Genomic DNA, 144,179 nt, shown 5'->3' with positions numbered 1-144,179 from the left:
GTTTATGTGTGTTTTACTTGCGATAGTCATTGCTAACGTTTTTCTTAGCTTTGTTTGACTTTGCATGACACGAAAGAGTAAGAAATCACCGCTTATTCCCGTTGATCCAGAGCTAAATAGGACTTTGAGAAACGTGAGGAGACTCTTGCAAGGCACACCCGAGTTTTCCATTGTATATTTGGATTCCGATCCGGAAGAGGTTTTTGGAACTAACGAAGAAGATAACATGGGAGAGAATCCTCCTCAACCATTGTTAAGAGACTATAACCACCCCAACGCATTCCAACTTCGGAGTGGCATACGTCTTCCCACCACAAATGCAAACAACTTTGAACTTTCACCTCAACTCATCCGTATGATTCAAAGCGATCAATTCGGAGGTAGTCCTCATGAGTGTCCTTTTGCTCATTTGGACAACTTTCTTGAGTTGTGTACAACCATCAAGCAAAACAACATTTCGGAAGAGTTCATCCGTATGCACATGTTTCAATTCTCCCTCCGTGATAAAGCAAAACATTGGTTGAGAACGGTTGAAGAGGGATCATTGAGTACATGGGACGAAGTCACTAGAGCCTTTCTTGGAAAGTATTGTCCTCCGGAAAAGACCGCCGAATTAAGAAGAAAGATCACCAATTTCAATCAAGACATTGATGAAACATTGAGTGAAGCTTGGGAGCGTTTCAAAGATTACACAAGGAAATGCCCCCACCATGGTTTTACATCATGGATCATTGTACAAAGCTTCTATGACGGTCTTACTCCTATTTCAAGGGCCAACCTTGATTCCGGGGCCGGTGGTAGCCTCAAAAAGCTATCGGTGGACGATGCATACAAGATGATTGAAGAAGTGGCCAAGCATTATGCATATGGAGGTGATAGAAGGCAACCTCAAACAAAGAAGGGCGGAATTCATGATCTTAGTGCAATAGATCTTATTGCATCAAAGTTTGATATGCTAGCTCACAAGCTAGATCAAGCCACCCTCACACCCTCAAGCTCTTCCTCGCAAGTCATGTCTTGTGAGACTTGTGGAGGAAATGATCACTTGTCCTCTTATTGCAACTCAACGAATCAAGAGCAAGCGGCGGCAATTGGGCAAAGGAATGAACAATACTCCCAATCCCACAATCAAAGTTGGAAGCCCCAACATAACACGGGATGGAAGCAATACAACCAAGGCCCCCCACAAAATAACTACAACCAAAATCAAACCCAACCTCAAAACCACTACAACCAACCTCAATCACAAAACCAACAAGCTCCATACCGCCATCCCAACCAAAGGGATCAAAACCACCAAAGATCACAATATAACCAACCCGCTCCTCCTCCTCCACCTCCTCAAAAGACTAGCCTTGAGTCCGTTCTTGAAACTTTCATGACTCAACAAATAAGGAACAATGCGGAGATGAATGCAAACATCCAACAACTCCAAGCACATAATAAGATAATGGAGGGCCAATTGGCTCAAATTGCACAACAAGTTGGAAGTTCATCCTCCAATCCTAGTGGTCACTTTCCAAGCTCAACGGTAGTGAACCCAAAGGAGCAAGCTAAGGCTATCACTTTGAGATCGGGAAGGGGTTATGAGGGCCCGGTTATGAGTGAAGAGGAGCCACAAAAGAGAGATGAGGGAGTTGTGGTGAGAAGTGAGGATGATTTTGAAAATGAAGTAGTTGAAGTTGAGAGAAAAGAGCAAAAGAGTGATGAGGGAGCCACAAAGAAAGACGAGGGAGATGAAGAAAGAATAGAAAAGCCCCCTATGAGAGTATATAAGCCCCCCATTCCGTTTCCTCATAGAATTGTAGAGAAGAAGTTGAATGAGAAGTTTTCAAAATTTCTTGAAGTCATGAGAGGACTTCAAGTGAACATCCCCTTTCTTCATGCTATGTCACAAATGCCTACCTATGCAAAATTTTTGAAGGATCTTCTATCCAACAAGAGTAGGCTTGAAGAGAGTGCAACCATCTCCCTTCCTAAGGAGGTGAGTGCAATCATCCAAAACAAGCTTCCCCAAAAGCTTGGTGACCCCGGTAGCTATGCAATACCGGTGAAGATTGGAGATTTGGAAGCTATGGATGCTTTATGTGATCTTGGGGCAAGTGTGAGCTTGATGCCCTATTCTATTGCAAAGACCTTGAAAGTTGGAGACTTGAAACCAACAAGAATGTCCTTACAACTAGCCGACCGCACGGTTAGGCTACCTTTGGGGATTCTTGAAGATGTGCCAGTTCAAGTTGGAAGAGTATTTGTGCCGTGTGATTTTGTAGTAATGGAGATGGAAGAAGGCTCAATCCCAATATGAAGGAAGTGGTAAAAAAGGAAGTTTTAAAACTTCTTGAGGCGGGCATAATCTACCCTATCTCCGATAGTAAGTGGGTTAGCCCGGTTCAAATTGTGCCTAAAAAGGGAGGCATGACCATCATCAAAAATGATAAGGGTGAGACCATTTCTACGAGGTCGGTCACCGGGTGGAGGATGTGCATTGATTATCGAAAATTGAATAAATCCACCCGGAAAGACCACTTCCCACTCCCCTTCATTGATCAAATTTTGGAAAGACTAGCATCACATAGTCATTATTGCTTCTTGGATGGATACTCGGGATTCTTTCAAATTCCAATCCACCCCGAGGACCAAGAAAAGACTTCATTCACATGTCCTTTTGGCACCTTCGCATATCGAAGAATGCCATTTGGGCTTTGTAATGCACCTTCCACATTTCAAAGGTGTATGATGTCTATTTTTTCCGACATGCTTGAATCATCAATTGAGGTATTCATGGATGACTTTTCTGTTTTTGGTTCATCTTTTGACACTTGTCTTTCAAACTTGATTAAAGTGTTAAAAAGATGTCAAGAGGTGAACTTAGTTTTGAATTGGGAGAAATGTCATTTCATGGTAGAGGAGGGAATTGTTCTTGGTCATGTGATTTCTAGTAGGGGCATTGAGGTAGATCGTGCCAAGATTGAAGTAATTGAGCGCCTCCCACCCCCTAAAAATGTGAAGGGGATAAGGAGCTTTCTTGGACATGCGGGTTTTTACCGCCGGTTCATAAAGGATTTTTCAAAAATCACAAAGCCGCTCACTCAATTGTTGGTAAAAGATGCCCCTTTTGTGTTTACTAATGATTGTTTGCTAGCATTTGATAGGTTGAAGGAGGCCTTGATTTCGGCTCCTATAATTCAACCCCCTAATTGGGAACTTCCTTTCGAGCTTATGTGTGATGCTTCGGATTTCGCCGTTGGGTCTGTTCTTGGACAAAGGAAGGACAAGAAGCTCCATGCTATCTATTATACTAGCAAAACATTGGATGAGGCACAAAGGAATTACACAACCACGGAAAAGGAGTTTCTAGCCATTGTTCATGCAATTGAGAAGTTTAGGTCCTACTTGTTGGGCTCTAAGGTCATAGTTTTCACCGACCATGCGGCCTTGAAGTACCTCTTGTCTAAGAAGGAACCTAAGCCAAGATTGATACGGTGGGTCTTGCTCTTGCAAGATTATGATATTGAGATTAGAGACAAGAAGGGTGCCGAAAATGTTGTGGCCGATCATCTTTCACGGTTGCCTATCTTTGTAGGTGATCTTGATAACTTGCCAATTGATGATTCATTTCCGGATGATCGACTATTTGCTATCCTTCAAGTACCGGCACCATGGTTTGCGGACATTGCAAACTACTTGTCTTGCTCTATTCTTCCTCCCGACCTCACCTATCAACAAAAAAGGAAGTTTCTTCATGATATTCGCCAATACTTTTGGGACGACCCCTTGCTCTTTAAACAAGGTGTTGATGGCTTTTTTAGAAGGTGTGTCCCGGATAATGAAATTGAAAGTGTTATCACAATGTGTCACTCATCACCTTGTGGAGGACATATGAGTGCTAACAAAACTTTGGCAAAGATTTTACAATGTGGTTTCTATTGGCCTTCCATGTTCAAAGATGTGTGGGGTGTAGTGAAAGCTTGCGACCGGTGTCAAAGAACCGGCAATATTTCAAGAAGAAGTGAAATGCCATTGAACAACATTCTTGAGTTGGAGATTTTTGATGTATGGGGCATAGATTTTATGGGGCCTTTCCCAACCTCTTTTGGGAACAAATTCATTCTTGTGGTCGTCGATTACGTGTCAAAGTGGGTAGAAGCGGTTGCATATCCTACTAATGATGCTAAGGTGGTGGTCAAACTCTTCAAGAAGGTCATTTTTCCGAGGTTTGGGGTGCCACATGCCGTCATTAGTGATGGAGGTTCACATTTTGCAAAGCGGTCCTTCCAAGCTCTTCTTCAGAAGTACGGTGTGAGGCACAAGGTGTCATTGGCTTACCACCCTCAAACAAGTGGTCAAGCCGAAATTTCAAACCGGGAGATAAACGTTATCTTAGAGAAGACGGTGGATAGGTCTAGAAAGGATTGGTCTACGAAGCTAGATGATGCTCTATGGGCCTACCGCACCGCATTCAAGACTCCCATTGGCACCACCCCTTACAAGCTAGTATATGGGAAATCATGCCATTTACCGGTAGAACTTGAGCATCGTGCTCATTGGGCTATTAAAACGTTGAACTTTGACCTTCAAAGTGCCGGTGAAAAGAGGTTACTTGACCTCCATGCCTTGGAAGAGCTAAGATTGGATGCATATGAGAATGCACGGATCTACAAGGAAAAGACCAAGGCTTGGCATGACAAGCATATCAACAAAAGAGAGTTCAAGGAAGGTGACAAGGTCCTACTATTCAATTCCCGGTTGAAGTTGTTTCCGGGTAAGCTAAAATCAAGATGGAGTGGACCTTTTACCGTCAAGAAGGTGTTCCCATATGGTGCAATCGAAATTGCCAAAGAGAATGGTGAACCGTTCAAAGTAAATGGCCAAAGGCTAAAAGCGTACTTTGATGGTTTTGTGAATGAAGAGGCAAAAGTTGTTCACCTTGATGAGTTCGATATTCCTCACTAACATTTGATCCCGCAATGTCGTCAAGCTAGTGACGTTAAAGAAGCGCTACCGGGAGGCAACCCGAATTCCTCACTCCCCCTCAATTATTATTATTTCATTTGTTTTATTTTTATTATTATTATTCCCTTTTTTTCTTTTACTTATATATATATATATTTTTTTTTGTTTTGTAGGTTTCTATAAAGAAAAAAAAAATTAAATAAAAAAAAAATAATAAAAAAAAGGGGAAAGAAGAAGAAATCGTGCACCATCAGGTCTGCACGGACGTGCAGAACATCGCACGTCCGTGCAGACGAAGGCAGAACCTGACTAGTGAAATCTGAAGGTTCGCACGTCCGTGCCAAAATAAGCACGTCCGTGCCAAAAATCGGCACGTCCGTGCCAAAAATCGGCACGTCCGTGCCAACTACTGCACGTCCGTGCACTCGAAGACAGAACAGATTGCCATTCTGCCAGGAATCTGCACGTCCGTGCCAAAATCTGCACGTCCGTGCAGATTCAGCCTGCTCAGCAACATGACGGTTTCTACTAAAAAAAAAATAAAAAAAAATAAAAAAATTATAATAGCAAAGACCCCCCCATACTCACAATTCTCACTCCTCTTTCACACTCAAATTCTCCTTCCTCCTCCATACTCCATACTTCATACTACTCCTTCAAACTCCATACTTCCTATTTCTCACCCTTCAAACTCCATTTTTCACTTAAATCCCAACTCTAAACTACAAATTTCACTCCTCTTTCAACATTCTTCACAAATTACTACCCCTTTTCACCATCAAAACCCCAAAGTACCAAAATTTTCTCAAACCCTAACTTTCAAAATTGATTTGGGGGTTTCTTGAATTTTGATTCTTTAAGCAAATTGGGTGAACAAGGACCATCAATCAACAACAAGGATTACTAGAAAGGTTCATTTGCGGGTTCTACACCCACGATATTCTTCGTATAATCTTTCTAATCTCAAGTTCTTCCTTTGTAGTTTAAATGCTTGTTGGTTGATTTTATGAGTAGTAATAGTTGAAATTGTTGACATTTTGTTAAGTAATTGTGATTGTTGTTAGTTTAGTAGTATAAAAAAAAATTTGGGTGAATTGTGAGCATTGAAATTTTGGTTGGTGATAGGTTTGTGTGAGTATGGATGCTTTTGGTGTTGGATTGTTGAATTGTTGTTGGTAAATTATGCACATTGACAATTTTGGTGTTTGATTGTTTGAATTGATAAGATCATTGTTGGTAATTTTCGGGCTTGTTCTTGTTGTGTGTTGGTTAGGTGGAAGACTTAGAGCCTTGTGTGTTCAAACACTTGTTCATTACGTGTTGTGCTTGCTTGAAGTGTTCTAAAAAAATTTTGATCATGTCAAGAAGAAACCAACCAAGAAACACCTCATCCGCTAGGCTTAGAAACCCTCCACCTCCATCAACCGTCGAACCACCACAAGTGGACACCCTAGGTATTGTCTTTAATAATTCGGATTTCATGGACAACTACCTAAGAATTAGTAGGAGAAGAATTCGGCCAACGAAATTTTACAACCATGAGGTAGCCGAAGCCTTAGGTGTAGAGAATGATGTGAGTCAACGTTTTTTTCAAACCGGTGTCCCAAATTGGTTAGAAATGCATGCTAACACCTATAAACGGCTTACCTTAGAATTCCTCTCCTCACTATATGTCCACCGAGATAACCGCAACAACCCCCGTTACCTGACCTTCCAATTGATGAACACCCATCACAAGATGACCATAGAACAAGTGAACCAAGCATTTGGGTGGCCAATGGATGGCAAATTCGGACCTAAGGATAAGCCTTCCCGAAAGCATAACCCGGGATCTTTTTGGAGGAAAATCACCGGCCTATTTACTAGAGACCCTAGGACCGACAAGGCCACGACCATAGTACACCCCGCCTTTAGACTATCCCAGCGCCTAATAGCTAATACTATTTTTGCTAGGGGAGATAGTTCGGGTGTAGTTTCTAACCGTGAGTTGCTTTTTCTTTGGCACTTGTGTGAGGGTGACGAGAGGTTGAACTTGTGGGCTTGGCTTGTAGACCACCTAGATGATGTATCCTTGGGGAGTGGAGTGATAACAATTGGGGGGATGATCACTATTATTGCTGCTTTTCTCGATCTTAATTTTGCAGATTTGGAAATCATTCCCAGGCCAACGACACTCGACATCTGCTCCCTAAAGGCTATGCATTGATTGGAGGAAGATGAAGAGGGTAGGACCTACACGTGGATGGTAAGTAGGCGCCCCTATGCAACTTTGCCAAATCCGGAAGCCACGGTTATTTACAACCCCGAGAATTGGGTCTTTGAGCCGGATTTTGAGTGGATTCCGGGTGGAGAAGATGACCAAGCCCAAGGCGGTGAGGAACAATTCCTACAACAACAACAACAGCAACAACATCATCAACAATTTCAACAACATCAACATCATCAACAATTTCAGCAACAACAATTTCATCAACAACACGAGTTCCAACAAAGGGACCAAGAGGGTTACCAAGATCAAGGTGTGGGTGAAAATAACCCATACATCTCTTTTGAGCAGCAGGTAGCCAACATGAATGCGAATTTTGCCCGCATGACCACCGAATTTGAGACCTTAAGGAGATCAAACGAAGATATGAGGACTTCTTTTGACAACATGAGAACAAGTTTCGAAGGTCTCAGATCGGAGTTGGGCGATTTCCGCACTATGTACCGGCATCTCTACCCAGGGGGCTCAAGCTCCCAAGGGGGCCCGAACCAATGAGTTAGTTTCTTCCTCCCCTTCTCTTTGTGCTTGCATTGCTTTAACATTGGGGACAATGTTTATGATAGCTTGGGGGGGAGTGTTCTCTCATGTGTCATGTGTCATTGGTTCATGTTGTGTTTTCGTGTTTCCATGATTGAGTTGCATGTTGGTTTTTCCCATTCTCTTCTTCCCTAACATCCAAATCCTTTAAATCCAAATTTGCTCCCTTTGAAATCCAATACCCTAAATCCAAATTTCTTATCTTGTGAATACCTCTCTTATCTTTTCATTTAGATGTATAGTTTTTTTTTTATTATTTTTATGCTTAGTTTAGCTAGCCTAATGCTGTAATTTTTCATTTCTTACTAAAAAAAAAAAAAAAAAAATCGAAAAATGAAAAAAATTGCCCAAGGATGAAACTCAAATGACGACGCTAATATGTTTTGCTTGCTTGACTCTTGAGTGATGAGTAAAAGTTCTTTTAGAAGGGTGTATGCAAGAGTTGGGGTCATTTAGAGGTCTATTAATCCTGGTTGCATTAGTGTATATGAAATGAAAGTCGATGAATTCTCAATTGCACGTCTAGCATAGGATATTGTTAAATTTGCCCAAAGTAGGATATATTTGAGTCAAATTGCGGTCCCTTGTGCCCTTAATATGCCTCCTCTCCTCCCCGAAATGAAACTCTATTAAGGAATTAGCTCTACTTGTATTATGTGTAATAAGTGGCATAATAAGCCATACGTTTCAAATAAAGAAAGAGCCGCTCACAGTTAAAAGAGGCGAGGGCAATAATGTAAAAAAAAAATGAAAAAAAAAAAATAAATAAATAGAAAAGAAGGGAGAACAAAAAAAAAAAAAAAAAAAAAAAACTCCCCCAAAAATTCTCAAAATTTTGATTTTCTTTTCTTTAGAGGTCAACTTGTGGATGCCTCCCACACATTGTCGAATTTATTGCTTATTGTTTCTTGTGAAATTCCCGAGTTAGAGTGTAATTAAGGGGCCTTGGGTGTGCATTTTGGGAGGTGGACTAGCATTTTGAGATTTTATAACCGAAAGAGGGCTCATTACAACTTTGGAATATCTAGGTGTGCTCTAATGAACTAGTAAAAGGCCAAAGGAAGTATCCTAGTGCAACCTTGTTTAGTTCTCCTCTCTACCCCCAACTCATGTGTACATTTGTATGATCGGTAATTCTTGAAAGTCGTTCACTTGTCTTGCTTGTGTCTCATATCCCGATGAGTTGACTTGGGCGAAAAATTGAACTTGTGCGATTTTTGGCGATGTGTTGTGGACTGCGTGAGTTGTGGGGCAAACTCATTGGAAACCCTCACGAGATAAAAACTCGTCCTCTAAGGCGACTTAGAGGTTTAAATTGCTTCTCACTTGTGCTAAAAGTGATGATGGTTGTCACCATGCGGATTTGTTTATGTATGCTTCCCCCTTGTTGCCCCTCCTTGGATTAATGATTAGCAATTTGTTTTCCTCCTTTGGTTTGACATTTTTGTTTTGCTCGAGGACGAGCAAAAGCTTAGCTTGGGGGGATTTGATAACTTGCTATTTGATATGATTTTAGGGTGTTTTGAACCTAGTTTACTTGATAAAAATTGCGTTTTGGTTCATTTTTACTCTATTATTATGCAATTTTTGTGTATCCTATGCTTCACGGGTTGTTGGTGTTTTTGTTGAGATTCTAGGTTCAAAAGAACGACCAAATGGAGCCCATGGATACAAAGCCGAGGTTAGAAGCAAGAAGATGGATGAAAGAAGCCAAGGAAGGGAGCATTATAGAAGAAAAGATGAAAAAAAAGGGGCTTAGAAGACCCTGCACGGCCGTGCCAGATCTTGCACGTCCGTGCAGGAGGTTCCAGAAAGCTTCAGCAAGCTGCCAAGGCCTGCAAGGGCGTGCTTAATCTGGCACGTCCGTGCAGAAGAGGGTGCACGGCCGTGCCAGACTTTGCACGTCCGTGCAGGAGTGCTCCAGAAACTCAGAACATTCTGCCAAGGCCTGCACGGACGTGCCAATATCTGCACGTCTGTGCGGAACTGCTCGATTCTTAGCAGTACGTTCTGCCTCAATTCTGCCCCCTCTGCACGTCCGTGCCGAACTTGGCACGGCCGTGCTTAGACTTGCACGTCCGTGCCAAATCTGGCACGTCCGTGCAGACCTGCAGTCGAACTCCTTCCTTGTTTTCTCCGTCCTTTTTATTTGGGGGTCATATAAATACCCCTTTAGAGATCATTTGAGGGAGGTAGGCAGTTTTTTAGAGCTTTTCTCTTAGTTTGTAGTCTTAGAACATTAAATTCTCAAATTAACCATTAAAAGTAACATACCAAATTTCACCTATTTAAATACCAAGGTTAATATATATTCTATAATTATTTCAAAATTATCCACCAAAACACATTAAATTAACCATTAAAACATAATAAAATCCAACTAATTGAGTTTCAAGCTTGACTAATTTGTAATAAATTCACAATTTCCCAATAAAAAAACCAAAAATTGCTAAAAATTGAAGTAAAATTATATCTAAACCTAAATTTTAATTTGCTTAACAATTCTTCAACAAGCAAAAGAAATTAATCAAAGTACATAATTGATAAAATAATTGTGAATAAAGAAAAAAAATTAAACCTAGAACAGCCGTGGAAGGTGGTGTAGTCGTGGAAGGTGGTGCGGTGGAAGGTGGCGCGGCGGCGACGTTCAAGGCTGCGGGGCGGCGTCTTCGAACAGCCCCAGAGGACACGAGCAAAGAAGAGAAGAGGAGAACGGCAGAGGACGGAGGCTAGGTCTGGAGGCGCGGCTTCTTCAATTCGAATAGTAGAGATGGAAGGAAAAGGAGGGGACGGAGGCTAGGTTCGGGTTTTCTGGTGGTAATCAAGGTGGCAGCAGTGGTGGAGGGAAAAAGAGGGGACGGAGGCTAGGTTTGGGTTTTTCTAGGTTTGAGTCGAATGAAACAGTAGAAAAGGAGGAAGAAAGGAGAGTAAAGGGCGGTTTTTTTTTTTAAAAAAAAAACCACCGAATCACAAAGGCACCGGTTCAAACCGGTGCTTTTTATCATTTTTGGCACCGGTTTGAGTTGAACCGGTGCCTTTTATCAATGTATAAATCCCGCCCAATTTTGGGCCGGTTTTTGGCACCGGTTTGGCTTGAACCGATGCCATTAGGGGGTTGCCTTTTTGTATTTTTCTACTATATATTAGATTTCCGTTCGTTAATATTAATCCCGTTTTAATCCCAATCAGGTTCGGAAGTCCTCCGATTTTGATAAAAAAAGCAGCGTTTTTCGTGTGTAAATAACGTTTTAATCCCAATCAGGTTCAGAAGTCCCTCGTGGCCAAATTCAGCCTCTAAATATGATTTTCGGGCAGTTTTTGATTTTTAACGAAGTTTTTTTTTATGCTTTTTATCCTTGAGTTTAAAAGGGGTAAGAGATAATTTAATGTTTCTATGGATAATTTAAGTATAAAGATGTATTTTGATGAAGTTTTAAAGGGTTTTTGATTAGTTTAAAATGTTGGAATTTTATTTAAAGTAGTATAATTGTGATTTTTAATAAAAGGGTGTGATTATCCATTAAAAAGGAGTTTAATTAGGGGTTTTTAAATAAGTTTCAGATTATTTTAAGTAGTCTAAAGTAAATTCAAGTTGCTTGAAATTTTGAATACAAGGAGAATTAATATAGTATTATTGTCCCTTTATGTAGGAGACTTAATTCGGGAATTGTTGTAGTGTAATCGGCTACTTTAAGGGCTTATTTGAAATACGTTCGCGAACTTAGCATATTTTGATGATGTAGAATCATGCTAGGCTTGATTTCAATCAATTACAAGTAGTATCATGCTAAGGTTTATGTATGGAATTGTGAATTAATGGTGTTGGTGATTGAATTGTGAAGCATGAATTATTTGTGATGGTTTATGGACTGGAAAATTATATTTTTGGGCATGTCGTGTTTGAACCACACTTTTATTTATGGCATGTTAGAATGCATGATTAATTAACCTACATGTTTAATTATTTTTGGAATATTGAAAAGAAATTTTATTATGGTTCAAATAATTTTTATTGATGCTTTAAGCATGAAGAAGGAGCTATATAAGTATCTATGTACACAAGGGATAAATTGTATGTTGGTGCCTTTGTGCACTTAAGGTGTTTTTAACACCGAGAGATAGGATTTTTGGCGCTTTATGCGTTTAAGGTGTCTTTGACACTGAGGTAAAATTAAAAAGGGTTCAACATTAAATAATATGTGGTCACTAATTATTCAAGAATTAAATTGGTATGTTTGGTTGATTGAATAATTATGGTTGATTGATTTATTATGCTTTGAGAGTCATCACCAAGTGCAATAATATGTAAATAACGTAAAGTGAAAGAGATTACGCACCAAAACTCTTGGAACGTATATACCTTGAGTATGAACAATGGGGGGAGTTATGGGGTTTTATATTTAACTATAACTTCTAATGGAATACAGGACGCTGTACATTCCTTTTTATTTATTATTATGTGCAGGAATTCCGTCACCTTTGAGTGGTTTTGTCGCTGGCACGGTTAGCTCCCGTGTCAGTTAACCTCAATTTATTTGGGGGAGGTATTGTTGGAAACCCGTTCGATGCGTAATCAATGCTAAATGAATTATTTAGTGTCTAATTAATGTGTCTTGTTGATTGTTGTGTGTTCTTGTAAACAGGTGCAATGAGGTAAGTGTGTGTTGATAGGTGAAAGCATGTTAGTGTGTTTAATTACGCTTATGTACTCAGCTTTGCTGATTGTGTGTGTTTGTGTGTTTGCCTATGTCTTAACTTTGGCCCTACGACGACCCATTTTCTAATGGCGAGTAGTGGGGACAAGTAGAGAGGAGGTTTTCAGGTGATGAAGCATATTCATGAATGGGCATGAGTGAAGAGCGAATCATGCTAGTTTCTATAAGTATATGATGTGTTTAATGCTTTAATTATTTATGATATTATTATCATGCATGACTAGCGCAAAAGTTTTAAAGTTGGTTTGGTTTTAATAAGGGCCTACAATGGTTCCAAGTTGTAGGATGGTTTTATTTTACTTCGTTTGACTTTGGTTTTGACTTTACTTTCGTTGGTTGACTTTTCAAGTTGACTTGTTTTGAATGGTTTTGAAATTAGTCTTCCGCTGTGTGTCTTTGATGGCTGCCTTAGCCATTTTCACGGTGGCGGTAATATCTTAGATATTCCTATTTAAATTTTTAAACAGGGCAAAACAGGTATTTTAAAAGAAAGGAATTTCTAGGGTGTTACAAAGTGGTATCAGAGCTTTGGTTGAGATTTTATTTCCACTAAAGCAAAAAAAAATGTATTCTAAAACTTGGCCAAGTGCTTATTTAAAACTTGGCCAAGTGCTTATTTAATTAAACGGTGTTAAACTAAATTGTTTTGAATTTTATTTTTGTTTTTATTTTAGGAATGACCATTTTTTTTATGAAGAACATCCGAATTTTTTTTTTATTAAGATGTCAGATTTTTTTTTAGAAAGCCGAAATTTTTTCGGTCCTTTTCAAAGCATATTTTTGAATTTCTTTAAAAAAAATAAATAAATAAAAAGGAGTCAAAAATATTTTTAGTTTGTTCATGTTGCAGGAAAGCAAGGATTGAGGTAAGAAATATGTGTTAAAAGCTTTTATAAGCATGTTGGTGAGCTTGGGTAGGAGAAGAAAGGGCATATAAGCTAGAATTTAATTTCTTTCCTATGTGCATATATATATATATTTTTAGAGGTGTTCAAGCATGTTGTATGACTAAATGTTTATTGATGACAACATGTAATATGTGAATCATTATATGTGAGCTATCAAGATTGTTTAATTGAACATCGAACTTAATTTTCTATAAGAACTGTATTATATGGTTATGGGAAGGGTTTGCTATTGGTAGTTAATACCGTTTTCTTGTAGGATCCCTAAACCTATACCCTGTGAGTTTCTATGATGAGAATTTTGAGGAATGTTAAGGATTTTGAGAGTTCAATTGCTTATGTTAGGATGGTTCTCTTCAATGGTCTTATTTGAGATGTATTTTCGAAAAAAATTTGGATGCACATCATCACATGAATGTGAGTATTGTTTTTGGGATAATTTGTTGTTAAGATACATTGTCTAGATATTAAAAATGAGTAATTTGAGTTGTGTACACTTGTGTATGGAGACACCAAGTTATAAGGATAAAGAGATTGATTTTAATGCATATGGTTAAGGAGCTTAAGGATGAAATCGTTTGGGATATTATCTATTCTGAGGAATATGTTTTGTCTTTGAGTATGAGTTTGAATTGGAATCGAAATTGAACAAGAGCCTAAGAGAGGTGAGCATAGGAATTGATTAGAGATGAGTAATGATGAAAGTTATTATATCAGTTGAGGGATACTCAACGCGGATCAATTGAAGTTTGACATTTTAAGCTTAGTGACTTATCATTTCTTATGATTAAAGTTATTTAATTTGGGATGGAGAATTGAGCATATATATTTTAATATATGGTTGGAGTTTTGAGAAGTTATGATCTTGTTGGAATATTTAATATATTTAATTTGGGAGTTGTGGTATGTGCAAATTGATCTATATGGTTTACCTCAGGCCATTGGACACGATATGGCTCTGTCTCGAGGTTATTAAGATAAGGCTCATGCACAATAGGGTTGTTTGTACGTTGAGCTTCTGCATTTGACTCAATTTTATGTGCTTAGTAAGCCTCTTCATGATATTTATCTCCTGGTGAATCGTGTCTAAATTGTGGCCCTTCACCATCATGGTGTTCCAGACCTCCAATTAAGAGTTGTGTCAATGGGATCTCATGACCAAAAGTGTTGTCTATATGAGCATCATTGAACCCAATACCACCTGCCCCATGGTTTGTAGAACCATTGGAGTCGCCACCACATTTAAAATTATTACCAGAAACACCAAGCAGGCCACCTAAACCTTTAGTGTCAGTGTCACCACTAAAAACACCTTGCTGAGCACCACCAGCAATAAATGCTCTTAATTGATCCTGGTTTAAGCATGACATCATGAATGACACGATAAAATTATGCTGCTTCATCATAGATGCCATCTTTGAGTTCATTGCATTCATTTTAGCATTCACTTCACTAGGTCCAGGTGGTTTGTTGAACCCAAAGTACTCTGTGTTAGTTACTCCAGATCCAACACCCCTAACAGAACCACCCCGTTCTGGCTTGTCCAACGCTCTTGCTAAGATGTCATCTCTATCTATAGCGAGTATCTCACCTTTTTGAACTTGCGCCTCCAGCCCAATCTGGAAATTATCGCAAAGAATTATATAAGTCACTAAATAATAATCTTAGTGACTGAAAAACAAGAAAAACAAATGCTAATATATCTTACTATTACATCATGGATTTCCTTATCTGCAGGATTATCAAAAGTTAAAACTCCATTCTTCACATGAGAATGAGCTTTGATCCAAGTCAAATGCCGAGGCACGTATGAAACATGTACTCCTTGCTTCTCCAGCTCTTTTTCCTACCATTGCAAATAAAAATAGAAAATATAGCTGAAACACAAAGAATTTCAAAATTTTTAAAATTATCAATTGAGTTCTCTATATATTCTTTTATTAAATTAACATGAAAGAGCATGGTGAGGAATGAGCACTATTAAGCTAAGCAGCGAGGCAAAGGTAAAAACAGAACACCAGGATTATTATTTAGTTAGAACAGCTAGTATTAAATTTTTTTGAAGTAAAAAACAGAAGGTTACAGCAATAAGAACACCACTAATACCACAAAGTAGTTATAAAATGTTTAGCATATACTTACAATTGTTTCTTCAAAATATTGATAGCCAAGTCTCCCACCTCGATATTTTGAGGTCCTCTTCTTCGAACTTTCACGATTTCTTTCACTCAATTTTGCAATAATTATATTTAATATCAGAGTTAATCCACACAAATTTTAAATACACAAAAAAAAAAATAAAGATAAAACAAATGCCAACGTAATGAACTTGCACCTTGAAGTCCCTAGAATTACAAGCTTGAATGAATTTTTCCCAATCATCTTTAGATATGAAAGGATATTTCAATGGTGGAGAATCATTGATTGTTCCATCTTTCAGGTACAACCACTTGAGCCTTAATCTAGTCTTGAAAGCTCTCCATCGAACGCAAGCTTGTTTCATAATCCAACCTTTGCGATCCTCAAGAACATGAAAACCCCTCTTTATCCAAAAGAAATTCAGATATTCGTCACATTTAAAAGTATCTATATAAAATTCAGTTTCTCTTCCTTTAAAACATAAAAACGTTATTTACATACCGAAATATTTTCATACAAATCATCAATGAGTGCTTTTGGCAGGTCTGACCACTTTCTGTAGGTGATGCTCACTTTTTCACAGACAACTACACCAATGTAGGTGGTGAAATGACCTCTATGAACACCGATAGGGATTCTCCTAGTTGTATGCCACTGTAAAGGGATTTTTATGCCAACCTGAATAGCTCTCCCAACTATTCTGAGCACAGTACGACCTCTTTCTTCCTCGCATTCAGAATTGTCCGTTGCGTGCACTTGCAATTTCTTTCGAGCCATCCTTCTACTACACAGAAGGTCAAAATTTCGAGTGACATGAGTAGTTAATTTCATAACAAAAAAACTCAATTCCAAAAAGTAAACAGAATATGCTATAATGACTAAGATGGAGAAATTTAGATTAGCAATGAAGAAATTAAAATGATAAAAGCACACATTTATAATTCAAGTTGAAAAAATAAAGTAACAACCACAAAGAATTAAGGCAATGAACTGTCACACACCTATTAAGATTTTTTAGCGCGCTTTCGCTTAGTTCCCTTTTTTTCTTTTTCAACCCACATGCCTTCATTGTGATCATCCTTTACATATATTGAAACATCATCGGCTACATCATCCTCAATATGTCCTTGTACCTTTCGCGTAACATAAGCATTGTCTAACACACTATCATCGCCATAATCATCATCAATATGTCTAGGATTCGGGGTTATAACCGCTGACATTTTCTTGTTTGCTGGGTCAGCCATATAAAACACTTGTTTTGCTTGACTTAATAAGATGAAAGGATCTTCTTTATGACCAAATTTGTTGAGATCAACCAATGTAAGCCCAAAATCACTATGTTCGACCCCATTGTTATTATCAACCCATTGGCATTTAAAAACAGGTACTGAAAAAGTAGAGTAATGTAACTCACAAATCTCTTCAATAACCCCATAGTACCTCATCAAACCACTCACAGGATTTTTGTCTTTAGCACTGGCAAAATGCAAGGCTTTGGCCTCTAAAGTAACACCACTATTCTGCATAGTACTTTGTTGATCTTGGAACCTTGTGTAAAATGTGCAACCATTTATGACATATCCAGAATAGTAAGTGGCATTGAAATTAGGCCCGAATGCCAAACTCTTAAATCGATCAGAAATTAAAGTAAAAGAATCCAATAGCTCTGTTATTACTTGATCTTTGAACCAACTAATGAATGATTTGCTATGTTCGGCAGTTAATGATTTCTCATTTGCCTTTCTGTTGCACTTCCTCAAGTAACTCATGTGTTTCTCCACATATGGCATAACTTTATCCTCATTATGAAAAATGTATGAATGCGCCTTATGCCAATCATCATAAGAAAACTCACGTTGTTTTCGACCTATGGTTCCCTCACCATCCATTCTTCCACAATGACGAGATACAGGAAGCCCTATCCGCTTTGAATTCTAAAAAAAGTCACCGGTATGAGCAAGAACTTCTTCATAAAACAGTCGTTCAGCTATACAACCTTCCGGATGAAAAGCATTCTTCACAAATCCCTTATAGGTTTTCATTTTCCTCTCAAAACACCACTGATTTCTCATGTGAACCGGTCCACAATATCTTATCTCTCTAACTAAGTGGACTGGTAAATGAACCATAACATCAAAAAATGATGGAGGGAAGTACATCTCTAATTGACACAAAACTAAAACAATAATTTCATTCTTCAAAGTAGTCAACTCTTTAGGATCAATGACTTTGCTATAAATCGCATGAAAAAATCCACATAGTCTGATAATTGCAAATCGAACATCTTTAGGCAAAATTGAGCAAATCGCCACAGGTAATAACTGTTGCATCAAAACATGGCAATCATGTGACTTTAGGCCTACAAGTTTCAAGGTTTCCATATTCACAAGGTTGCGAATATTAGAAGAATAACCCTCGGGCACTTTCACTCTTGCCAAGCTTTCACAAAATTCGATTTTCTCTTTTCTTAACAAAGTGAAAGCAGCAGGAGGCAAGTATGTTCGACCTATATCATTATCAATAGCATGGAGTTCACCTCTAATCGCCATATCCTTCAAGTCATCCCTCGCTTTTTTGCCATCTTTAGTCTTACCATCGATATTCAATAAGGTACCAATCACACTATCACACACATTCTTCTCAATATGCATTAAATCAAATGAATGTCTCACAAAAAGATGTTTCCAATAAAGAAGCCGCCAAAGAACCGAACACTTTTTGAACCCCTGCGTAGAAAGGGCCGATTTATGTTTCTTGCCAAATTTGATGTCAATATTTTTCACCTTATCGAATATCTCTTCACCTAAGATGACTTTTGATCGCCCTTTAAACTCTTGCTGCCATCGAACACATTCTTTCTCCTACAATATGGATGATTAGGCGGCAAAAACTGGCGATGAACCGGATAGACATGCTTTTTAGATACATTTAACCACGTTCCCATGCAATCTTCCATACTGATGGGACAAGCTGTTTTCCCCTTCACTGTGTACCCCGAAAGGTTGCCATACGCCGGAAAATCTTGGATAGTACAAAATGGCATTGCTGTCAAATTAAAATTCTCATTGCGATAAGCATCAAACACTTCAACACCTTCTTCCCAAAGCATAATCAAATCATTAATAACTAGAGTCAAATACACATCGATGTCATTGCCCGGTTGCTTTGGACCTTGAATTAACAACGACAAGAACATATACCTTCTCTTCATGCACAATGAAGGAGGTAAGTTGTAGGTCACTAGCATAACTGACCATGTGCTATATGTGTTACTCAAGGAACCGAATAGATTGAACCCATCCGTAGACAATGCAAGGCGTAAATTACGCTTTTCTTGGGCAAAGTCCGGGAATTTTCCATCAATAAATCTCCACTGCGGAGAGTCAGCTGGATGTCTAAGCATTCCATCGTCAACTCGACTATCGAAATTCCATGTCAACTTCTTTGCATCTTCTGCTTTTGAAAACCATCGTTTGAACCTTGGTACTATAGGAAAATACCATAAAACCTTCACTGGTACTGCTCCTTCCCTTTTCTTGTACCGTGAAGCTTAACAAATTGGACAACTCTAATGATTTTTATTGATTTTTATACAATACACAATCATTAGGGCATGCATGGATTTTCTCATAAGGTAAACTCATTCGGCTTAGTGACTTTTTTGCCTCATATGTACTATAAGGAAGAGCATTATCTTTGGGAAGCATGTCTTTCGCTAACTCCAATAACATATTAAAACTAGTGTCAGTCCAACCATGACCCGCCTTCAAGTTATGTACCACTACTACAAAAACACCCTAAGGAGTCGCCCTTTTAGAGTCGCCTCAAATTAATAGGTGACGCGTAAGGTTTTAGAGTCGCCTCTTACAAAGTGTGTGACACATAAGGATAGATAAAAAGACACCTAAAAATGAGTTGAAAGTCATAGACATCACCTACACTATAATAGGCGACACGTAAATTATACGCGTCTAGTCTTTCATTATGTGTGACTCATAAAGTATTACTTTACGAGTCGCATATAGTCTTTTACTATTACAGGAGACACCTATGCTAAGTTTTATTTTTACCCCTTATTTTTATTTTCTCAGCGTACCTCACTCTTAGTCTCTTGCATCCTCTTTCCTCTCCCTCTCCCTCTCTCCTCGTCCTCTTTCTATCTCTTTACTCCCATATCTCTGATCTATCTCTATATAGGGTGCCATGAGAATAGGGATTACCGGTCAAGGGAATTTTTATGTCATCGTGATTATGCTTTAACACTTGTTTTATGCTATGTAACCACGAGAGTAGGTTGTATTCATGATTCAAGTAATCCCTCTAGCTTGAGAGAGTAGTTGGGTGCTTTAGATGACTTCCCCTAATTTATCCCATTAATTTGCCTTGATTGTTGCATGCTAATTGTGATTTGTGATGAAGTTGAGTGGTATAACCCAAGCCCTAGATTCCTCTAAATATTGTTAACCTCCTCTTAGCTTAGTTGAATTGCGTTAGAAGAAGTTACTCAAAACCAACCCAATTTAGAATTCGTTTAGCTTATTTAAACGGTAGTACTCGGTGGTTGATTCAACGCCTCTCTTGGGTTCGACCCTTTCTTACCCTTACTATTGTTAGTGAGACCAAGATAGGAATTATTATCTTTGGTAGGCTCGACGACGGCCTATCATAAAGTGGCAAATAACTTGGCATATTATCGGACCTTGGTAAAGTATAAGACAATTTTCAAAAGTCATTGTGAAAGAACATTAACTAAAGGTATGAGTTGCAAAGAGATCTATTGAGTTCAGCCAATTTGATCATGAAAAAGCTAGACAACTCAAAGTTTCGAATATCAAAGTGCTTCATACTTTTACTAGAGGATGGGTGAAAGATAGTATAGATGGAAATTGATTATTTTTGGTATAATAAGTAAGGAATTAATAAGAATTTTGGTTCGCAACAAAGAATGCATACAGAGAAGTGTTATGACCTTACCAAGGATGGAATGAGAAAAGATCAACATGATTCTAAAGCTGAGTTAAGTGGAGTTACGGGGGCGTAACTCGTTTTCTTTAAGGGGGGTAGAGTGCGATAGAATTACGTGCTTTTTCCTTAATTTTGGCATTTTAAAGTGCTTTTTCGTCAGTTTTACACTGATTTAGTTGATAAGTTTGATTATTTTACACACTAAGATGTGTAAGTTTATTACCAAAGTTGATTCTTACACTAATGCTAGTGTGAGTTTGTTAGATAGTCTAATAGTTTACACATTATTTTGTGAAAGTTTGTTGGTAAAGTTGTTATCTTACACATTATTTTGTGTAAGTAGGTCAGCAAGTTGGTTACTTTACACACTAGTTTGTGTGTGAATTAATACATGAGGTAGAAAGGAAGTATCACAAAAGTACAGCAACTAAAAGTATTAAGAAAAGTTTTTGAGATTTTAAGTATTTATTTGCCTTTAAACGAGTTTTTAAAGTTTTCGTACCTAAGTTTCGAGGACGAAACTTCTTTTAAGGGGGGTAGACTGTAATACCCCGTATTTTTATGTATTTTTAAAAAGTATTTAAGTATTAATAAAATGTATTGTCAAGGGCTCAAGTATTTTAATTAAATATTTTAAAGGGTTAAAGTATTTTAATATAAAGTTTTATAAAAGTAAAATATGTTTTGGACCAAACGTTTATTAATTATTGGGCAATGTAAATTATTCCTACATACACTTATTGGAATAACCCATTCCAAAACCCATAACTTATGCCCTATCCCATAACTCAAGCCCACATTTTTATAAGCCCAAATTTAACCCTACACTCTCTACTTTATAAATACCCCATGAATCCCCAAAAATTTCCCACCCAAAAAGGTTAGTCTTATTTTCTCTCTCCTTTGTTTTATTAATTTGTGTAATTATAATTATTGATTTATGGGTTTTGATTTTATTGTTTGAAATTAATTTAATTAGTATCAAATTTTCAGATTTTGTAAATTTTATAACCTAGGGTTTTTAATTATTGAAAATCATGATTTTAGGGTTTTTATGAATAATTTATTTAGGGCTTTTATAGTAATGTTGTTTTGAAATTTTGGTGATTATAACTACGTTTTAGTTTAACTTAATTCCAGATTATTTTGAACACGTAAATTCATGTTTTAATTATCACTAGATGAAAAAAGGCCTTTGGCAGCAGTTCAAACCCGGTCTAAGGCACCGGTTTGAACCGCTGCCTATGTGAGGGGTGCCAAAAACCATCTTTTTAGCACTGGTTCAAAACCGGTGCCATAGGGTCAAATAGGCACTGGTTAACCGGTGTCAAATGCTCAATTAGGCACCGGTTAACCGGTGCCTTTAACTGCTCTCCTGCCAATTTTTTTTTGGTGGTAATGCTATTTTAGGCACCGGTTGATGCCTAACCGGTGCCTATTCAACAAATTTTTTTTTTGTTTTTTTTCCAATTTTCGTGCAATAATATTCTAAAAAAAAACCTGTTTCCCGCAATAATAATAACCTGTAATTCCAGCAATTATATTAAATATAATAATTAATAATATTATTATTTTAATAACTAATAATAATAATATTATTAATTATTACAATAAGATACAAAAATAATATTGAAAACAAGAATTTAATTATAGATATAGATATAAATATTCCCAAACGCAATACATAAAAAAAAAGTTGCTTACATATACAAATAATAGTAAGTAAATATATAATGAATAATAAGTTATATAGTTCAAAAGTTAACATAAATAATTTACAATTACAATATCATTTACATGTTGAAAGTGATAAAAGACGCCAACATGTCACGAACTTCATTAAGCTCCTTGATTGTCAACGGACCATCTTTTTGGACCTTGCAAAACTTGAAATACAAAAACATTATGTTAAAATTTGTTATTTAGGCAAAACAACATGTATTTTATCAAATATTACCTATATGACTTCTATGTAGCCCATTTCCTGCATTACTTATCAAATGAACTATTTCTTTCTCATAACATGTCAATGTTGGGTAGTTGTATGTGTGTAAGCCCTAAAATTGTATAGGAGAGCATTTTATTAAGGTTTATAACGCTTTTTACTCAAAATGACCCGAATATGGCCTATATGACTTTACTTTTCCCATTTCCTACATTTCTTATTAAATGAACTTTATTTATCTCATAACATGTCAATATTATCTAGTTATAGGTGTATAAGGAAATAAATCACATCAAAAGAGCATATTAACACAAAATTGCCCAAATATGGCCCATATGACTTCTATTCAGCCCATTTTCTACCTTTCTTGTCAAATGACCTTTTTATTTCTTATAACATGTCAATTTTGGGTAATATTAGGTGTCTAAGGCTAGAAATCACATCAATATAGCATTTCAATAAGTTTTAGGACTTACCTCATCAAGCTGTTGAGTGTCCGTACAATGAGTCACAATGTCAAGCATGAATCTCATCACATACAAAGCACAATCAAGTCCATTCTCTTGTTGTGCGCACTAGCATATGACAAACAAATCACATCAGTGAAACATGCAAAGGAAATGAGCAATTATTTACTAACATAGATTTTCAAGATAATCACAATATCATGTAAATTACCAACGGTGACTTCCATGTTGGACCCTTTGGAGCACGACAATGTAGCTTCTTCATAACACTGTAGTAAAAAAAAGTACATTCAAATTTGATTAGTCGTATGATTACTAAATTAGTTATTATTAGCAATAATCATCACTAGGTTGCTATATATATTTACTTTTGCAATATAGACTTCACGAGCCACTTCTCCGATGATCGAGCTGAATCAAGGTGATAAATTGTGTTAGTGGAATTAAAAATAACCATGAGGCTCCAATGCTCCCTACATAAGTTCAAAATAGAAAAGCAAATTAATATTTAGGAGTCAACATATAATGAGGCCAAATCGATTGAATTTGACATGGTTAGACTTACTCTCTATAACATGGGGCGAATATGAACTTGACTCTCGCACGCTCTGATTCCCTGATACTCTGTTCAACATAGTACAATACATCATGAGGGTTGCCTATGATTCTAGTAGTGGATAACTGCTCGGGGCATAACCACCCAACTTTACAAGGAGAATCAGTGTTAGTTAAGTTATCCTGTAGTGCTCTGCGTGCATGAACATTGAATAAGTAATGAGATGTAGGATAATCACCATCAATTTGAATAACTTGAAAAAAGTATAGATTATGTGGGCATTGAAGTACCTCATGAATGTTTGAACGAGGGAAATGTTAAGCTTTGCACCACGTAGAAATTCCTTCACATCTTCTTTGCTGATCCATGAAACTGCATCCTCATCATAGTGGAACATTGCCTTAGGAAGTGCAACTTCCATGGGATCGACCAAATGACAAGCACGGTTGTGAAGAAAGGTCATGTCAGCAGAGAGCGATTGAAGAACAATGTCTTCAACAAGTGGAGTAGGTGGCATGGGTGAACCTTTCGAAGAATGCAACTTCGACGCTTGGTTCACTCTTGGACCGTTGTTCACTTAGCTTCTTCTTAGGTTGATCAATTCTTTTAGGCTTGTCCACCCTATTTCTCTTTGAAGTTTTGCTACCATGCGAAATCTGAAATAGTTTGAGAAAGAATAAGTTTATAAGTTGAGAAATGAAGAAAATGGCTTTATTTTGATGAAATGCGCCAAAAAACTTATAACTTTGTTTCTTTTATGCAATTTCAACTCAGAATAACTTATACATATGTAATTATGATATGGTTTGAGAATGTATATGTTTATTAGTTGAGAAATGAAGAAAATAGGCAAGTGAGTAGCCATTTCGGCCCAAATGACCTTGATTTTGATGAATTAGACCCAAAACCTTAGTACTTGGCGATTTTTATGTAATTTCAAATGAAAACCACTTATAAATATGTCATTATGAGTTGTTTTGAGATACAAGGAGTTTATAAGTTGAGAAATGAAGAAAATAGGCAAGTGAGTAGCCATTTCGGCTCAAAATGGCTTTATTTTGATGAAATGCGCCAAAAAACTTAGAACTTTGCTTCTTTTATGAAATTTCAACTCACAATCACTTACACATATGTAATTATGATATGGTTTGAGAATTTATATGTTTATTAGTTGAGAAATGAAGAAAATAGGCAAGTGAGTAGCCATTTCGGCCCAAATGACCTTGATTTTGATGAATTGGACCCAAAACCTTAGAACTTGGCGATTTTTTATGTAATTTCAAATGAAAACCACTTATAAATATGTCATTATGAGTTGTTTTGAGAAAAAAGGAGTTTATAAGTTGAGAAATGAAGAAAATAGGCAAGTGAGTAGCCATTTCGACCCAAATGACCTTGATTTTGATGAATTAGACCCAAAACCTTAGAGCTTGGCGATTTTTATGTAATTTAAAATGAAAAACACTTATAAATATGTCATTATGAGTTCTTTTGAGATACAAGGAGTTTATAAGTTGAGAAATGAAGAAAATAGGCAAGTGAGTAGCCATTTCGGCTCAAAATGGCTTTATTTTGATGAAATGCGCCAAAAAACTTAGAACTTTGCTTCTTTTATGCAATTTCAACTCACAATCACTTATACATATGTAATTATGATATGGTTTGAGAATGTATAAGTTTATTAGTTGAGAAATGAAGAAAATAGGCAAGTGAGTAGCCATTTCGGCTTAAATGACCTTTATTTTGATGAATTGGACCCAAAACCTTAGAACTTGGCAATTTTTATGTAATTTGAAATGACAAACACTTGTAAATATTTCATTATGAGTTTTTTTGAGATACAAGGAGCTTATAAGTTGAGAAATGAAGAAAATAGGCAAGTGAGTAGCCATTTCGGCTCAAAATGGCATTATTTTGATGAAATGGGCCCTAAAACTTAGAACTTTGCTTCTTTTATGCAATTTCAACTCACAGTCACTGATGCATATGTAATTATGATATGGTTTGAGAATGTTTAAGTTTATTAGTTGAGAAATGAAGAAAATAGGCAAGTGAGTAGCCATTTCGGCTCAAATGACCTTGATTTTGATGAATGGGACCCAAAACCTTAGAATTTGGCAATTTTTATGTAATTTGAAATGAAAAACACTTATAAATATGTAATTATGAGTTGTTTTGAGATACAAGGAGCTTATAAGTTGAGAAATGAAGAAAATAGGCAAGTGAGTAGCCATTTCGGCTGAAAATGGCTTTATTTTGATGAAATGGGCCCAAAAACTTAGAACTTTGCTTCTTTTATGAAATTTAAACTCACAATCACTTATACATATGTAATTATGAAATGGTTTGAGAATGTATAAGTTTATTAGTTGAGAAATGAAGAAAATAGGCAAGTGAGTAGCCATTTCGGGTCAAATGACCTTGATTTTGATGAATTGTACCCAAAAACCTTAGAACTTGGCAATTTTTATGTAATTTGAAATGACAACCACTTATATTTGGCGGACCTTGCATATTGTAAAAAAAAAAAAATATTTGGCGGTTTTATTTTAAGAGTGCCTAACGGTTTAACACTTACAAAAATTGAGAACTAAATAATTTACCTCCTTATTAATCAACTTCACCCATGCACGTGGCCAATCAACGAAGCTACCTATAGCTTGCCAAAGCGTTGTTATCTCAACCTCCTCTATCGGTACGGGTAGTGGGATGTCTTCGAACCCCACAACCACTGAATCGATCCCAACCGAGTAATGATGTGGCCCCGCCGTAGCACCCGTCGTCGGTTGGGCACTACCATACGCCACCCAACTCAACGCCGTACTATTTGCATGCCCCGGGGCTAGAAGTGCACACCGGGTGTCTTCCTACGCAAGTATATATAAAAAAGAAGATAGTTAAATAGGATTTTTACAACAGCATAGATAATATAACAAAATTCATTAAGGTAGAGGGTTACAAATCACCTGTAACTTTGGAAATTCATGCGGTGTTGGATTTTCAAGCTCCCTTGAGTCCGCATGTGTAGGAGTAGGAACCTGCAACAGTACATCAATCATTGCACCTCAAATCTCAATTAACTCAGTATTTTAAAACTTTTAATAACCCAATTGATTTTACCTCAGGTGGCACATCTTCACCACGTATCTCATCTCCTCCATGTCTATCACCTTCTCCTTGTCCTTTTGGTTCAGAACATGAGTCGACCAGGGTACTCGTGAGGAACGGCAAAGTCGGTAAGTTCATCAGCTTCGCCCAAGCATTCAATTCACCAACTAACTCGTTGCGTACTTGTTCCTTAATTGATGCCACCTTGGCATACAACTCCCCCGGTGAGTTAACACTGGCTCAAGATCTACCCGATTTTGTGTATTCGGGACCCATCACCTTATTCCATCCAAGCAATGACCCTGCCGAACCTTCTACTCGTCCTAGATGGTATGGCCTTCCCAAAGCCATGGTGAAAGGGTCATTCTCCACACTTGGTTCAAATTTGCCCTCCACCATCTCTTGAGTGTGCTCAAGCTATAGCATAAGGAAAATTGAGGTCAGTAAAACAGTTAATGGTTTGTACAGTGATTTAGATGCAAAAGTGACTTAATTTCAACAATTCATAGGTAACTTACAAGCTTATCCGCCAGTTTTTTGGCTTCCGGACCCTTGATGACCCATTTTTTCAGTTTCCTTATCAAACGTATGGAGAGAACAAAAGAAATCACCGGCACGACTCACCAATGTAGTGATCGTGGAACTAGAGGGTTCCTTCGATGCCACTTGAAGCGATTTAGGGTATAAACACGAATCGACCCACTCAGGTCTCTTTTCACCAAAAGTCTTAGGACCCATACGATGGACGTATTCCTTCTTTTCTGCATTCGCTTTATTTTGCTCTCGAAGTTCCTACAAAACAAAAAAATATTAGTCTCATTGCTACAAAAAGTGTCAAGCTATTATTCAATTGAGATCAGATTTACACAAACTTACAATGGCTTTCTTTTGAGTCTTCATTATAACGAACTCTTCCCAATCATCTTTTGACACGGTCGACCATATTTGCCACGGGAGACGGTCATCCTCATCAGCATTCTTCTTCTTTGTTTTCTTCTTCTTCTTGTAGATCCACCGATTAGTCAACTTGGTCTTAAAGCCTCTGAATCTTTCCGCTAATAAAGATTCAAACACCCTTCTCTTCTCGGGATCATTAGGAATAGAAAACAGCCTCTGCAAGCACAAATTAAAACCGATTATTAGTTTCTATTTAGTAACAACCATAAGGTTAAGGTATCTTAAATTGTCTAAATGTGCCAAAAATACACTTACCCTTGTATCATCCCAAAATGTTTGAATCAAACCCGGAGGTACTTGCCGCATTACAAGTGTAATGGGGATTTTCCGCGAACATATGCCAACTTGATTAGCATATTGTCGACGCCATTTGGGCCCGGGTTGGCCTTTGTTGTCATACTCCAAGACCATGGACCGTCCGGTTTCTTAAAGCTTCTCGTTGGACCCCTTCTTTTTCTTTGAGCCGGTGCCTTTTCCCCCCCTCCACCACCTGTGTTGTTTTCATCTTGTCCTTGGCCTTGACTTTCAGGAGTCGGGTTCTCACCAACAATCTCTCGTGCTGTATTTACAATAGGCGGTGCACGTTCAGCTGAAATTTCAAAATCGTCAAGCCTACGCTCGAACTCATCTTGAGCCTGATCCTCTGGCTCACCCAAGTCATCCTCCTTATTCACATCATAAGGCTCATCATCATCGTCCTCGTCCTCATCCTCGTACTTATCCTCATACTCATCATCGTCAATGTCCTCTCCCAAATGAGGATCATGATCGTCCGCCATGAGATATAAGCACCTGTCAAAGCAATCATAAAACAATATTAGTGTATAGTAAAGTATATGCATGATAGTTATTATGGTTAAGTAGTAGCTATTTAAGCCATTTTCACCTACTTATTATGGTCTTATAACCTTGTATATGCATGATAATGAGTACAAAATGGCAATTTCAATCTACAAACATGTTAAATATAATGAAAATAGGTTGTTAGAATGAATAAATGTTAGTTCATACACAAAAAAAAGGAGTTGGGTTAAGTGGAAGCTATTTAAGCCATTTTCACCTACTTATGGTCCTATAACCTTGTATATGCATGATAATGAGTACACTTAGGCAATTTCAAACTACAAACATGTTAAATATATTGAATATAGGTTGTTAGAATGAATAAATGTTAGTTCATACACAAAACAAAAGAATTGGGTTAAGTAGAAGCTATTTAAGCCATTTTCACCTACTTATGGTCCTATAACCTTGTATATGCATGATAATGAGTACACTTAGGCAATTTCAAAATACAAACATGTTAAATATATTGAATATAGGTTGTTAGAATGAATAAATGTTAGTTCATACACAAAACAAAAGAATTGGGTTAAGTAGAAGCTATTTAAGCCATTTTCACCTACTTATGGTCCTATAACCTTGTATATGCATGATAATGAGTACACTTAGGCAATTTCAAACTACAAATATGTCATTTTCGCCTACTTATGCTCCTATATACAAGATAACTAAACTATATTTGCAATGAAACCATTACTAACTTTTAATCAAACTACCTCATTCTGAAATTCCTTTGTTGTGGTTTAATCGCATATAACTTGCTTCGTTGTCTATGTCATTTAGTAAAATAGGTCTAGGAACAGTGAAAGGTGCTGAATCATCAAACGCATCATATTCTTCCTCATCCTCAACATCTCCAATGCCTAGGATTCTTATTTTGCCAGCTAGCACTATAGACCATTTTGAATCCATTGGGTCAGTTACTAGAACACTTGCTTAGCTTGAGATGCAAGGATAAATGGTTTCGCACTATCATTCAAGTGGCCAAGATCTACAAGAGTAAAGTCCTCATATTTGACGTTACGCCTGATATTATCAACCCACTTACACTTGAAAAGAGCAACCATGAAGTCACAATAATCAAGCTCCCATATTTCTTGAATTCGACCATAGTATGACAACTCTGCATCGACAGGTGATTTATCCTTAGAACTTGCAAACTCCCTTGACGATGCCACAAGAGTTACACCACTGTTTTAAGTGGAGGACGATTTCAAATCACGACCCTCGGTCCAAAAAGTGTACCCATTGATGTCATATCCCTCAAATGAACGGACATCATCCCTAGGACCATACGCAAGCCACCGTACTGTATCGGTCACATTAGTATCATTCAATCCACTCATTACTCGATCACGAAACCAATCAACAAACCTCTTATTATGCAACTGCATAAGTGCCCTTTCACCTTTGGATGGAAATTCGTCACGCAAACTAGCCCTGTGCTCGTCTAAATATGGGTGCACATCTGAAACATGGTGCAACACATAAAGGTGTGCTTGTAAGAACTGATCTCGGTCTGGTGACATTTGTTTCAACCCAATTGTACCATGACCATCAAGTCTACCTTCATGTCGAGAAGTAGGAAGACCAATAGGTTGAGCAAGGACTATGTAGTCCGCCACAAAGTTACCTATCTCCTCACCCACGGTCCCTTGCATCATACTTCCTTCAGGGTGAGCCCGGTTCCGTACTTTATCTTGTAATTGAAGGAGTTGTGTCTTCGATAAGTGCAATTACTAGATATATCAAGGATCACTATTATGGAGATAATAAGTTCGTTCTCTTGGGGTGTCATCATCTGTTGCTAGACTATGAGAGATGATCTTTGGGCTAGTCAAATGGTCCAAAGCCCGCTAGAATGGATCCTATGAGGTCACACACAAGGGTATTGGGTTAAGCAAGTTAGAGGCCCATTAATGGGCCTCATGAGCAATTAACTAATCATAAAATGGATTGGGCTAGCATAGTTAGATTGGAAATAAGTTTTGGGCTTTTGACATGGGCTCTTATTTAGAGATGAGATCTATAAATAAGATCCATGCCTAGGGTTGCAATTAAGTAGTCATAATTCACACACAGTGAATTTTGACATCAAGGCAACCAATCCCAAAACCCTTATTCCCTCTCTAATTCACGGCTCCCTCTCCTTCCCTTTGGACTCACGACTGGCCACCCTTGGTGGCGCGTGTGGTGGTTCGTGGTGGTTTATCGTGGTTCGTTGCTCGCACTTCTCCATAGTAGGTCAATTGAAGGGTTCAATTGCAACTAACTGCATTAATGGAGGTCTTAATCTGTGCCCGTGGACCAAGTAGAGGAATCACGCTTGAGGTTCTTTATCTCCCATTGTTCTTGCTCGATCGCACGTAGAATCACGCTTCAAAGGTACGATTATATGTTCTTTATGTGTTATGCATTAGATCTTGGGATTAGGTACTGTATGAATATGATTCATGTTTATTTCCGCTGCGTAGTACCTATAATTCCCTACAGCAATGTACCCATGTGTCTTTCAAAAGGGTAGAACAACCTCATGAACACTAGACCACACAACTTAATCTCACGCACCAAATGACGAACCAGATGAACCATTATGTCAAAAAATGAGGGTGGGAAATACATCTCAAATTTGCACAAAGTCACAACCACATCTGCTTGCAAAGCATCTAGTGTACAAGGATCAAGAACTTTGCTACAAATTGTATTGAAAAACGAACAAAGGCTTGTAATCGCTTCCCTCGCGTGTTTCGGTAGAATACCACGGATTGCAATCGGTAGGAATACTTGCATCATAATGTGACAATCATGGGATTTCATAATTGTCAGCTTCAATTCTCCATTTAAGGTTACAAATCTTTTCATGTTAGATGAGTACCCTGATGGAACCTTAATGCCGTACAGACATGCACAAAACATACGTTTCTCTACCCTTGACAATGTATAGCAAGCCGGGTGTAAATAATTCTTTTCATCCTTCCCTTTACCCTTAACTTTCTTCTTTGACGCATCTTTGGCCTTTCCCTTTCCCTTGCTCTTCTCCTTCCCTTTTTTCGAAACATTTTCATCTTCTATTCTCGGCTCCTTCCCCTTTCTAACCTTTTCTTGAGGCCATAATTCAGGACGAATACCCATCTCTTTCAAATCTAACCGTGCACCCTTTCCGTCCTTTGTTTTTCCTGGGATATTCATAAGTCCCCAAAAGAGCATCACACACATTCTTCTCTATATGCATCACATCAAGACAATGCCTAACGTCATGTTCTCTCCAGTATGGAAGCTTCCAAAAGATTGATTCTTTCTTAAACAGAGCAGCTGAGACCACAGTTTTTTCTGATTTTCCAAACACCGTTCGTATCTCTTTCACCCGAGCACTAATCTCAGCACCAGTCAATGGTCTAGGTGCAGTATCCTCTTCCACGGTTCCATCGAAAGCCTTTTTCTGCCTATGGTACGGGTGATCACGCCTAAGGAACCTTCGAGTCCGTAGGTAGACATCTTTGTGAGAATGAGTCAGGTATACGCTTGATGTGTCATCAATACATATGGGGCATGCTTTTTCCCTTTGACCTTGTACCCACACAAGTTGACATATGCAGGGAAGTCATTCATGGTCCACATAAGGGCTGCACGCAATGTGAACATCTCGTTCTGATGAGCATCTAAAACGGAAACCCCTTCGTCCCACATTTTTCTCAAGTCGTCAATAAGCGGTGCAAGGTAAACATCTATGTCGTTTCCAGGTTGCTTAGGACCAGTTATTAGCAATGAAAGCATTACATACTTACGTTTCATGCACAGCCAAGGAGGCAAATTATAAATCACTAAAAGTACTGGCCATGTGCTGTGTTGGGTACTAAGAGTGCCAAATGGATTCATCCCGTCCGTGCACAACCCAAGCCTTAAATTTCTGACTTCATTACCAAATTCCTCAAACATCAAATCAATGTTCTTCCACTGTGGAGAGTCAGCTGGATGCTTCAGCATTCTGTTTTCTTTCTTCCCTCTGCATGCCACCTCAAGTTTTTAGCGTCTTTTGGTATTGAGAACAGACACTTAAACCTTGGAATAATGGGAAGATACCACAACACCTTAGCAGGAGGTCCCTCCGTGCCAGGATTGCAACTCATGCGCTTGTACCGCGACCGTTTGCATCGTGGACACTCATTTCGATACAAAATACAGTCATTAGGACATGCATGTATCTTCTTATACTCCAAACCAAAGGGACACATGAGCTTCTTTGCATAATAGTAAGACTTAGGAATTTCATTCCCATCAGGCAACATATCACTTAATGCGGTCAACAAAGAAGTAAAACTGATGTCCGTCCACCCATGCTTCGACTTAATGTTGAAAAGTGTTAGCACGGCCGATAGTTTGGAGTATTTTTTGCACCCGGGATACAAAGGCTTTTTGGAAGCCTCCGATAATAACTCAAACACTTCACCTTCAACACCATGCAACATCTCATCCACTTGTTCATCCTCGACCTCATCCGCCTGATCATCATCGGCTCCATCCTCACCATTATCAACAATATAGTCATCATTCTCGTATTCCTCGTCCATATGAATCTCATTGCTTCTAACACGCACATCATTCCGATTAAGATCCCCACTGTACTCTCCACTTTCTCCGTGCTAAATCCACACATGGTATAATTGCCTAAACCCACGATATAATACATGATCTCTAATGATTTCAACACTATCGACCACATTCACATTGTTACAATCAACACAAGGACAATAAAGGCCTTTGCCACCCAGTTTGCGTTGATAAGCTAAAGCCCTCTCGCAAAACTCTTGAACCCCATTCCAAAATTCCAATGTATCGCGTCTACCATACATCCAACCACGATCCTTCTCCATTTAGTAAATTGTCTCTAAACATATATAGCACCATATAATTTATAATGTGTAAGTGCTACATATTTTATGTAAATCAAATTCAAGTACAAAACGTGAATTTACCATTCATATAGTGAAAAAATGCATGTTTCTAAAGGGTCCTTATCACTCCAACCTAACCCATCCTTGATTGTCTACTCTCACTAGTGAATGTATGTCAACTTTCCAATTTTAAGGAAAATCCGACAGCATTTCCCCCTAGTTCTCCAAGTACACGATGTAGATAAATAATTACCCACATATGTACCCAGAGAACATAGTGAGGAAATGGTAAGCCAAGATGTTCCTTAAAATCGAAAAGAAAACATACATTTACCACCTAAGTGAGAGTATACATTCAAGAACAGTCCCAACCGGGGACTATTCAAGACTTTCTCCTAATGAGAAAGCCTTGAACGGGTATTTAGGCATATGATGATGCAAGTATTCTATATATTGTTGTATTTATTTGCAATTAAACAATACACAAGTTGCAATTTCATGAATAAACTTTTATTAAATGGATAAATAGAAAGAAATATAGCTAAGTAAAGTTTATAAGTCATACCAATATAGCAACTACCTACTTGAGCTCAATATGTAGTCCTCAAGCTAAAAAAACTCGTGCTTCAATTCACAAATCTATTAAAAAAACATTAAACAAAAGTTAGGTTAAATATTAGGTATGTACTATTTCTTTCTCATAACATGTCAATTCACTAATTTATTTATAAGCTAAAACACATCATTCATCGAACTAACAATTGCTAAACAATGTATTCACTACTTTAATTCATCTAATTTATTCAAAATTAACTTACAAGGTTACTAATCTCTAATTTTTTCAAAATTACCCATCAAAACAACTTAAAAGTAACCATTCACCCATTCCAAAATTCATCTACTTTAGTAACATGCAAGGTTACTAATCTCAAATTTATTCAAATATACCCATCAAAACAACTTAATATTAACCATTTAAACATTCCAAAATTCAACTAATTTAATAACAAATTTCACTAATCTCTAACTTATTCAAAATAATCCATCAAAACAACTTCAAATTAACCATTAAAAGTAACATACCAAATTTCACCTATTTAAATACCAAGGTTAATATATATTCTATAATTATTTCAAAATTATCCACCAAAACACATTAAATTAACCATTAAAACATAATAAAATCCAACTAATTGAGTTTCAAGCTTGACTAATTTGTAATAATTTCACAATTTCCCAATAAAAAAACCAAAAATTGCTAAAAATTGAAGTAAAATTATATCTAAACCTAAATTTTAATTTGCTTAACAATTCTTCAACAAGCAAAAGAAATTAATCAAAGTACATAATTGATAAAATAATTGTGAATAAAGAAAAAAATTTCAACCTAGAACAGCCGTGGAAGGTGGTGTAGTCGTGGAAGGTGGCGCGGCGGCGACGTTCAGGGCTGCGGGGCGGCGTCTTCGAACAGCCCCAGAGGACACGAGCAAAGAAGAGAAGAGGAGAACGGCAGAGGACGGAGGCTAGGTCTGGAGGCGCGGCTTCTTCAATTCGAATAGTAGAGATGGAGGGAAAAGGAGGGGACGGAGGCTAGGTTCGGGTTTTCTGGTGGTAATCAAGGTGGCAGCAGTGGTGGAGGGAAAAAGAGGGGACGGAGGCTAGGTTTGGGTTTTTCTGGGTTTGAGTCGAATGAAACAGTAGGAAAGGAGGAAGAAAGGAGAATAAAAGGCGGTTTTTTTTTTTTAAAAAAAAAACCACCGAATCACAAAGGCACCGGTTCAAACCGGTGCTTTTTATCATTTTTGGCACCGGTTTGAGTTGAACCGGTGCCTTTTATCAATGTATAAATCCCGCCCAATTTTGGGCCGGTTTTTGGCACCGGTTTGGCTTGAACCGGTGCCATTAGGGGGTTGCCTTTTTGTATTTTTCTACTAGTGTATTAGATTTCCGTTCGTTAATATTAATCCCGTTTTAATCCCAATCAGGTTCGGAAGTCCTCCGATTTTGATAAAAAAAGCAGCGTTTTTCGTGTGTAAATAACGTTTTAATCCCAATCAGGTTCAGAAGTCCCTCGTGGCCAAATTTAGCCTCTAAATATGATTTTCGGGCAGTTTTTGATTTTTAACGAAGTTTTTTTTTATGCTTTTTATCCTTGAGTTTAAAAGGGGTAAGAGATAATTTAATGTTTCTATGGATAATTTAAGTATAAAGATGTATTTTGATGAAGTTTTAAAGGGTTTTTGATTAGTTTAAAATGTTGGAATTTTATTTAAAGTAGTATAATTGTGATTTTTAATAAAAGGGTGTGATTATCCATTAAAAAGGAGTTTAATTAGGGGTTTTTAAATAAGTTTCAGATTATTTTAAGTAGTCTAAAGTAAATTCAAGTTGCTTAAAATTTTGAATACAAGGAGAATTAATATAGTATTATTGTCCCTTTAAGTAGGAGACTTAATTCGGGAATTGTTGTAGTGTAATCGGCTACTTTAAGGGCTTATTTGAAATACTTTTGCGTACTTAGCATATTTTGGTGATGTAGAATCATGCTAGGCTTGATTTCAATCAATTACAAGTAGTATCATGCTAAGGTTTATGTATGGAATTGTGAATTAATGGTGTTGGTGATTGAATTGTGAAGCATGAATTATTTGTGATGGTTTATGGATTGGAAAATTATATTTTTGGGCATGTCGTGTTTGAACCACACTTTTATTTATGGCATGTTAGAATGCATGATTAATTAACCTACATGTTTAATTATTTTTGGAATATTGAAAAGAAATTTTATTATGGTCCAAATAATTTTTATTGATGCTTTAAGCATGAGGAAGGAGCTATATAAGTATCTATGTACACAAGGGATAAATTGTATGTTGGTGCCTTTGTGCACTTAAGGTGTTTTTAACACCGAGAGATAGGATTTTTGGCGCTTTATGCGTTTAAGGTGTCTTTGACACTGAGGTAAAATTAAAAAGGGTTCAACATTAAATAATATGTGGTCACTAATTATTCAAGAATTAAATTGGTATGTTTGGTTGATTGAATAATTATGGTTGATTGATTTATTATGCTTTGAGAGTCATCACCAAGTGCAATAATATGTAAATAACGTAAAGTGAAAGAGATTACGCACCAAAACTCTTGGAACGTATATACCTTGAGTATGAACAATGGGGGGAGTTATGGGGTTTTATATTTAACTATAACTTCTAATGGAATACAGGACGATGTACATTCCTTTTTATTTATTATTATGTGCAGGAATTCCGTCACCTTTGAGTGGTTTTGTCGCTGGCACGGTTAGCTCCCGTGTCAGTTAACCTCAATTTATTTGGGGGAGGTATTGTTGGAAACCCGTTCGATGCGTAATCAATGCTAAATGAATTATTTAGTGTCTAATTAATGTGTCTTGTTGATTGTTGTGTGTTCTTGTAAACAGGTGCAATGAGGTAAGTGTGTGTTGATAGGTGAAAGCATGTTAGTGTGTTTAATTACGCTTATGTACTCAGCTTTGCTGATTGTGTGTGTTTGTGTGTTTGCCTATGTCTTAACTTTGGCCCTACGACGACCCATTTTCTAATGGCGAGTAGTGGGGACAAGTAGAGAGGAGGTTTTCAGGTGATGAAGCATATTCATGAATGGGCATGAGTGAAGAGCGAATCATGCTAGTTTCTATAAGTATATGATGTGTTTAATGCTTTAATTATTTATGATATTATTATCATGCATGACTAGCGCAAAAGTTTTAAAGTTGGTTTGGTTTTAATAAGGGCCTACAATGGTTCCAAGTTGTAGGATGGTTTTATTTTACTTCGTTTGACTTTGGTTTTGACTTTACTTTCGTTGGTTGACTTTTCAAGTTGACTTGTTTTGAATGGTTTTGAAATTAGTCTTCCGCTGTGTGTCTTTGATGGCTGCCTTAGCCATTTTCACGGTGGCGGTAATATCTTAGATATTCCTATTTAAATTTTTAAACAGGGCAAAACAGGTATTTTAAAAGAAAGGAATTTCTAGGGTGTTACAAAGTGGTATCAGGGCTTTGGTTGAGATTTTATTTCCACTAAAGCAAAAAAAAAATGTATTCTAAAGTGTTTTGTTTTAAAACTTGGCCAAGTGCTTATTTAATTAAACGGTGTTAAACTAAATTGTTTTGAATTTTATTTTTGTTTTTATTTTAGGAATGACCATTTTTTTTTATGAAGAACATCCGAATTTTTTTTTATTAAGATGTCCGATTTTTTTTTTTAGAAAGCCGAAATTTTTTCGGTCCTTTTCAAAGCTTATTTTTGAATTTCTTTAAAAAAAATAAATAAAAAAAAAAGGAGTCAAAAATATTTTTAGTTTGTTCATGTTGCAGGAAAGCAAGGATTGAGGTAAGAAATATGTGTTAAAAGCTTTTATAAGCATGTTGGTGAGCTTGGGTAGGAGAAGAAAGGGCATATAAGCTACAATTTAATTTCTTTCCTATGTGCATATATATATATTTTTTTAGAGGTGTTCAAGCATGTTGTATGACTAAATGTTTATTGATGACAACATGTAATATGTGAATCATTATATGTGAGCTATCAAGATTGTTTAATTGAACATCGAACTTAATTTTCTATAAGAACTGTATTATATGGTTATGGGAAGGGTTTGCTATTGGTAGTTAATACCGTTTTCTTGTAGGATCCCTAAACCTATACCCTGTGAGTTTCTATGATGAGAATTTTGAGGAATGTTAAGGATTTTGAGAGTTCAATTGCTTATGTTAGGATGGTTCTCTTCAATGGTCTTATTTGAGATGTATTTTCGAAAAAAATTTGGATGCACATCATCACATGAATGTGAGTATTGTTTTTGGGATAATTTGTTGTTAAGATACATTGTCTAGATATTAAAAATGAGTAATTTGAGTTGTGTACACTTGTGTACGGAGACACCAAGTTATAAGGATAAAGAGATTGATTTTAATGCATATGGTTAAGGAGCTTAAGGATGAAATCGTTTGGGATATTATCTATTCTGAGGAATATGTTTTGTCTTTGAGTATGAGTTTGAATTGGAATCGAAATTGAACAAGAGCCTAAGAGAGGTGAGCATAGGAATTGATTAGAGATGAGTAATGATGAAAGTTATTATATCAGTTGAGGGATACTCAATGCGGATCAATTGAAGTTTGACATTTTAAGCTTAGTGACTTATCATTTCTTATGATTAAAGTTATTTAATTTGGGATGGAGAATTGAGCATATATATTTTAATATATGGTTGGAGTTTTGAGAAGTTATGATCTTGTTGGAATATTTAATATATTTAATTTGGGAGTTGTGGTATGTGCAAATTGATCGATATGGTTTACCTCAGGCCATTGGACACGATATGGCTCTGTCTCGAGGTTATTAAGATAAGGCTCATGCACAATAGGGTTGTTTGTACGACGAGCTTCTGCATTTGACTCAATTTTATGTGCTTAGTAAGCCTCTTCATGATATTTATCTCCTGGTGAATCGTGTCTAAATTGTGGCCCTTCACCATCATGGTGTTCCATACCTCCAATTAAGAGTTGTGTCAATGGGATCTCATGACCAAAAGTGTTGTCTATATGAGCAGCATTGAACCCAATACCACCTGCCCCATGGTTTGTAGAACCATTGGAGTCGCCACCACATTTAAAATTATTACCAGAAACACCAAGCAGGCCACCTAAACCTTTAGTGTCAGTGTCACCACTAAAAACACCTTGCTGAGCACCACCAGCAATAAATGCTCTTAATTGATCCTGGTTTAAGCATGACATCATGAATGACACGATAAAATTCTGCTGCTTCATCATAGATGCCATCTTTGACTTCATTGCATTCATTTTAGCATTCACTTCACTAGGTCCAGGTGGTTTGTTGAACCCAAAGTACTCTGTGTTAGTTACTCCAGATCCAACACCCCTAACAGAACCACCCCGTTCTGGCTTGTCCAACGCTCTTGCTAAGATGTCATCTCTATCTATAGCGAGTATCTCACCTTTTTGAACTTGCGCCTCCAGCCCAATCTGGAAATTATCGCAAAGAATTATATAAGTCACTAAATAATAATCTTAGTGACTGAAAAACAAGAAAAACAAATGCTAATATATCTTACTATTACATCATGGATTTCCTTATCTGCAGGATTATCAAAAGTTAAAACTCCATTCTTCACATGAGAATGAGCTTTGATCCAAGTCAAATGCCGAGGCACGTATGAAACATGTACTCCTTGCTTCTCCAGCTCTTTTTCCTACCATTGCAAATAAAAATAGAAAATATAGCTGAAACACAAAGAATTTCAAAATTTTTAAAATTATCAATTGAGTTCTCTATATATTCTTTTATTAAATTAACATGAAAGAGCATGGTGAGGAATGAGCACTATTAAGCTAAGCAGCGAGGCAAAGGTAAAAACAGAACACCAGGATTATTATTTAGTTAGAACAGCTAGTATTAAATTTTTTTGAAGTAAAAAACAGAAGGTTACAGCAATAAGAACACCACTAATACCACAAAGTAGTTATAAAATGTTTAGCATATACTTAAAATTGTTTCTTCAAAATATTGATAGCCAAGTCTCCCACCTCGATATTTTGAGGTCCTCTTCTTCGAACTTTCACGATTTCTTTCACTCAATTTCTGCAATAATTATATTTAATATCAGAGTTAATCCACACAAATTTTAAATACACAAAAAAAAATAAAGATAAAACAAATGCCAACGTAATGAACTTGCACCTTGAAGTCCCTAGAATTACAAGCTTGAATGAATTTTTCCCAATCATCTTTAGATATGAAAGGATATTTCAATGGTGGAGAATCATTGATTGTTCCATCTTTCAGGTACAACCACTTGAGCCTTAATCTAGTCTTGAAAGCTCTCCATCGAACGCAAGCTTGTTTCATAATCCAACCTTTGCGATCCTCAAGAACATGAAAACCCCTCTTTATCCAAAAGAAATTCAGATATTCGTCACATTTAAAAGTATCTATATAAAATTCAGTTTCTCTTCCTTTAAAACATAAAAACGTTATTTACATACCGAAATATTGTCATACAAATCATCAATGAGTGCTTTTGGCAGGTCTGACCACTTTCTGTAGGTGATGCTCACTTTTTCACAGACAACTACACCAATGTAGGTGGTGAAATGACCTCTATGAACACCGATAGGGATTCTCCTAGTTGTATGCCACTGTAAAGGGATTTTTGTGCCAACCTGAATAGCTCTCCTAACTATTCTGAGCACAGTACGACCTCTTTCTTCCTCGCATTCAGAATTGTCCGTTGCGTGCACTTGCAATTTCTTTCGAGCCATCCTGCTACTACACAGAAGGTCAAAATTTCGAGTGACATGAGTAGTTAATTTCATAACAAAAAAACTCAATTCCAAAAAGTAAACAGAATATGCTATAATGACTAAGATGGAGAAATTTAGATTAGCAATGAAGAAATTAAAATGATAAAAGCACACATTGATAATTCAAGTTGAAAAAATAAAGTAACAACCACAAAGAATTAAGCCAATGAACTGTCACACACCTATTAAGATTTTTTAGCGCGCTTTCGCTTAGTTCCCTTTTTTTTCTTTTTCAACCCACATGCCTTCATTGTGATCATCCTTTACATATATTGAAACATCATCGGCTACATCATCCTCAATATGTCCTTGTACCTTTCGCGTAACATAAGCATTGTTTAACACACTATCATCGCCATAATCATCATCAATATGTCTAGGATTCGGGGTTATAACCGCTGACATTTTCTTGTTTGCTGGGTCAGCCATATAAACACTTGTTTTGCTTGACTTAATAAGATGAAAGGATCTTCTTTATGACCAAATTTGTTGAGATCAACCAATGTAAGCCCAAAATCACTATGTTCGACCCCATTGTTATTATCAACCCATTGGCATTTAAAAACAGGTACTGAAAAAGTAGAGTAATGTAACTCACAAATCTCTTCAATAACCCCATAGTACCTCATCAAACCACTCACAGGATTTTTGTCTTTAGCACTGGCAAAATGTAAGGCTTTGGCCTCTAAAGTAACACCACTATTCTGCATAGTACTTTGTTGATCTTGGAACCTTGTGTAAAATGTGCAACCATTTATGACATATCCAGAATAGTAAGTGGCATTGAAATTAGGCCCGAATGCCAAACTCTTAAATCGATCAGAAATTAAAGTAAAAGAATCCAATAGCTCTGTTATTACTTGATCTTTGAACCAACTAATGAATGATTTGCTATGTTCGGCAGCTAATGATTTCTCATTTGCCTTTCTGTTGCACTTCCTCAAGTAACTCATGTGTTTCTCCACATATGGCATAACTTTATCCTCATTATGAAAAATGTATGAATGCGCCTTATGCCAATCATCATAAGACAACTCACGTTGTTTTCGACCTATGGTTCCCTCACCATCCATTCTTCCACTATGACGAGATACAGGAAGCCCTATCCGCTTTGAATTCTAAAAAAAGTCACCGGTATGAGCAAGAACTTCTTCATAAAACAGTCGTTCAGCTATACAACCTTCCGGATGAAAAGCATTCTTCACAAATCCCTTATAGGTTTTCATTTTCCTCTCAAAACACCACTGATTTCTCATGTGAACCGGTCCACAATATCTTATCTCTCTAACTAAGTGGACTGGTAAATGAACCATAACATCGAAAAATGATGGAGGGAAGTACATCTCTAATTGACACAAAACTAAAACAATAATTTCATTCTTCAAAGTAGTCAACTCTTTAGGATCAATGACTTTGCTATAAATCGCATGAAAAAATCCACATAGTCTGATAATTGCAAATCGAACATCTTTAGGCAAAATTGAGCAAATCGCCACAGGTAATAACTGTTGCATCAAAACATGGAAATCATGTGACTTTAGGCCTACAAGTTTCAAGGTTTCCATATTCACAAGGTTGCGAATATTAGAAGAATAACCCTCGGGCACTTTCACTCTTGCCAAGCTTTCACAAAATTCGATTTTCTCTTTTCTTAACAAAGTGAAAGCAGCAGGAGGCAAGTATGTTCGACCTATATCATTATCAATAGCATGGAGTTCACCTCTAATCCCCATATCCTTCAAGTCATCCCTCGCTTTTTTGCCATCTTTAGTCTTACCATCGATATTCAATAAGGTACCAATCAAACTATCACACACATTCTTCTCAATATGCATTACATCAAATGAATGTCTCACAAAAAGATGTTTCCAATAAAGAAGCCGCCAAAGAACTGAACACTTTTTGAACCCCTGCGTAGAAAGGGCCGATTTATGTTTCTTGCCAAATTTGATGTCAATATTTTTCACCTTATCGAATATCTTTTCACCTAAGATGACTTTTGATCGCCCTTTAAACTCTTGCTGCCCATCGAACACATTCTTTCTCCTACAATATGGATGATTAGGCGGCAAAAACTGGCGATGAACCGGATAGACATGCTTTTTAGATACATTTAACCACGTTCCCTTGCAATCTTCCATACTGATGGGACAAGCTGTTTTCCCCTTCACTGTGTACCCCGAAAGGTTGCCATACGCCGGAAAATCTTGGATAGTACAAAATGGCATTGCTGTCAAATTAAAATTCTCATTGCGATAAGCATCAAACACTTCAACACCTTCTTCCCAAAGCATAATCAAATCATTAATAACTAGAGTCAAATACACATCGATGTCATTGCCCGGTTGCTTTGGACCTTGAATTAACAACGACAAGAACATATACCTTCTCTTCATGCACAATGAAGGAGGTAAGTTGTAGGTCACTAGCATAACTGACCATGTGCTATATGTGTTACTCAAGGAACCGAATAGATTGAACCCATCCGTAGACAATGCAAGGCGTAAATTACGCTTTTCTTGGGCAAAGTCCGGGAATTTTCCATCAATAAATCTCCACTGCGGAGAGTCAGCTGGATGTCTAAGCATTCCATCGTCAACTCGACTATCGAAATGCCATGTCAACTTCTTTGCATCTTCTGCTTTTGAAAACCATCGTTTGAACCTTGGTACTATAGGAAAATACCATAAAACCTTCACTGGTACTGCTCCTTCCCTTTTCTTGTACCGTGAAGCTTAACAAATTGGACAACTCTAATGATTCGTATTGATTTTGATACAATACACAATCATTAGGGCATGCATGGATTTTCTCATAAGGTAAACTCATTCGGCTTAGTGACTTTTTTGCCTCATATGTACTATAAGGAAGAGCATTATCTTTGGGAAGCATGTCTTTCGCTAACTCCAATAACATATTAAAACTAGTGTCAGTCCAACCATGACCCGCCTTCAAGTTATGTACCACTACTACAAAAACACCCTAAGGAGTCGCCCTTTTAGAGTCGCCTCAAATTAATAGGTGACGCGTAAGGTTTTAGAGTCGCCTCTTACAAAGTGTGTGACACATAAGGATAGATAAAAAGACACCTAAAAATGAGTTGAAAGTCATAGACATCACCTACACTATAATAGGCGACACGTAAATTATACGCGTCTAGTCTTTCATTATGTGTGACTCATAAAGTATTACTTTACGAGTCGCATATAGTCTTTTACTATTACAGGAGACACCTATGCTAAGTTTTATTTTTACCCCTTATTTTTATTTTCTCAGTGTACCTCACTCTTAGTCTCTTGCATCCTCTTTCCTCTCCCTCTCCCTCTCTCCTCGTCCTCTTTCTATCTCTTTACTCCCATATCTCTGATCTATCTCTATATTTCTCATTCTCTTTCATTCTTAACTCTATCACTGCCCCTTCACCACCGCTGGCCCACCCTCACCTTTCTTCTCTCTCCTTATTCACTAGTGGTTGCCATGGTGGCGGCGATGGCGACAATGGTGCTTTGATTTTTAGGGTTTCGGTTTTTTTTGGGTATGAGGAGTTTCTTCAAATACCCATCTTTTAATGTTGGACTATGTATGCAATATTTAGATCTTACGGAGTGGTTGCTTTTTTTTTTTTTTTTTTTTTGTTCAGATTAAAAATCTTAAGATATTAATTATATGAGTTGTGAAGAGTGTTGATCTGGGCTTGCACCTCCTCCAACGATAGCGGCGACTTCTACTCCTCCAACAGTAGCAGAGGCTACCACCGCCTTCAACGACCGCGATAGATTTCACCTACAATCGCGGCGCTTTCACCTCCTCCAACCGCGACGTACTATACCTTCCTCTAATTTCATTTGAGCATGCTATAGTGAAGGTTTCAGTGTTTTTTACCCAATTTTTTTCACCTAATTTATTGGTTTATAATTTTTAGGGTGTTTAATACAAAGTAACTTTTTTCAGTTGACTAGAGTTCTTACTTTCCCATCGTATTTTTTGTGTTCCATGAATTGGGTTTACAAGATTTGTGGAATACCCGGTTCAAAATTTGATCATTTACATTTTTTTTGATGCTCAATTAATGGATCCAATCCCTAAATCTTAAGTTAGGGTTCCATAATTCTGGGGTACAATTATTAATTTTTCTTTGATTTTCTTTGTTTCGGGTAAACCCCACTTCATTATTTTGGGTAATTTTGTTGTCTAACTGAAGCTCATTATATGAATTTTGAGGTGTTTAATTTGTTTTGTTTTTTTAGTACCTTAACAATAATTCATATTCTTTTAAGTTTGTGACTTTAATTTTTGTTGTTACATGAATTATATATCATGGGTTATAAATCCAAATTGATCAGGATTATGTTAATTTCTATAGTCTCATCTTGTACTTGAATATATGGAGGAAAGCCTTTCATGCATGCTGGTGTTAGTTCATCTTTTTTGTTCTTTTCTGTTCTTCTGTCCCCTTTATCATGCTTTGGATGAGTTGTAACTTTGCAACAAGTATTATATCAATTATATCAGTATGTTCTTTTCATTAAGTTTATTACTACCAAACTGAAATCATATGTAACACATTTGTTGTTGCTCTGAAGAATTTAGAGCAATGCATATGGCCAATGCTTATCTATGAAAGTCTGAAAGCTTTTAGTGCTCTTTGCTTACTTTAAATTTCTAGAACTTCACTTGTTACGCAAAAGCTTGGCTTCAGTAACACGGTTCTGATGCATTTTTGTTTATCGGGAATTGTTGAATCATTGATTTTTTTTTACTCACATTTATTTATTTTTCTTTGTTGCTTATTAGTTGCAGTTTATTTGATGAAGCTAGGGTGTGATTTGATGTGTTTTTGTCTCTTAATTGTGCTATGTAGATGGAGTTACCTTGCCAGTTTGACATTGTCAATACTAAACCAAAGTTCAAGAAACTCGCATTATATACCCCTGATTGGATTGTATAAGAACTGGTAAGTTCTGTTCCTTGGTAGCTTTATTTTCCTGTCTAATGTGCAACATTATATGAATTGTTTACCATAAAGTGATCAGTACAGATCCTATGATGGAAATGCATGTCTGAAAGGTAGATCGATCTACCCATTTATGTGTACTCCGTTCTTTTAATCAATTAACTTTCATTTGTCATTTTAAACTTAAGTATAAAAACTGAAAGACCATGGGTGTTGCAAAATGATGTTGCTTCTAGTGTTGTTTCTTTTTTTTTGTTTCATATTTATCTTACCGATTATAATATTCCCAAAAGTTACTCCTTATAAACTGAAACTATGTTCTGCACTTGCTTTATTCATAAACTGTACTTTATATGCAGGTCTCTAAGCTTTAGCTATAGAGGACGAGGGATTTTATTGTTTTTATTAATTTTTTATGGAATTGTATAACTATCTTTGTTAGTAGGAAATTTTGTGAAAAACTACCTATTATAATCTAGAATTTGCGAGAAACTACCTATTAAAAAAAATGTTGTAATTGACTACCTAATTTTTTAAAAATGTTGTAATTTACTACCTTTACGCCGGATTATGAATGAGTTTGACCAAAATTCTATGGCGTTGACTTGGTCACGTGACACTTGGTGAAAGAAAAGGGTCATTAAGTGTCACGTGATGGTCACGTGACCAAGTCAACACCGGAGAACTTTGGTCAAACTCCTTCATAATCCGGTATAAGGTAGTAAATTACAACATTTTTCGAAAATTAGCTAGGTAGTCAATTACAACATTTTTTTTAATAGGTAGTTTCTCGCAAATTCTGGACTATAATAGGTAGTTTTTCACAAAATTTTCTTGTTAGTATAATGTCATTTAATTTGTTTATAGATTGATGATGCTTTTTGAAAATATTGTAGTATCTTCAAATTACAATCAATTAATTTGTTTTTTTTTTAATAGGTAGTTTCTCGCAAATTCTGGACTATAATAGGTAGTTTTTCACAAAATTTTCTTGTTAGTATAATGTCATTTAATTTGTTTATAGAATGATGATGCTTTTTGAAAATATTGTAGTATCTTCAAATTACAATCAATTAATTTGTTTAGCAGTAGTCTTATCATTTATGGTATAAGGGGTACAATTCTCTACTATTGTTGGTGCATGATGGTCAAAGCTTGTTGTCACTTGTCTTTGTTATTCTAGGATGTCTATGTTTATGTTGATATTTCTAATGGTAGTTTTATAGAAGTTTTTCCATAGAATTTTTCAAAAGCCTATTAGCTCAAACGGTAGAGCAATGTGCTATTGCACATAGATGTAGGTTCATGTCCTACATAGGTTGTAATTATAGTAGTAAGTGTGAATTTAATGATGAAAAAGAAAAAAAATATATTTTGGGCATGCTATTGAAAAATTATACTTTTAAAAAAATTACTTTACGCGTCGCCTCATAAAAAGTAGGGGACTCATAAAATACACCTAACGCGTCGCCTGTAATAAAAAAAAGGCGACTTATAAATCAACCTAACGCGTCACTTGTAATGAAAAAATCGACTCATAAACCAACCTAACGCGTCACTTGTAATGAAAAAGATGACTCATAAAATAACCTAACACATCACTTGTAATGAAAAAGGCGACTCGTAAACCAACCTAATGCATCAGGTCATAGGCGACACGTAAGGGGGTACCTATAGTGTCGGTGCCTGTAGTGTCCCCCTTGAAGCGATGTGTAAGATGGTTTAAAGGCGACTCGATAGGGGTTTTTTGTAGTAGTGAACTTAAGAATAGCGGATAATCGCGTGTACTTGGTGCATCCTTCATACAATGGCTTTTCAGAGTCACTTAACAAGCTCTCAAGCATTTAAGGGTTGTCATCAAGTTGATCCTCAACCGCATGCAACATGTCCTCTAACTGATCACCCTCGTCAACATCATGAACTACACACACATTATCCCTAGTCTCACCACTATCACCCGCATGCATGTCTCTACGTTACCCATGCCAAATCCAATGGGTATATGTTCTATCAAATGCCCATTTATTTAAATGATTGATAATTTCATCCGGTCTCTTATGCAAAAAATTATGACACATAAAACAAGGACAACATAGCTTGGAGCGACATCCACTATTTTCAAATGCAAATTTGATAAATTCCTTAACACCTTGTTGATATTCAGGGTCACCTGGCTTTGTTGTTGTTATCCAACTTCGATCCATTTCTAAGCACGAAGAACAAAACACAAACTCCTCAAAATCTATTAAAACATGTTACTTTCATGATTCATTCTTAGAATATACATAACTCAAAGACCAAATCACAATTAAAAACAGAGGAAGGTATGCAATTGGTGGCAACTAATTAAATCCACATGAACCCTGAGCATTGTTTGCCAGAAACAAACCATAAAATCCTAATCACTAATGGAAAAGAAAATACTCCTAGCAATCAAACAATTTTAAATGTGGCATTAGTTGTAAACAAATGGGCATACATTATAGCAAATATTTTATTCACTAATGGAAAAGAAAATACTCCTAGAAATCAAACAATTTTAAATGTGGCATTAGTTATAAACAAATGGGCATACATTATAGCAAATATTTTATTAAACTTTTAAAAAATCCAAACTTTCGCGGGAAAATCAAAATCCAATAACTCACTACTGTATAACTGAAAACAAGATTCATATGTGAACAAGATGAGCAGATTACTATAACAATAGAACATCGTAGTAAACAATCAATAAACACAATTACACGATTCATATTCAAAATAATATCTACATAAAACAAACAAAATAAATATGATACCTAGCTTAGTTGCGGTGACCCTAATGAGGCTGGTTAGGGTTTTCCGTCTGGTCTTGTTGGCAGTGGTTGGCCGGAGGTAGAATGCGTCAGTAGTCAATTGTGGTCTTGTGGAGGCTAGCAAAGTTGTGCGACTAGCTAGGGCAGTAGTACTAAAATTGCGAATTCAATGCCCAAAACAACCAATCAATTTCTACCTGTGCGACCCTATGTAGTGCTAGTAGCGCAGTAGGCGACTGTAGGCGGTGTTTTCCGGCTAGTCATGCGAGCCTAGGTGGTGGAGCGATTGCAAGAGTCGCGGTGCGTGTGTTTAAAGGTTTGTGCAGTGGTCTGGAGAAATATAGAACTCCAAAACAATTGACGAAGGTTTGGAAATGGGTTCTAAACTTTAAAAGATTGTAATAAATTTCATATAATGGGTTTGGAAATGAAAATGGAGGAAGATGAAAATGGAAAAGGTGGAAAACGAAGGTGAAAATGGCGGAAGAATCGAAGGTCGGTGCGCTGCTGCAAATTTGTTTTTGGCGATTTTGGGGGAAAATTAAAATTAAATTAATTGGGTTCCAACAAAAAAAAAATGAAAATTAATTGAATTGGGAATGTTTTGACCATCTTGACTGATAATAATGTAGAGAGTAGAGACCATATTAGACTTTCCACCGGTCTCTCCTTTGTTTTTTTTTTAAAAAAAAAAAATTTATTATATGTATTTTAAAAAAAGAGACCACTTATGTAGAAAAATGGTCTCTGCCGTTTTAAATTAAAATTTTGAAAAACTACAAGAGACCTATTATTTCAAATAAGTGGTCTCTCGAAATATCAAAGAGACCACATATTTAGGATATTGGGTCTCTTGAAACTAAGAGACTACCTATTTAATTAAATGGTCTCTAACTTATGGTCTCTTTGGCCAATTTGGTAGTAGTGCCAAGGGATTACGAGCGGGCGCTGGGGGGCAGTGGGCGTGAAGAGCAGCAACACGATGTTGGCTGCAGTATGTGTGAAGAGTAGCAACATGGTGCTGCTCATGTGCGTGAGGAGCATCGAGTGGAAGATGGGAATGCCGAGACCTTGGGGAGAGGACATAGGCCGAAAATACCAAATGTTAAATATCATGATTTTGTGAACCATACAATACGAAAATACAATCCATCTTCAAGTACATCGACTCCTACATCACCTCCCTTAGGTAATCCTTATCCTATCACATATTTTGTTGCTTGTTCACACTTTTTTGAGAAACATTAAAATTATATTACAACTATAACATCAGGGAATGAGCCTAGATCTTTCAAAGAGGCAATGAAACATGCAGGTTGGCGAGATGCAATGGCCGCAGAGATTAGAGCTCTAGAAGAAAAAGGTACTTGGGTTCTTCAGAAACTTCCACCAAAAGCCTTGGGAAGTAAGTGGGTGTATACGGAGAAACGTGATGAGCACGGGAACTTGTTGAGATTGAAATCCCGGCTAGTAATACTGGGAACCCATCAGGTTGAAGGGCTAGATTACAATGAGACATTTGCACCGGTTGCAAAGATGACTATAGTTCGAACTTTTCTGGCAGTAGCAGCAGTAAAAAATTGGGAGGTACACCAGACGGATGTGCATAATGCATTTTTACATGAAGACTTGGAGGAAAAAATTTACATCAAAATTCCTCTGGGTTTAATAAAAATAACTCTAATATGTGTGAAGGATGAAAAATTCATTGTCTGGTCTAAAACAGGCTCCCAGATGTTGATTTGCAAAATTGACTACGGCTTTGAAGAAATATGGGTTTAAGCAATCCTACTCAGATTATTCTTTGTTCAAATTGACCAAAGGACAATTGCAGTTAAATGTGTTGATATATGTTAATGACTTGATTGTTCCAGGGAACAATAAAGTAGCCTTATCAAAATTTAAGGCATACGTAGGAGATTGTTTTAAGATGAAGGACTTGGGAGTATTTGAAAGGAATGGTGTCCTTCGAACAAGTGTATTATTCTGAAAGCGGGTTCAGAATTATTAGAAAGATAATATATTCAGTAAGATCAAGTGATCGGAATGCCTGGGTGGAGGCCGCTTCCGATCAGTAATATTAATATAATTAATATTACAACTTAATCTTGACTGAACCCTTCGGGTCACACCCAAGCAAAATATACGAACCGACTCGACGAATTAATTCGGAAGAAATTAATTCGTCGCCCAAGTGTTAAATATTTAGACGTCGGAAATTCGAGCTTAGAGCGTCGAAACCAACGTCGGAAGTCGAGTCAAAAATAATAAAAAGACGAGACGGCAAATTAGTAATAAATCAACAATGACCAAAATACCCCTAGCATCGGAATCCCAAGTGCTAGGGGATTAGCCGAGCTAGCAGCCCGCACCATGTGCGAGACATGCTAGCAAGGCGTGGCTAGCAGCCCGCACCATGTGCGAGGCATGCTAGCACAGCACGGCCAGCAGCCTGCAAGCAGTGCGTGGTGTGCTGGCGTGCGCTGCTGCTAGCAGTGCGTGGCGTGCTGGCGTGCGCTGCTGCTAGCAGCCCGTACATGTGCGTGGCTAGCTAGCAGCGCCCTCGGCATCAGAAGCCCGCACTGATGTGCGTGGGCGTGCTGGGCCGAGCTGGCAGTAGCTAGCAGCCCGCACGGTGCAAGGCTAGCTGGGACGTGGGCCTAGGTCGGGTAAAAAGGGGAAGCTAGTAAGTATGCTTGCTTTTTGGTGTGGACAAGTGTCACAACGAGAGGAAGGAGTGGGGAGCAAGTATGGTCCCCTCCTCTCCAAGTGGTCCATACTCCTCTTTACATATGAGTAAGACACTTGTTGATTTATTACTTGCTTATATATTTAATTTAATTTAGCTTTAAATTAACTTGTGGAATTTCATGAATCCCACATTGATGGGATAGAAATTCCCACTCATACTTTCCTCTATAAATACCAACCTTGGGATTTGGAGTAAAGTGCTCGAGTGGGAGTTAGAAAGAGCATTCCATATTTTGGGAAAAACTCTTAAACTCCATTAACACTTGGGTTTTGGTCGGACCTTGCTAACTCCAAGGTAGCGGACCTAAAAAGTCGTGTTCGTCCTTTGTGGGTGGATACCGTTGGAGGCACGACATTTGCGATGCTCAAGGCTTTCAAGTAAGAGCCCGTTTTGAGAGGGCGAAGCTCGCTTCAAGGGTATGATTCGTTCTTCCTTTTCTTGTGCTTATTTATTTATGCTTTATGGTTTTAATTACGAGTGGTTCCTTGGGTCGGGGTTGTTTCCGCGGTGAGTCGGACTCACCAAACCCCAACAGTATTAAAATACTTCCTAAGACTTGAGGTTGCGAGAAGTAAGCAGGGAATTTATATTTGTCAGCGGAAATATTAATTATATATTATTTCTGAAACTGGTTTGTTGGGAGCTAAGCCTGCAGATTTCCCAATGCAACAAAATCATAAATTAGACGGCTTGTTGAACGTCAAATTTACTTGTCGGTAACTACGCCGGATTTAGCATATCCTGTTCATATTTTATCTCAGTTTATGCAGAATCCGAAAGAAGAACATTAGGCGGTCGCGCTTTGAGTGGTGCGTTATTTGAAGAAGAATCCAGTACAAGGGATACTTCTTCGATCGGATAGTGAATTGCGTCTTGAAGGGTGGTGTGACTCTGATTGAGCTAGTTGTCCTTTGTCTAGAAGATCTTTGACAGGTTGGTTTGTGTCGCTTAGTTTTTCACCGGTGTTTTGGAGGACTAAGAAACAGCCCACCGTAGCTACATCATCTGCAGAAGCGGCGTATAGGTCAATGGCGGCCGTGAGATGTGAGTTAAAGTGGTTGAAACAACTACTATGAGCTTTGGTTGTACAACATCTGCAGGGTATGAATTTATTTTGTGATAGTCAGTTAGCTTTGTATATTGCTAAAAATCCGGTATTCCATGAGAGGACGAAACACATTGAAATAGATTTGCATTTTGTAAGAGATGCAATTACAGAGGCCAGGGTTTGATTTCTCCTTCATATGTTCCTACTAAGGAGCAACTAGCTGACATTTTTACCAAAGCCTTAGGGAAGGCTCAGTTCGAGACACTACTTGCCAAGTTAGGCACGCATTCGAGATCTTCATGCTCCAACTTGAAGGGGGGGTGTTAAGATAAGATAGTATATATTTAGGAAATATATCTTATAGTATCTTTGAGATTATATTGTATTATCATATTTCCTAAAGCTAGATATTAGAATCCTAATCCTACGTGAGTTAGGTTGTTAGGCTTCTAGGAGATTGTATAAATATTTGTTGGATGAATGAGAAACTTAACACTTGGAAATTATCTTGACACTCTATAATCTCAAGAAAAACTCTATAAAAAAAAAAAAAAAAAAAACCTTATTGTATTATGTTACTTATTGCTTTGTATAAATTGTGATTTTTTTTTGTTATTCATGAGATATTTAGTTTACGAGTGCCCTAGACCTAGATAAGTAATTAATATAAAATATTATTAAGTAAGGCATGTATGACAAAATCACGAGTCGATTAGTGTAATTAATGTTAATTTACTTTAATGTTTCCGCTAGTTATTTTATCTAACGTCCCTGGGACGCTCGTTAGCTTTTAATTTGCTTTATAACTAATAAATTAAAATTAACAAAAACCCTTAATTCACCGCAATTAACACATTAAAGAATATATTATTAAGTTAATTAACCTTACATTAATCATCCCACAATAAAACCTTAACCCACATTCTCTCTCCTCCCTCACAACCATTTTCACCACCCACTCCACCAAAATTACTCTATCCTCCATGTGAGTCACCCTCACCACCACTCGTCTCTCTCTTGAATTTCTGGTTGTTTATTTGTTATGGGTGGTGCGTGGGTTTCGCCGCAATCTGGTGGGTGGTACGTAGCTTTCTGGTGGTTTTGTCGGTTTCTGGTGAGTGGGAGGTGTTGGTTGTGATATATATGGTGGTTGTTGATGATGTATATGGTGGGATTATGGTAATTAGCCTTCTTAATTAGTTGCCTATTACTTTTTAGAAAAATTTCAAAAATAATACAAACTTTAAGCGGTCTGTTAAAAACAAGTCAATCTTAATTATTTCTGAATAATACAAAATTTGAGGGGTATCCTCTCTAAATAAGTTAAAATCGGTTAGTTATTACCTGATGAAAATGTTATATGGAACACGTGGCATTGTATTATTTTATTTAAATTGTTAAACAAGGTTATAAGATACATAAAAAACATTAACCAGCAAAATAAGTTGTAGGTAAAATGACTTGTTCTTTCTCAATGAATAGTTTATTAATATTCAATTGTTATAATTTTTTCTTATTGGTGTTTAAAATTATTAAGTTTTGTATTGACATACATAAACCTAAAAAAAGTTTTACTTAAGAAAAATGCAAAGGGAGTAGAATATATATCCATTTTTTTTTATTTTTTTTGTTAGTTGATGTTGTTGTTGTTGTTGATGGAACCATGTAAGATAAAGGATTAGGGGTGGGACTTTTCAAACCGAACCGTGAAACCGTCCGTTACCGAACCAAACCATCACGGACCGAACCGTTTATAACCCGCTAATTTTAAACCGAAAACCGAACTGAACCGTATAATGTCAAACCGAAACCGAACCGAACCAATTAATGTTAACCCGTTACGAACCGTAAACCAATAACAAACCAAACCGTTTATAAACCGAAACCGTTTGAACCGATTAATGTTAACCCGCTAACTGTTTAAACCGAACCGTTTATAAACCGTAGGAAAAAAACCGTTTAAATCGAACCATTTACAACCCGCTAACCGTTTAAACCGAACTGTTATAACCCATTAAACCGTTTAAACCGAACTATTTTCAAACCGCAACCCGTTTAAACCGATCCGATTACAAACTATTTAAACCGAACCGTTTACAACCCGTTCCATTCAAATTGAACTATTTACAGCCTTTAACAATTTGTTAGAATTCCACGAAATATATTTGATGTTTAATGTAATTTAACAGTACAATTTTTTTTACATATAATTATTGATTTAAATTTGTAAATTTTTTTGCTATTATAAATTTAAAATTATATTCTTGTATAACTAAATTAGGAGTTATAAATTAAATAAAAAAATGAAAAAATTTGGCCACCCACCCAATCCAACCACCCTCCACCCACCCACCACCGTAACCCACCCTAACACCACCCCCGCCGTCACCCCAGACCCACCCTAACACTACCCCCCACCCACCACCGTTACCGTAACCCACCCCCACCCCACCACCGTTACCGTAACCCACCCCCACCCCACCAACGTGAACCCAGACCCACCCTAACACCACCCCCGCACCCACCATCATTACCGTAACCCACCCCACCCCACCACCCACCGTAAATAAAAAAACCCAGACCCAAACCTTACCCCACCCCATCCACCACTGTCACCGTAAATAATAAAAACCCAGACCCATACCCCACCCCACCTACCACCATCACCGTAACGTACCCCACCCCACCCCCTTAACAAACCCCACCCCACCCCACCCACCACCGTCACTGTAAAAAAAAAAAAAAATAAACCAGACCCAACCCCAACCACACCCACCACCGTCACCGTAACACACCCCACCCCACCCCATACAAAAAAATCGAAAAAAAACCCAAACCCACCGTAACCCCACCCCACCCACCCCCACGAAACCCAACATCCTCGAAACCCCCCAACTCACTCTAATTGCTCACCCACCATAAAACTCCCTCCCTCCCTCGAAAAATCCTCCCTCCCCACCCACCCGAACCCAGTCTAACCGCCGCCGCACCCACCCTAACTCGGCCCCCTCCGTTGCCCACAACTTAAAAAAAAAATTAAAAAGAAAAACAGAAAATAAAAAAAGGAAGAACGAAAACACCTTATATATTAATCCTGAATTTGGCCTCGAATTTGGTTTTAAAAAGCCAAATTCGATCATGAAACAACTAGATCAAGAGTTTCGTGGTCGAATTTGACCATAAAAACCGTCGTGCGTGGTGCCGGTGGACGGAGACGGAGAAACGAGATGGAAGAAAGGAGAACATAGACGGAAGAAGGGAGAAGAAGGAAGAAGAAGAAAGGAAGAAGGAAGAGGAGATGAGAGAGAAAACGAGAGAGCAGTGAGCATATTAGCAGCCATGGCTTCAAAAAATTGATAATATTACAAAAGAGGATTAAGAAAACAAGAGAGAAATCAAAAAGAGTACTAAAGAGACGATGGTAAGAGTGATCTGATTGGTGGAAAAGAAAACACACGGATCGTGAATTGGAATGTGTGCGATGATAGGCCGTTAGATGACATGCAAATCAATGGCTGATATTTAATATAAGACGGTGACACGGATCATGGGATAATGGATTTGGATAGTATGTTTTTTTTTTATTCATAGCTACGTACTAATAAAAACACTACTGTACTCTTAACTTTATGTAACTGATAAATTGTAAGAAACACAAATGTTTGGAAATTGGAATTGATTCAATATGACATATTTAATGTATATTAGTTATATGTATATCAGTATATGTAATAAATAATAATGTATGGTACGATTGGTATCATACTATCATTGGTATGTATAGATAATCGATAAATGTATCTGATTATTAAAACTTAAAACAGTTGATGATCGATCTAATTGAATACTTCTACTTCCCCACCCGTTTTCTTTAACTTGCAAGTTGCAACATATATATGTTGCAGCCTTGTAGGCACGTAATCTTAAAAGGTGATTAGAGAGGGTAAGACAACAAAGTAATTCAACAATATAACTTTAACACTAAAATTATGGAATAGTTACAAACAATTGTCAATTATTACTTTATTAGACTAATGGGAAATTGAATAATCGTGATTTTAATTAAACATCCAAATATAGTTCCATAACATTAAATTATTAGTTTATTACAATATCAATTATCGATTTATCGTATTCAAAGTACCAATTCATCAAATCATGGTTATGACGCGATCTTTAAAACAATTAAAACAAGAAGCTGATAGCCTGATAATATTTGATAATGAAACAATAATACATTAATACCTTATAAATTTGTAATAGACTAATATTTAATAAACAACAACAAGACTATAACCAAATTTGAAACATAAACATTAACATGATATAGAATGAATGAGAATTTCTGTAATTCTATATAATCTGATATCTGAATCGATTTATCGTATTCAAAGTAGCAACTCATCAAAACATGGTCATGACACGATATCTAAAACAATCCAACAAGAAGCTGATAACCTAATAATATATATTTAATAATGAAACAATAATACATTAATACATTATAAATTTGTAATAGACTAATATGATAATATCAAATAAACAACAACAAGAGTATAACCAAACTTGAAACATAACATATTAACATGATATAGAATAATTGAATAAATGAAGATTTGTGTAATTGTATATAATCCGATGTCTGAAAATAAAGTGACGAAGTCCCAACTTTATATAAAACGAAAATAGCTAACCGGTCAAAAATCTCTTAAAACCCAATTTCTACTCGATCCATTATTTTTTTCACCAACCTATGCCGACCCGCTAATGAAATGGAAATACTAGCCCCAACTTGATATAAAACAAAACGCGCTAACTGGTCAAAACCACTTTTTAGAACTCGATTTCAACCCGATCCAATTTAACTGATTACCAAACTAACCCGAACGATTTTAGCACCAAACCGAGTATAAACCGAACCGATATGAATCGAACTAGCATTAACCCGGGTAAACCCGCCCCTGAACCGACCCATTTCAAAATAATCCGTTCATGACCCGAATCGATATGAACCCGGACCGACGTTGACCCGGTAAAACCGCCCCTGAACCGATCCGTTTCAAACCGGTCAGATCATGACCCGAACCGTTTATAAACCGAACGTGCATTAACCCGGGTAAACCCGCCCCTGAACCGACCTGTTTCAAACGGACCCAATTATTAACCGAACCGTTTAAAACCGAACCGGCATTGACCCGAGTAAATCCGCCCCTGAAGCGACCCGTTTCTAACCGATCTGATTATGACCCGAACTGTTTATAAACCGAACCGTTTATGACCCGAACCGAATTTAAATCGTACAAAAATAAACCGAAACCGAACCGACCTGTGACTAATCAAAACCGAACAGAACCGACCCGCCGTCTAAATGAAACCGTTTTAACCCGAACCGTTTCAAACCGAAACCGTTTCAAACTGAGGTCAAACCGAACTGCGAGACCGAAGTCCCACCCCTATAAAGGATACTTGCAATCAAAATTTTAAATCTATACATGTAAACGAGAAGAATATTTTATAAAATAAGGGAATATTTTATTTTTACATGATCCGCTTTGACGTTTATACTATTTACCACCTCTTCTTTGACTATCTTTTATAAATCATATGTAAGGAAAAACATATTTATGGGGCATCTTATTAGGATTATCTCAATAAGCACTATCATAGTATATAACTTTTTTTAAAAATTTTTCTTCCGGAGAATTATAGTTATTGATAGTTAAAAGTTCTGCATCGATAACCGTGATAAATGAAAAAGAAAAGTAAAAAAAATGGATGAAGTGATATAAATTCTCTATTATAAAAATACAAATAAATATAAATAAATAAATTCTAAACCAGCGCATGCAACAAGCCAGCAATACTAAAAAAACAGTTGCTTTTCCCACCCATCATTATCTAATTAATCTTATTTGCTATTAAAATACTAAGTCTAAAAAAAAAGGGACATGAAGTGTTTTATTGAATTTGTTAATACTGTAAAATTGCCCTTTTGCCCAAACCAACAATTGTTTTTTGGAATGTTATAGATTTTCTAAGGGAATCTTTTGCATTTAATTTAAAAGTTGTATACAACTTGTTGGAAGTTCTTGATGTTAAACAAAGAAAGTCACATAATTAATTGTGTGTGGCTGTTGAGATTGCTCTTAATAGCCGGTAATTATGCTCCCTTGAATTACCCATTTATTAGCTCTTTTAATGGCTAGTTAATGTTAATTAAGTATGGCATTTATGCCTTTAATGGCTGATGGTTTTACCCTTTATTCCTATGCTTTATAAGCTATGCTCCAACCTCTTAAAACACATATATATTCATGTTTCCTTGGTTCCATAAGACACACAAAAATCCACTATCTTTTACCCTCTTTAAATTTATCCCTTCGGTTTTTGGGCAAGTATTCTGGTTCCAGTCGGGTTTGTGAGTGCACACAAATTCCGGCACCGTGCTTATCCTGGAGGGCGACCACTTGATGTCTACTGCACCGGGGTAGCGCGGAATTGTCTTTTAGGTCAGTGGTTTACCACGACTCAACAATTGTCAATTGGTCTACACAACATTGAGATAAGTTTTTCCGTTTAATTTGCTTATATACTAACAATCTAAAAGACTATCTATTGCTTCCAGATATTTGATTCTATCTTGATATGTCATATTAAGTCTTTTATTATAAAGAGTTATGAATGTTGACATATTAATTATGATATGTTTTTATTTGGAGCAATTTTTGTTAAGCATGTATGTTGTTAGACGAATGACGAAAATAGTTTCCTTAATTAATTGAGTTATGTTACTATATGTTTTTCAAATTCCTATAGGATATTGTCATCTTTAATTTGGTTTGTGTTTGTATGATGCGTTGAGTTGATTTTCCTCACTAATTATTTAGTGGGTTCATCATATTGTTAATTTGGTATATTATATAGTGTGTATTTTATACGTTAGTGTTAGACGTTGAGTCGTTGAGACAAAATTTTAGTATATGAGCATGGGGCTGATATTAAGGCAATGATGCCTAAACTTCGGCACTTCGATTATTATTACAAAGAGCCCGTAATGGAGCTGGTGAGGCGGTTTTAATTTAGTACATGTAATCTTGTTTTGATATTTAAGCTAGTATTTAAGTATTGCTTAGAATATTGTGTTGATGACTACTCATCATCTAGTTGAATGACAAGGCATGTTTGTTAATTATGTTTTTTATTATTCAATTTTGTGGTTATACTTGTATACTATTTTTTGTAAAGATGTATTTTGCATATAATTGCTTATTGACTTATTAAGGATTGTGATTTTATTGAAGGAGAAAATTTGGTAGTTGTACCATTCTTGGTGATTTAACACTTCTTGTGCTTATTTTGAGTATTTTATTTTTACTCATTTGTGAAAATGTGATCTTACTAATTTAGTAATATAGGTTACTTTATTTTTAATTGGCTAATGATATTATGTTGCTGAGTATACGCTGCAATATAACTAGTTGCAATCTTATATGATAACATGACAGAGTATTATAATGTTTCCTAAATCTCATTTTTTTGTGGAGTTTTTGTTGATATTCTCTAATGCCATTAATAAGCTATATTTTTGAGACTTTAGGAATTGTTTGTTATCCGCGGATTTCTGGGAGCAGTCCCAAAGATGACCCCCGATCAAAGGTCATCCTTGGTCGGTTTGGGCTGAAATTTTGGAAGTATGTTTAGGGCACATGAGGCTTATTTTCAACGGTTGGATTCTCATTAGCTGCTCAGATTAGTGAGTTATGATGACATCTTGAGTCCCTTATTTACAACTGTAGACACCAAAATGTATCTCCCCAAAACCAAACCCGGTGATGAGTACCTTTCGCGTCGAATCATAATCGAATGAAGTAAAAGTGTGGAAAGTTTAGTGTTGCGGATAGTTTTAATTTCTTTTCTCTTCTATCTGTTTTTGAAAACTTATTTTTAAGAAAACAACCAATCCAGTTTGGTTGGTCTATGATATGGGTCAAATAGTAGTGTAGTTGGATGGGGCTTGACAAGAGCTTTCCAACGATATATTATAAGTCCGATTCCGATGAATATTGAGGAAGTTATGGCCAATTTACCAAACTAGGCCCGGTTTAAGCTTTATATGCGGCCCAATGATCTAGGGGAGGGCCTAATATGATTTATCATTCCTAATGCAATTAGGAATGGTTTTATTCTTCTAGATTCTTCTAGAAGGTTCTTTCCATTCCTAATTCAATTAGTATTGATAAATTGACTTTTGTTGACTTTTCAGAGTTTTAATTGAAATCAAAGAGCATTTTTGAGGAAAAATACGATTTTATCCTCCTGTACGGTAATTTTTATCTGATTTTAGGAAAACGCGTGATTTTCTAAATCAGCGCCAAACGCCAGCTATAGTGCCTGGTGCTAGTGTTGGCGCCTGGCGCCAACAGCCAGCGTTGGCGCTGATTGGGTTTTACGCGCACCAGAACTCTGTTTTGATATTTTATCTTTTTGGCTGATTTTCTCTACAAATAACGTCGTAAAAACTCCGTTTTTGATAACCAGTTTTTATCTGTAATCATTCACCAACACTTATCAAGATTTCGTTGATTATTCTCTCTCTCTCTTTTTCTAAACTAGCTTTTTACTTACAAAATTCCGCATTCATTAGATCTAGAAACACCTAGCCATATTCGAAGTTGCCTTCGCCCTAGACGTGAAAGGTTTAATTTCTGAGGGTTTGGTCCCAAATCTCTATTTCAATTATTTAATTTAATTGTTTTGATTATTATTTTCCTTGAATTTACTAACGTGTGTATTTTGTTATTAGAAAGAGGTACGAGGCATCGAAGTAAGTACTTTAATGGTTTTTATTGATATTATGATGTAGAAATCATGCTTAGATTGTTATTTTGATTCCTAGTATCATGTCTAGGGTAATTTTAATATCAAATATGATCGTTATGATGCATTTTATTTTCTTCCTAATATTTATGATTGTTAGTATCATGTTAGGGTTAAAGATTTGATTTTTATTGCTTAGTGACATGCTAGGGTTTGTTATTAATCTTGTTAGTATCATGCCTAGGATCTTGCTATGCTTTAACATGATTATTATTATAATTTTTATGATTATTATTATGTTGCTTGACTTTTTATTGTTATTGCTTGATCACGCCTTTTATGCATGTTTAAAGGGAATTGGTACTTGTAATCACGCTTAATAAGATAATTAATAATCTTGTTTAGGGTTAATTTGATTATAATTCAAGTGATCTCCAATAATAGATTTATTTGTGCATTATATTCAACCAACATAGATAAACAGGTTTAGGGTTAAACCCATTGATTGCATGTTAGTCAGAAAGCGCACATGAGTATGATCAGAATAAAGTAGAGGCCTATTATTAGGGCAGGTTCAATATCTTTTAGGTTGGATTTGTACCTTCATCCCCGAACCCTATTTGGTTCAAGACCTTATGGAGTTGACGATCTCTTGGATCGTTAAGGGGTGTAACCTTCACCTCGTGAACGGTTTACAAGTTCCTAAAACTTGTTGGAGACTCTTTTGCTCTATCTTCGTCCCTTTTGGACGCCACCGTACTTTAGTGTATGATCACAGTGGGGTTCAAGCAAGGGGATTAACGCTTGAGATTATTCCCTACAACAACGAAGACGGTTGGGCATCTCATAGAGGTCTCACACATGTTCCTTGATTTAATTCAAGGGAGGTTCATTCTAAACAAAGTCTCATGTTGTTATGTTTATCATTTTGTTTAATTCCTAGTAATCATCTTAACAAATATATGCTTTTGTGGCTATTGACAAAGTACGTTGAATGTTGAATTTTTCAACTAAATATTTGTTGAATGATTATTAGAAAGTAAAAGTTATAATGTCGATATTTCATGAGTATGACATTATATTGCATATAATCAATTACCACTAATTTGTTGGTTCTACATATTGTGGATTAACTTTTTATTCAGTAGGATGTTTTGAGCAATATTGTTTAACATGTTTTTGAGGTGCATGTATATATGTACTTCAAGAACTACTTTTATCATGATTCATGTATGTGTTGAGCATGGAGTTGAGATGTATTATGTCAATTTCTTGAATCCATGATATGCAATACTCGTATTGAGAAGCTTTATCATAACTCAATTGATTTCATTACTTTATTTTCGGTATTTCATTAGCATGTGTAGAATTTATAATTCTTAAACTTGTTGAGTTTTGTGAAGGAAAAATTATGTGATAATTTTTCTGTAAGGATATTAGATGACTTTCTATTTGGAGAATTCTTTAGTAAAGTATTTTGGGAATTAGACTACGATTTTTCCAATATTTTGTGATGGTTTGTTGTTACCGCCTATGACGGACTCTTTATTGTATTATAATTTTTAATGAATAAAGATTGTGCAAATTTTGTAAATGCTTTGAATTTTATACGGTGGCATAAGTATTAATATTTTGAAGTATTTTTGAATTATTTTCTTTGATTAATTCAATGTTTCAAAGATCTATCTCTACTCCCTTGCCACCTTATATGTTGAGAGTAAAAATACACCGTATACGTGGACCAGTCCCGTAGTGACATGTGGCCCAGTTATAGGGTGACACGTGTCACTATGGGAAGATGCCACGCGTCCAGCTCAAGAGCCCTCAAAGATTTAGGCCAATCTCGTAGCAACACGTGGCCCAGTTAGAGGGTGACACGTGTCGTCACAGGAAGATGCCACGTGTTTAGGGCATGTGTTCCCCTGAAATCAGCACGCAAAAGAGGCCTAATAACGTTAGGGCCCAAATCGCGAGAGATATCATTGAAAGCCTCAAAGCGGCGCCCCCAAAGTAACGCGTGGCATTCACTGATTGCGCAGCCAATCACGTCACGCAATTCTAGGGTACAAACCCTAGAATGGGGCACGAGTCCCACCACTATAAATACCCCAATCATTTATGATGGGAGGGGGGGATTAAGACATTACAACAAAAAGAGCATTAATAGCTCCAACTTCTCTCTACGTTCTCTCACTAGCCTTTTCCGTTTCCGATCACTAACTTGATCGTCGGAGGCGAATATTCCGACAACCGGAATATTCGTTGTTTTGCAGGTCGGACCGTCTCGTTGCCAGGAGAGCGTAACCAGTATCCAAGGAAATCCAAAAAATACCCGAAACATTTGGCGCCGTCTGTGGGGATACTCGTACGTTATGGCGATAGAAGGTCAGACACCTAATCCAGGCGAGGATGGGCATGTAGAGGATATAATCCCTACAATCCATACCAGCGATCCGCTGATAGCCATATTTCAAGAAGCTGATGACCCTCCTGTTACCGCAGCCTCTCTGAAGGTCGCGCTTAACAAACTCAGGAAGGAGTTTGAGAGCAATGGAGCCTCTACCTCTAGGCAGCCGCCCAGGAGAGAGGAACAGAGGGCTCTAAAGAAAGCACACACAAAGCAGTCCATGCAACAGACGCTGGAAACACTCCCTTTCATAGGCCGACTGGAAGGTCCCTAAGGGTGCCACGGACAAAATTTTCTGATTTGTTGGCGAAAACACAGTCGGCTGGGGGGGAGGGGTAGGCAGCCTCGAAGAGAGGAGCCTGAGCCGTCTAGACGATGGAAGGACGCAAGGGATTACCTTCGGCATAAGCAGCGGGAACGTGCCGCCTACTCGGACACGGCCTCAACCCCAACTATGCCGGATGATTTTTCAAATCATTCTCTCTCCCAACATACCAACACGACCATCTCCAGCAGAAGCCAGGCGGTCCGCACCCCAACTCCTATTCCATTTGTCCACACTCCAACTCCTATTCCAGCCCAATCACTTCAATATCAACCTCCTCAGGGGTTCAATGGCTTGATGCAGCCGAATCCCCAAGTCTTCGGACAATATGGGACTTACGGACATGCTCCCTACCTGGATGGACCGTCCGTGCAGCCACAACCCATCGATTGGCAGATGCGCCTACTGACTCTGGGAGATAAGCCGCCTCCGTTTTCACAAGATGTTCTAACTGCCCCTCAGCCGCCAAAGGTGAAGAGTGTACTTGTTGGAGCCTATGATGGTACGGGAAACCCAGAAGAACACATCACCTCGTACAGAAACCTGATGTACTTGCAAAGTGTAGATGATACTACTTGGTAAAAAATTCTTTCCGGCCACTTTGAAAGGTGTGGCGCAGGATTGGTTCAACAGCTTGCCGGCCGGATGTATCAATTGTTTTACTACCCTTAGTTTGCTATTTGTGGGAAATTTTTCATACAACATACCGCCTTGAAAGACTAGCCTTAATTTGGCGACAATCGTCCAAGGGAAGAACAAGGGCCTACGCTCGTACGTCCAGCGATTTAACCAAGAAAAAGCCCAAATTCATAATCTGCCGGATGAAATGGCTTACTCTGAATTTCTCCGGGGATTAAGGCACAATGGTTTTAAATTTGACCTGGTAAGGAAAAAGATTCGGACATACGCAGGTGTTTTGCAGGAAGCTGAAGCCTATATTGAAGCGGCGGACTTTTGTTCGCTCACAAAATCAGAAGCGCCGGCCAAGGGGGCTGAGAAGAAACTTTCTCATCAAGACTCGGCCGGCCAAAAGAAAGAAGGAAAAAAGAGAAAAGAAGTCTGGGTGGCTGATGCCCAGCCACAGAAGTCCAAGAAGGTCAAGACGTACGAGCCTCAGTATGAATTCAACAAGGACTGCTATTCTATCTTGATGGAAATCAAGGATAAATTTGAGTTTGAAAAGCCAAAGCCGCTGAGAGGCCCGACCCAATACAGGAACAAGAACAAGTACTGTCATTACCACAAGGACGTGGGATATGACACGAACGATTGTATCAATTTGAAGAGACTGTTGGACAAGCTAGCCGAGAAGGGCATGCTGAATTCTTATGTGATGAAGTCCAAATTCACTTACACACGGACAAACAACACGTCCGAGCAAAGACAGAAAAATGATAAGAATAAAGACAAGGAAGATGATGGGAATATCACTGACTCAGGCTTTGTCGCCGTGATATCAGGGGGATTTGCCTCAGGCGGCCCAACTATGAAGGCGATTAAGCAAAACGCCCGGAACTTGGGAAAGGTGATGTAAGCGGATTCAGTGAAGGCCGAACCCTTTCCCGAAGTAATCATCAGTGAGGCCGACCGGGGGGAGGTCAAAGCTCTGCACAATGATCCCTTGGTATTCATTATGAAGATAACCAATTTGAAGGTCGGACGAATATTGATTGATATGGGTAGCGCGGCTGATATCATCAGCCTGGCCGCCTTGAAGAATCTAAGCTTCCCAGAATATGCTCTTCAGGACATCACTCACCTGTTGGTCGAATTTGGGGGGAATGTTATCCACCCGGTGGGGCGGATAGATTTACCCGTCCGCTTTGGGCAAAAAGGGAAGGAAGAGATATGGTTGTCCGCTTCCTGGTTGTGAAAGAGCTGACTGGATATAATGTCATACTCGGTCGTCCTACACTGAATGTAGCCAAATTAGTCATTGTACCTCACCTAATGCTGCTAAAGTTCGAGAGGACAGACGGAAAAATAGGGACAATCCAAGGGAGTCAGAAGATGACAAAGGAATGTAATCAGTTGGCTGTTAAGCCTACAGCGCGCGGACCAAAGGCGTCCAAGCAAAAAGAAGAAGAAACCTCACTCCCAGCACACCAGGTCGGCCAGAAGTGTAAGGCGGCCAAGATAGAGCAAGAATAGCAGCTAATGACTGTTGGTTGACCAGAAGAGTTACGACCCCAGCCGGCCGGCAGTCACCAAGATATAGTGCTTGACCCCTATCAACCAGGTCGGACGGTTAGTGTGGGCACTATAGCTTTGAGTGTGCTTGGGGATGAGTTAATTCAACTGCTGAGAGAGTTCAAGGATGTATTTGAATTTGATGTTAGTGAGATGCCAGGAATAAGCCCTGACCTGGCCGTGCACAAGCTGGCTGTAAATCCAGCCATTAAGCCTGTCCGCCAGAAGAAAAGGAATCATGGAGAAGAGAGGAATCAGGCGGCCGCAGCTGAAGTAAAAAAGTTGCTGGACGCCGGTTTCATTCGGCAATGTTATTACCCAGGCTGGGTAGCCAATGTGGTTCTTGTGAGGAAGCCGAATGGAACTTGGAGAATGTGTGTGGATTACACCGACCTGAACAAGGCATGCCCTAAGGATAGCTTTCCCTTGCCCAAAATCGACCACCTGGTTGATTCAACGGCCGGGCATGCCCTGATGAGTTTTATGGACGCATACTCCGGATTCCATCAGATTCCATTATGGGAAGAAGATCAAGAGAAAACAGCGTTCGTAACTGAGAAGGGGTTGTACTGTTACAAAGTTATGCCATTCGGCCTTAAGAATACCCCAGCTACCTTTCAACGACTTGTTAATACAGTCTTCAGAGATCAGCTCGGTCGGAATATGGAGGCGTACATTGATGAAATGTTTGTCAAGTCAAAAGAGCCGAACGACCATCTGAAGGATCTGCGAGAAACTTTTACCGAACTCAGGCGGCATAAGATGATGTTAAATCCAAATAAATGTGTCTTTGGTGTTGAGTCCGGTAAATTTCTCGGATTTTTAATTGATCAGCGTGGAATTGAGGCCAACCCTGAAAAGATTCAAGCCGTCCTGGACATGAAGTCAAGGACGATTACGGAAGTACAAAGATTGACCGGCTGTTTAGCAGCACTTGGTAGATTTCTGTCAAGATCATGGGATAAGTGCCGTTATTTCTTTCAAACCATCAAGAAGAAAGCCATGTTTGAATGGACAGAGGAGGCCAAGGAAGCATTCGTACAGCTAAAAAATCACCTTGATACATTGCCTCGGCTCGTCAGTCCACTCAAGAGTGAGAAGCTATTTATTTATCTCGCCATCTCTGAACACTCTCTAAGTGTCGTCTTGCTTGCTAAACGGGATGGCCACCAGATCCCTATCTACTTTGTCAGTCATGTACTTCACAACGCTGAGCTGAAGTATCCCCCTATTGAGAAATTTGGCTTGGCATTGTACATGGCATCGAAAAAGTTGCAGCCATACTTTTTGGCACATTCAATTATGGTCTACACGGACCAACCTCTGAAGAAGCCATTTACAACTCTAGAGGCAAATGGTCGTATGCTCAAGTGGGCCTTAGAAATGAGAGGCTTTGACATTGCATTCGAGCCAAGAAAAGCAATCAAGGGACAAGACTTTGCTGATTTTTTAGCTGAAATGACTCGGCCGGATCTCCAGCCGGCCGGAGACCAGGTCTGGAAGGTGTTCGTGGATGGTAGTGTAACAGCTACCGGGTGTGGTGCAGGTGTCATATGTCAGTCTCCTAAGGGAGATAAGTTTGAGTACGCTCTAAGATTTCAGTTTCAAGCCTCCAATAATGAGGCAGAGTATGAAGCCCTCCTGGCCGGACTTAGAATGTGTAAGGCGGCAGGAGCAACAAAAATTGATGTAAGCTCGGACTCCCTACTTGTAGTCGGCCAGGTGAATGGAGACTTCGAGGCAAGGGAGCCGGCTATGATGAAATACTTGAAAATTGTCAAGGAGGAGGCTAAGGGCCTAGATCATTTTACTCTACAACAAGTTCCTCGTTCGTCTAATCATCAGGCGGGCGCCCTCTCTAAACTAGCATCCTCAGCATCATGTGATACCCCCAGGTCAGTATTTTGGGAGGTAAAGGAAAGAAGGAGTATTGATGCCGAGCCGGTATATACCATTGATAGAAGCTCCACCTGGATGGATGGGATCATTTCTTATCTAAAGGATGGATTACTCCCGGCCGATCCTAAAGAGAGCTGGCTGATGAAAAAGAGAGCGGCCTGGTTCGAAATGAAGCAGGGGAAGTTGTTTAAAAAGGCGTTTATGAAGCCGTACCTGAAATGTATTACTCCTGAGAAAGGGCATAATGTCCTGGACGATCTTCACCAGGGGCAGTGCGGCTCTCATATTGAAGGACGAGCCTTAGCTGAAAAGGCTGCCCATCTGGCCTACTACTGGCCGAGCTTAAAATCGGACGCCATGAAAATGGCGAAAAAATGTGACAAATGCCAGAGATTTGCAACCTTGATTCACCGCCCCGCGAATAGTCTGTTGGCCATCAGTAGTCCGCTCCCCTTTGCCAAATGGGGGATGGATATTTTAGGACTGTCACGCCAGCATCTGGTCAAAGGCTTTATGTGTTTGTAGCAGTAGACTACTTCACAAAGTGGGTGGAGGCCGAGGCTGTACGGGGCATCAAGTGGACGGATGTTTTAGCCTTCATATGGAAGAGTATCATCACACGTTTTGGCGTCCCTCAGTCTATGGTGTTCGGCAATGGACTTCAGTTTGAAAAGCCTCAACTCAAAGGATGGTTGGAGGACCAAGGCATAGCTCATTGCTTTGCTTCAGTCGGCCGACCACAAGCCAATGGCCAAGTAGAGGCATACAACAAGTTGATCTCCAATGGAATCAAGCGCAAGCTTGAAAGGGCAGGCGGCTTATGGGCTGATGAGTTGGTTAATGTATTATGGTCCATACGAACCACGACCAAGAGCTCCACAGGAGAAACTCCATTAATTTTGGTCTATGGCGCAGAGGCTGTCCTTCCAATTGAGATGTATGAGCCGACCCTTAGGGTGATGCTATATGATGAAACGGCTAATTGGGAAGCCATGAAGACCGCCCTAGACTTCCTTCCTGAGGCTAGGGGCAATGCGACGCTAAGACACGAAATCTATCGCCTAAGGATGACAAGGGCATACAATCGCCGAGTGTCAAAGCGGGCGCTAAAACTGGGAGATCTAGTCCTAAGGAAGATGAAGGTTGTGGGACGAGCAAATGAAGATGGAAAGTTGACCCCAAACTGGGAAGTGCCGTATCGAATCAGGGAAGAAGTCCGAGATGGGACTTACCGTCTTGAAGCCATGAACGGTCGACCTATTCCGCGTACATGGAACACTCACAATTTGAAGAAATATTATGTTTAAGTTTAAGTACTTAGCCAAAAGCTGTATATACAGCTAGGTCTGATAACCGAGCAATGTAAGTCGTACGGCCACATCAATGTAATTTTGACAAATAATGAAAATTCAAACATTGTTATATTATTTTCCATTCTATTTATGCTTATTAGCATGGTCATAGTCTACACAGAAATGCCGCGTAAAATTTGTGATTAGGTTGCTTGCAACACAGCAACCCGGTCGAAAAAAAAAAAAAAAAGCGACTTGACCTTAAGTCGCATGTATACGTCCGTCCCTCACTGAGGCGGGCGGAAAAGGTAAGGTACCCTATGAAACCCCTCTAATGGGGCAAGGGCATACCTAGGCATTCCAGCCCAGCCTAAAACTTAGAAATTTTAAGTTGAGATCATACTTGAAATTTGTTTAGCGCGTCCGAACAATAATTTCAACGGACAAACTCGCATAAAGCCAAATAATGTGTTGATTCGGCGTACCACCTAGTCCAAGGGCAATCATTACTATGATTTGATTGACTTGCTAGTAGTCATACCCCCCAAAGTATAAATTCTACCAAGTCAATCAAACCACTTAAAATATGGACTAGGCGAACGCCGAATAAAGGGGCATACCCCCCAATTGTACGAGGATACAAAAACGTGTAAAAAGTACGCGTACGAAAAAGCAAAAACATGTTAAGTGTAAAATTTGCAAAGTATGAAGCATAATAGAAAACTTGGATTAATAAAAAGACCGTTCAAAGGGCGGCAAAGTATCTTACATAAAACCGCTTGAAAAGGCGGCAGATAAAGAAAGTAGAAATTAACTAAACAAGGCAGAATCAGCTGAAATGAAGGGGCGGCTGGGGTAGAAGCTGGAATTTGGCCTAGGCCGGGCTCTTGAACGACGGCAAGGGACGCGTCCTTAGTAGGCGCCTCCCTGCTTTCCACTTCACCGTCTTTGTCGGCCATCACTTCTTCGTTTTCCTCCTCTTCGGAGGTAGTTGGTGTGACGTCCAGCTCAGGAGAAGACTGCCCGGCCTTCTTAGCCTCATCTCTGAGGTAGACAAAGTTGAGGCGTTTGGTGAAGCGTTCTTGTTAAAAGGTCGCCTCGCCCTCGTCCACCATGAGCTCAAAAGCCTCAAAGAAGTGGCTCTTCAGCCTATCCTCAGCATTCTTTTCAATGAGGACGACCTCATCCGCACTAGGAGCCCGAGGAGTTTGCACCTGTAGAGTCAAGTCCTCAACGGACTTCTTTAAACTCTCCACCTCGGCCCTGAGAACGTCTGCCTCGTCCAAGGCCTCCTTCAAGTGTTTTTGGGCTAATGCCAGTTCACTTCTAAGCTTTTCGGAGGTCTCGAATCCTTCCTTCCAGTGCTGGCCGTCCAGGAGGGCTTGATCCCTCTCTTGTCTCATGGCATCCCTGGCCACAGACTCTTGCTCCAGGGCCTGGCCCAGCTTCACCAAATCTTCAGCCTGCCGCGCCGCCTTGTCGGACAGCGCGTTGATTTGGGTTTCAAAGTATTGGCGCTGGACGACCGTTTCCCCAGTAATGGCATCCTGGATCTTCTGAATCTGGTCCCAGGCATGCTTCAGCCTTTTATTCTCCTTGTTCCATTCAAGGAAGGCATTCAACCGTAGGAAGAGCTGCGTACAGGGAAAACGTGTTAGCAAAATAAGAATGAAAAATTGACTAAGTATGATAGTTGAAAGAGAAATTACCTCAGCGCGGCAGTTGATCATTGGGCCAAGGAAGCCCTCATGGATCCCCCGCAGCTTGTCTCGCTGCTCAGCGGGGACCGCCCTGGCCATGGCCTCCCTCATGGCCTTCTTGTCCGCGCCCGTATGGGATTGGCCGGGCAGCTTCATATGCAGCTCCTCTACAATGTCTGTGCAAGGGCGCAATAATAAAAGTTTAGCTCAGGTTCAATCGGACTTATAAAGAGTGAAATAAAGGATTCAAAGGTACTTGGACTGACCGTCAGAGAAGCTCGGAGGGTTAGGAAGATGGGGACCCGTATCGTCCGATTTCTCGGACTTGTCATGAACCGGCATGGCGGCCGAATCCATGGACTTGGAGGCCTTTCTATCACTCAACCGGGGTTGTTCTCCTTTGGACTGCTTAGACACAGTCCGCGACGTGGTCTTGGCCGCAGTGGTGGAAGTGGTCTTGGATGCGACCGTCTTCCTTTGCTTGGACGCCCTACCGTCCTTGTCCGTCTTGGAGGCAGGGGACGACTGCTTCCGTTTGGACCTACGGGTCGGAGTTGACAGCTGAAGAGGCAAAAGTTAGCGAAAAGAGAACAAGATAATACAATTGATTGGTCGTGTCTAGTTAGGAAGAAGATCTCTTTCGTATTGCCTACAAGGACGCAGGAATACGTCCGTGGGAACCCAGAAGGGAGGACCTTCCAAGCATCCCAACACGAACGAAAAGAAGAAATGGAGGTGGATATACTTACTTCTTTAGATTGCTCATACAGCTTCCGACGAGCCTTGTAGCGGGCCAAGTCAATCTCCGACATATTCACATCCCCTTTCTGCTCTGAGTCCAGCATCTTGTACGCCTCAGCTGAAAAAGAAAAGGAAGAAGTGTTAGAAAACCCTTCAATTTCAAATAACCTAGGTATGTGTAAAAATATACGTCCATGCGTCCACCTTGGGGCAAGTTCTAGTACAGGCCATAGGCGGACATGAACGTGGGATCCCGTAGCCAACTGGATAAGGGGACCCAGTTGCTTAGAACGCGCTCAGTTTTGTCGGTTCCTCTTCACCCTCTTGACTTTGAAGTATTCTTGTTGGTGCTCTTGGCTGGGGTGGACGGGTGGCTTATCAGGCTTGAGGTCCCCGCGTCCAAGCTGAATTGGTTCAGCATTAAACTGATTCATCCGCAGGTTGAATTTAACATCTTTGGTCTTGATGCGGTAAAATCGGTGCTTCCAGTCATGCCATTTGGAGACGCGGTCAACCACCATCATGTAGTCCCTACTGGTACTCAGAATAAGCCAGCCGTCTGTTTCGACGTCCAACTTGGTCAGTGAGTGCATCTCACAGAAAACTGCAAAGTCCGGCTTGAAGCCTTTACAAATGCACGTCACCAAATACCCAAAAATGTTCAACCAGCTGGAAGAGAGCAATGTCGTATTCGTCCAGAATGGTGCGGACGAAGGGGTGGAGAGGGAAGCGCAGTCCGACGTCTAGAGCCGCCCTGTAAACACTAAAGGACCTTTGCCACGACCTCTCTTCCTCCCAAGCAGCCACCGCATGTGACTTCCTTGGGGGTGAATTTCAAATCCCTCCCTAAGATGGAGGAATGCCTTGTACTCCTCAAAATTGTCATTTAGGTAGCCCAAGGCCGTGCTACCCACCGTACAGGCGTACGGATCCTTAAAGTTATCAATGTTGGCGACGTCTTCCTCAGCCGCCGCCTCGCCCTCGGCTGCTTTCGCGACCTTCCCCTCCTCTTGTTGAGGAGCACTCCTAAACTCAGAAGACAGCATTCTGTCCAGATCGGCTGCCTCCGTTGAGCTGCGGCTCCTAGAGCTACGGCCGCCCCTGGAAAAGGTAATGTCTTCATGAATTAGGGGTCTTTTTCCTTTGTCTTTGGCATCGGCCGCGTGACTTCCAGAAGGAGGAGCTCTACGAGGGGGCAGGTCGGACGGTTCATTAATTGAGACCCCAGTCCTTGGCATGTCCGACCTGCCATATCGGAGATAGAGTTCTGAGGGAATGGGGACGGACGGATCAGCGTCCGCCCGAGAAGAGGAAGGAGGTCCTTCACAGAGTAGAAACTCGGCCCCATCCATGACCGAGTTGGCATATTAGGGGAACATTAACCCCGGAGTTTGCCCGGACGTTCCCCCTGCAGCAGAAGCGCCCTGAGTTCTTTGGCCCTCCTCAAAAGAAGAAGTTACTTCCACGACCGAGCAGTGAGTGCCCGTGGAAGCGGTCGTAGGAGTAGAAGAAGGGGTCTATAAATTAGTATTGTTAGGGTCATAAGAAGGCCTAGGGTTCACCAGACTACCGTCTGGATTTCTGGCCGCATGACGATCGTACGTCTGCATCGTCCTTGCCATGTTCGACTGCAGGGACAGAGAAGAATGGGTGGAAGAGAGTTGGTACACACTAGAAATGGACCCACTCCATGAAGGAGACAACTCGTCTCCTTCCACTCTAGACTCCTCAGTCCCAGGCGAACGGCCGGCCTCATGAGGAGAAACGGACGAAGCCGAGTGTTGAGCCAGATTTTAAAATGAAGAGTAAAAGAAATTAAAATGCAAGAAAAGGAAAAGAAAATAGGCGCCCTACATCTGTACATGTAGAAAACTTGAAAAAGTCTTGAAGGTTGACCGGAAAACTCAAGGAATGGCCCGGAAAACTCAAAGGCACGGTGGAGCTCTTGAAGATTCAAAGGAAAAGGCACTTTCTCTCTCTAAAAGCTCTAACTTCTCTCTAGAAAATGAAAGTTTCAAAGTGTGAAAATGAGGCCAAAACCTTTGTATATATAGACAAAATTTATGGGGGTAGGATGGTAACTTCATCTTTCCCGCCTAAAGAAGTTAACGGTTATAACTCGAAAATGTAATCTAGAATTTGAAGGGTTAAGGGACAACGCCGTTAGAATAGGCGGAAAAGAAGACGACCTAATAAACGGCACGTCCGAAAATAAACGGATAAGAAAACGGAGCTAAAGCTCCCTCCGCAACAGCAAGACGGCCGCAATTCCAAAAACGAGACGGCCTACCGTTGTCCGCGCCATTCATAAAGATAGGCGTTCGCTCTAAATTTTCAAGCAGACAAAAGCCGCCTATCAAAACCCTAATGCACTCGTACGCCCCAAGGCTATTTGAGGTCAGAGGAGTCGGCTTGTAAGCGTACGAGTCACCCCCTCTGAGGGGCAAATGTTGAGGGTAAAAATACCCTGTATACGTGGACCAGTCCCGTAGTGACACGTGACCCAGTTTATAGGGTGACACGTGTCACTATGGGAAGATGCCACGCGTCCAGCTCAAGAGCTCTCAAAGGTTCAGGCCAATCTCGTAGCGACACGTGGCCCAGTTAGAGGGTGACACGTGTCGTCACAAGAAGATGCCACGTGTTTAGGGCATGTGTTCCCCTGAAATCAGCATGCAAAAGAGGCCTAATAACGTCAGGGCCCAAATCGCGAGAGATATCATTGAAAGCCGCAAAGCGGCGCCCCCAAAGTAGCGCGTGGCATTCACTAATTGCCTAGCCAATCACGTCACGCAATTCTAGGGTACAAACCCTAGAATGGGGCACGATTCCCACCCCTATAAATACCCCAATCATTTATGATGGGTGGGGTGGATTAAGACATTACAACAAAAAGAGCATTAATAGCTCCAACTTCTCTCTACTTTCTCTCTCTAGCCTTTTCCGTTTATCGTCGGAGGCGAATATTCCGACAACCGGAATATTCGTTGTTTTGCAGGTCGGACCTTCTCGTTGCCAGGAGAGCGTAACCAGTATCCAAGGAAATCCAAAAAATACCCGAAACATATATGTTATTACACCCAAGTCCTATGACATAGTTATGAGTTTTTTCTCAATCATGTATTTGACTATGCTTTATTTTTGGGATTTGGACCTTATGTTCAGGTATTTATAAACTTATGCGATTTCTCAATAAGAAATTTATGTTAAAGATCCCATATGAATTTTGGAGGGAGTTTTCATGTCCAAATATTTCATTCATCGAGAATGTGGGTGCATTGGTAAGGGTTTTGAATCGGACTTTGTTGTCCAATGTGGGGGAAGTAATTAAGAATTAGTGTTGGACTTAAAGTCTTGACTCGGTTTCTGCTTAGTAATTGCATTTAGTTCATGACTTTGTAGGCGAGTCTTGGAGTAATTTTTATTCTGAGTCTGATTGATCCTTTATATGGATTATTTGTCTTTGGCATATATGTGTGTTAGCACTATGTTTCAAGTGATTAGATATTCACATTAATGTTAGATTTTTCTATTGTTTAATGTGAAGCCCGAAAGTGATTAATTGTTCTAAAGACAGTTTTTGATGGTGTTTGCCTTACAAGTTTGTTTTGATATCACTATGTCTTTAGAATATCTACTTTAAATCAGTGGAATATCATGAGTGAATGATTCCGTGGAAGAAGTTATTGAATATGAGTTAGGTTATGTCTAACTATGTGTAGGATTTGACAATCTTTTTCTTGGGATTGTAATGCTTGATTTATTTCCTAAGGATTTTGTTGGAATGAACTCCATAAGGCTAAACTTGTGATTTGGATGAGTCATTGCTATCAGATAAATTTTTTGAATTTATGGATTATATGGGAGCAATTTGTGTCCATTTGGTAGTTTTATGTTTCTCTGGAACTATGCTTAATCTAACATTGTTTACTATGTAAGTAGATTAAGCAGGTATACTCTTAACTCGAGCAATGATCATTAGATTGTTTTGAGGAGGTTGCATATGTATTTGAAAAGTACACAAGATTAGAGTTTGCACCATTGCAAGTTTCCATGAGTTCTTGGAGTTTGACGAAGAGTTCAAACTCAAGCGGTTATGTCTGCACCACTAAGTGGTGGAGCTATGTTTGGGAAATTGTGCAAATTAAAGCAACCTTGTTTTGCTATGTTTGTTTTGGAATAATCTAATTTATTTCTCTTAAATTGACAAGTCGATTATGAGGCAAGATGGTCAAGAGTATATGGCTCTTATGAGCAAATGTGCTTGCAAATATCCCATTGTAGGAGAATTTGTTATGATTTGCAAGTTGTGGTTACTTTTGATTGAAACATGCCTATAATAGTTGATGTCAAAGATAATTTTGTCGAATGGGGTGATATCACTAGACTACATAAAAGTCTAAAAGGAATGTTACAGATCCGTTAACTAATAAAGGCCTGTGTATAAAACTAGTTTTGGAAACATCGGAAAAGATGGGGCTAAAACCCGTTGTATGAATTGTGAAATAGTGAACTCCTACTCACCATGAGTTCAAAGGGGAACATTATGTATTAATTCGGAAGCACAATTTTTATTTTATTTTATTTGTGCTTAGCTACAAATGAGAAGGAGGTTGAGCATAAGGCTCTTAATGAACCCATATCCATATTTTTGGAGGTGTGCTGTAGCTCACACTTGATGGAGTTCACCTACTTAGGTATGGAAGTGTGGCCGCTTCCTATGAGTATTTCGTGGGCTTATATTCTAGAGCACCTATGAGCATCCAGGCTGGACGTATGGCCAGTATAATGCGTCACCTTTATTCGCGGAATTTCATAATATTATACATGTTCAATTGTGTGGCTCAAAGTGACGGGTTCCTAACTCCCTATTAAGCTCAAGACGAAGGTCACTTGGTAGGTGAGGGATCAAAGCTTGATGTCCACTATGTGTTAATTCAAGTCGCGAGACATTGACACTTATGCAATTGTTTTGTTTTGCCCAACACCAATTTTCTTTCTTTCTTTTCACATCTTCGAACCTGTGGGGGATTGTTGGAAGTTCTTGATGTTAAACAAGGAAAGTCACATAATTAATTGTGTGTGGATGTTGATATTACTCTTAATAGCCGGTAATTATGCTCCCTTGAATTACCCATTTATTAGCTCTTTTAATGGCTAGTTAATGTTGATTAAGTATGGCATTTATGCCTTTAATGGCTGATGGTTTTACCCTTTATTCCTATGCTTTATAAGCTATGCTCCAACCTCTTAAAACACATATATATATTCATGTTTCCTTGCTTCCATAAGACACACAAAAATCGACTATCTTTTACCCTCTTTAAATTTATCCCTTCGGTTTTTGGGCAAGTATTCTGGTTCCAGTCGGGTTTGCGAGTGCACACAAATTTCGGCGCCGTGCTTATCCTGGAGGGCGGCCGCTTGATGTCTACTGCACCGGGGTAGCGCAGAATCGTCTTTTAGGTCAGTGGTTTAGCACGACGTGGCAATTGTCAATTGGTCTACACAACATTAAGATAAGTTTTTCCGTTTAATTTGCTTATATACTAACACAACTTTTGTTTTTTAGTGGACAAAGGGCAAACAAATATACAATAATTTCTTTCTTTTAACAACAACATGTGAGGGAACCCGGGTCCCTTTTATCACGGGGGGATGAGGATCGAATTGAAATCCATCACTTGGACTCTAGGAGGGAGGGGTTGGAGGAAGATAGAAGAACTAATCATGTTTGATCCTCAACAAATATACAATCATTATTTCTATGTACGTACCAACATTAATAGTGCCTTTTATATATTAATAGTTAAAGGTTTCTAATTTTCCCTTTTTGGTAAAAAATAATTAAAAAAAAAAGGACAACTTAAACAATTAACAAAATAAAAGTAATGTTATAACTACTCGTATATGAGTTACTCTATCTATACCCATTTATCTGTTCTATTTGATTTTTTTACGATTTTTAATACGTGTCTTTCATAACACTTTGACTAGATTTAATAATTCATACACTAATGATATACTGCACTTTGACTAGATTTGATAATTCATAGTTGAGGAAAAATAAGGTCTGGATTTTTGTTAGGTTCATCTCGGTATATAATTAATTAATAATATTGATTTTTATAATTTTACGTATAAGTATTTTAAAAAATGATAGTTGAAATTAAGTATTGACAAGTGTGTTATTAAAATTGAGAATTGTTATAGTTGAAGAAAGCAAAAAAAGTATATTTCTTTAACTTTATTTATGCAAAAAAATATAAAAAAAGTTATTGACTTTCACCACAAAAAAAAAGATACAAAATTTTTTAACCACCAAAACTTCTCAAAGTTTTATTTACCACCAAAAAAATTCTAAAAATATTTTTTCACAACATTCCGTAAGAAAATCATTAAATCTAAAGTTTTTTTTTTTTTTTTACTTTTACCACAAAAAAAAAAAATTACCACCAAAACTTCTAAACTTTTATCTCACCATCTAAAAAATTTAAATTTTTTTTTTTACCACCTGCCATCTAAAAAATACCGATGAACCTCATAAATTTTTTTAAATTCTTCGATTTTTGTGCCAAGCTAAGCACATGGTAAAAGTATGACCCTATAAACCCAGTTTAAAGTCAGAATTGACAAAAATAATCGTAAATGACTCGTTTTTCCTAAAAAGTACCTCGATTTTATGCAAAATGAGACAGTTTCGATCATTTTTTGTCAATTATAACCTCCATTAGGATCCAAAGGGAAAAATTGCCCCCCCTCCCATGAACCTATGAAGAACATGTTTTGCGCACAAAAATTGAAAGTTTTTGTTTTTAAACCGTTAGATTTCACGATTTTCTTGACGATAGTTGGTGAATAAAAAATTTTAAAATTTTGTAAAATAAAAATTTTAGAAGTTTTGGTGGCAAAAAACAATTTTGTTTTATTGTGGGAAAAGAAAAAAAAATCCTAAATCTAACGGAATTCAAAAAATTCTTTGATTTTTGTGCTTAAGACATGCTCTTTAATGTGTTTGGGGTCCTTTTGTTCCTTTGGATCCAATTTGAGAACAATATTGGAAAAAAATATGGTAAATTTCTTGTTTTGCTTAATAAAAGATACATCATCAATTTGCGTGAAACATTTCAAACGAGACATTACGATAATTTTTTCAAATCGGAACAACAAGGCCGTAATTACCTCAAACCACTAAAGACCATGTTTTCTTGACGGTTTTCTTGACGACAAGTGTCGAAAAACAATTTTATAATCTTTTTGGTGGAAAAATAATATTTTGAGAAGTTTTGGTGGTAATTCGTTATTTTTATTTATTTATTTTTTTTTTTTTTTTTGTGGTAAAAGTCACAAAATTTTTATAAAGATGTGATGTTTTAAAAGTAGAAGTTGAAAGAAACTTAATTCGAAAGATCACAAATGATAAATTATATTATCAAATTCGGCAAGATATGATTCACAAAATTATAATGGAGCAAGAGAATAAGGACAAAGAGAGGAGGAATTAGGACTATATATAATACAACGTTTACACCATTGTTAATATACTTGTGACTTGTGATTTATTTCGATGGAAGCTATAGATCCGACAAAAACACAAGTTGAAGAAAATTTGGAAGATGAAATGAAAACCAATAATGCCTAGTCTTTATCATAAATGTAAATAATTGAGGAGTGAGGAGATGGAGGGATGATTAGTAATCCCTTTATGTCAGTGCGACTCTTCACAGAGTTGATGCCAGTCCCATCCCTTGTGAAGGATCTTTCATCCTCCTGGCTCAAGTGGAATTATGGCAATGTTTGGAGGGTGTGCAAGACTATAAAAAATACAAATTGTGGGCTCAATGTCCTTAAGATGGGATTTTCCCACTCGTGGAAAATGTTGATGTAATAATGCAATATACAAGTATATTTGTGTTGAAACATTGTATAACAATACCAATTTGTCATATGCATGGACAATACCAGTTTGTCATTTTGTGGCTAGCCACATAAAATGTTTACAGATATCTGCATTTTTGTTGTAGTTAGGTCAATAAAAACCCTTGGATTTATTTGTTACCTCTTTTTCTCTTACAAGTAATACAACTACTTATTCTTTTAATATTGCACTATAAGATTGGACATAAATTTTTTGGTAATTGGACAAGTGAAATATTTTTATATTTGCACTTTATTAAAATAATAAATTAGTTTCCTCTAACATTTTCTCAAAAAAAAAAAATAATAAAAAACTAAAAATTAAAAAAATTAGTTTGCTTAATGTGTGTGTGTTTTATTTAAATCCTTGGTCAATAAATATATATTGTTCCCATTTTAGTGTACGTACTTGAGATATTTTTTTCAAAAAAATTGTATATATGATGTTGAAATTTCTATTGGAGATATTATATACTTCTTATATTTCTTGATATCTTAAATAATAATACTCTGTATCGACCGTATGTAGGGGTGAGCATAACAGGGTACCCTGTAAAAATTCCAGGAACCGGAACCGGAACCTGTTGCAACAGGTTCCTAAAAATGAGAACCGGAACCTGTTGAACAGGTTCCTGGAAATTTATTGTAGGTTCCGATTCCAATTCAGGGTACCCTGTATTATAATATACTCACTAGCTTTTTCGCGGAAATTTTAATAAAAAACTGGTTGGTCACTAATTTATAATGTTTACAACTTGCAAATAAGACAAACTAATAGTAGTTGTTTAACAAATTTAATATATATATTTTTATAATTGTAATTTTGATATTTATTATTTAAAAATTGAGTAAGAATTAGTGTATAATTTGAAATTAAGTGATACTTTTATCAGGTACAGGGTACCCTACAGGTTCCGGTTTCAAAAAATTGAGAACCTGAACCGGAACCTATTACAACAGGTTCTCTAGTTTGCTACCCGGAACCGGAACCTCATGTACAGGTTCTGATTCCGGAACCTGCGGTTCTTAACAGGTTCCGGTTCCGATTCAGGGTACCCTGATTTTTTGCTCACCCCTAACCGTATGTGATATCATATTTTTCAAAATAGAGATATATTACATCTCTAATAGTTTTATCATAGTTTTATTACTTTTCCATTTCGAAAAGTGAATAGCTTTTTTGTCCACATATGAATATTTTGCATGGAAAAACCTCCTTACGTAATTTTTTTTTAAGGCAAAAACTCCTTATATAATTGTATTAGTATTAAAGTCCTCTAATAATTTTTTTTTATTGTTTTAAAAAAACGAGTAACTTATTGTATGAATACAATCACATAAGCTAAAGAATATTTAAGTTCTTATATATGAATATTTTTGCATAAAAAATACTCCTTATGTGATTGGTTGAAACTTGAAAGTATTAAAGTCCTTGTAGAAATATTTGCGTAAGAAAATACTTATGTGATTGTATTAATATACAAATTCCTAAATGGATCTGGTGCACACACACTAATTTAATGTGCACCACCAACATTAGAGACAATATGATTGTTTTGTTAATAAAAAAAAAGGTCACTGTATTAAAATAAAGGTTGTTATGTTGAAATAAAAGTTAATGTGACATTAAAAACTATAAGAGGTTAATTTTTTTAATGAAAATTTTATTATAATGGTCAATATGAATAATGAATTTCACTATGTTAAAATTAGGTCACTATTTAACATAATGTCGTACTTTAGGTTCATAATAACATTAAATTAAAAAGTTTACTATATTAAAAATAAGATTTACTATATTAAAATTAAGAGTCACTTTGTTGAATATAATATCAGTTACGTGTGTATAAAACTTAGGTCTACAATAATATTATTTTGGACCAGGTCCACGCAAGATTTTATGTTTATTACAGTAGTATTACTTTTTATCAATTATTGAGAGAGTGAGGGATAGCTCAAGTAGTTAGAGCTTCCCTTCCGATTTCAGGAGATTCTGGGATCGATTCTCACCCCACCCTTGTGGCTCTCTAAACACCAAAAAAAAAAAAAAAAAAAAATTATCAATTATTACATACCCAATATTTATGTCAATAATTGATGTATATCACATATCTTATACTGCGTAAAACATTTTGTGTTATAATAAGCAATACAATATAAATCAAAATTAACTTATTTATTACATCGTATTTTTTTACTCATTTGTGTATGTCTTCAACAAATAGCTTATTCACTCGAGCTAACATCAGACTTTGGGAGCTTTTAATTTTGGAGACACTTATGTAAAGACTGAGTTCGTAATCAAATCTATGATATTTTTTTAGTGTTAATTTTTATTTTTGACAACACAACTACATTTATTATGTATTGTAAATTGTTTTTTTTTACCAGTCTTCAAAAAAAGAGAATTGTATAAATCTATCCAAGCTTATAAATTAATTAATTAATCCTCCCTCGGTATATTTTGAAAGTGAAACGTTTAGACTTTATACACTATTCACTTAATACATTTTAACTAAAATCTATAAATATCAAACTAATTTATTCAATGAAATATTTTGTAATCTTTTAATTGTCTTTTATTTATAATAATCTTTTATTACCTATAATTCTTAGTAGCTAAATATTTGGATTAAAAATTTTCCAAACTCCACCAACTGATTATTTTCGTCAAAATCCTCCATTACAAAATCCTCCATTAAGTCAATACTCTAACAATTTACTAGTCCTTGTAAAGTTGTACCGAATTCATATAATTTTTATCTAGCCCATGGTGATAGTTGTTAAAGCTTACAGGTTTTGATGATGATAGACTTAAACTCAAGCAAACTCGACTAAAGATTTCTCTAAGTGTTTGACTAAGAACAGGTGAAGTGAACCTTAGTGGTGGAAGAGTAACCTTAACTAAGAAGAACATGAAGAGAATACTTTAAGAAGGTTAAACAAGATAAAAATAGAGTTCCCTAACAGGAACTTAGTTCTCTAACAAGAACAATCTAAGTTCCCTAACAGGAACTTTCCCTTATAGGAACTTGAAGACATTAGAAACTTGGTCCTGGTTTGCGTGAAGCCCAAACAATCTTCGAGTACAGAATAAAATGGCGCAGCAACTTAATTTAGTTAATATTTTATCTTCTAGACATGTTGTTAAATATGTTAAGTAGGATATGCATGAAACCTATTAGAATTTGCAAATTTAATAAAACGGAAAAGATAAAAAGATAGATTTTAGGAAAAGATTTTTTAAATGATTATTTCTTAAAATCAGAATATCAAAAAGATATTATTCTTTTTGATAGTCTTTCTTTATCTTATTTCCAGAAAAGATTTTCTTTAAAAAGTGATTTACTTAAAACCGTGTTTTGAGATTTAGTAAATTTAACATAATTATCTTTTGAAAACCCTACTTGCTACACAAGCTTGACTTGTATAAATAGTAGAGATCTCATTTCATAGTTTTTGTGAGTTTATGCTTGAAGAAATCATTCGTGCTTTAACTGTGTAAGTTTGCCAAGCCTATAATCTTGTCATATTAGTTTCGGGTTTCGTGCATAGTTTGCATATCATATACAAGGGTCATATATTTTGTACTGGTTGGGTTCTTGGGTGAGTGTGTGATTTATATTTTGCATACAACATGTAAGCTTCTAGTGATAGGCTGAGAGAGTACTTTGGGAGTACGAGTGAATCTAAGTTTGGGACTTAGATTGGGTAGGATAGGGTTTTACTGTGTAACAAGTTCAGTGTGGAACTTATGAGTAAAGGTCTGTGTAAAATAGGATGTAATTTGGGATTTCCCTATTATAGTGAAGTAACTTGGTTTTGGAAATCCCTTAGAAAGGGTCGAGGTTTTACTTTCAGTTGGGTCCTAGTAGGTTTCCTCCTAAAAATCTGTGTGCATTGCAAGTTCCTTTACAATTTATTTATTTTTCGCAAAAAGTAGCAATAGGAACTCACATACAACCGTCCTCTTGTAGTGTTCGTCTCAACTAACAATTGGTATCAGAGCACGGTTCTCACGTGCAAGCAGATAAATTTGTTGAGTAAGTTCCTGAGGAGAGATGAATTACAAGGAGAAACTTGAAGAAGGGTATTTTACCCTACGTCCACCCATGTTTAATGGTAAGTTTTATACCTACTGGAAAAATAGAATGGAAATTTTCATCAAGGCTTAAAATTACCAGGTATGACGTGTCATTGAATCTGGTGATTTTCAGGTAACCGCAACCAATGACAAAAACGAGGTAGTTCCTAAACTTATTTCTGATTATGATAAAGAAGACTATCAGAAACTTGAGTTAAGTGCTCTAGCGATTAAATATTTACACTGTGGTCTTGGATCACAAATGATAAATTATATTATCAAATTCGGCAAGATATGATTCACAAAATTATAACGGAGCAAGAGAATAAGGACAAAGAGAGGAGGAATTAGGACTATATATAATACAGCGTTTACACCATTATATTGTTAATATACTTATGACTTATCATTTGTTTTGATGGAAGCTATAGAGCCCACAAACACAAAATCTCAAGAAAATTTGAAAGATGAAATCAAAGAGCTCCAATTATCCCTCCCAAAAGAAACATGGTTTGTTTGGCCAATGTATCTTTATCAAGGTTTATGGTGCTTAAGCTTTGTTTTTGAGAGTATAATCTCATTCAAAACCCACTTTCGAGCTCATGATACTGATATCATCTTAGCGAGCTATCCCATAACCGGTACAACATGGCTTAAATCCCTCATTTTTGCCATTGTAAATCGTAAGAAAAATTTTACTCAACACCCATTTCACACCAAAAATCCTCATGAGCTCGTCAAACAATTCGAGATAACTCTACCAAAAAATCAACGGAAAACAACCAGACTTGTCTAAAATACCTTCACCCCGACTCTTTGCTACCCACATGCCGTATTACTCATTGCCAGATTCAATCAAGACTTCAAAATGTCAAATTATTTGTGTTTATCGAAATCCCTTAGACACTTTTGTTTCGATATGGCATTTTTTCCAAGAGATGGAGGCATGTAAGGGAATTAAACCCGATATAGAAATGATGGAGAAATACGTACATATGTTTTGCTCGGGTGTCTCCCCATGGGGGCCGTATGAAGATCATGTGTTGGGGTACTGGAAGGAGAGCAAACAAAATCCGGAAAAGTTTTTACTTATGGAGTATGAAGGCCTAAAGAAGGAACGACGAGATCATTTGAAAAGGTTGGCGGAGTTTGTGGGTTGCCCTTTTTCGGAGGAAGAAGTGAAAGGAAATGTTATAGATGAGATAATAGAACTTTGTAGCATTAAAAGGATGAAAGAGATGGAGGTCAATAAGAGTGGCAAGAGTGCACGATTTAGCTTAGAGAACAAGAATTTCTTTAGGAAAGACGAGGAAATGTTATAGATGAGATAATAGAACGTTGTTGCGTCTAATGCTTTATTTGATTAATTTTTCAAGTTCTGTTGTTTCGGTTGCTGATTTCACTTGTAAGTTAAATTGATACACAAACCAAACATATGTAAAAACATTAATATTTACATTATTTGTTGTAATATTACATTTACATCAAAAAAAATAATACAAGTAATAAAATTAATACACCTAATACAAATAATAAAATCAGCTCTATTAAAATAAAATAAAAAAAAAGCTCATGTTGCTTCGTACCACCAACCACGACCACCAACACCACCGGCCCACCACGACCCCCACTAATACCAGAACACCGGCCAACACCACCACCCACCACGACCCCCACCAACACCAGAAAACCGGCCAACAACAGCACCCACCACCACCCATTTACCCACAACGACCCCTACCAACACCAGAACACCGGCCAACACCACCACCCACCACGACCCCCACCAGCAACAAATCGACCTGAAACAAACCAATTCAACCACCCATCACAATAAATTTAAAAAAAAAAAATAACTGAAAAAACAAAATAAAAGATAAAAAGGAAATACCTTAATACCACCAAAAAAATCAAAATTGGCTTTAAATTTGAGTTTTATGGGTCAAATTCGACCATAAAAACTCACACGCAACACCACCGGACTACCACCATTTAAACCTACACGAATTGGCTCGAAAACCCATGGCTCGAATTGGCTAAAAAACCCATCGGACTACCACCGGAATTTAGCTCAAAAACCCAACGGACTACCACCGCAATTGGCTCAAAAACCCACAAGCACTAATGAGGGTCTTGTCGTGAGAAAGGAAAGAAAGAGATGAGAGAGAAAGAGAAGGAGATGGAGAAAGGAGAGATGAGAAGAAAGAGAAGATGGCGTGACAATGGAGGGGAGAGTGGAGAGAGAGAGAACTAAGAATAGGGGCGAAAGGGGAAAGAGGAGAGAGAGGTCGTGAGATGGTGATTTAATGGGCTTAGGGTTTGTGATCCTGCTTTTTTCTTTTTTTAAATGGTAAGCGGTTTGGGGTTGAACCGCTTGCCAATATAATTAATGGCAAGCTAGTGGTTCAACCCTAAACCGCTTGTCATTATATATAATGGCAAGCGGTTCGCGCCAAAACCGCTTGCCAATCAATATTAGAAGATTTTTTAAAAAAAATTGGGTAAATGGCAAGCGGATTTTTAAAACTGTTGCCATTTGGGGCTTCCCATCACTTATTTTCTACTAGTGAATGTATATAAGAGTATGCAGTAAAGCTTGATAGTGTGGATCCCTTGGAGATTGCATAAACTGGCTCAGAGTTTGGACAGTGTAAGAAATGTCAGGTCTAGTGTGAGACAAGAAATTCAACTTGCCTACTAGACACCTATAAAGCTCGGGATCCTTGAACAAAGCACCATGAGAATCATTCAACTTGAGGTGCATTGGGAGAGGTGTAACATCAGGTTTAAAATTTGTTGTGATACCTGCCAACTGTAAGAGCTCCTTAGTAAACTTATGTTGGCACAGTGTAATTCCTTCAGATGTATAACCAACTTCCAGACCAAGAAAAATGGCAAACGAATTCATACCAAAATTCGAAGGAAAAACTCTAGAAAACAGCTGAAAAATCTCGCACCATTCGAAAAATAGCAACAAGAAGATGAAGAGAATATCAACAAAATCATCGAGCTAAAAATCGTGGAAAAATCACCAAAGAAAGGCTCTGATACCATGTTAATCTGAGCACAAGAGAGAGGAAAAACTAGAGAGAGAAACGAATGAAAGAATTTGTGTGTTTATTATTTCTGAAAAATAATTGAAATAATACAGAGAGGAGATATTTATAACTCAGCAACTAACTACCTATTAGCTGTCATAAATGATGCAGACTCAGCAAGAATGTATAACTAATTCTGTTACAATAACAAATCTGTTATGTGCTAGTGTGGTCGAGTGTAGGATAAGTATCCTGCACCTCACTTGTATTACTATAACCAACATTTTTTTTGAGGGAAAAATATTTATTTCTTTTTATATTATATACTCTTAGTTTTTTTTAAACGGCACTGGAACAAAAAAAAAAGATATAAACCAATCCAGTTTACCAAAAAAAAAAAGGCTCAATGGTATTATGTGATATTTTGCTGGTTTTGGAAATCACAAAATTTTTACATGGAGATTGTTACTAGAGAAAAAAAAAAAAAAAAAAAAAACATATGGAATATATTTTTCTTAATTAAAATAAAAATTGAATATTTAGTAAATATATTTTGCTTGAATATTAAGTAAATATATTTTTGCCAAGCTTAAGTTTTTATACACTTCTCTATATAAATTTGTTCACATTGTCTTGTCAAAAAAAAAAAAAAAGGTTCAGATTGGCAAAAAGACTTGCGTGGACCTGGTCCACAATAATATTATTGTGGACCCGAGGTCTATACACACGCAACTGACTTTATATTGAACATATTGACCATTATTTTTAACATAGTAACCTTATTTTTAACCTAGTAACCTTTATTAAAACTACTACAACGTTTAATAATATTGTGAACTTGAAATACGACGCTATTACCCTAATTTTAACATAGTGGCCTTTATTATTCATATTAATCAATATATAAAATATTTCATTACAAAAATAACCACTTAGGCCTATATATTACCAAAATAATTTTTATTTCAATATAGTGACTTTTTTTTTAGTTATAATGACTTTTTTTTATTAATAAAACAACCATACTTTCTTTAATGTTAGTGGTCCACAATAAATTAGTGTGAACCAAGTCCATTTAAGAATTTGTATCAGATTGGGTCTAAATTGTGATTTGGGTTAGTACTCTGTAATTAAGTTTTTAATTATTTGCACATATACATCAAACAGGTTTAGGGTTTGAGTCGAAGTGCTTTGTTGGGAAAATTTAATAGCTAATTCGCGCATGTCCTCTACTGATGAATTTTATAGGGTAGTTTTTAAAAGAAAAAAGATATATGTAGTCCTTAGAGACGCATATATAAGAACCTAAAAATGAATAAAGACAATAAATAAACATTTATTACACCGATTTACTCGTGTATTGTCGATAAATTTATATCTTAATTGTTAACGTTGGCGTGGGCCGCACCCGCAAACCAAGAGAGAGAGAGAGTCCACTTTACAAGTCCAAAGAAGGTTCAATCCCAAAACCATATGGCAGTAGGAGGATTAGCCCCTTAGCCTTATAAAGTGATTAACTCTCTCTTTTTCAACCAATACTTGGGAGGTCTATTCTTCAATATTAATACTAAAAAAAGGAAGCATTACTCTTTCTAGAATGACAAATTTAATTATTAAAGTATGAGTCATTTTCGCTCTTTTTCTGTTTTATTTTTCTTTATTTACTTTTGCTGTTGAGAGACTATTACCAAATGAACGTTTTTCCAAAAAAAAAAAAAATACAAAATGATTACAAATAAATTGCAACTTCACAATGCTAATGCTATTACACATGAACCACAACTTCACAATGCTATTTTAAATGAACCACACTTCACAACAATGCTAAATGAAAGCCACAAAAGTGTGATGTAACCACAACCTCACAATGCCACAGAAAGCCACAAAGAGATGGATGTAAACAAAATTCGGTTTGATTAAATTACTCGTATATTGAGTACCATTCCTAAGACTTTATCAATTGACATTCCTCGTTTTCAATTTATATAATATTTTAAAGTGAAAAGTTAAAGATTTAATTTGGTCAATTTCCAAACGTCCTTGGAACTCAATTTCTTCAAATTCGGGTGCGAAAACTTGGGAGAAATACAGCTCGGTTTGGGCTAGCTGCCACATCAAATAATCACTAACACGGAGGCGATCACTAGTTCGTATAAGACGAAGGTCAGGGTGAGGCGCGCCATGAGTCCATAGCTCTTGATCCAACAAGGCCTCGTCGATGACCTTGGGTTCAATCACCCCAGCCTTGACCTTTTCACAAATGTTTCTAGTAGCTTAAAATATATCTCTAGTCCCAGAATAATGAAGTAAATCGCTAACACCAACTCCAACTTCTTTGTGTGCTTTGTACTTGTTGCATTTTCCACTTTTTTTATAACTTATTGCAGTGATTTGGGAAGTAGCCATCTTTCTCCAATCATTGACACTTCATTTTCTTTCCTACAATTTCATTGCAAACATGTAAATAATGTAATGTATTCAACAATACAAGTGTGAAATTGCGAATAAGTTAAACAGAAATACTAACTTTAGTTTTAACTACTATACCACTAATTGGCTTAATTAACATAACATAATAACACTAATAATAAAGATAATAGACCTAAAAAATGTTGTATTATATGTGTTGTGCGACAGCGGAAGCAAAGGTCGAAAACAAACAAGAAAACAATAAAGAAATTCAATGCAAACAATAAGAACAACACCAAGAATTTACGTGGTTCACTATCGATGTGATAGCTACGTCCACGGGCACCGAGATCGAATGATTTCACTATAAACTGCAAAGATTACAAAGATGATTCTTGTATTTCTCAAGAACGGCTCTCACTCTATCTCTCTTAACCCTAATACTGATATTAGGGAGGTTTTATATTAATCCCTAATTAAAAGATACTTGGGCAAAAAGATAATAAAATAAGATAACCTAAAACTGCAAAATCCGCGTTCCGTATTTTTCCTTCTCCGCCCGGTCAGACCGGGCAAGGTCTGCCCGATCGGGCGCGAGAAGAAAACTCCATACGAATGCTTCAACGTATCCAACCCCCACCGCCCGGTCAGACCGGGCAAGGTCTGCCCGATCGGGCGAAGGCTCGCCCGGTCGGGCGAAGGCTCGCCCGGTCGGGCGCGAGAGCAGCTTCTTCAACGAATTTGCCAGGCACCTCTTCTTCTTCCGCCCGGTCAGACCGGGCAATGTCCGCCCGATCGGGCGGACAAAGCTACGAAGTACGAGTCACCTAATATACTTATCAACAATCTCCACCTTGACGAGAACTCGTAGTCAGCAAACGACCCCATCAAGACATAGTGAAAAAACATCTCAAGCCAAACCCGATGCAGGACTCATGCATAAGCCATACATCCCGATAAGTCTTCAACCAAGACCCATCACATACTCGTCTCCAAGTATAACAACTCATAATGCTCCACCTGCATCACAAGCCCCGGGCAAGCTCCACCTTAATGCCAACACACCTACACCAGGAGCTCCCCAACTTCGCCCCTCAGGGCCTACTACATCACGTAGTAATCAATATTTAGCAAGTCTAAGCAATGTTTAAACTTGCTAAACGGAACAGGCTTAGTGAAGAAATCAGCCGGGTTGTCAGCAGTCCCAATCTTCTTCACCTTAATCCTCTTGTCAGTACGCAAGAAATGATACCTGACATCAATGTGCTTCGTCCGATCATGGTGTACTTGATCTTTAGCTAAGCAAATCGCACTTAGACTATCACAATACACTGTAGCAAAATCCTGTGCAATACCCAGTTCACCTACTAGGCCTTTGAGCCAAATAGACTCCTTAGCTGCAGAAGTTAAAGCCATATACTCAGCTTCAGTAGTTGACAACGTAACTGATGACTGCAATGTAGACTTCCAACTAACCACAGAACCACCCAAAGTGAACACATAACCAGTCACAGACCTCCTGGTATCCACATCAGCTGCATAATCAGAATCACTGTACCCAGTGACCAAGCATTCCTTACCATTCCCGTACACAAGACCAATATCAGCTGTCCCTCTCAGGTAGCGAAAAATCCTTTTCACCCCTTGCCAGTGTTCCCTCCCAGGTCGAGCCATAAACCTTCTTACAACACTAACAGCATGCGCAATATCCGGCCTAGTACAGACCATAGCATACATCAAACAACCAACCGCGTTTGCATATGGAACTCTAGACATATAAGACAACTCCTCCTCTGATTGAGGTGACATAGACAAAGACAACTTACAACTAACAGTAGTTGGCGTACTTATAGGCTTCGATTTTTCCATCCCAAAACGAGACAGAATCTTTTCAATGTAGCTTTTCTGAGTCAAGAAAAGCTTACCTCTAGCCCGATCCCTGTAGATCTCCATACCCAAAATCTTCCTAGCTGCACCCAAGTCTTTCATGTCAAACTCCGAGTTAAGCATCTCCTTTAATCTTTTGTACCACTGTCGGGGGGATTGCTTAAGTCCATACAATGACTTTAGCAATCTGCAGGCATAGTGTTCCTTTCCAGGAGCTTCGAATCCTTCGGGCTGCTTCATCAGAATCTCCTCCTCCAAATCGCCATGAAGGAAGGCCGTTTTAACATCCAACTGCTCCAGCTCAAGATCAAAATGTGCTACAATTGACAATAACACACGGATAGAAGTATGTCGAACCACAGGTGAGAATATCTCAACAAAGTCAACCCCTTCTACCTGACTGAACCCCTTAGCAACTAGCCTAGCCTTAAAACGTATTTGCTCAGTTTCCGACAACCCTTCTTTCTTCTTGTAAATCCATTTACAACCCACAAGCTTCCTCCCTTCCGGTACCTTTACCAGTTCCCACACTCTGTTCTTGTAAAGAGACTGCATCTCTTCACCCATTGCGGCAAGACATTGCGCAGACTCACTACAACTAATTGCTTGTTTATATGTGGCAGGTTCAAATGACTCTACATCATCAGCTACACTCAATGCATAACCTGTCATCGCATCAACACAGCAATTTCTTCCCTCCATCTCTTCAATCAATCTAACAGGCTTCTTGATAACTCGTTTAGGCATCTCAAGAATGGTGTCAGGTTGACTAGATGACCCCTGATTAGATTGCTCCACCTCATCCCCAGAGTTAGAATGAGTAGGAGTAATCTCAGGTTCAGGAGTACCCGGCACTGGAACATCAGCATCATCATCAATATATTGTACCCGAGGTAAATCAGCAATGGTAGACTGATGTACCTCAAGTACCCCATCTGTCTGTAATAAATTGTCTCCTTCCCTTCTCAAATCTGAAATCTCTGCATTTTTAATTGAATACATGGTGTTTTCATCGAAAGTAACATCCCTACTAAGAATGACCCGACCCTCCGAAGGTGAAAAAATTCTAAACCCCTTCACACCATCCCCGTACCCAACAAAACACCCCTTCTTGGCTCGTGGATCCAGCTTACCCTCAATAACATGATAATAAGCAACACAACCAAAAATCTTCAAATTCGAAAAATTAGGCAACTTACCACTCCAGATCTCAAACGGAATTTTGGAATCAATTCCAGAATGAGGACCCCTATTAATGACATAACAAGCTGTTAACACAGCTTCACTCCAGTACCTCCTCCCAAGCCCTGCATTAGAGAGCATGCATCGAACTCTCTCTAGCAGTGTCTGATTAACCCGTTCTGCTACACCGTTCTGCTGTGGTGTCTTCCTGACAGTATGATGCCGACCTATACCCTCATCTGCACAGAACTGATTAAACTCGTCTTTGCAAAACTCTAGCCCATTGTCCGTTCGTAGCTTCTTGATCTTCCTTCCTTGTCGATTTTCCACCAAAGCTTTCCATTGCTTGAAAACTTTGAAGGCCTCATCCTTTGACTTAAGCAACCTAAGCCATGTGTATCGGGACTTGTCATCAACAAATGACACAAAATAGTGGTAACCTCCCATACCTTCAACTCTAGATGGACCCCAGCAATCTGAATGGATGTAATCGAGCACTGCATCAGTAATGTGAGCACCCTTGCTGAACTTTGACCTGTGTTTCTTACCAAACACACAAGGCTCACAAAATTCAAGGTTGGCAACCTTGACCCCGGATAGAAGACCCCTCTTGGACAATAGCTGCATCCCCTTCTCCCCCATATGACCAAGCCTCATGTGCCAAATCTTAGTCATCTCCTGGTGAGATACAGATGCGCAAACCGCAGAACTAGGCAGTGTAACACCCTCAAAAACATAGAGGGTGTTCCTTTTGATACCCTTAAGTACCAACTCAGAACCTCTGAAAATACACAACTCCCCATCTGAAAACACACCATTGTACCCCAAGTCATCCAGGGTACCCAATGAAATCAGATTCTTTCCTAAAGCAGGAACATGCCGTACATTAGTCAAAGTTAACCTCCGCCCATCAACAGTCCTCAACCTCATGGAACCAATACCTGTGACCTTACATGGAGCATTGTTACCGACTATAACCATACCCCCATTGCGAGGTTCATATGTATCAAACCAATCTCGACGTGGACACATATGGAACGAACACCCCGAATCTAGAACCCAGTTATCAGATAAATCATCAGACCTAGCAGAACTGACTAATGCTAAATCTTCCTCTGAATTATAGCTCTCATTCGGTTTCTCTTCAACTACAGCAGCCTGGGACTTGTTTTTCCTCACCGGACAATTATTCCTAAAGTGACCCGGTTCTTTACAGTAATAACATGTTTTAGTAGTAGTTTTACTAGATCCATCCTTGCCGTTTCCAGCACCCGACCCAGCATTGTTCCCCTTGTTAAACCCCTTATTCTTTTTAGACTTTCCGGACTTAACAAACAACCCACTACCATTATCCCCATTATCACTCGTAGCTTTCATTCTGAGTTCCCTAGTATGAAGTGCTGCCTTCACTTCTTCTAAGGTTATAGAATCCTTACCAACAACAAAAGACTCTACAAAATTCTCAAAGCTAGACGGTAGAGATACAAGTAAAATCAACGCAGCATCCTCATCATCAATTTTAACATCTAAATTACGTAAATCAAGCAAAATAGAGTTAAGTTTTTCTAGATGTTCCCGTAAGGAAGTACCTGACTGCATCCGGAGGCTAAACAACCGCTGTTTCAGTAATAATTTGTTGGTCAACGACTTAGTCATATACAATGACTCCAGCTTCAGCCACAATCCAGCCGCCGTTTCCTAATCAGCAACCTCCGTGATGATTTGATCATCAAGACTAAGTAATATGGTAGAGTGTGCCTTCTCTTCCATAACTTCTAACTGCGAGTCAGTCGGTCCGTCTCCTGACTCCGAAGTAGTACTCTTTGGAGCCAACGGACGCCATATCTGCTGTTGTTTTAACAGAGCCTTCATCTTAATTTGCCATAGCCCGAAACTATTTTTCCCGGTAAACTTCTCAATTCTTATTGTTGAATCTCCTGCCATTGTTATCTTCAAGAAACTCTCCAAGGATTGAACCTGAGCTCTTGATACCAATTGTTGTGCGACAGCGGAAGCAAAGGTCGAAAACAAACAAGAAAACAATAAAGAAATTCAATGCAAACAATAAGAACAACACCAAGAATTTACGTGGTTCACTATCGATGTGATAGCTACGTCCACGGGCACCGAGATCGAATGATTTCACTATAAACTGCAAAGATTACAAAGATGATTCTTGTATTTCTCAAGAACGGCTCTCACTCTATCTCTCTTAACCCTAATACTGATATTAGGGAGGTTTTATATTAATCCCTAATTAAAAGATACTTGGGCAAAAAGATAATAAAATAAGATAACCTAAAACCGCAAAATCCGCGTTCCGTATTTTTCCTTCTCCGCCCGGTCAGACCGGGCAAGGTCTGCCCGATCGGGCGCGAGAAGAAAACTCCATACGAATGCTTCAACGTATCCAACCCCCACCGCCCGGTCAGACCGGGCAAGGTCTGCCCGATCGGGCGAAGGCTCGCCCGGTCGGGCGAAGGCTCGCCCGGTCGGGCGCGAGAGCAGCTTCTTCAACGAATTTGCCAGGCACCTCTTCTTCTTCCGCCCGGTCAGACCGGGCAATGTCCGCCCGATCGGGCGGACAAAGCTACGAAGTACGAGTCACCTAATATACTTATCAACAATATGATTATGGTCTTATACATATAGGAATTCCATACATATATCAATATATGGCATGTATATATATGTACAAGAACGTAAATATACATATATACATACATATTAACATATATATATATACACATATACATACATATACATATATACGAGTTGTTTTCAAATTGGATCAGACTCGACTTTTTCATCAATAGTCCTAATTACTCCGTAGTTCATCTTACTCGATACAGCCCCGTTTCTGAGATTTTAGTGGCCTAGGGCGAATTATTAATTCGGGGCCCTAATTTATAAGTGATATTATAAAATTTTGAATTTTAAGGGTATGTCGGTATGCCAAAAAACGATAAAATGAATATTGCTTATTAACATCATAATTCACAGAAAATATACATTTTTCTTTATCTAAGCTTTAGATTAAAAAAAATAGGGTTTTTCTACATAGTACCCTCAAGTTATCGCGTTTTCTAAGTTGTGCCCTTCTAAATCCAAACTTCTACACGGTGCCCACGAGTTTAATTAACTTAATTACTTTTAACTATTTTAAGATAATTTAGTTATATTTCCCCCAAACTCAAGATCTTCCATCATTGTGAGCTTCTTTCTTCTTCTTCTCCAAAATAAACATTGATAAAAAGAACTCATCACTAATTAATATCTGAATTCTGCAACAATGAATTAGCAAACAACCTCAACCAATTTCTAACCTGCAACCTTCCCCGTTAAAACCCAGAAAATTTCCCCCCGTAAACCCCTCAAATTCAGGCCCATATTCACCGTATCGTCATTCTCCCATGTCGACTCAAATGTAATCCAAAAAAATTTGTAAAACATGAAAGTAGCAATCCAAAAACACAGTAGTTATGTTTGTATTATTTGCCTCTCATTTTTGATGAAGTGATATGTGTATATATTAATCGATCCTTATTAGCTTCGAATTTCCGAGTAAAAATCTTAGGGTTTGTAACAATTGGGAATTCAATGATATAGCCGTTTTCAATCAAATAGGGTGCGCGAGAGAGGGAATTTGAGGGGTTTGAACAGAATGAGGTTTTATTTTGTATTATGTCCTTTAAATTAAGTAGCAATTAACTAAGGTGGGTGGTTAACTTAACTACTAGTTAATTACCATCAACAAAACCGCTTATAAAGGGCAAATATTAAACAATACATAAAATTTGTGGGCACCGTATAGAAGTTTGGATTAAGAAGGGCACAACATAGAAAATGCGATAATTAGAGGGTACTATGTAGAAAAACCCAAAAAAATAAAGAAAAAAAAAACCACTTCCACCATAGTGTATTCAATTGTCTTCTAAACATACACGAATTAGTCAATATAAAGTTTGATTTTATTGTTCAAAAAATATACTGTATAAAGTTGATTTTACATGAATTAAGCCAATTAATATCACAACATTCAACATCCACACCAATAATTATTTATCTTTAAAACACATAACCCACCAATTTTTGGCGCAAAAATTGCCACACAAAAATTTTATATGACAAATACATCAAAAACATCAATAATTGCATCAAAATTTTGACATAAACCCCTGCAAATTAAATTAGGAACAAATAAATTGAACCTTCAAGGGTGTGATGAATTCCTTGCGAGTAAAGTTTTTAATGGAAAGTTTTCCTCATTGACTGCTCAACTTATTGGATTTCCTCATTGGATTGGGAAATTGAAAATTTTGATGAGGTTATTAAGGAATTTAAGTTAATAAAGGAAACAATATAAATTTTTGGAGTCAATTTTGGGAAATGAAAATCTTTTATTTTCAATTATACCGAGTACGAGAACACAAGATTATAAGGAGGAGTGGAAGAAATATACTAGTAATGGGTTTGACTTGTGTTCTTTAATTACAGAACTCACCAATCAATAACATAATACTAAAGGCGAATCCAACATGACACTTGTCATGTTTTTATTAAAAATATTTCCGCCATTTTTACTTTTCTTTTTTTTTCTCACAAATCTTTATGCAGAAAGACTTGCGTGGACCTGGTCCACAATAATGTTATTGTGGACCCGATATTTATACACACGCAACTAATATTATATTGAATATAGTGACCCTTAGTTTTGACATAGTAACCTTAATTTTAACATAGTAACTTTTTAAAACTAATATAACGTTTAATATTATTGTGAACTTAAAATACAACGTTATGACCCTAATGTTAACATATTGACCTTTATTATTCATATTAACCAGTATATAAAATATTTCGTTAAAAAAATTAACCTCTTATAGTCTATATATTACCAAAATGACTTTTATTTCAACATAGAGACCTTTTCTCAATTATAGTGACTTTTTTTTTAAGTAATAAAACAAACATAGTTTTTCAAATGTTAGTGGTCCACAATAAATTAATGTGAACCAGGTCCATTTAAGAATTTGTAATCTTTATGATTATTATATCCTATAATATTTAACTTTCAACTTGACAACTATATACAAAGTATATTCCATATGCATTTTATGAAATATTTTAACACATCTTTTTAAAAAATTTTAACAGTTATTTTTTATAATAAACAAATATATACTATGTATAAGGTAATATACGAAATCTATTAACTATTACTAAAATAGAAGATGCTGACATCATCACTGTCCACATGTTGCTCTTTTAATAAAAAAATTCCATGCCTAAATGCAATGATGATGTCAATTTTTTTTTTTTTTAATTTTTTTTTAAATTTTTTTTAGAGCTATCATATTTAACATATATGAAATTTAAATATTAGAAGTTTCTACCTTACAACAAAAACCTATCAATGTATCGTAGGAAACTAAAACAATTTTAAATAGCACAGTAATAAATGACCTCCTATATTGAACTATGACTTAAACGGCGTTGAATAGATACAATATCAAAATTTTGATGAAAATAAAAGATTTTAAATTACAAAATGTACATAATTCTTTATATTCATCATGTATGTATATTGTATAATAGCGATTTATTTTTAAAATGTGCAAATTAAAAATAGGTTTTATATAAACCATGCATCGCACGGGTTCTAACCTAGTTATGTATAAATTTATTACGAATAAAGTGTTGACTCACTTGATAAGGCTCTTACCTCCTTAGTGTTTGACCCGTAAATATTAGACTAAAAAAATCATAAGGGTTGAAATATGATCAGGGTCCTCTTTATAATAAAAAAAATAAAATAAAAACAAAAAAATTAGAGTTCGTTTGGCATCATTGTGGTTTTCTGTTTTTTGGGTTTTTGTTTTTTAAAATCATATAATATATGTCATATAATGAATTAAAAATTAGTAAAACTTATTAAAATCATGATAATTTTGAAAACTGACAACAAAAAAGTGAAAACATCTTTTTCTTGTTTCTTGTTTTTGGTTTCTGGTTTTCAAAAATACATAAAACTAAAAACAAAAAAAGACGCCAAACACGTCCTTATATGTAAACTTAAGGGCCTGTTCTCATACGTTGAAATTTAGTTTAGTTTAGTTCAGTTCAGTTTAGTTCAGCTCTTAATTTCCTTCTCTTAATATTCATTTCACTTCAATTCAATTCAGTTCAGTTCAGTTCAGCTGATTTCAATCAATGAAAACAGACTCTTATTAAGTTTATTTTGACATTTATTTGCAAGATTTTTTATATACTGTATTTTTTTTTTACTCACGAAGATCCTTTATAAATATAATACTCCGTACATAGTAGTGTGTACATTTATTATTATAGTAGAAAATATTATCATAATTTGTAATTTGGGACATATTTTAATTTACTTCAAGGGAATATTCATATTTTTTCCGTGATAAAAACAGTTGTTCATCTATTAATTAGAATTCACATCAAAGTAGTGTGTACCTTTAATAATTTTTTTTAGATTTTAAATTTTTTTTGTAAAATAATCAGTTATATTTAAAAGTTGATACAAGTATTATTTTTTAAAAATACAATTACCGTGCGTGGCACGGGATCTAAACTAGTTTTAACAAAAGTTGGGCTTCCCATTCTGGGGCCCCGGGCGACCACCCCGCCTGCCCTGCCCCAGATACGGGCTTACTCAAACATTAAATTTCATAATGAAATTAAATTAATTAATTGTGGTAGTTGGCTTCTTACAATAAAAAGTACGAAAATCCTAAATAAATGGTCTGCATTCTGCAATGCTTCCACGATTGAAGATGCTGGCCTTCAGATTTAGGCCTCCCATTGTTTCATTCGCTGTAATATTTCCTACGTTTTTTTAGTTAACACCTTTTAACTTTACACTATTCACATACAACATTTTGACTCGCTTTTGTGATTTATATATACGATAAAATATAATCATGTAGGATCTTATTTGAATCGTCTATATCTATATTTTATTAACATTCACTTTTTATAATTTTACAATATTGATAATTAAAGTTATAAGCGTTAAAAGCATGTGTTGACAAGTGTGAGAGTGGCATGAAAAGTATGTGTCACATTCACATAATTATCAAGCAAGTAGAGGAATTTTAAAGGAAGGAATGTTAGGCATGTAGAAATGCATAAAAAGGAGTATTCATGTAATTATACATATGTACAAACGAATGCATATATATTCTGGTATCATTGGATGATCAAATGGTACCACTGAATATACAGTGATCCTATATATGCACATAATGGTATTATATATGCATTCAGTTGTACTAAATTTATACATAAATAGTACCACTGAGAATCCAATGATACTATATATTAGTGGAACAATCAGCATGTGGTCCCCCATCACGTGATACAATCCGACCAAAAATAGGTGGGGTCTACCTATAGACCTCTCTCTTCCTATCTCTCTCCTCTTTTCTCTCCATACCATGTATTTTTACAAAATTTTAATCAATGTTATGTAGTTCCAAATGCATAACATTCCTCCATTTCCACTTCCTCCAAGCAAGTATGGTTCCTTTTTTAAAAGCAATAACTAATAACTAACTTTGTTATTGTCAATCTTTCTTTTTCTGTCTATCGATGTCATCTCATGTTTTGATAATTGACAATTATATTCAATTACGATGAATTTTACACAAAAGTATTATATTACTAGTCTTGAGTTCCAAACTTTCTAGTGATGTATCTAAAAAATGGCTAATTGATCAGATTGGTATATAAGTTAAAACTCTTGTGACAGATTGGTATATAAGTTATTGTCGAAAACATATTGGTATAAAAGTTATCATGTGGCGACATATTGGTATAAAAGCTATCATATGGCGACATATTGGTATAAAAGTTAATATGTGGCGACAATTAATTTACCCCTATTTTTTTGTCGGATGAAAGAGTGTGTTGCATACTATGTTTACAACAATAATTTGTTTGAATTACTTTTGCAATTTTATTTATTATCATAATATACTTTTTCAACACCAAATAATAATTTTTTCCCCTCTTCCCACCCACCTAAGATTATCAATAATTATTTCTTTCTTTTTAGCTTATTAAAAATATGAATTAAAAAGAGAATCTCTATATTTATATATATTCCCTATATAAAAGACTAGCTCCTTGCAAGAGTTGTAATCTTTCTTTTTTTACCTCTAAAACAAACGTCTATACAAATATAAGCTTAATTTGTATACTTATGTCAACTAGCACTAAACCAAACTCTTTAGAAGATATAGAAGAATGCAAACTAAAACAACTACAACTCACCCTTCCTAAAATATTGTGGCTTGGTTCATATCCTACTTATCTATACCAAGGATTTTGGTGCCCTGTTCTTGAACCCACAATTTCATTCCAAACACACTTTCAAGCACATGATTCGGATATTATCCTAGCCAGCCTTCCTAAAAGTGGCACTACTTGGCTAAAATCTCTTATTTTTTCCGTCGTTAATCGGAATAAGTTTCCCGATTTATCTAAACACCCACTTCATACTCAAAATCCTCATGAACTCGTTCTCCAATTCAAGTACAAACTCTATTCAAAAATCAAGGGATGTCAACTTGATCTAACCCAACTACCCTCGCCTCGACTCTTGGCTACCGACATACCATATCCGTCTCTACCGGGTTCTATCAAGACCTCTAAATGTAAGATTGTTTATGTTTGTCGAAACCCTTTGGACACGTTCATATCATTATGGCATTTTAATCTAAGATGTGAGAGAGATGAAATCATTACACCGGATATGATAATGAAATATTTTGAAGATTTTTGTAAGGGGGATTTTCCATTTGGTTCATATGAGGATCACATATTAGGGTATTGGAACGAGCATACACGAAACTCGAACAAGGTGTTGTTCTTGGAATATGAAGGGTTGAAGACGGATCCATATGATCAAGTAAAGAGGCTAGCGGAGTTTATGGGTTGCCCGTTTTCAAAAGTGGAAGAGAAAGGAAACATTGTAGAAGAGATAGTCAAGCTTTGTAGTCTTGATAGCTTAAAGGAAAAGGAAGTGAATAAAAGTGGTAAATTTTATGATTTTGTGGAAAATAATGCTTTATTTAGGAAAGGTGAGGTTGGGGATTGGATTAATTATCTAAATCCTTCAATTGTTAAGGAACTTCTTCATGACTTACAAGAGAAACTCAAGAAGTCAGGATTTTCTTTCAAGTACTATCAACAAAATTTTTGATAGTTTTGTATGATTCTCATTAAATTGTACTTCTAGTTAGAAATAAATTAAATTGCTTTTTATTTTATACAACTTCTTTTTGTTGGATTATGATCATAATTGTTAAGAAACAAGAGTTGGCTCAAGTGATAACCAGTTTGATGTCACTTAAAAGAGGTCTCAAGTTCCAACCTCACATAATGTAGAAATCTCGTATTGGGAGACTCAGTGACTCACCCACCATAAGTTAATTGTGCAATTCGAGTCGAATTTGAATATACTACGTAGTTAAAACTAAGCTCCGATAAATCAGATGGGGCAAACAAAAAGAATAGCCCGCATACCGCACATGATCTTCACTCTTTACATGGAAAATTTTTGTCCACAAAACTTTCAAAAATCATCTTACGTTATCTTTGTCTCTATTTATTTTTATTATTATTTTTTTTTTTTTTGACGGCATCTTTGTCTCTAATTGGGAATTAAAAGTGTTCACAAATTGGTGATTAAAAAAATTGGAAATTTTTATAATTCGCCATCTCTCCAAACACAATATTTTGATTTAACTAATATGTACCTAAATTTTGCTACGGTATATTTTATCAAATTATTCTATTTGAATATGGACAAAATTATATACTCGGTATAATTGCATGAATTTGATGAATGTAATTACATATCACCTTAAAACTTTAACTTCATGACTTATACGAAGTACATGTTTAAATTATACTACACTACGATGTAAAAAGTTACCCAATTTTATTAAAATAAATAAAATAAAAAAAAGTTATAAAGATACCCCAAAGATTAATTAAAAGTCACCCTAGAATTCTTTGATCACTTATATCATTGTAATTTAAGTAAATACGAAAATAACAAAAGTTTTTGAAAATGATAGTTTACAACCCGCAAGCAACATGAATAATTGTCAATTTGTCAGCACATGATAAAAAAAAATCCAAATTTTACCGTAAACTGAAGGTAAAAATGTCATGATGATACAAATGCATCCATTGCATTTCGACTTTACATTATTGGTAATGACAAAAAAGGCATATGAGTGGCAAAGAATTGAGGAGACGGTAACTTCGTAACGAGTTCATGAACATTTATAGTCGTGTTGAGAAATTTCTGAAAAAAAAAAAAAAATTATTCAATTTTATGACGAAATTTCTTGTTATTATACCAGCAAATAGATCATTGGCTTTTACGAATTTGCTTTTTCCTTCCCTCAAAAAAAAAATAATAATAATAAGGATAATTTTTAAAAAACCACCCAAAAATGTGTTGAATTTCTAACTAACCACCCAAAAAAAATTTTATTTTAAAATACTACTCATTAAATTAATTTTTTGCTCAGATTCCCACCCAATTTGAAAATCCGGTGGTTTTTTTAGCTTGTGGGGCCCACATAACGGCTAGTTTATGCTTTTATTTGTTTTCTTCCCCCGATTTTTCCTATAAAAGTGTATTCCTTATTCAATTTTTGCAATTAGAAGCAAGCTTAATTTTGTGTAATTTGGGGAAAAATTTTGTTTAGGAGCAAAAATTGAATAAGGAATACACTTTTATAGGAAAAATTTTATGAAACTAAAATTGCGCTATTCTCACATAGTGCGATACTAACGTACTAAAAGTCTAATACCATACCACAGTATAAAATCCACAATACGCCATGTGATTGATCTTCTTAGTAGACCATTACTTTATTTTGGGTTACTCGTTGAATTCTACTAATAGATAGATATTGAATACTATGAATAGTGATGATTAGACAAGCCTTAGATGACCAATTCAATCAAACGTTTAATCTCATAGTGGCTTAAAAGTTCATAAATAGTTTATATACTTTATAACGCCCCCTTATATGAGTCCATATATAGGACTTGAAATGTGAATGCAACTGGCAGCGAAGGTAGTATATATAGGACATTAGGATCTAGCAGGGCACGTGTCATGCCATAAAAAAAAATATGTTTTTTAATAACATATACTGTAATAAGTTTATAATGATCGTCTACTCTCGTTCTTCGTACATATTCAGGGGCGAAGCCATAAATTAAAATCTAAAGGGGTCGAAACTTATATTAACTAAGATAATATTATATACTATCTTTGTTAATTTTTATGTACAACTTTGGGGTATTATTTGTGAGATATAAAATATTTTAAAGTTGTACATAAAAATTAACAGAGGTAGTATATGTTTCCATATATAAGTTGCAAACTTTTTTCTTTTTCATTATTATAAATTAGCTTTGACTTGTTTTGAATTTTTGATGATTTCTTTTTACTAATATATAACAAAACAAATGTTATTAACTTATAGGTTGTACAAACTATGATTAAACTCAATGTATAGTTTTAAATAAACCATTTTGATTATTAAATATATGGTCAAAATAATTTGTACAATATGTTAATAAAACACAAAAAAAAAAAAATACGAAGTTGAAATTGATATTTGATACGGAGTACAAGACAAGCCAAACTACATACAATAATTGTACAAGTAAAAATACGAAGGTGAACCCGTCTATCCAACATGTATAATGTGTACACACATTATTAAGTAATAAAACAATACTGAGTACAAGTTTATCTCTTGGATTGCAAACTAGTTATCAATAGAGATGTCAGAACGACGCTAATCCGACCCGATCCGATCCAAAGCTGATTCAAAAAATATATGAGATTTCGACTTATATGGACACAATAATTTATTAGTAGGTCTAAATTTTAAAATTTAATTTGACCCGGCCGTACCGACATGACCTAATTATTCCCGATTTGATCATCCAAATTGACACCTTTACATATTATCGCCAAACAAACAAAACAACTTTAACAACAAAAACATAAAATACCAATAGGTTATTGGTGATTGAGATTACACTTGATAGGGATGACCTGTGTTCGTTCCCCCGCAATAACAATTGGGAAGGGAATGGAACCTAACCACCCACAACTTATCCCTGAATCCGGATTACCCCAAAGGGGAAACCAGGTGAAACACCAAAAAAAAAATTAACATAAAATAAAAAATAATATATCAAAGGCAATAAATCAACCAAGTGATAGTGGCCGAAAACAAACCATCAACCTTCTAAATTACCTTGGAGCTTCAAAAAAGACTTGCTGGTACTTGGAAGAAAAACCAGAAGCCTTTAATTTTGATCAAAACTCTTAACTAATGAAGGGCTCAAATAATTAGTCCAATCTCCAACTTGCCCTTTTCTAAACAAATTTTTGTTTTCAAAATACCCAAAATAATTACCTTTCTTGTTCACTTCCATTTCCTTCAAACTTTCAAGGCTACAAAGTTTTATTATATCATCTATGATACCCTTGTTTTCTTCCTCTTCCGAAAACGGGTAACCCGCAAACTCCGCCATCTTTTTCACATGGGCTTTCGGATCCTCCTTTAGCCCTTCATATTCCAAGAACAACACCTTATTTGGATTTTGTACGCTCTCTTTCCAAAAACCAAGTACATGATCATCATAAGGACCAAATGGAAATTTCCCCTCACAAAACATACCAAAATGCTTCTCTATCATATTATGATCTAGCTCATAACCCTTACCCTTATAAAGGTCTATTTGAGAGTAAAAATGCCATGATGAAATAAAAGTGTCCAAAGGATTTCGACATACATAAATTATTCGAGATTTTGAGGATCTTATTGATTTTGGTAGTGACAAATAAGGTATATGTGTCGCAAAGAGTCGAGGTGGGGATAATTTGGCTAAATTGGGTTGGGTTCCATCACTATTGTTATCATAAATTGTGTACTCGAAATGATGAACAAGCTTATGAGCATTTTCGGTATGAAGTGGGTGTTTAGTGAAATCGGAATAAATATTCCGATTCACAATAGTATAAAGGAGAGATTTTAACCAAGTGGTACCGGTTTTAGGTAGGCTAGCTAGAATGATATCGGTGTCGTATGCCTCAAATTGGGTTTGAAATAAGATAGTAGCTTTAAGTGCTCTAGATGGTAACCATAATTCCTGATATAGAATTAATGGGAATGCACCCACCCATGATTCCTTTGGGAGTGAGTTTCCAAGCTGTTTTACTTTATCTTCTAATTCTTCCATTTTGAGGGTTTTGTGGTTTCTAAGGGCTCCATTGCATGCTTAGTGATAAGATCATGGTGTTATATAATGTATATCGTATACATATTCTAGATGATTTTTTTTTTTAATTTTTATTTTTTTTTGAAAAAAGACCTAAAGGACACTAGATGATTTTATATATGGTTGTCATTAAATTTTAAAAATGAACGGTTCAAATTTAATGAATTTCCCCGTCAAAAAAAAAAATGAATTTCGAATTATTTTTAGATACTATCATATCATATAACTAATATATAAAGCTAAACTTTTAGCCAGGTCACGAGACATCGACACTTGGCGTTCTAACTTTTCGCCAAGTGTCGCGCCACGTTGGATAGATTTAAATAGACGATTAAAAACTTAATTTAAATTCTATTTGGATATAATTTTAGGATAAAATTGTTAGTTTAGAGTTTTATTTTCAATAAAATACCAATATTTCAGAGGTACAAATTGAATTATAATTTTGTTAAATTTTTTTGCTAAAATATAATAAATTGTCATAAAAGCACATCAATTCCTAACTAATTTTGTATCAATGATATGTTTAAAAATTTGACACATAAATTAAAATTTTATCTTCAATAAACAACCCGGGCATCGCACGGGGCACAAAACTAGTTATTAATTAAAATTTATTTAATTATTATTCTTTAAATAAATTTATTCATATTTTTAGATTTATTAATAATTAAAACTAAATATCATAAATTAATTTGAAACAAATTTAAAAATTAGAAAAATTATTATTCGGATGAAAAATGAATTTTGAAAATAAGAAAAATGAAATTTATTTTATTTGAAAATTTAAAAATAGTTCATAATTTATTAAATCACAGTCATCGTCCAATTTAAACAATTCCAATAGAATTTTTTAGTCTTAAAAAATAAAATTGTCATTTTTAACCGTTTATCTCCTGATCACATGCATCTTTATCTTTCTCTTCAAATTTATTAGTCACAAAGAAATTTTTCAATAAATCTATGACAAGACTTTTGTTTCATATAATATTAAACGGAGGTAGTATATCAAATTGATATGTAGAAAATAATAGGAACTGGGGGAAGTAATAGTAGAACTGGAAAACGGGTCGTTTAGGTTGGTTCAATTCGGGTCGGGTCGGGTCGGGTCATTCGGGTTTTGGGTTAAAGTCGGGTCATCTTTTTGGGTCGGGTCAAGTTCAGGTCAGGTCAATTCGGGTCGAGTCAGTTCGAGTTGAGTTACTTCGGGTCGTTTAGGATTGATTTTCGAGTCAATTTTGGGCCGGGTCAATTTCGATTCGGGTTAATTCAGGTCGGGCTAAGTTCGTGTTGGGTCACCAAAATAAATTCACTTACAAAAAAAATTGGAAAAATAAAGTAAAATCGTTAAAAAAAATGAGTACCTATTACTTAATAATTCATATTTCCTCTGTCCCTTATTAATAATCCCTTATGGGTAATTTTTACGGGAATTTATAAACATAAATAAGAACTAGAAAAAATACATTAAAAAGGTAAATTTACATTGGGTATGCAAAAAAGTAGAGATTGAAAGTAATAAAAGTATATGGAAACGCAAAATTTACATGGAAAAAATAAACTGTACAAATATTGTTGCAAATTGGAGGGGATTTTGATAAAAAAAAAATATTAATTGTACTTGAAAAAAGCAAATAAGACTATTATTTTGAGACTTAAAATTGGCCATAAGGGACGGAGGGAGTAGGAAAGAAAGAAGCCTTAAGCTAAGTAATTTACCATTGTACCCTATTCAGATCACTTCAGGAATCGAGTCACTTCGAATTGTGTCACTTCGGGTCGATTCAAGTCAATCAATTCGGGTTAAAATCAGGTCAGGTCAAGTTTGAGTTTTGGGTCAATTTCAGGTCACGGTCATTTTGGCCATCGGGTCACATTCGCGTCAACTCCATTTTGGGTCGGGTTCGGGTTCAGGTCGAGTTAGTTCGGGTTCGGGTCAATGATTTTGGGTCAATTTTGAGTCACGGGTCAGGTCGTTTGGGTCGAGTCAGGATTACCAGGGCTAAGTAATAGAAGTCTTTTTTATCTCATAGTAATTGACACATTCAAATTTTGCACACATGTTGATATACTAATTTGATATTTTCTATACATGTGAATATTAATGAAAATTATATTAAAAAAAGTTATACTATGAAACTTTAATACTTCATCTGTTATACAAATATTGCAACAATAACTGTGTTAGGAAGTTTCACAAATATACCAAAAATATTTTTTTATTGTATTTCACATGTTTTTTCCGTTTTTCTTACACAATATCTCATAGGTCCCTACCTTTATTCCCCCCTCTCTCCTTTTTTTATAATACGTGTTCTATTTCATGTTGCAATATCTGTGGATTAGAGGAGGTATTTCATAACTTATCTAACATACTTTTTGATAAAATATGTTTTTTATTATGTTAAAAAAATATAGTAAAAACTAATACTTCATATATGACGAATAACGAATAATAATGTAACATATCAATTATTTTGGGATAGGAGTATGAAAGAACGAATTATTGTCATATAAAAGAAAAATAAAGATTAATGGAAAGATTTCTAAAAAAAAAAAAGAAAAAAAAGGATTGATGGAAAGAAATTGCTTCAGAAGAAGCGGGGACCGATTTGCTTTGAACTTATGCGCGGTTGCTCACCATATTTTCCGTTGTCACTCTCAGATGACAAAGGATTTATCATAAATTCATGAAACAAAACAACTTAAAAAGTGAAAGTAAGGGATAAGTTTAATGTCGTTAGAGCTTTCTTTCCGATTTTAAAGCATTCTGAAATCGATTTTAATCACTCATCCTTGTGGCTTTCCATTAAAAAAATAAAATAAAAATAAAAAATAAAAAAAATCACAACTTCAAAACGTGAGGAATGAAAAAGAGAAAAAAAAAATTCCTTTTTTATTTTTTTAAAGGCAATTTTCAAATTACATTTATTTAAAATTAGTATTTTGCAAATTGCATCCATTTAAAAAAATTGCAAATTGCAGCCTAAAAGTTCTTATAAATTGTAAATTGCAGTACGATTTAACTTTTTCATCAGTTTACGTGTCAAAAAATATTCGGTTAAGGGTTTAGGACCCATTTTTTTAGTTCTTAAGGGACCGAATTGAGCTCAAAATCAGCAAAAAAAAACAAAAAAAAAAAACAAAAGTGCCTCATTTTTACAACAAAAAATAGTTGTCCACATAGCGATACATTTTTGTTACGTAAAACGAGTCACTTACTTTTTTCAAAAAAAAATTTCAAACTCAATTCGGATTCTTAAAGACTAAAATGATCCCTAAAACTTTAATCAAAATTTTTTTGACACGTAAACTGATGAAAAAGTTGAAACGGGCTGCAATTTACAATTTATAAGAACTTTTCGGCTGCAATTTGCAATTTTTTTCAATGACTGCAATTTGCAAAATACAAGCTTTATATTGCTGCAACTGGCAAATTTTCCTTTTTTTTTAAAGTGTTATCAGTATCAAAGTTGCTCTACAAAACAGGACCTGGGGGTAATTATGTGAACCACATTTTACATTGCCAGTCTTAGTTGACAAGGGATTTATCATAAATAAAAAAATAAAAATAAAAAAAAAAACTTCACAGTTCAAAATGTGGGAATTAGGCTCTGTTTATCGGTAGCGTTTTAGATAGCGATTAGCGTGTGGACCAAGTCAAAACACTAGTAGGAAAAAATAAGTGTGTTTGGTAAGGTACCTAGAGGTATCGTTTAAGTAGCTTTTATCAAATAATAATATTAGCATTTGAATGGTAGCTGGTAGCTTTAATTTTTACAAATTTTCTTTACATTTTGAATATTATTATGCTTGTACTTTTACTTTATATTAACATTTCAACCGCTATTTTTTGCCAAACGCTCATACTATTAACTGCTTCATTGAAAATTAACTTATATCAACTTCTAATTAACAGCAATTCGCTACTCTAAAATCTAAACTCTGTTCGCTATTAATTGCAATGGTTCCACTTTAGTACCTAATTAGGAAAGTGAGTTTAATGGAGTTAATTATTGTGTAGGTAGGATTTGTGGAGAGTTAGAAAAGAAATAGTGAGGAAATGGATTGTTAAATACGGTAAAGGCTACACATACAATTGTTGTATGTGGTCCCTACATGCAACCTCACTTTGTTATGTTTTTATTGGCTATAATAATGGGCCCATGTTCCATTAGAATTCAATTTATATTTTACTCCTAATTTTCTTCTCTTTTTTGATGATGTGTTAAATTTTTAGTGGTGTTGTATGTAGGGACAACATAAAATAATTATATGTGTATCAGCTCTCTATTAAATACTAGCCTTCCATTGATTGCTCCAGACAAGGGGGCCATGTGGGTAATTATGTCAAGTTGTCAACCATATTGTTCATTATTATGTGAACCATAAATTCAAAAACAAAACAATTCACAGTTCAAAACGTGTTGAATTAGGTTTTTATTTTTATTTTTATTTTTTTTATTTTATTTGATTTTTATTTTATTTTTTGTTATTAGATAATAAGCATAAGTGTCAAATCGTTTACTGGCCTCAACCTAAGTATAAGTGTCAAGGAAACCTTTTGCATGCACCCGGTTTACAATAATTTTATTGTACATCGAACATTTTATGAAAAGTGACCCTTTTTTCTTATAAAAGTGACCCTTTTTTTTATACAAAAGTGACCCATATTTTCACAAACGTGACCCTTTTTTTCACAAAAAGTGACCCTTTTTTTTTACAAAAGTGACCCCTTTTTTTTATAAAAATAACCTATATTTTCACAAAAGTTACCCTTTTTTGCGAAAAGTGACCCTTTTTGTTTATAAAAGTGACCCTTTTTCTTTACAAAAGTGACCCTTTTTATTACAAAAGTGATCCATATTTTCACAAAAGTGACCCTTTTTTTTTACAAAAGTGGCTTTTTTTTCACACAAGTGACCCTTTTTATTACAAAAGTAACCCATATTTTCACAAAAGTGTTCTTTTTTTTTTTACAAAAGTGACCTTTTTTCACAAAAGTGACCCTTTTTATCACAAAAGTAATTGAGCTACGTATGCAAATTGCAAAACAAAGTATCAAAATCTCACTGGTTTTTTTTTTGTTTTTTTCAAAAGTAAACCAGACAAGTATTATTTTACTTTGATTCCAAAATTTTTGCTACTGCTTCCGATTACCATACAAGCATCGTCACCATCATTACCTTCGGAAGCAAGGAACGAAGAGCTTGATGCCGCGATCGAAGGAATGAACAACCAAACACTCAACAATCGTCAGATCACTGTTAACGAGGCTCAAGCTCGCGGCAGTGGTGGCTTTCGTAGTGGGTGAAAAATTAAATGAACATACATACCTTGAAATTAGCTGTAGAAGATGAATCATTGATCAAAACAGGAAAATTTTGTTACAAAATCAAGATATAATCGTAAAAAAAAGAAGGAAATTGAAGAACAAAGAAGAAGTGCAGAGGAGAGAGAAGAAGTGCAGAGGAAAGAGATGAAGAGCAGGAAAAAAAATCAAATACAAACCCATGAGAGAAAAAAATAGAATCTTGCGTATGTAAACTTTCGCACGCCATTGCCATTCATTAAGTTATTGTAAACCCGCTTTTTTTAAACTTTTGTGAAGTGTCAAATCGTGTACTTCTAATAAATCATTTATTATCCAACAATGGGGAAATTTGGTTTACTTTATTAAAAGGGGAAGGAAAATGGATCCTTTCAATTATCTCCTTACATTAGGTATCCAAACAAAAGATAATGCATCTTTTTTATTTCTCTTTAATTCATTCCCTACTTCTCTCTATTTTTTCGCTTCTCTCTATCCAAACATAATGTAAGGCTTTTAACAATTACTTATAGAAAATTATTTTAAAAAAAATATGTAATCCCCCGTATTTTTAAATATTTTATAAATGAAAATTTATTTTATTTATAATATTTATTTGTTATTTTTCATAATTTAATTTCAAAAGTTTCAAATTATTAATCTGGATCAAAAATTATTTGAACAAATTATTTTATGCACCTTTATTCTACAATTTATGTCCAATCACACAAGCCTAACCCATTTGTTTACTTAATCGACCCATTATTTTTATGAGGCCCAATCTTCCTATTTACCCTACAATTCTCTCCTATAAATACCCCATGAATCCCCAAAATTTTCCCACACAAAAAGGTTAGTCTTATTTTCTTTCTCCTTAGTTTTATTAATTTGTGTAATTATAATTATTGATTTATGGGTTTTGATTTTATTGTTTGAAATTAATTTAATTAGTATCAAATTGTATTTTGATGATTAAACTTTATAATTTCAGATTTTATAAGTGTCAGGATTTTCAGATTTTGTAAATTTTATAACCTAGGGTTTTTAATTATTGAAAATCATGATTTTAGGGGGTTTATGAACAATTGATTTAGGGCTTTTATAGTAATGATGTTTTGAAATTTTGGTGATTATAAATAATGATTATTTTAACTTAATTCCAGATTATTTTGAACACTTAAATTCAGGTTTTAATTTTTAGATTTCCGTTCGTTAATATTAATCATGTTTTAATCCCGATCAGGTTATGAACTCATCCGATTTTGATGAAAAAGTAGCGTTTTTCTCGTGGCCAAATTCTGCCTCTAAATATGCTTTTCGGGCATTTTTTGATTTTAACAAAGTTTTTTTATACTTAAAATATTATCCTTGAGTTTGATTGATAAAATTAATTATGTTTAAAGTTAATTAAGCATAAATATATGTTTTTATTGAAGTTTTATGTGCTGGAAATAGTTTCTAAGTACTACTTTTGATGTTTTATAAAGAGGGTTTAATCACCCACTAAAAAGGGAGATTATTAGGGGTTTTTAAATAATTTTCAGATTTTTATTAAACTTTAAACTTGCTGTAATTTCATGTATAAGAGTGTATTTTAAGGTTTTTATGAAGAAAATTCAAAGAACTATATATAAGCCTTTAATTTTAACTAAAGGGAAGGTTTTAAAGTGTTGTTTGATTTGGATTTCGAAGGTTTTAAAGTAAGTCAGTATTGCTGTAAATTTGATTGATTGGGTATTGATTGAGATGTTATTGTTTGGTTTTGGAGAGGAGTTTATTGAAGGTGATTTCTAGATAGTAAAGTGGCATACCAATTCAATTCGTTTATTCAAGGTACGTACAAGTTACGAAACCTTGCTTGTAGGTGCATGTTTAAGGACGGATCGAGAACTTAGTATCATGTATAGGGTTGACTGGGTTAAATTGTTTGGTTATACATTGTGAATTTCAAATGATGTGCACTGTTTTATATTGCAAGTATTATTTGTGCTCTAATTATGCAAGGTGCGCTTAGAGGCAAATGTATGCAATTGGTGTAAAAATTAATTTATTACTCATTCATGATTATGCAAACAAGATGAGTAAAGGAAGAATTCAAGTCTTATAAGACGAGGTTAAGGTTTTGGGGTGCCTTATGCACTCAAGGTGTTTATACACCGAGGTAGTAAAGGAATAAATAATAAGTGTTGTTTGTCACTAATAAATCAAGAATTCAAATTGGAAACTTGTCTTGTTTGATTGAATTGTGTTTAGAATGTTTGTATTGTTATGCATATGAGTCATCAGCAAGTCTAAACCTGTAAATCACATAAAGTGCAAGATGGATGAGCAATAAAACTCTAGATTGGTGCACTTCTGGATTAATGACAATCAGGGGTTGGGGTACACGGGGTATTAGCCGTATACTTTTATCGAGGCCATCTGATCTACGAGTCTCCTATTTCAAATATTTTTTAAAACTAGGAGTTAGGTGAGATCTCATACTAACTACGGTCACGGAGTCGCGCCCGTGGTCGTTGGATGTTTATTGATGTTTCCGAAAGGAGGCATGGGGTTTTTCTTTTATTAATGTTCTAAATGGGACATGGGTTGGACAACCTTGTCTATTGCTAAATCCAATGAAATAAATAAATAAGTTAGTTAATATTAACTAGTGAAGTCTTAATAAATTTGATGGTTGAGTCATGTGCTGAGTCTATAATTTAATGATGCTTATGCTTGATTATTAGTAGCATGTTAGGTATTTCTTAATTAATTTCGCAGCTTGTATGTACTCACCTTTATTGATTGCGTGCTTTTGTGTGTCTTTCTTTGGTCATGGTCTTCGCCTTTCAATGACCCTGTGATGATCCAATTTTTACACTTGAAATATTGGGGAGCAGATTAACCACATGTTCTTACACATGCAGCATTCGCATCAGGGTTGTAGGATTTTAAGTGGAGAGTTGGTTATTATTCGCAGTTTATTTCTTTTCATAAGTTTGAATTTATTTAAACTCTGGTTTTATTTATTTACTACTTTTGCTGGGTTTTGAATAAGGGCCTTAATGGTTCCAAGTTGTATGATTTAATTTGGTTTTGGTTATTGGTTTTGAAACTTATTTATAACTAAATTAGTTTTTCCGCTGCTATTTTCTAATAAAGCCTTAACGTTTGAACACGTGGCGGTAGCACGCCAGTAATTCTCTTGAATATTGTTTAGAGTCCTCACAGATTTAAAGAGAGAATTATTGGAGTGTTACAATGACATATTTATATTGTATATCAATAGTACAGTTGTGGAGATTCTTCGGATCATAGGGAGTAACATACATAGTTTTGTGTAATTATCAAAATACAAATAGCTCAAACAAGAACAAGAACAATATTATTTTAAATTCAAACTGATGATTCGACTCAATGTATAAGCTAAACTAAATATAATAATAATCATAAAAACAATAAGCTAAGCTCCCCTTCCAACAAATGGTAAATATTGGACGGGTCACACACTAGTTGACATCATAATACATAAAACATAAATAAAATAACACTGCATCAATCTTAACGTGGAAGTTTTTATTTATTTATTTTTTCTTTTTTGAGGAAATCTTATCGTGGAGCTTAAAAAGAGGGTTGATAATATTTAGAAGAAAAATTAGTGTCCTTAAACTTTTCATGGAAGTTTTGATCAAACCTATTTGTCATTGAAGGAGTCAAATAATTAGTCCAATCTCCAACTTCCCCTTTCCTAAACAAAGCTTTGTTCTCAAAAATTCCATAAGCATTACCACTATCATTCACTTTCATTTCCTTCAAATTTTTAAAGCTACAAAGCTTGATAATACCATCTATGATACCTTTGTTTTCCTCTTCTTCCGAAAACGGGTAACCCACAAACTCCGCAAGCTTTTTCAAATGAGCTTTCGGATCCTCCTTTAGCCCTTCATATTCCAAGAACAACACCTTATTCGGGTTTTGTATGCTTTCCTTCCAATACCCAAGTACATGATCTTCATAAGGACCATAAGGAAATTTCCCTTCACAAAACTTACCAAAATATTCCTCAGACTTACTATGATCTAGCTCTGTGCTCATGTTATGGCTAAGCCGATGATAAAAATGCCATGACGAAATAAAAGTGTCAAAAGGATTTCTAGTCACATAAATAATTCGAGTTTTAGAAGTTTTTACTGATTTTGGTAGTGATAAATAAGGTATATGGGTGGCTAAGAGTCGAGGCGAGGGTAATTTGGTCAGATCAGGTAGGGTTCCATTAGTGTTATTTTCAGGTGGGAACTCCATATGAACAACAAGTTCATGAGAATTTTGAGTATGAAGTGGGTGTTTGTTAAAATCGGAAAAGATATTCCGTTTTACAATAGCAAAAAGGAGGGATCGTAACCAAGTAGAGCCGGTTTTTGGAAGGCTAGCTAGAAGGATATCTGTGTCGTGTGCCTCAAATTGGGTTTGAAATAAGATAGTAGATTTAAAAATATTAGGGGAACACCAATAACCCTCGTATAGACTTATGGGAAAAGCATCCATCCATAATTCCTTTGGGAGTGAAATTTCAAGATGTTTTACATAATCATCTAATTCCTCTATTTTAGGGTTTTTTGTGGTTGTTTCTAAGGGCTCCATTGGCTAGTGATCGATTATGTTGGATGGAAACAAGGTCTTACTACCTATTGCTTATATAATGTATAGAGGAAATTACTTGTTAAATATTTTATTCCATTGAATAATGATTAAACTAAACAAATTTAAGTCAAATATTGGTAAGTAGATTCTCATAAATGTCATAATATTTAAAGCATTTAATGACATACGTACTTACTGAGTGAGTAACGTACATGCAATTCATGCTGGTATGAATAAAACAAACAAAAAAACAAGTATTGGTGAGCGAATCCCCAAATTAATGCAATAAATATAGTAACATGTTGCTGCTGCTCACGAAACGAAAAGTATATTAAACATTATCCATGTCGATGGTTATTTGATTGATAAATTGAATTAAGAGATTGCAAAATCCAAAGGTTAATCAAAGAAATATAAAAGAAGTATTGGTCATGTTTAAGGAAAATATGGAAGTTGAAAATGATCAATCCGAAGCAGGCGCCAAAACTTTGTTTTGAGGTTTCACGAGCCTCAACGTTGTCAAAGCTTTTATGAACAAGGAAAGCTATTGAAGAAAAGGTCACATGTTCAAGTGACCTGTTTGAAGACCTTACTTGGTGATGAGTTGATCCTGCCAAGAAAAGAAATGCTAGCCAAGGTCAAATAGTTTCGATTCTCTCCGCTACTCTCTTTAGGGCGTGTTTTATGTTTCTATAAGAAAATCCTCATCTGCAATATGTCCGGCCAAGTCCAATTTAATGTTGTATTTAATTTCAAAAGTTATAAAGGCTTAAGTGTTAACAACCAGATTTTCAATTCTCAAGTTGTTTTAATTTTGAAGTTGGTAGTGGTTAGTCTTAATTCTTATTTGGTATGTTGTAAACTCTGATTATATAAATATATTTTGCTTTTGTAAAAATTAAAAAAAAAAATTACAAAAAAAAAACCTCCAACTAGTCAAATAAATATATTTATTTATTTAACTATTTAATTGTATTAGTTAATTGTAGAAAGGTAGACTTGTCAGTCGGGTTGGGTTCGGATTGAGTCGCTCAGGGTCATGAGTCATTCGAGTCGGTCGGGTCACATTTAGTGGCAGATCTATCCTTGATCACGGTGGGTCACGCGAACTAGAAAAAAATTAAATCTAACAAATGTGAACACGTTGAATGAAGAATTGAAGGGAAAAGAACAAAACAACAGTAACATAATAACATTATTCTTCTCTCTCCGAAAACTTGAAAGTCACGAAAATCGCCACACCATTGCTGCTTGCCGCCGCACCTTTCAACCACCACCTTGCCCGCCGCCGCACCTTTTAGCCACTTCCCAGTGCCTACGGCCCACCGCATAGTCGTACTCCACTCCTATAACCTTCGCCTTCTAGGCTAGTTAATTTATTTTTAAGATTTTAATTTCGTATTATACACTAATCGTTGACTTGTTGGGTTGATTTTGCGCTTAATTGAGTGTTTTATGTTATTTAATCTAGTGAATTAGTGAGTATGTTTTTTAAATTGTTGTTTGTTATTAAATTTATCAAATTAGTGAGTTAGGGTTTCTGATTTTTTTAGGAATTGATATTATTGAAGTTTTGATTTTTTTTCTATGAAATTGATATTATAAATTGACAATGGGCTAGTAAAATTGATGATTTCATATTTAATTTATGAAATTAGAGGGGTTAAGAATTTCTTTTGGCATGATCATGCAGAAAGATTCGATCTTTCGATCACCAAGTACCCCCGATTCTTAGCCCAAACTTGAATACCCTAGTCGCAATTTTTGAAATAAAAAAAGTTTGAATCCCCCTTTACTTCAACCTAGAAGAAAAATGACTATCACCGTGTATTTTTTTTGGTATTATAGAGTTCGCATTCAAAACTCTGTGTTTTTTGTGTCTCGATGAACCCTTTGATGGGAAAGCAACCAGAAGGAAGAAGATGAAGAGTAATGAAGAGGGAGAAAGAAGGAGAAAGAGAGATAAACGGAGGAAATTAAAATCAGGTAGTTGGGTGAAATAAAAGGGGGCATTTTTGTCATTTTGCTATTTTGGTTAACCGTGGTTTGATTTTATGTTTAAACACCACCATTAATGTCATCATTAGGAGAAAAAAGATAATTAATGTCATTTTGTATAATTTAAAAAAAGGCGGGGGGGAGGGGGGGTTTACCTTTGATGCGTAGCAGAAGTTGTGGGTCAACGTTGAGAATTTCCCAAAAATTAATTTATACAAGTAAACATTATAACAAATCCAACATTTTTTTTTTTCTTTTCATATGAATGTGCAAAATTCCAAGTCTAGCTAAAAAAAAAAAAAAAAAAAAAAAAAAAAAAAAAAAAAAAAAAAAAAAAAAAAAAAAAAAAAAAACAGGGGGAGTACGTACTACCTTTCACTAACCTTTCAAAGGTAAAATGGCCTTTTGGTTATTTCAAAAAAAAAATGACAATTGACATGCACTATTTGCTCAAAATAGAACATGTCTGATTGATAATAAGTACGTCATTTTAATTTTGGAAAACCGACAAAATGTCTTATTATTTTGACAATTTTTCTTATTCCTAAACAAAAAGGATGGAAGAAAATACTGCATTAATTTAACTTTATATTATGTACAATATAACATTAAGAGAATAAAAATTACTATTACTTTTTTAATGTTGTTTCTCTTCATCTCACAATTAAAAACGTTGCAACACAAAGTTTTTTTTGAATAATAATGTTGGGTTTTGGTGATTCACCAGCCATCCGTGGCTGAGACAGCAAAGGGCATAATATGCATAGTCGCGGCTATGAATACTGCTACTGTACAGTGTGCACGTGTCACTTGACTCATACTCTGTATTGTTTTGGCCTTGTGGGTTTCGAAGGGGTAACAATTGTATGTACTACATATGATTCGCATCGCAATAAATAAATATTTTTTTATCTCATAAATAATACCTCTTTGTTAGAATCCGAGGTAGTATAATTAATTATGTAATCAATTGATTGTCTCGATAATTCTCAATCATTGCAATTATTGACATGATCATTGTGTTATGCATGAATTATTTGATGTAGTATATATACTCAATTCTTGTTAGGTTGGAAGTATGAGTCGTGTTGTTCCACTTGAAATATTTAATAAAGAACCACTAGTTTATAACCTAGGTGAGTTACTCCTTTAGTTGACATATGATTTTGAAATGAATCTTCACTTAGGTTTATAAGTGAACTTATGTCCTTCATGGGAAAATTATATAAAGAACAACTAGTTTATAACAACCTTTTAACCCCAAAACTGTACCACCACTTCTAACTTCAAAAACCACCATCCCAAAGCACTAATCTATCCTCATCAACTCAGAAAATCCTCCAACCATCCCGAATATAGCAAGAGGACAGCTAAATATTTATACAAGAGGAGGAAAATAAAAAAAATAAAAACTTAATTAAGAAGAGTTGGCAGGTGGTTGTAATTAATTCTTCTTAGTGGAGGAATTAGTTAAGGCACTAGCTGACGTGTCTTCCACTAATTATTGTGAAGATGATGTCTCAACACTCTATGTCTCTACACTAAACAAAACTCGAGCTAGGAGCTTTCAATTCGTGTCGGACATGTGTGTGGGATGAAGTACCGATCAAAATATACTGATATGCTTTGTTATATTCAGCTAGAAAATGTTCATTGTTGTTATAATAAATGTTCATTCTGGTAACGACCTCATAAATATGTAGTTGGGCTCGACCTCAGCTAATAACGATTGAAACAAAATAGATTAAGAGAAAAATGGACTGTGCTATTAATGAAAATCTCAAGCAATTTTTGAATCAAATATGCAAACTAGCCTATCACTGGGTTTAGGTCGAGGAGATGCAATTAGATGTCTACATGTCTACATACTACAAAGTGTGACACTTGGTGAACATATAAAATGTCAAATATTGATGTTTTTAAATTTCATGGCCTGACTGAATATTAGTTAATGTATCACTTCCTCAATCCTTTTATTAAGAGTCTACACTATTTGATTTTTTTCACAGGAATTAAGAAATTTGTAGATTCCTTAAAAGTAATAATTGGGAGTACAAATATAAATGCGGGGTTAGGGAGATATGGAGAGAAAGAAAAAGTGATAGAAAATTTTTTACAAGAGGGGGAGAAAAAGTATTGAAAATTGATGTTAAAAGTATAAAAAAACAAAAAAGAAAAAGAAAAATGATGACAAATCATCAAAAAAAAATAAATAATATTGTTAAAAAGTACAACCTTGTAATAGAAATAAGCTCTTACTTTTGGTTACCAAAAATAGAATACATGCTCTTAATAAAAGGATGGAGGGAGCTGAGTAGTCAAATGCCATGATGAAAAAAAAGTGTCTACAGAGTATTGATTGTAATAGTGAAAGATATGGTATATGAGTGGCTAAAAGTAGAGGTTAGATAATTTGGTTAAATCAGGTTGGGTTCCAGACTCTAGTAGTGTTGTTGAAAGGTAGATACTCAAAATGAAGAACAAGTTCATGGGTATTTTAAGTAAAAAGTTTGGTGTTTAGTAAAATAGAAGGAGGGATCGCAACCAAGTGGAGCTGATTTTTGAAAGGCTATCTAAAAGGATCGATAACTGTGTCATGTTCCTTAAATTGGGTTTGAAATAATATTTTAGATTTAAACATTATAGGGGAGCACCAAAAAGAGCAAATTCAAGTTTATCATGTTGAGAAACATTCCTCGTTTATCAAGGGGCTTTTTAGTACTTTCATACGTCAAAGGTAAGGGTAGTACTGTCTTTTTTGGTTGGAGCTGTAACTCTACACAGTTGACGATCGTTTGAAGGCGTTACTCTCTCTCCTCTGTCAATTTCTCTCTTTCCTCTGTCAAAATCGTTGTCCTATTTTCTCTCTCCTCTATTATCTATCCTTCATTTTACTCCCTCCCCGCTCTCTCTACACAGTTCCGTGGATGTTTTGTTAGTGGTTATTTCCTTGTACCCAATGTTTCCGGAGGATTCTCGGGACCTGGTTGCGGACGGCAGTCGGAGGTAATATCATGTCAAATTTCTGGAGGCAACAATACGTCAAATTTCTGGACGGTCGAAGGTAAGATCACGACAAATTTCAGTGTGTGTCGATTGTTAATACTTTATTCTACGTGTTTTATATAATTTGAAGTTATCTTTGAGCGATGTCGTGTGCCGATTGTTGTGACGGCGATTTCAGTTTAGAGTTGATTTAGGGTTTGAAAATTAGTTGCTGAAATTAGTATATTAATTCTGTTTGCACATGTGCGTTGCCTGATTAATGTTGTTTTATGTGCTTAAAACTAGGTTGTAGAAGAGGAATGGGTTGCTGAAATGGTGAATTCGGCTATGGAATTTAAACACAATGAGGAACAAGACTGTCGTTGTGTACATCTTGAATTGGTAAATGCCTGGGCCCTATATTATCTGCAGTACATATTTTTGTGGTTGTTTATGCTGATGCTGGCGTTTGGTGTAGGAACTTGGTCTGAATGCAAAACGGAAAAGGATTAGTGATAAGGTATTGGATGTCATTTGTTTGATTCATTAGTATTAGTTGTTATTTCTTATCCATTGAATGTGATGTATTCTGTGTTTCATATATGGTTGCAAGATTAGACCGCTATACCAAGAGATGTTCAAGGTAAATATATGAGTTCATGTTACTTGTATCTGCATATGTTTTTAATTTGTTGAATATTGCACTGTTTGATGATTTTGCCATATGTGTAATGTGAAGGATGATTGCATGACTGTCGGTGGGTTAGTAAAAGCTAAGGGTGAGGTCTTGAAGCAGTATGCAATTGGTACCTCAAAGGTTTGTGTTTCATGTATTCTGTTGTAAATTGGTATTGAAAGGATTAGATATCATTCAATACTTATGTTAGGGATTATTTGCAGGCTCCAAACTTGACATGTCGCATAGAGTCTTTTGGTAGGATATGTCAGAAGTTTGATGGCAGACGAAGGCGGTGGGTCACAGAAATGGGGTTTGGGGGTTTGTTGCACCTTGCTGCTTTAGGGATGCAGTTTCCAAGGCAACTGGCATATTGGTTACTGACTCGTGTTGATCCGGTTAGAAAAATAATGATATCACCAGATGGTAAAGAATTTAGGTTGTCTCCAAACCTAGTGTATTGGGTTTTAGGAATTCCAAACGGTGGGAAGCCAGTTCCTACTAAGAAAAACATGACCTCTGAAATAAAGGAAAGAGTAGATGCATTACTGAGAGAGTATGGTAGTTCTTAGGAAACCAGGTGTAGTAGATATGAAGGTCGTGTGTACATTAAGTAAGGGTATATCTGTTAATCACATGGTAATGGTGAGACTTGAGGGGGAATGGAAAGATGGGGAGGAAGCTGAATTTAAGACCTTATTTCTATTGTTGTCCCTGCATATGGTTCTATGTCCCACCCAATCCCCTAGACTATCGGCGGATCTTGTTCCTTCGTTAACTTTTGCACAAGAGTGTACTGATTTTGACTGGTGTGGGTTGGTTGTGTCAAAGTTATTATGTAGTGTGGCGACTTTTGCCCGGACGTTTTATGCTAATGGTTATGCTCGAGGAAGTGGAGGATGCTTGCTATTCATTGTGGTAAGATATGTCAGTTGCTGATGCTCTAGTTGATGGTTTCAATTACATTCTGATATGTTAGTGATGATGTTTGTAGGTTTTCTATTTGGATAGGTTGAATAAGGTTCCACTTTCTTGGGGATTGTTTCCCAGGATTAAGGTGTGGAGTATGCATGAGGTTGGTTTAGTTGCTAGACTGGATCGGAAGTCTCTTGATGGTGATTTTGGAAAAATGGGGGTAAAAGCATTTCATTGTGCTGTAATGGTGGGTGATTTGGTTACTAACTGTTTAGTGTAAATTAATCGGTTGCTATTTAATTGCAGATGCTTGATGTGGCATATGGAGAGGACCACCCCAGGGAGGCTTGTGATAGCAATGGTCCCATTGTGATGCACAATGAGGTATGCATAGCATAGTTAATGGACAATATCAGAATCTTTATTGGTTTTTGCTAATGAATCGGTTGATATTCTGTTTAGGTGGCTGAGGAAGGTCCATATACACATAAAGCACCTAAGGCACGTCGGATTAGATACACCGCGATTCCCTGTTTTGTTACCACCCATTGTCATGCTCCACCATCTAGGGAAGGCTTTTGACGTGAGTTATTACTTATTCAAAACCTGGTGCATGATTGTGAGATTCAATGGTCCCGTTGTCATGCGTAGTGAGTGTATTTTTGCACGTTGTGAGTGCGGGTTTTACTGTTATGTACGATTGTTAGATTGTGAGATGAAAATTTTGTTGTATGTTAGCAATGTAGTTTGAACAATAGGCCTTGCTGTATCAACTGTAATAAATGTTCCCCTGTGGAACGAACATTTGATAGCCAAATATGTTCACTTCATGTAAGGCCTTTGAATTTGAGAATAATTTTCAATTCATTTGATGAAAATACTGAAATAAACATTACAGATCTAGTTTGTTCAGTACATACTAAAGTTTGCTGATTTAGTACAAACTGAAACTAATCCCTAGCAATTGACCTAGTGGCAATTGCTGCTATTAGAACATTGTTAGAATCTGCACCCTCCTCCCAGCAGTCCATCTAATCCTGCATTAGTTATTAACCATTATTTCTTCACTACAATGACTAATTCCCAGGCGGATATCCAATCATGCATTAGGTCCCTGCAACACGAGGTGCATATAATGTATTGTATTCAGGCAAGGAAGTTATCTGGAACTTAATATTATGTGAAAAAGGGGCGGTGTTAGAGACTAACCTGAATCACACCATGGACACTGCTGAGAGTGGTATTAATAGGAACAAAGTCTACGTACTCCTCTCGCCAGAATACCACAATTCCCCCTGAAATACCTGTTGGATCAACCATCATCCATTTATCGTAAGCAATCATACTAAGGACTGCAGCTGTGTCTTATATGCATAACCTGTTATCTGAAATAACAACCATATGAGGTTGGTGCTGTATGATTAGGTCCTTGATGTTTCGGAGAAATGATCGCCGAGCCATTCCTCTTGCATTCCATTATAGTATAAGTAAGTCTGGGATGGTTTGAGGGTGATGAAAAGGCTCTACCTGTTCTTCTGTGAAGCTCGTGACATACTCTTTCTCCAGTTCGGTGCAGGGATCAATAAGGACATAGTGCCTAGGGACACAGCATATGTGTATTGGCCGTTCCTTGTCCGGTGATCCGCTTGGTTCCCAAGATACAGTTAGCTACATCTGGTTTTCAGGTCGCCTGGCGCAAAGTAACTTCATAGCATTTATCCAACTCACTATGTGCACATTAACTGCCACATAGCCGAGGTTAACCATTTCGATCACATGGGGGGAGAACTGGAGGTGGATCCAGTATGTAGGCGAATTCTGGAGGGATGACATCCATTGACCGTTCTTCTAACATTTTCTCCATTAACCAGAAAAAAAGCTGCTTCACCGGAGGCGAGAGAAATACTAAATCAGAAATGTTTGGGAGGAGGGCTGGGATCAGATCTCCCTTGTTATTCAGCATTTTCATCTCTTTCCATTCTTCAGGTACTACAAGTGGGTTGTAGATGATTTGCCTCAGCACCTCCGCCGGGGTGACCTTCACATCTTCGATATGAGCTGTCTCAAGCATGAACATAATATTGTTTGGGTTCAGGTCTGATATCCCAGCTGCAGGGGGGGCTAGATCTGAGACATATGTGTTCCATGTTTCGAGTATTTGCTGCTTGTACTCAAAAGGAGGTGATGCTAGCTGGTTTGGGCTGCTCATTGGGGTTGATGATGGTGATGGGGTTCCTGGGTTGTATGTTTCATAGTTTGAAACCATTTTCAGAGAGAGTCTGTGTTGATGAGTTTGAAAGGAGGTGAAGTATGTTGAGATGGTGAAGACCATATCGGCCCATTATATTGCAGAACTCTGTAGAATTTCCAAATATGGGTCAAACATTATCGGCCCATTAAATTGCAGAACTACGTAGATTTTCCATGTTTCATAATTGGATTGGCCCAATTATCGGCCAGTCGTTCAATTTTATTTTGTTGTCCAATGGTTCGGTTAATTGATGGACTGGCCCATTTAACATATACTGACGGCAGTTGTGTGTACTAAATCCATGACTGGGCCTTTTAAATATTGGTTCTCATTTATGGACTGGGCCAGTACTTGTCAAGATTATTGATTTGATAATATGTTTGTCCAGTCCGACTATGTCCAACACTTATTACATAACATTACGGACTGCGCCAATGTTTTATTGAGCTAGTTGTTGCATAATTCAAGTATTGTAAAATTTCTAATAAAGAACATGGTGGACTACAAACTTTGTAATATTGCATTCACAATGGGCCATTACAATTTTTAGGACACTAATCAAATTTTTGGATGAAACAACTACTAGCGAACTTACAAGCACTAATCTATCATGTTATGACATTCCAAACATTCATTGAGTAGTCTTCCAGATAGTTCTCAATGGTCAAATTCTTATACAGGATAACCAACAAGACCCCTCCAATGACTCCGTACACTGATCTTCCGGTAGATTTGTATATGTTCACCTCGCTACAAATGAAACGGCCCATACGAACATATGACCTTGTCTCGGTTAACACAACCAGATCAGGCATGTGCAGGTCTAGCATGTGCTGGAATTGAGGTAGAAATGATGATCTGGATACATCTCTGCAGTTCCAAACCAAGACCCTAGCACCCCCAAGGTTGTTCTGACATTTCACTATGTTGAAGTCAAGTGTCACCTTTCTTTCATCTAGTGGGTTTGCACTTAAACACTCCCATCATGCGCACACTTCATTCAGGCGTAACGTACTGGAAGTGGTGAAAATCTTCAAATCATCTGAGTAGCTGTTGATCTCCATCCTGTGCCTTCTTGCGTTAAGATTACACGTTTCCATTACGGTTGGTAGTATGGATGGGGAGTCAACAATATTTGCGATGCACTCTAAAATTACATGTTCTAACTCGATTCCTTGGACACCCCCTTCTTCTTTAAGTTTCTTCTGTATGGCTATCTTCAAAGCTAATGGGAGCAGGGCCAAGTCAGACAGATCTGGTAAGTGAACTGGTGTGACGGAGTTCTTTTTCAACAGCAACAGGTCACCAGACGGTCGTTGGCCATTGGCTATCCAAGTAGTTGCAGTAGATGCAGTGACCAACTGCACAGTAATTGCCTGATATTCTCCTTTTTTTATTGGCTGTATAATGGCCAATACCCCCTTAAGTTGTTCAGGGAAACCTCCCACGGGACGTGTAGGCTTCACCTTCACAGTCAGCGTCGGGGTACGGAGCAGGACAAATGGGACCATCCTATTTTTGAACAACACAATTTTTTTTTCTACCTTCATTGCTCATACAAAAGCCTTTAGCTTTTCTTGTCTGAAGTGTGTGTGCATTTATTTTTAGGTAGTTCATTTTGGTATATTGAATTGTGAATTACGATCTGTCATGTGGTGTGAAATGGTATGAGGTGTGTGTGGGGTGATTTAAGGGGATGAAGCTTGGCGCCAAAAGGCTGTAATTGGTATTGTCATGAAATGTCAATTTCGTTGAAGTGGCGGCAAATTAAATTGAAATTTCGATTTGGCGGTTTATTTGTTGGCGCTTTTGTCTATTCTAATAAGAATACAAATTTGAGCAAAGCTGCGAAAAAAATTGCCAACTCTACTCGTATATATACGAAATACTTGTATAAAAGTAGTTTCATATTTTAAAGATTGTAATTCATCATCGTAATTAGTTTCATAGTACGAACATACATTGTTTAATCAGTTGACAATTAAATAGAACAGAACAATACTGTTAGAGAGTTTTACTCAACAACGCATAGCAACAACTAATACGGAAATTTACGAAGGATTAAGCACGTGTGATACTAAATTAGTATTACCAAAAGGTAACTCCATTGTTGATTAAGAAGTTTTTTGCTTGCCTTGTCGAACCCATTTTCAGCCTTTAATACAGTCCCTGAGTTCCGGTGGACAGATCTGATGGTCTGATATCAATCAGACATTTACTGGGCTAATAGAAAGAAGAAAAAATTTCAGATTAGGTAGAGTACAAGCGTCACGTAATTAATCAAATAATTAAAGCACATGACTTACGATGACGTCGATGGCCAAAACGTGATCATACAGAGAGTGTTTCCAGTGAGAGAAGTGTGGAGAAGCCCCAGTGGCGCACAGAAAGAACACCCCACCCAACCTTGAGTTGGGTCCGAATATGTCTGCTTTGTAATTTCCTTTGAGCTCATTACGGACGAATTGCATCATTGGCTTGCGGACCCTTGCCTCTGTTATAATCACCATCAGTGGCGAGTAGTTGTCCACAATTACTTTCATATTCTTCGAAAACGATGGCCTGTGCACGTCTCTGGCATTCCATATTATTACACTGCTACCCCTCTGAAAATTGAATTGGCCTGGAAATTTGTTTGCCCTTTCCGACTGTATAGATGTTTGAAAGTACCTATTCCCTGTTCGTCTTGTCCTGCAAGAGTATATGTCGAATGATATTTTGAAAATGAAGTCGTTTATCACCATGACGTGAACACCAGCATTATAAGCTCCCATGGAAATTTCCCTTTGTGAGATTGGAAGAGTGTACTTGCATATTTGATGTAGGTTTATCTCGAATCGCAAATCAAATATAGGGACCACATCTTGTGGAATCAATTGTTCAGCAAATGGGCTCTGTTGTAGGCATAGCCACTTCACGAATTCACCTGCACCTTTGTGTAGGTAACCATTCAGATCTGATAACAAGGGCATGTATGTTGGTCTGTATTCCTCGTCTCCTTCTTTCATCACTCTGAATGGGCTGCCATGTGTTGATTCGTACAGAGGATTGCCGCAGATTTCTGCTTTCAGTGTGTGAACTTGAATTTGATTAAACTCGCTAAAATCAAGCTGGTTGTGGAAGTATTTTGCAATCTTAAAGCAAACACGTCGAAAATTGATGCAGTACGCTTTAATCAACGGTCGGAAACGAGTCACTGGAAAACGAGTCACTGGGAATTCAGAAATTGCTGTTAATCAACGGTCGAAAACATTGAATTCACATACATTTGCTCATTAGTGAAATAAAATGCATTGCCCATATTTTGGATTGAATGAATTAGGGTCAGTTCTCATACGTTGAAAACCAGTTCAGTTCTGCTTGGAATCGTCTAACTAAGTATTATCCCAATATATAACTTTTATAATTTTAACTTATAGAGTATTACAGTTATTGATAGTTAAACTTATGCATCAACAAGCGTGATAAAATAAACATGTCACCAAGTAAAAACGAACAGAGGAAGTAATAATAATAATAATAATTACCAATAATAATAATAACAATAATAATAAGCAATAAATAAAATTATGAATAATAATAATGATATTCAATAACTAATAATAATAATAATTATTAATAAATAATAATAATAATAATAATCAATAAGAAAGAAAATAATCAATAACTAATAATAACAATAACAATAATAATCAATAAATAATAATAATAATAATAATAATAAATAATAATAATAATAATCATAATAATCAATAAATAATATTAATAATCAGTAAATAAAAATAATAATAATCAATAAATAATGATAATAATAATAATAATAATAATAATAATAATAATAATAATAATCAATAACTAATAAGAATATTAAACCATAACTAATAATAATAATAATTACTATAATAATAATCATTCCACTTCAGTGCAGTTCAGTTCAGTTAAGTTTAGCTGAGTGTAGTCAATAGCTGAGTGTACTCAATAGCTGAGTGTAGTCAATAGCTGAGTTCAGTCAATGAGAACATGCCCTTAGACTGAGCTAAATAACTACAACCATAATAAGGGTATAACAACAGAATATGCAAGCTTCCCCGTTTCCGATCTCTAACTTGATCTTCGGATGCGAATATTCCGGTAACGGAATTTACGTTCATGTTGAGGTGTCTGAGTCTCTCATTGACTGAAGAGCGTGACCATTACCCAAGGGTATAGTAGGGTATAGTAGGGTTATAATAGGGTATTGTAGGGTTATATGTATATTAGGGATTGTAAGTGTATATTATATTAGGGTTATAAGGGTATATTAGGTTATATTTAGGGTTATAAGTGTATATTAGGGTTATAAGGGTATATAGGGGGTTATATGAGTATATTAGGTTATTTAAGGGTATATTAGGGCCTCTTGTCATTGACTGAAATCAGTTGAACTGAACTAAACTGAAATGAACTAAACTGAACTAAACTAAGCTGAATTTAACTGAACTGAAATGAATATATTAGAAGAGAAGGAAATTAGGAGCTGAACGTAACTGGATTAAACTGAAATAAATATGTTATAAGTGAAGGAAATTAGGAGCTGAATTGAACTGCACTAAACGGGTCTGAACTAAACTGAATTTCAACGTAAGAGAACAGACCCTTAGTGTATATTAGGATTATAAGGGTATAGTAGGTTTATATAAGGGTATATTATGGAAATGAGTGCTCTAATTTTAGAGAGAAATGAGTGCTCTAAGAGAGAATAAGAGAGAAATTAAAGGAGGAGAGTGAAATTAGCAGGAAATGAATGCTCTGATTTTAGAGGAAATGAGTGCTCTGAATAGTCAAGGAGAGAGAAAATGTTTTGTAAGGAGAGAGAATAAGTAAGGAGAGTCAATTCCTTTGTTAATAGGTTCTAACGTCGTCAGATTGTCATCCATGGAAAAAGTCAGAACTGCCCTTAACTTTGCAGATGACAGTACTAGAATGCCCCTTCATAAACGGGGATTGTGTTATCAACCTGATAGACTTGAATTTGCTCGTATATTAGGGTACAATAGAGTTATATAGGGGTTTATTAGGGTTATGTAGGGGTATATAAGGTTTATATAAGGATATATTAAGGTATAGTAGGGTTGTATAAGGGTATATTAGGGTTATATAAGTGTATATAAGGGTTATATAAGGGTATATTATTAAGGTAATAGTATGAATATATAAGGGAATAAGTGTCAAATAGGGTATGTTAGGGTATAAGGGTATAGTAGGAATTATAAGGGTATTTAAGGGAATCCGAGGGTTTGTTAGTGTATTGTTCGGTATATGGAGGTTTATAAGCATATATTAAGGTTATAACCGGATGTTATAACCGGATATTAGTTGTTATCAGACCATAAGAAACTAATATAATTTGACTGCTAAACCCAGTATAATATGATCAAACAAAATGTGCTCAGACTATATGAACCGCTTACTCTTAAATTTAAGCAATAATTTATAAATTTAGTCGTTAGATTAGTAATATATTATAAGATGGTTATAAGGCTTGAATATTAGATTTTCTCCTTTGTTGGATTGTTATTACTCGAAAATTACGATAGTCTTAAATTGAAGTTGTAAAGTTCCAACATAAATAAAGGAAAATAAAAACTCAAAATAAAAATTAAATAGACAGTTCTAAAAAAACTTAAATCTTGAGTCGCCCAGAACATGTAGCTCGAGAATGGTGACTTAGCTTATTACATTTACATGATACTAGCTACTGCATCTCCTTCACGGAGCTTGTGACAGAAATGATGGTACTCCCTGCAAATTTAAAGCACAAAACCTGGATTAGATTACAAAAGAACATATACGTATATATAATTAACTTTAAAACTATTAATGTTTAATAAATAATTATTAAGACAACCTGAATGAAAACATTAACCATTGCAGCTCGAACAAATGTTGGCCTTTGTTGAATTTCAACAACATCTGGGTTCCACATCAGAGCACATCCCCCGTCGAAAGAGGATACTGGGGTGGCATAGAGATGGTATCTCCCCTGGAGATGGTTAATCATGGTAGCAACATTCTCGCCGGAGTGCCTGATCTCGAGGAGCAGTATGATCGAGGAATTATGAATTTGAGACAGAAGGGCAAAGTTTGACAAGAATGAAGGTCGGGTAATCCCCTTTATATTCCACACAGCTATTCGAGTATTAGGATTGAGTGGGTTCAACCCAGGAACAAAGAGAGGGCCTCCTATAGGGTCTACCATAACAGTGTGATAAGGTGAACCTGACGATGGAGCCGAAATCCAATTACAAAATACCCTCAAACCAAGAGCACTGCTGTGCATTGGGGCTTCAACTATCTGCAGGGCATCTGTATACGTAGCCATACAGAGGTATAGCCTATCAAACTGCAATTGAAAGATTGGTGCTGCGAAATCAAGCACGTGGACTGGATCGAGCAAGTGGAGTAGGTGGAAGGGTACGCCATGGTGGTTCTTAAGGTACCATTCCAGTTGCCGTTTCATACTCTTTGGCAGTGCATGGCAGTTACCTATGTTAGGCAGGTGCGCCGGTACAGGTGCTCCTTCGACGTTTGGTAACCGCATTTTCAACCTACGGTGGGTGTATGAGGACATATGAGGGTTCAGGATGTAATTTGATAGCACTTCTTTTGAAACATAAGGACTGTGTGGTGAATTTGCAGCAGGACACAAGTAAATTGTATTGTTGAAATCAATTTCAGGTTGTAACCCACCACGTGGTTTGAAAAAACAAATTACAGGGTTTCGAAGGCGTGCATAAGAAATTGAAGCCATTGAAACAAGCAAAGCTCTGTTTATTTTAGGTTTGGTAGGGAATCAAGTAGCCATATGACCTTAACAGTAAATTCATATAGTAAAACTAAAATAAATAAGATACAAAATTTTATTTATTTATTTATGTTTTTAAAAAAAAAATTTTAAAAAATTGAAAGATATTATCATTCAAATGCTAATTAGTTGCCACATTCAAATGCTACTTGGAACATTCAAATGCTAATTAGTGATTAACATTGTATGAGTAACAAGTAAATACATTGTGACAATATGATTAAAGAATAGAATTGTTAAAATCCATTTAGGAGTAATAGAATAAAATGAAGGACATAAATACAAATTAACGACGATAAGCATTCCATAAGTTCTTATTCATTTGTTAAGTTATAAAATTAAAATATTATGATAAAACTATTACATTCACCTATATTACTAATAATATTTCAAAACCATAAATAAATAATTAATTTAACACACTGAAATTAATGGTTGATTAACAAAGAAGGACATAAATAAACAAGGACCATTACTAATGTTCTAATGTGCTTTGGGTGCCTAATGGTCTTTTACAAAACTGTGGTCTTCCACCACTATCATGCAATAACTTGTAGAGTTTGGTCATACCCCTAGGAAAGAGAGCCTGAAACAAGAGTACTGTAAAAAAAAAAAAGGAGTAGTGCATCAAAAACTGGATTAAAGCAGCTTTGACAATGACAATTCACTATAAAGTAGGGGTGTAGGGGCTTGGTCTATTTTTAATATAGCATTAAAATAATAATTAATAGGACTACGAATCATATTTAGAAGGTAATATCTTTTACTTTGCTTCATCTACTGCATAAGAATACACCAAATTAGTACAAAAGAGTATTGCCTTTTCAAGTGTACAGTAAAAAGGTGACATAAAGGCATTAAGCAGCCCATCAATTATAAATCACAACATATCTTCGAAATACAATTTCGACCTTACAGCCGGTACGCAAAGATTTATACAATACGCAGTGTATCTTTTGAAACATTTCCATAAGAGGGCTCGAAACATAAGCATGGTCCTTATCAACACATTGAGTCGAATGATATTGAGTGGTCCATCATAATGTCATTTACGCGAAAAACATTTAATTTTGAATTACAATTGTATTTCATCTTATACGAACATTTTCAAGTTGCTAAAAAAGCCGCGAGTAAGCAAGCAAGGAATATAAGTTATTAAATTAATAAACATGTGTACCTTAGTTAATCAAACCATTATTTTATTTTTTTAAAAAAACATATTTTTAGAAGACTATGATCACTAATAACATAATTTTAGAACACTATTATCACTAGTAATTAACTTGTAAAACAAAATCATAGTGCAGCTTTGCAACAAAATTGTTAATTTTAAAAAATATTTTGATAATAGTAAGGTTGTGTATCTCCCACTATATAAACATGTGCTTTGAGATACCATACACACACCACAAACCAAATCCAAAACCCTAGCAAAACATGTCATCTTCATCCAAAGCTGTCATCTCTCACCCAAATATGAGCGAAAACTTGAGTGATGGTTCATCACCCACCAAGATCCTGAGGAAGGATAAGAAACAAGCCCCACCTGATGGAACTACGAATCGTAGTCAACCTTTATATCCAACTGGAGACAAGGGGAAAGACATTATGAATCCTTCTTCTTCTTCTGATCAGCACCCTCATGTAAAGAGATCCAACTGTGCGTAAGAGCACCCTCCTTGCTGCCACACTTAACCAGAACGCCTTTGCTATGCTTCATCAGCTGCACCCCTACTACAGGAAGGACGAGCCTGCACCCTGTGTGAAGAGGAAACTCCTTGAAACAATGAGGGTTGGACTCGGGGTGAGTCAGGACAACTCATCCAGCTCATCAGGTGGGGGAAAGAAGAACGATGGTAAGGATGAGCCTGATGATGAAGCTGCATTTGGTATCCTTGTAAGGAGCCAAACCCTTGGTGACGTTGGTGTGATGTACACCATCACGAGCAGCTAAACTTTCGAGCATATCTACGATGATTATGCTGCCAAACTAGACCTCTACAAGACGAAATTTTTATTGGCTGATAATCGTACAAGAAAGGCCATTGCACCTACTGATACGGCTGGAGAGGTTGGTATAACTAATGGTCAGATCGTGCTTGCTATCGACAAGGTATAAATTATGAACATTTTATGAATTAATGATTCTTATTTGCCTAATAAATTTTGTGTTCAAAATTTTAATACATGTTCACTGCAGGATCTAGAGTATAATATGAATGCTGCATTACGAAAGTTTTATCTATGTGACATTAGTGGATCATCTAAGAAGTTGACAGTCCACGCTGAGTTGACCATGAAGGTGCTGAAGCTGTATTACATGGCCGCTGAGATCTATAGATGTCATGTTAGCCAACTTGTCCTAATGCACAAGAACAGGGTCCTCGTACAAAATCACACAATCCGCAATGCTGGCATCAGGAGCTTGAAGCGCGTGTACTGCCTTCCCTGGAAGAAGTGATATGTGTGTCCTGGCCAAATTACATATTTGGCTAAGCTAGGTTTAAGTAAATTTAATAACGATTATGGGGTTATGTTGCCCTATTCTATTAGTTTTAATGGTTATTAGTGGTTGTTTATCTTAAGTTTATGATTAGGATACTAATGTAGTTTGGGATCATTTTGTTCAATTTGATTGGGCTCATTTTGTTCATTTTGTTTGGGCTCATTTTGTTTATCTTTATTTCAAGAATTGGAGTGTATCCTGTTGATGAGTCTATGAAGATGATTATTAGTTGTGTTGATTATTTGTTGATGAATCCTAGAGAGACTTCTCTAAAAATTTTAACAGTATTATTATGTAATGTAATAATCCATCATTAAATAAAAAACAACTCAAAGTCATAATCCTTCAACAACTTTAAAACAACCCTAAAGTTTTGGGCCAATGAACAGGTGTGTTATATTTAGCCCATAAAATCAGTCCAATAAGATTATTAATAAACCGAATTAGAATCTTGGGACACTATACAAGACTAGTATTCATGGACAATCATAAAATACTTTGGGCTAACAATACACTGTCTCCACCTACATTAGGTTGTGTAAGGTGGATGTTATCATCATCCTGTAAATGTAATGTAATGCAAAATGCCAGGATGTTAGAACACATACTGTTAGTGTCAAACAATATGCTCATATCAAATATACCATCAGATATACCTGCAACTGGGCGTACTCCAAACCTTGTTTGGCCTGACAAAATGCACAAAACCATAAGGAGCTTGTGGCTTATCATCCTCAAATATTAAGACAGATGGGTGATCATGTAAGGCATACCTTTGATTTTCGTGGCTTAACTTGCTTGTAAGCAGTCTCTAAATAGGCTTTGTTGCGAGAACCCTTTGGTATACCACGACGACGTTTTTTACACGTAGGGTCAAGAACGTTGGGAACGGTGGACGGCGAAGGAAGGGACTGTCCATTAACAGTATGGCTGTTAGAACCAATGTCTGAATGTGGATCCTCAACCATGGGGTAATCACTCGAAGCAATTAGTTTCATATATTTTAGGCTCCGATCCTTCACTTCAATGTGGAGAGTAGACAGGGAGTCTATCACTAGCTGTACGGTTTCATCATCTACAGCAGAAGCATCCTCACACACCCCCTCAAATGCATTCATCATCATGTTGAATTTTTTAACCTCAGGTGTCTGCGTGGGGTCATGGTACGCGACCTTTACCCTTGTGTGCTTCCTCACGATATCTTTGCGCCACCTGTCTAACATGTACTTTGTAGGTATTTTGAAGACCATGTTCTGATCCAACACACGAATACAATGCTTGCAAATAATACCATGTGTTTCAAATTTTCTGCATTCACAAGTGACCTCTTTCAGAACATGGTTATACATAATCGCATAATTGCGCCTACGGTCCGTAATGACTTCTTCACTTTCCCCTTCCGGTACTATCCAAACCCTGTCTTTGATCACATATCGAACCGTTGTCTCATCAATAACATGTTCTCCCCTGTCATAGCATTACATCAATCGGGATAGTTCTCTTTGAATCTCCTGGAACTTAGCATCAGTGTAAATCTTTTGGAAAAATGCTTCATGTCGGAAACCACTAACAAGTCGCCGAATGTACTTTGTTGCCTTTGCATCTGCTTCATTCTCATCCTGGACCCTCTTTGTCATTGCCCTGGTGTATCGCATAGGAAATTCGCAAAGTTTCATCTTCCGATTAACAAACCCATCAAAGAAATTGTTAATGCTCTCCACACGTTGTGTTGTCTTCATCCTGACCCAAAAGTATTCGCGCATGAAGGCCGGGATCCACATGTGTCTCTCTTCATATAGACCAACCAACCATTCATTATCCTCAAGACTGAATTTTTTCATGCATTCACACCACCTTCTATCAAATTCTTCTACAGTGAAGCTCTCATATATTATTGCCTTCAAGGGACTCTTGAAATCTTTGAACCTAAACATAGACACCCATATCCATACCCACTGTTAAATTCATCACATAACATAGAACAATATTCATCATGAAGCAATATGACATCATATAACATAACTTACCCCTTGCATTTGCCAAGCTTTTCTGAAAATTTCTTAACAATGTACCATATGCACCACCTGTGCCTGGCAGTTGGCATCGTTTGAGCCACTGCATTGCGCATTAAAGCAGCTTGATCTGTCAAAATAGCTACGGGGGCTCTATTTTCCATGCAAGCCAACCACTGCTGGAAAACCCATTTGTACGTCTCAGTGGTTTCTCGGGACACTAAGGCACAACCCAAAAGGATGGACTGCCCGTGATGGTTGACGCCCACAAAGTTTACAAACGGGAGTTCATATTGGTTAGTAAGGTATGTAGCATCAAAACAAACTACATCCCCGAAATACTCATATGCTGCCCGACTTCTCGCATCTACGCATAAAACATCCTTCAAGCGACCAAATTCATCTAACCGATGAGTGTGATAAAAGTTTTGATTATCCTCTTGCATCCACTCAAAATACGTCATCATGGGATTAGCATCTCCTCCCTCAAATTTCAGCCTTTTTGCTTTATACACCTCATGCTGCATGTCCTTAAAGCTGGGAAATTCCTCCTCCTCTTTCTCATGCAATAACCCTTTGCAAATTTTGGACACATACACCCCCTCTTCATAAAAATTAAGCAACACCTTCTTCACATTAGCAGTGTAATTCTTCATCCTATACTCTTTGACTAACTTGGACATGCTGGGGTTAACATCATGTGTGTGCACATTAATCACCTTCCTTACCTCCCAGTCCCCTTTTGCATTCACCCCAACATATATAGTAGCACCACATTCGCATTTCTTTAATTTTCTCTTCCCTCGACTAAGTTTATCTGCCCCAATAACTCCATTAACCTTATCACCACAGCCAGCAACATCCATTGATTTAGCCCTATTTTTGGCCTCTCTCTTAGCCCTCATGTTAGGTGCACCCCAACACTCACACTTCCACGTTGTAGTCAAACGCTCATTGGTTACTTTCAATTTGGTTGCTTGCACCCTTGAAACACCAAAACCCTCCTGCTCACCATACTGTTTGTAATACTTCTCTACATCCTACCATGACTTAAACACCATCCCCACTTTCGGAGATTCAACCAAAGGAGCAGAACATACCCTGTTAGTTGAGACTACAGTCTTAATTGGAGAACGATATTCAATTACATTACTGCATTGCCCATCACGGATTGGTGACATTGGAGGAACACACATATCTAATGACATATCATCAACAGAGTTAGGACAGTACAAATCATCGCCAATTTCACCTTCCCCAACTCCATCCCCAGTACCATTGTCATAACAATCATCCCCAAATTCACCTTCTCCAACTCCATCACCAATTCCATTGTCATAAAGATAATCCCCAAATTCACCTCCTCCGACTCCATCCCCAGAAACATTGTCATGAAAATCAACCATCCTGATTTAATTAATAATCAATACCCCCAAATCATAATATTAAGAGTTGCATACTACAAAATAATACAAGGTACCTGTTCACAACGCTAACAACAATCATAACTCTAAATAAACGAGTCTATACAAACCACATTAAATAAAAAAAAGCGTCTTAACCCTACACACAGGTTCAAGTAAACACATTCATGCTTCAATTTTGAATACAATTAAGCACCTGAATATTTGGTTTCCAATAATAACAATTCAAATTTAAGCTCCAAATTACAATCCGACGCAGCCAAAGTACAAACCAATAGATTCGAAATGATCCAATTACAAAAAAAATTGCATAACACAGTCCAGAATTAGTACGAATCAATAAGCATGGAGAACGTACCTTATAAGCCCTAAAACAAATCCAATTTCTCCTCAACAGCTCCAATAATGCCTGCTATGTGCTTCGACGAGTTCCAAATCGCATGCTCATATATATATATATATATATATATATATATATATTGGGATGTTTATGTATACTATTTAATCTCAAACTGCAGTGTTTGTCTTATTTTCTCTTTCTTCTGCAAAAGTAACTTCCATGTGTTGACGAAGCTGTTCTAATCGTTAACAAAGGCGTTAACTATCCGTTACTAAGGTCGCTTCGCTGCCAGCTTGGACTGGGACCCCTAATGCATTATTTAATTGCCTTTCGCAGAAAACTAGGCAAAATAATTACGAGAATGCCATTTGATAAACGTTTGTTGTTTATCAATTTGAGAAACCTGGGCGGCCTCGCACCAAAAACCATCGTACTGACTTGTGGGAAAAGCACCCATCCATAATTCCTTTGGGAGTGAAATTTCAATATGATGTACATAATCTTCTAATTCCTTGTGGATATTTCTAAGGGCTCCATTGGCTACAAGGTCTTACTGCTTATTGCTCAAACACTTCGTATATTTTACTCGTATTTTTTTATCTTTTTGAATACACTTATTATTGCTTATCTGATGTATAAAATAAATAACTTCCATTGAATGAGCAAAACAAATTGAAATCAAATATTGGTAAGTAGATAGATCCCCATAGTATTTAAAGCATTAATGATATACATATATACAGTAGGCCAGTTGGCTAAAGGCTACAAATACCATTGTTGTATGTGATCCTTACATAGAAGTATACAACTCTAATTTTTCATGTTTTATTGGCTAGAATAATGGACCCAAGTTCCATTATATTCAATTTATTTTTGACTTTTAATTTTCTCCAATATTCTGATGATGTGTCAAATTTCTAATGATTTGTATACAATTCAAGCTGTTTTGAAAAAGAAAAAAAGTATTGGTAAGCAAATCCCAATGATAATGCATTAATTCAACAAATATAGTAACATGCTGCTGCTCCCATAACGCATAAAAATATTTGATTCCGGTTCTGTTAAATTGTGACTCGAAATCTAGTAGGGCTGACTTTGAATGCTTATATCTCTCAAACTACAACTGATTTTGAGATGATTCAAGTTGGAGGTGATATCTTGGTTAACGAGCTTTTCAACGATAGGTCATATGCCCAATCTCGATAAGAAACAAGAAAGTTATGACTGTTTTAGAAAAACCTGACGAAGTTGGAAATTTGCAACGAGGCTGCGAGCTATAGCTCTATGCGAGTGAGCTATAGCTCGGCCCTTTGAGGACTTGCGGCAGGTATGAGCTAGCTGCCGAGCTATAGCTCAGTAGTTAGGTTATTCTAGAATAATTTATGGAATATTTCCTAAAATTATATCTTTTCTATGATGGCTATTTGAGTATACTTGGGGAACAATCTTAGGGTTTTATTAGGGTTTCATTGTGTTATAAAGGACCCTTTAGTTGATCATTTAGATTATACCTTTTGAGCTATTAGATTTAGGACTCCTTGTATTATTCTCTTGTTTCTTTCTCCATTATAGTGAAGAAGCTCTCGAATCCCCCACCCGTGGATATAGGTCTATTTTGACCGAACCACGTAAATCCTTGTGTTCTTTGTTTATCTTCTTATTGTTTTTCTCGTTCTTAATTTCATTGACTTGTTTCGCATTAATCAAACACAATTAAACCATTATTTCCTAACAAGTGGTATCTAGAGCCAAGGTTTTAATTAAGGTCTTAAGGTTTAGGTGTTTATAGATTAGTTGGATTAAATTATGCCAATGAAATTTGATATTGAGAAATTCGACAGGCAAGTGAATTTTGGCCTATGGAAATTGAAGATGAAAGCCATCTTGGTTCAAAGTGGCTATCACAAGGCTCTTGAAGGTGTATCCAAAAAGCCTTCGGGCATGACGGTGGATACGTGGGAGGAGATCGATTTGAAGGCTCTTTCGGCAATTCAATTATGTTTCTCTGATGATGTTTTGAGAGAGGTTGCCAAGGAGACGACTTCTGAGGGTTTGTGGTTGAAGTTGGAGTCACTTTATATCACAAAGAGCGTGACCAACCGTCTACTAGTCAAATCTAGACTTCATGATCTTTGTCTAGAAGAAGGTAAACTGCTTAAGTCTTATTTAGATGAATTTTTCTCTATTATTATGGATTTGCAAAACATCAATGTTGAGATCGATGATGAGGATATGGCTATTAGGTTTTTGTGTTCTTTACCGCCTACGTATAAGCATTTTCGAGATACTTTATTGTATGGTAGAGATGATTTGAGTTTGGAGGATGTTAAGGATGCCTTAACCCACAGAGATTTAATTGACAATAAGTTGGTTAATAAATCTAATAATCCTGCTCTAAACAATGCTTTAGTTGCTCATGGTGGTAATAAGAATTTTGGTAAAGGAAAAGTTTGTAACTATTGTCATGTGAAGGGTCATATCAAAGCCGAGTGTTGGAAATTTAAGAAGAACAATGTGGAGAAGTCCAATGAGGACAAATTCGCAAATATTGCCAATACCGACGATGATGATGATTATGAACTTAAGGGTTACGAGCTTTGGGGTTGCGGTTTCTACGATCTCTTCATGATAAGTTCCCCTTTGAGATCTCTTGGTAAAACGAGAAACCGTGTGGATTTTTGGTATGGAGTCAATGATAGATTGCTTTTGATTTTTGTTTGTAATAAAGTAGCAATCTTGGTTATGCATTAGATTTTGTTCTAGTTATGCTCTTTCTTATCTCAATTTTGGTACTTTTGTGATTTACTAAGTACAATTGAAATTTAGAAATTCTTGATGTAATTTTTATTTTTCTAGGATTGCTTAAGTTTTTTTTTTTGTTTGATTTTTTGAGATGAAGAAGTGTTTGAAGAGAGTTTGGTCAATTTTGATAAACATGCTTGGCGTCGGGACATTATACTCTCAATCTAGGCCATGTGATGGTTTTGTGTACGGAATTTTGTGTTCGGAGACGCACCGGTTCACAAGTTATGGAAGATGTCCGTTTGGTGATAGCCTAATGTGAGTAGGCTTATGGAGTTTTGTTTAAGGTGGAGGCTTTATATTTTATTATGAGCATTACTTCTTGGTTTTTGGTTCAAGGTGGAGTTACCTTGTTTTTTGGTCAATTTCAAGTCAAGGTGGAGATTGTTAAATTGTGACTCGAAATCTAGTAGGGCTGAATTTGAACGCTTATATCTCTTAAAATACAATTGATTTTAAGATTATTCAAGTTGGAGGTGATAGCTTGGTTCAAGAGCTTTCCAACTATAGGTCATATGCCCAATTTCGATAAGAAACGAGAAAGTTATGACCATTTTAGAAAAAACCTGACGAAACTGGAAATTTGCAACGAGGATGCGAGCTATAGCTCTATGCGAGTGAGCTATAGCTCGGCCCTTTGAGGACTTGCGGCAAGTATGAGCTAGCTGCCGAGCTATAGCTCGGTAGTTAGGTTATTCTAGGATAATTTATGGAATATTTCCTAAAACTATATCTTTTCTATGACGGCTATTTGAGTATACTTGGGGAACAATCTTAGGGTTTTTTTTTTTTATTTTTTTTTTGGTAAGTAAAGAATTTTATTACCAAAAGTAAAGAGTTACTACCCATAAAGTAGCAACTAAAAGAAATGAAAGTGCAATACATGCCCTCTGGGCCAAAGAAGCAACAAAACCAAAGCCCGAAGGCAAAACAAAAATAACTACTACGGAATCTCTAACTCCTAAAGGGAGAGGATACCATAGCTACATCCAAAAGTGGGTAAAAACCCATACATACAAAGATATCAAATAAGGTGAGTACAATAAAGCATCAGCTTAACTTGAAAGCATACACCATCCGCCAGCATCATCATAAAAACAGCTTGATAACAACACCACAGTCAGCCTGCCAGGACAGAACAGTAGCATGCATGCAGTACAAACCAGGACAAAAGATCGCAGCCATGAACCATCATCCAGCAGCACAAACATAAGGAGGCTCAAGCAAGACAAAGAATAAGACAAACAATCTTAGGGTTTTATTAGGGTTTCCTTGTGTTATAAAGGACCCTTTAGTTAATCATTTAGATTATACCTTTTGAGCCATTAGATTTAGGACTCCTTGTATTATTCTCTTGTTTCTTTCTCCATTATAGTGAAGAAGCTCTCGAATCCCCCACCCGTGGATGTAGGTCTATTTTTGACCGAACCACGTAAATCCTTGTGTTCTTTGTTTATCTTCTTTATTGTTTTTCTCGTTCTTAATTTCATTGACTTGTTCCGCATTAATCAAACACAATTACACCATTATTTCCTAACAGGTTCTTTGATCAATAAATTGAAATAAGAGATTGCAAAATTCAAAGGTTACATTAAAGAAAAAGACAAAATATTGGTCATGTACGATGAAATATTGAAAGTTATTAAAATTCATCGTGTTAGCTGATTTTCTTTAACTATTTGAGTGATTATATTAACTTATTTGACTATTTGATTATAGACAAAATACACTTTAATAATCACAATTGTTGCCGATGTACTTTTAATAATCCCAACTAAGGTTTATTTTTTAATAATCCTAACTATGACCTAAGTTTTCCTCCAATGTCCTAACCGATCAACTTAAAGTCAATGACCTATTATAACAGGTATCGTAACACGTGTTAACACCTGATTAGTCTAAAATTAAAAAAAAAATTAAAACATAAATTATTTTTTCTTAAAAAAAAAATCCTAATTACCTTCTCCACCGCAAATCCCTAGCCAACTACCTAACCTCACCAGCGGAAAACCGTCACCCCTCCCCCCACCTCTTACCCACCGGACATCGCCGACCTGACCTCAACAACCCTAACTGACCCAATCCCGACCCCCAAAACCACCTACCCAGCCACCTCGATGGACTTTTGTTGGACTTGTTGGTTGTTTTGGGAATCGGGGTTTAGGCCACATGGGATCGTAAAGGTGAAATTGGGTGGTTTCGGTGGTTAGTGGGGCATGCGACCAATTTCTGGTAAGTTTAGGTGGATTTTGCGGTGTGGGGTTAGGGTTTTGCGATGGTTAGTGCATAAGGTGGCTGGGTGGTTTTAGGGGTTGGGAAGGCCTGTCGGCCATTTTTTGGGTGGGGGAAGGTGGCTGGGTAGTTTTGGGGGTAGGTCGGCCGGTTTCCTAGTGGGCTGGGGGTGGCTAGGATGGGTTTTGTTAATTTTTTTTCTTTTTTTTCCTTTTTTATTTTTTTTAATAATTAGGCCAATCATGTGCTGGCATGTAGCGTTTAAATTTTTTTTTTAAAATTACCCTTTTAGCAGGTAATCGGTCTTTGGGACTTATGGAGGCAAACTCAATGCATAGTTAGGATTATTTAAAAAAAAAAAACTTAGTTGGGATTATTAGAAGTAAATCGGCAATTGTTGAGATTATTAAGTGTAATTTTCCTTGATTATATTATTTTTTTTAAGTTGATTTGACTGTATTACTCCCTCCGTCCCCGATTGATAGTCACTTTTGAAAAAAAAATCACAGGAATTAAGGAGAATTAAAGAAATAAAGTACATTGAAAAAGTAAATTTACATTGAGTATGCAAAAAAGTAGAGAGAGAAAGTAATTAAAGTACACTGGAAAGTAAAATTTACATTGGAAAGTTAATGGTACTTTAAAAAATGCTAAATTAGAGAGAAAATAGAAGTGAATGACTTAACTTTCATTGATGGCTTCAACCTCAATATATAAAATACAAGTTAACCCTAATATGATAGAATTAGGAAACTAGGAAAATAAGGAAAAGATATCAAAAAGATATTCACTAGCCTCAAGAGATACTAACGAAATATTTCCTAATATATATCCTAATATATTCTCAATACCCCCCCTCAAGTTGGAGCATGGGGATCGAAAATGCCCAACTTGGAAATAAGGTGATCAAACCGAGTCTTCCCAAGAGCCTTAGTAAAAATTTTCGCCAATTGCTCCTAGGTGGAAACATAAGATGGGGCAATCGGACTTTCTGTAATAGCATCACGAACAATATGACAATCAATCTCAATGTGCTTTGTTCGTTCATGGAAAACTGGATTTCTGGCTATATAGAGTGCGGATTGACTATCACAAAACAATTTGATTGCTTTAGGGTGTTGAACCCCCAAACTCAAAAGTAAAGCTTTTAACCATTTTAACTCATGTGTAATCGACGCCATTAATCGATACTCAGATTTAGAGGAAGAATAGGAAATTGTAGGTTGTTTCTTAGTTTTCCACGAAATAGGGGGTTTACCAAGAAACACATGCCAACCTGTCAACGAACGAGGCGTAAGAGGACATGCCGCCCAATCTTAATCACACCAACCTTGCAAAGTCAGGTCACTATCAACACTCAACAAAATACCCTATCTCGGTGTACCCTTCAAATAACGAACTACCCTTAGAGTTGCCTCCCAGTGCTCAACGCAAGGTTCTTGCATATATTGCGAGAGAATATGAACAGAATACGCTAAATCTGGTCTAGTAACCAATAGATAAATTAACCGTCCTACCAGTCCGCGATAAGACTCAGGATTAGCAAGTAACTCACCACTAGCAAGGCTAAGCTTATGATTTTGCTCAATCGGAAAGCCGCTTGGCTTTGCCCCTAACAACCTTGCTTCTGAAATAATATCAAAAGTATATTTGCGTTGACACAAAAACAATCTAGATTTACTACGAGCTACCTCAATGCCCAAAAAATACTTCAAAGGACCAAGATCCTTCATCTTGAAACAATCACCAAGATAAGCCTTGAACACAGTTAATGCAGCGGAATCATTCTCAGAAATAATAAGATCATCAACATAAACTAAGACATTAATCTGAACATTGCCTTTAGT

General features: G+C 36.5%; 12 protein-coding genes and 2 pseudogenes across 13 annotated transcripts; 6 read left to right on the top strand and 8 right to left on the bottom strand.

The window, feature by feature from the left end:
* Window positions 1–64: 64 nt before the first annotated feature.
* On the top strand, window positions 65–2,305 carry LOC110717431. The gene is made up of 2 exons (XM_021896132.1): window positions 65–1,864; window positions 1,925–2,305. Exons 1-2 carry the CDS (start codon window positions 65–67, stop codon window positions 2,303–2,305), a joined length of 2,181 nt encoding a protein of 726 aa, XP_021751824.1.
* Window positions 2,306–17,452: 15,147 nt separating this feature from the next.
* Window positions 17,453–19,249, bottom strand: LOC110717416. Its single transcript, XM_021896108.1, has 3 exons — window positions 19,120–19,249; window positions 18,421–19,004; window positions 17,453–18,154 (listed from the first exon to the last, which is right to left on the bottom strand). Exons 1-3 carry the CDS (start codon window positions 19,247–19,249, stop codon window positions 17,453–17,455), a joined length of 1,416 nt encoding a protein of 471 aa, XP_021751800.1.
* Window positions 19,250–39,299: 20,050 nt separating this feature from the next.
* On the bottom strand, window positions 39,300–40,221 carry LOC110717146. Its single transcript, XM_021895787.1, has 3 exons — window positions 39,998–40,221; window positions 39,806–39,898; window positions 39,300–39,509 (listed from the first exon to the last, which is right to left on the bottom strand). Exons 1-3 carry the CDS (start codon window positions 40,163–40,165, stop codon window positions 39,315–39,317), a joined length of 456 nt encoding a protein of 151 aa, XP_021751479.1. The 5' UTR covers window positions 40,166–40,221; the 3' UTR covers window positions 39,300–39,314.
* Window positions 40,222–41,738: 1,517 nt separating this feature from the next.
* On the bottom strand, window positions 41,739–43,208 carry LOC110717407. The gene has a single exon (XM_021896095.1). It carries the CDS (start codon window positions 43,206–43,208, stop codon window positions 41,739–41,741), a length of 1,470 nt encoding a protein of 489 aa, XP_021751787.1.
* Window positions 43,209–64,868: 21,660 nt separating this feature from the next.
* On the top strand, window positions 64,869–68,332 carry LOC110717398. Its single transcript, XM_021896083.1, has 2 exons — window positions 64,869–65,243; window positions 66,743–68,332. The coding sequence occupies exons 1-2, from the start codon at window positions 64,869–64,871 to the stop codon at window positions 68,330–68,332; spliced, it is 1,965 nt and encodes a 654-aa protein (XP_021751775.1).
* A 116-nt stretch (window positions 68,333–68,448) lies between these two features.
* On the top strand, window positions 68,449–69,114 carry LOC110717387. The gene has a single exon (XM_021896076.1). The coding sequence runs from the start codon at window positions 68,449–68,451 to the stop codon at window positions 69,112–69,114; it is 666 nt and encodes a 221-aa protein (XP_021751768.1).
* Window positions 69,115–83,939: 14,825 nt separating this feature from the next.
* On the top strand, window positions 83,940–85,974 carry LOC110717139 (annotated as a pseudogene).
* Window positions 85,975–100,287: 14,313 nt separating this feature from the next.
* Window positions 100,288–101,289, top strand: LOC110717380 (cytosolic sulfotransferase 15-like). Its single transcript, XM_021896063.1, has one exon. The coding sequence runs from the start codon at window positions 100,288–100,290 to the stop codon at window positions 101,287–101,289; it is 1,002 nt and encodes a 333-aa protein (XP_021751755.1).
* Window positions 101,290–103,706: 2,417 nt separating this feature from the next.
* On the bottom strand, window positions 103,707–105,519 carry LOC110718174 (annotated as a pseudogene).
* An 8,550-nt stretch (window positions 105,520–114,069) lies between these two features.
* On the bottom strand, window positions 114,070–115,367 carry LOC110717131 (cytosolic sulfotransferase 5-like). The gene has a single exon (XM_021895770.1). It carries the CDS (start codon window positions 115,345–115,347, stop codon window positions 114,328–114,330), a length of 1,020 nt encoding a protein of 339 aa, XP_021751462.1. The 5' UTR covers window positions 115,348–115,367; the 3' UTR covers window positions 114,070–114,327.
* Window positions 115,368–120,597: 5,230 nt separating this feature from the next.
* On the top strand, window positions 120,598–122,756 carry LOC110717116. Of its 2 annotated transcripts, none has more exons than XM_021895764.1 (7): window positions 120,598–120,732; window positions 120,809–120,973; window positions 121,070–121,147; window positions 121,231–121,924; window positions 122,018–122,141; window positions 122,228–122,305; window positions 122,384–122,756. In XM_021895764.1, exons 4-7 carry the CDS (start codon window positions 121,875–121,877, stop codon window positions 122,501–122,503), a joined length of 372 nt encoding a protein of 123 aa, XP_021751456.1. In that variant the 5' UTR covers window positions 120,598–120,732; window positions 120,809–120,973; window positions 121,070–121,147; window positions 121,231–121,874; the 3' UTR covers window positions 122,504–122,756. The 2 variants fall into 2 exon arrangements, with proteins under 2 accessions (XP_021751456.1, XP_021751451.1); XM_021895759.1 differs by having other exon boundaries at window positions 120,607–120,732; window positions 122,001–122,141.
* Window positions 122,757–129,732: 6,976 nt separating this feature from the next.
* Window positions 129,733–131,000, bottom strand: LOC110717109. The gene is made up of 2 exons (XM_021895755.1): window positions 130,060–131,000; window positions 129,733–129,953 (listed from the first exon to the last, which is right to left on the bottom strand). The coding sequence occupies exons 1-2, from the start codon at window positions 130,960–130,962 to the stop codon at window positions 129,921–129,923; spliced, it is 936 nt and encodes a 311-aa protein (XP_021751447.1). The 5' UTR covers window positions 130,963–131,000; the 3' UTR covers window positions 129,733–129,920.
* Window positions 131,001–134,008: 3,008 nt separating this feature from the next.
* Window positions 134,009–134,871, bottom strand: LOC110717373 (protein FAR1-RELATED SEQUENCE 1-like). Its single transcript, XM_021896050.1, has 3 exons — window positions 134,296–134,871; window positions 134,179–134,211; window positions 134,009–134,083 (listed from the first exon to the last, which is right to left on the bottom strand). Exons 1-3 carry the CDS (start codon window positions 134,869–134,871, stop codon window positions 134,009–134,011), a joined length of 684 nt encoding a protein of 227 aa, XP_021751742.1.
* Window positions 134,872–135,000: 129 nt separating this feature from the next.
* LOC110717363 (protein FAR-RED IMPAIRED RESPONSE 1-like) lies at window positions 135,001–136,940 on the bottom strand. Its single transcript, XM_021896039.1, has 3 exons — window positions 136,635–136,940; window positions 135,550–136,574; window positions 135,001–135,448 (listed from the first exon to the last, which is right to left on the bottom strand). The coding sequence occupies exons 1-3, from the start codon at window positions 136,938–136,940 to the stop codon at window positions 135,001–135,003; spliced, it is 1,779 nt and encodes a 592-aa protein (XP_021751731.1).
* Between the last annotated feature and the right edge of the window lie 7,239 nt (window positions 136,941–144,179).

Source organism: Chenopodium quinoa, unplaced genomic scaffold (genome assembly GCF_001683475.1).
Source record: "Chenopodium quinoa cultivar QQ74 unplaced genomic scaffold, ASM168347v1, whole genome shotgun sequence".
Lineage (NCBI taxonomy): Eukaryota > Viridiplantae > Streptophyta > Magnoliopsida > Caryophyllales > Amaranthaceae > Chenopodium > Chenopodium quinoa.
Note: the sequence above shows the minus strand (reverse complement) of the source record. Positions and strands in the feature narration are given on the sequence as shown.

Bases quoted from the DNA above. Each gene is read 5' to 3' on its own strand.
- LOC110717131 (XM_021895770.1), bottom strand. From the start codon at position 115,347: ATGGAGCCCTTAGAAACAACCACAAAAAACCCTAAAATAGAGGAATTA.
- LOC110717363 (XM_021896039.1), bottom strand. From the start codon at position 136,940: ATGGTTGATTTTCATGACAATGTTTCTGGGGATGGAGTCGGAGGAGGT. The intron at 136,575-136,634 runs GTATGTTCTGCT...AAGTCATGGTAG, and splicing joins CTGTAGTCTCAACTAACAGG to GATGTAGAGAAGTATTACAA. The intron at 135,449-135,549 runs GTAAGTTATGTT...GTCTATGTTTAG, and splicing joins AAGCTTGGCAAATGCAAGGG to GTTCAAAGATTTCAAGAGTC.
- LOC110717380 (XM_021896063.1), top strand. From the start codon at position 100,288: ATGTCAACTAGCACTAAACCAAACTCTTTAGAAGATATAGAAGAATGC.
- LOC110717387 (XM_021896076.1), top strand. From the start codon at position 68,449: ATGGTGTTCGGCAATGGACTTCAGTTTGAAAAGCCTCAACTCAAAGGA.
- LOC110717146 (XM_021895787.1), bottom strand. From the start codon at position 40,165: ATGAAACAAGCTTGCGTTCGATGGAGAGCTTTCAAGACTAGATTAAGG. The intron at 39,899-39,997 runs GTGCAAGTTCAT...TAATTATTGCAG, and splicing joins GTAATTCTAGGGACTTCAAG to AAATTGAGTGAAAGAAATCG. The intron at 39,510-39,805 runs TTAAGTATATGC...TTGCAATGGTAG, and splicing joins AATATTTTGAAGAAACAATT to GAAAAAGAGCTGGAGAAGCA.
- LOC110717416 (XM_021896108.1), bottom strand. From the start codon at position 19,249: ATGTTATTGGAGTTAGCGAAAGACATGCTTCCCAAAGATAATGCTCTT. The intron at 19,005-19,119 runs GTGTATTGTATA...ATTTTCCTATAG, and splicing joins CCATGCATGCCCTAATGATT to TACCAAGGTTCAAACGATGG. The intron at 18,155-18,420 runs GTTCATCGCCAG...CATATTGAGAAG, and splicing joins CTAAAAAGCATGTCTATCCG to AATGTGTGTGATAGTGTGAT.
- LOC110717398 (XM_021896083.1), top strand. From the start codon at position 64,869: ATGGAAATCAAGGATAAATTTGAGTTTGAAAAGCCAAAGCCGCTGAGA. The intron at 65,244-66,742 runs GTGATGTAAGCG...TTAATTGATCAG, and splicing joins ACGCCCGGAACTTGGGAAAG to CGTGGAATTGAGGCCAACCC.
- LOC110717431 (XM_021896132.1), top strand. From the start codon at position 65: ATGACACGAAAGAGTAAGAAATCACCGCTTATTCCCGTTGATCCAGAG. The intron at 1,865-1,924 runs GTGAACATCCCC...AAATTTTTGAAG, and splicing joins AAGTCATGAGAGGACTTCAA to GATCTTCTATCCAACAAGAG.
- LOC110717116 (XM_021895759.1), top strand. From the start codon at position 121,565: ATGGTAGTTCTTAGGAAACCAGGTGTAGTAGATATGAAGGTCGTGTGT. The intron at 122,142-122,227 runs GTAAAAGCATTT...ATTTAATTGCAG, and splicing joins GTGATTTTGGAAAAATGGGG to ATGCTTGATGTGGCATATGG. The intron at 122,306-122,383 runs GTATGCATAGCA...TATTCTGTTTAG, and splicing joins CCATTGTGATGCACAATGAG to GTGGCTGAGGAAGGTCCATA.
- LOC110717373 (XM_021896050.1), bottom strand. From the start codon at position 134,871: ATGTATAACCATGTTCTGAAAGAGGTCACTTGTGAATGCAGAAAATTT. The intron at 134,212-134,295 runs GTATGCCTTACA...GCATTTTGTCAG, and splicing joins TTAAGCCACGAAAATCAAAG to GCCAAACAAGGTTTGGAGTA. The intron at 134,084-134,178 runs GTATATCTGATG...TTACATTTACAG, and splicing joins TGGAGTACGCCCAGTTGCAG to GATGATGATAACATCCACCT.
- LOC110717109 (XM_021895755.1), bottom strand. From the start codon at position 130,962: ATGGCTTCAATTTCTTATGCACGCCTTCGAAACCCTGTAATTTGTTTT. The intron at 129,954-130,059 runs GTTGTCTTAATA...TTAAATTTGCAG, and splicing joins TGGTTAATGTTTTCATTCAG to GGAGTACCATCATTTCTGTC.
- LOC110717407 (XM_021896095.1), bottom strand. From the start codon at position 43,208: ATGCTTAGACATCCAGCTGACTCTCCGCAGTGGAGATTTATTGATGGA.